This window comes from Canis lupus, chromosome 36, assembly GCF_003254725.2.
Source record: "Canis lupus dingo isolate Sandy chromosome 36, ASM325472v2, whole genome shotgun sequence".
In the NCBI taxonomy this organism is placed as follows: Eukaryota; Metazoa; Chordata; class Mammalia; order Carnivora; family Canidae; genus Canis; species Canis lupus.
In genome coordinates, this window is record NC_064278.1 from 20077077 (window position 1) to 20214890 (window position 137814).

The following is a 137814-nucleotide window of genomic DNA, read 5'->3' on the forward strand; positions in this document are numbered from 1 at the left end:
TAGTAGAATCCGACAGCTAACTTTAAACACAGTCGCGATTTACAACGCCATATGGGCTGCCCCAGATCCACTTTTCACGTTGCCAGCTTTCCCCCTCCCTCCTCAAATCGAATTATTTGTGGCAAAGTTGCCGAATTTCTAGGTCAAAGGAGAAAAAGAAGGGCCATAGCCTCCTTCCCCCACCGTCCGCTGCCCTCCCTTCTCCACCCTGCTCGGCTTTCTCCTCTCCTTCCCCTCCTCTCCCAACCCAGGCTCTTACCTGTGGCCCTGGGTACTCCCGGTGCTGAGCCTGGGCGCCGAGAGTCGCGGACCCGCCTTGCTGCTGCTTCTTGCGGCCTGAGCTTGGCGGCTGAGCCTCTTGGCGATAACTTTGATGGTCATAATGACGCCGGTGGCGACCATTTTAACGAAGATCAATCTTCACTCAAGGCCTTTGCACATCTCCTCCCGCGCTTGCGCCCCACCCTGTCCGGACCCCCAGTGCACCGTGCGGGCCCGCCAGCCAGCCGCCAGAGAGCACAGATCCGCGGCCACAGGCGGGGACAGGACGAGACGGGGACGCGACCCAGAGGTCGGCCTGCGAGCTTCCGAAGCGGCCGAGAGACCCTGGCAATCCCGGCGCCGGGCGCGGGTCCTGCATCCTCGCCTCAGCGCCAACTCGGACCCCAACCCAGCCCCCACTTCCTCCCTGCCGCCACACCCAGCACGTTGGGGTGTGTTAGGGGCAAACCCAGAATCTATTTGCCCATCTCTCCGTTGGCGCTTTCCTTTTAACCTTGAACCCGTTGGGGGCGCGTCAGGAATGTAAGGAGAGACGAGGTGTTAAGTATATTTATATACATTTATACACATAGGCGATGCCAAAAGTTTCTCTCCTGTTCCCCTCGGCGCCAACTTATTTCAACAGCGCGAGCTTTGCTTAGAAAATCAGTTCCGCCTCTGTAGGTAATAAACGGAATTCTCCCCCAAGGTGAGAAAGGCAAAGCTGGATAGGCACGCGGTGGCTGGCGAGGGGAGAGGGGGGGACGGCGGGGTGGGGGTCGGGAGCCCAGAAGAGGACTCGACTCGGGGTCCGCCTCCCACCCGGTCCCAGAGGCCCCTCGGCACCGAGCCCCAGGAGCCCTCCCCGAGCCGGCTTTCTCGCATTAAGGCGGCCCAAGATCAGCCTCGCGGGTGCCCCCACTTCTCCCCCCGGCTTATACCAGCCCCGGCAGGGTCACCCGGCAAAGCGGAGCCGCTGTCCCGGGAACCTGGGAACGGTACCCGCCCCCCTGCCCAGTCCCACTTGCTTAGGGAACTGAATGGGACACTTCGGTCCAGGTTCAAGTCCGTGGGTGGCCAAGGCCCTGGCGGGGGGTGGATCCGCCGAGGCGCGACCCAGGCGGAAGTCGCAGATGCCTTTATTGCTGTCGTTTGGCGCCCCCGTCTGTTTTATTCGCGGTTTCGGCAGCTGTGAGCCACTTTCAATCGCAGAAGCCGCCGCTGGGGGCTGGGGTGCGGACGGCAACCCCTATCTCCTCCTCCACTCCGCGCTTCCTTCCTTCCCCTGGGGCCTCGTGCCTCTGGTCCCCAAAAGCCTGCGCCAAACCGGACCTCAGTCTGTTGAAAAGGTAAAACACCGTTTCTAGGCGACCTCGTCATCCATCAATGGCTTTGAAAACTTTTGCACTTTTAAATAGCACTAATATTTCGTATTCTAGCAAGCTTGTTATAAAAGGTACACTGGAGGTCGTGTGAGGGAAACACAGTAAAGGAGTATAATTTTTCACGAAACTGCGTTTAGCCAACAATGTTTCACGGGAGACAGTGGACATTCCACTACAGTATTTAATGTCCCTTAATTTATTTAGATTCCACATCTACTAACATAGTAACATTCCAATTTCTATATGTAGCTTTTACTCTAATATTACAAGTGCTTTTTACATATATGATCTCCTCTAAAGTTCGAAGCAACTCTAGAGATGGATTCTATTATCCCTTTGTGGACCTGCTGATTTAAACTTATCTCAGAAAATAATCCAGGTTATAAGGTACTTAATAGCTTTGGGGCAGCATTTTTTTGATTGATTTTTTTTTTCATTTTGCATATCTCTTCTTTAAGTACAGGCCTACCTCAAAAACATTAAGCCCTTATAGAGGGTAGTGAGAAGATTAACAGTTCTGTTGATGTTTATGAATGAAATGCCCAAACCTTGCACCGCTCTCAGATTGTGGAGGCTGAAACCTAGAACCCCCCCTGTCAGATGCTCCCAGTTTTTAGGTGTAGCCTCTGGGCCACATCAAGACCTCCTACCCATCACCAAAGTACAGGACTCGCTCAATAAAACAAGACAAGAATCCAGCCCAGTGGTTTGGCAGGAATTCTTAAAGTGCATTGGGGGTGAGGGTGTGGGGAGAACTTTCTCCAACTGGACTGGAAAGCACTTTTTGGTGGAAAGGAGAAATTACATGAAAGAGGTCTCATTTTTTTTTGTTGTTGTTGTTATTAGGCCTCCAGACTAAGTATTTGTTTCTTGAGCAGCAGCGGGTCCTCCGAGGTGAAGTGGTAAACACTTTTGGCCTTCGACTGAATGTAATAAAAAAATGTGTCCAGGCCGCCCAAGGGGTGGGGCGCCGGAGAGGTGGGAGCTGTAACAGCCCCGCGGCCGCCCGGGCCTGGCTGCGGTCTCCCGCGCCGCAGGCTCCCGGCCAGGCGGGCCCCAAGGCCGCGGGCCCGCATCCCCGCCTCCGGATGCAAGCTCGCTCGAGGCCCGGGGCCGCCTGGGTGCAGAGGGACAAGCCGAGCCGCTGAAGCCTGGGCTTCGAGCCCCCGGTACATTTTCTTTAGGGTAAATGCAGTCCCGCACGGCTTACGGCTTGGAGGTTTCGGTTTATAAGCTTAGGAAGGAGCCGCCGGCTTGGCGACTCAGGCTGGACCCCGTCGTGGCTCCTTCTTGCGGCCATCCCCAGGGTGGCCGTCTTCGCGCCTCTCTAGTCCCTCTGGCTGCTTCCAGTTCTCCTCCTTCCCAGTGGCGCACCCGACCTGGGACGGCCCTGGGTGGGGAGGGGGGTGCTTTCTCCCTGGACTCCGGAGCTACCCGGCCCCACTGCCTGCCTGAAGCTTGTGCGCCCTCCGAGCGACAGGAAAACTTGCAGGGACATCTAGCGCCAGGCCTGGGGAACTGCGCGCTGCCCAGCCGCGAACAGCCCGACCGACCGCTCTCCTCTGCGCCGCACTCCCTTCGCGCCCCCACCCACCCGCCCCCGCCGCTCCACACACACACACACACACACACACACACACACACACACCCCGCCTACCTTCGTGGTTGGGCATTTCCCTAACCTTCACCCTTTCTCCCTGCTGGTGTCCAGGGTGGATTCCTCAAAGAGACCAAGGGCTCTGCGGAATGGAGAGAGACAGAGAGACAGAGACAGGGAGAGGGAGAGAGAGAAGGTGGGGAGAAAAAGGAACATGTATATTTTCTTTCATTTCCAAAGGCCAACAAAGTGAGCACTTACTGGACTTCAGTCAACAGTGACGTTGCTAGAGAAGTGTCTGCTTCTTCCTATACCAAGGACAGCCCTACACCTTGGGATGTGAGACAAAACAGCAGAAAATCATTTGCAGTCCCAGCTTTTGTTTTGCTGGGAGGGGGGAGCAACAAGTTACTACAGTCTTCCAGCACCCCCTTCTCTGTGAGATTAGTGCTTCTCTAAGAGGGAAGACTCCTACTGGGTTTAATTCTCACCAGGACTGGAGTTCTCTCCATCCCAAACAGGGGCCCCGGTGCCCTGCGGGAGGCAAACCTGGATTCACTAAATAGCATTTGGGGTTTAGAGAGTGTTTTGTTGTTGTCGTCGTTGCAGACAATTTACATTTAATAAAGCCCAATTGATTGTCAAATCCAAATGGATACATCTCCATTCCATCTCCAGACCTAGAAAGTGCCCAGACTGAGGATTCCAGCATCTGGCTTTTGCTAGAGACCCATTTCTTTACCGTAGGTTTGCTGCTTTTAATTTTCTTTTAGATTTCCAACCTGAAGAAAACTGGGTATTACCTACAGTGGGAAAATCAGCTTCAAAGTTGGCAGGGCACAGATTTGGTTAAGAACACTGTTGAGCCAGGTCCGCTGGATTTAAGGCTTTATTTTGGAATTAAGACTTTATTTCTACACTTAATTTTTTACTTCTTACAAGTTAATTAGGAGGGTGTCCTGCACTTCCTGGTGTGGCCATCAAGGAAAACACTTTCAAAGGAATTCCCAGCACCCCACTCTGATAGGAGTTTTTAATTGTTGTCCGGCCATAATGGCCACTGATTACGTGGTTAATTGATCTCATTGCTGTTTTGGCAAGTAGAGGAACTTAGGTTCTTCAGTAAATCTAATTCTCAGACTTCATCCACCCATTCCCCAACCCAGGACAAGGACAGGATTCAAAAGATCATTTACAAGAGGAGGACAACAGAGGATGTGACTTTCAGAACATTATTTATTCCCAAAAAGGGTGCCTATGGAGAGAGAGAGGAGAGAGGAGAGCAAGTGATGGGAAAGGAGGGTAGAGCTGGTCTCTCTCTCTCTCTCTCTCTGTCTCCCTGCCCCCTTCTTCTTCTTCTCTCTCTCTCTCTCTCTCTCTTTTCTTAAAGGTTTTATTTATTTATTCATGTGAGACAGAGAGAGAAGCAAAGACACAGGTAGAGGGAGGAGGCTCCTGCAGGGAGCCCGATGTGGGACTCGATCCTGGGACTCCAGGATCATGCCCTGAGCTGAAGGCAGGCGCTTAACTGCTGAGCCACCCAGGCATGTCCCTTCCCCCCTCTTCTCAATAAGACTTTGGGCAATGAGGGGTTTCTCACCTAAATCAGGAAATGTGACCAAACTGGTTTCACTGAATAACACATCAGTGTTTGGAAACATTTCTGTCTGGTTGCAGAAGATTTTCATTTAACCAAGATTATGCCTGTGTTGTTAAAGCTCCAACAAAATACACCCACAGGGTTCAGTCTGTGCTCCTGACCAGTTAAAGAAAATTATTCCCATTGAGTTTAAACCTAAAATCAATTCGGATGCAGGGTACACAAACTAAATGAAATGTTTCCGCAAATTCAGCCTCAAAATTCCTCCACCACCTACCACCCTTGGCTTATAAACTATGTGTCTTATTAGTTCATAAACAGAGCAGCCCTGACTTTGCCTGGTACTCAGCCACAGCCCTATGATCCAATAGCAGCGGCTGCCCTTGGGGTGCTGGGTTTAGGAGCCCTCATAGGGTCCAGTCTGAAGCTCTTTCCTAGGGGGAATTCCCTGCCCCAGGGCCAGGACCCAGAAGGCTGTACTGGAAGCAGGTTCAGCGGCAGGATAGCAAGAGGCAATGCTCTTTAGTGCTCAGAACCTCTCTCATCTCTGAACATCTGCTAGGATGGGCAGAGAAACCCCAAGTCCTGTGCGAGTCCCACAGGGCAACTGGAGACAGGGCCATCATTCAGAAGTGTCTCTCAACTAGAGCATTAATTCGAACTTTCCTCCCAGTCCTGCACAACTTAATTTTAATGCTGCAAAATTAAGCCACAATTGAAGGGCTGTCTCAAATCAGCAAAACCTGACCAATTCTTCCTAGCTTAATTTCATTTTCTTCATTTTTTGGCATATCATCAGCTATTAAAATCTATTTATCAGAGAGAAAATGGCACAGATGTCTCTGGTGGAGGGAAAGCACAGTCTTTTAGTTTTAAAAGACTGAAAGTTCATTGGTTCCAGTTACTTCTTAGAAATTATTTCAACGAATTTGCTTTTTGAGGCCACGGAAAAAAATTTTAACTATGTATTTTCCCTTTTTGCAAAAAAGCAAGGGAGAAAAAGGAAGCATAAGAGTGTTTCAGGCATTCCAAGATTGGTTTGGTACTGAAATTGTTGGGTAAAGAGGACCTAGCCAAACTCTTCCAGAAAGCCAGCAACTCTATCACCTGGCCCCCGGCTGGTGTTTTTTAAAAGCCGATTCAGCTTTCGTTACTAACTTTTGCCCCTTTCTTTCAGGTAGCCAAAATTGTTCTCACCAGCAAACTTCTATTCCTTATTATTTTTCTGCAAAGGCTCAGGCCCCTCTGACTTACATTTGATCATGAACACATCTAGGACTTCAAAAAGGTCAAATTCCCCTGCTTTTCCTTTCCAGCACCCCTCTCATAACTTTCCCCTTTATTTGAGCCTTTTATGGTTACTGGGTTTTGCGTGTCAACACTCTCAACACCAGCAGCCCACCCTGCAATGCCAGGCCAGGCCCGGGAGGGCCTCCTTGGCTTTTTTATTCACCCCATCTAGTCATGTCTTGGGTCCAGGAATGGCCGGGCTGGGTGATAAGCTGACTTCACCAATCACAGGCTCAGGGGAGCGATTTTCTTGGAGATGGGCCTGCCTGGGGAGTTGGTGCTACAGAACCGAATAGGCTCCCTCTGAGGGCTCCTGCACCCACCGCAGCACCTTCGACTGCTCAGATGGAATGCTGCTCCTAAGGGGGAGCCTTCAATTTACCGCTGGACACACACTAGCTCCCCACTGATGGCTAACACGGAGGGTGGTGGGCTGGGGCTCTGTGGCTGAGAAATGGCACGGAGGGATGAATCACGTCAGGGCTGCGATGCTTGACACCAAGAGCCCACTCTGTCCCTTGAGAGTCCAGACTCAGTTGCTCGGGGCTGCTCCTATCTGGAGCCCCAACTTGACTTGGGGGAAAAAAAACCCCATCCTCTTATAATTTGCCCCCCTCTCAGTTCTCTGCAGTTGGCAGCTTGGAAAAGAAAGCGAAACAAAGGTCCCTGGGAAAGTGAAGTTTTCAATTAATTGGTGTGAGTAATGGGCGGTGGTGGGTGGTGGCTGCAAAATGCAAGAGGCACTGGGGCTGCAGGGGAGGCGCAGAAGTTTCGCGGAGGGCAGCCGAGCGGCTTTCTCCAGGTGCCCTCCACCGGCTCCTCGGCGGGCCGGGGGAATCCGCGCCAGGGCTGGGGAGCCCAGTGGAGCCCGGTTCGGGGACGACTCCGGGTTGGCCTGGGCAGTAGGGGCGAGTAGTGCGGATCGGGCGTCAGGAGTTTTCTCGCTGGGGCAGATCGTCAGGTTGGCCGCGCCATGGCCGCGTCTTGTCTTCTGCTTGACTTGCTTGTAAGCCTCGGTCTCGGTCCCGGCCCCAAGGGCGCGTGGTGGCATTCTCCTGGCGGGGGTGTGTGTGTGCGTGTGCGCGTGAGCAGGGAGCGTGGGGCGTGGGGCGTGGGGCGTGGGGCGTGCTGCTCCAGCTGCTCCCCAGCCGGACGATCCCCTCTGACAACCTGAGTGATCCGCCCCGGCCCGTAGCTGTGCTCGCGGTGGGGGATCCGCCCCTCGGCTCGCGGTCCGGGTCGGCTCGTCCAAGGGACTGCGGGACGGCACCAGACGTCCGTGTCTTCTCAGCCCTCTGACCCTCTCCGTCCTGCGCCTTCGATTAGCTGCGCGGCTCGGGGATCCGAGCAGAGGTGGCAGAGCCAGCCGTGGCCCGAACAAGGCGCAGGCCTCGGCGCGCGTCTCGGTCGCAGACTGGGCCTCGGATGGGCGGTCGCGCAATCAGCGCGCGGGGGCCGGCTGCGGCGCCACCGCCCGGGTCCGGGGAGGGCGGGAAGGGGCGGCGGGCTGCGCCGGGGGCTGGGAAGGGGCAGGGGCCGGGTGGGTGGGTCCGGCGGGGCCCGGGCCGCGAGCCAGGCTCTCCCGCGCCCCCGCCCCCACGTGGCCCCGCGCAGCCAATGGCGCGGCCCCGAGCGGGAGCCCTCGGGGAGGGAGGAGGCCCCCCGACCGGCCCAGGCCCCCTCCCAACCTGAACTTCGTTTTTATAAACGTCCCGCGATGAGCTAACCTGTTGGAGGGCGGGCGGGCGGGCGGGCGGGAGGCGGGAGGCTCGCGGAGGGAGAGAGGGCGAGAGGAAGAGGGCGGGAGCGAGAGGACGGGAGAGAAAGGCGAGGAGGGAGGAGGCGCGCCGCGCCATGGTGTCCTGCGCGGGGCCGGGGCCGGGGCCGGGGCCGGGCCGGGCCGGGCCATGAGCCGCGCCGCGACCTGGGACATGGACGGGCTGCGGGCGGACGGTGGGGCCGCAGGGGCGGCCCCCGCCTCCTCCTCCTCCTCCTCGGCGGCGGCGGCGGCGGCGGCGGCGGCGCCGGGCCAGTGCCGCGGCTTCCTCTCGGCGCCAGTGTTCGCCGGGACCCACTCCGGGCGAGCGGCGGCCGCGGCGGCGGCGGCGGCGGCGGCGGCGGCGGCCTCGGGCTTCGCGTACCCCGGGGCCTCGGAGCGCGCGGGCTCCGCCGCGGCGGCGTCGTCCTCGGCCGTGGTGGCCGCGCGCCCCGAGGCTCCCGCGGCCAAAGAGTGCCCGGCGCCCGGCGCGGCCGCTGCAGCGCCCCCGGGCGCCCCGGCCCTGGGCTACGGCTACCACTTCGGCAACGGCTACTACAGCTGCCGCATGTCGCACGGCGTGGGCTTACAGCAGAACGCTCTCAAGTCGTCGCCGCACGCCTCGCTGGGGGGCTTCCCGGTGGAGAAGTACATGGACGTGTCGGGCCTGGCCGGCAGCAGCGTCCCGGCCAACGAGGTGCCCGCGAGAGCCAAGGAGGTGTCCTTCTACCAGGGCTACACGAGCCCCTACCAGCACGTGCCGGGCTACATCGACATGGTGTCCACCTTCGGCTCCGGGGAGCCCCGGCACGAGGCGTACATCTCCATGGAGGGCTACCAGTCCTGGACGCTGGCCAACGGCTGGAACAGCCAGGTGTACTGCGCCAAGGACCAGCCGCAGGGCTCCCACTTCTGGAAATCGTCCTTCCCAGGTAGGGGCGCTGGGGTGGGGGACGGGGAGGCCCGGAGGGAGGGAGAGGGGGGAGGGAAGAGAGACAGAGAGAGAGAGAGAGAGAGAGAGAGAGAGAGAGAGAGAGAGAAGGGAAAGAAAGCTCTAGGAGTGTAGGTCCCTACTTGGCAGCGGCGCTTGCCCTCCTCGCCCAGCCAGGCTTAACCTGATGGAACGTTCCTAGAGTTTGCCTGGAATCTGTACCGCTCTCCTTGGAGCTAAACTGCCCTCCTCACAACCCTTTTCATGTCGCGTGCAGGCACAAGCCTGTTTTTCCGCCTGCGGTTGAGGGTGTTTGCGTGCCCTTGGCTTGGGCCTTGGCCCCTCCTTCCCGAAGAGGTGTCACAGAGTTGGGTCCCACTTTTGAAGGCTATGACTGCCCCAGGGTCACTACTAAAGCTTCTGAGAGCTCACGAATTCCAAACACTGGAACACAAGAAATGGAAGCTTGAACAACAACAACAACAACAAAAAAAAACCTTGAATTTTTTTTAAAGTCTGCGTATGTTTGCATGTGAATGTGTGCAACCAGCATTTGCAGAAACTCTCCTTATAACTGTCCTCAATAAAAAAAAAAAAAAAAACTGTCCTCAATAACCATGCCATAAAAGTGAAGGCTTGTTAAGATGCTGGTTTGAGAAACCATGACGATCCATCAAATGGCCTTCACTTTGAAGTGTAAATAATCTTTCTTTAATAATGTGTAAATAATATGTCTGTGTAAATAATAATGAAATGCAAACAGCCTGGTTTTCTTTATTCCCCATACTCCTTCCAAACGTACATACACAGCCCCCAGTGGTGCTCCAGGAACCCTGGTCTAATTTTTTTCATGCTGTTTTTTATACCAGGGGATGTGGCTCTAAATCAGCCAGACATGTGTGTCTACCGTCGGGGGAGGAAGAAGAGGGTGCCCTACACCAAACTGCAGCTCAAAGAACTGGAGAACGAGTATGCCATTAACAAGTTCATTAACAAGGACAAGCGGCGGCGGATCTCGGCTGCCACGAACCTATCCGAGAGACAAGTGACCATTTGGTTTCAGAACCGAAGAGTGAAGGACAAGAAAATCGTCTCCAAGCTCAAAGACACTGTCTCTTGATGTGGACCAGATTGGCCAGAGAGAGTTTAAATGCTTTCAGTTGTCTCCAAAAGACCTTTGGAAAGACTTGAATATGTATTTAATTCCCCCCATCTCCCTGCCAATGATGGCAAATTTTGTGAATTGTCTTTCTTTCTTCCCCTTATCTGGCTCTAAAACCTTTTGCTGCCCAACCTGACTTTGTAGTTCTGTTCCTTACTTGTTTATTATTGATTTTGTTCTTGTCTAGGTTTTTTTTTAATGATGTTTTTAATGTTCTGTTTCTCCCTCCAGGCCAGTATAAAGGACTTGAAGTATTTTTTTAATAATCCTCCCCCCCACACACACACACACACAATAATTTCAGAAGTGCCATTATGATTTTAGGGGCTTATTTTCTTGAGTCACTAAATATGCCTGTTTCCAGCACTGATTATCTTCATAATCTATTAGGAAAGTACAATTTGCAGTCATTCATATCCTGTGATTGGGCAATTTAATCATTAGCTCTCAGCAGTCACCCTGAGGCAAGTGGAAACAGCTCTGGGCAGGCAGTGCTCTAGGGTCACTGGGAAAGTCTAAAAACAGGCCGCTGGAGGTACTGTGATGGCTTTAAAAGCAGCTACCTTATTAAATAGGGTTTGTATCGATATTGGAATGAAGACAATCTTTCCTACTTTGGGTCTTTCATTTGCTGTTGTAGTTATATATGTTTAGTATACCTTGTCGATTTGTGCTTTTATAATCTTTAATTTGAAAATAATGTGTCCTCATGGATGCCTTCATTTCCCCAGCTCTCGATGCAGATATTTAAATGGCTGCAATTGTGAGAGTGATCCGTGGAGGGATAAATGCACACCTTCTCCTTGACCTTGGGTCTGTGGGACTAGAATTGAGGGGATCTCCTCGGTCCCCTGAAAGAGACTGAATCAATGTGGCCATGGGTGGAAACTTTAATCCAGAACCCAATGAAGAACTTGACTGTCTGAACAAATGTATTGAGGCTTTTGTTTTAAAACAGCTAACAAATATGAAAAATGTGGAGCTCTAAAGTTCAAGATTTTAAAAAAAATGTTTCTAAAAGTGATGACAAATAACTACTTTTAAAGTGCTGCATATTTATACAACTGAGAGATTATTTTTGTAGATGCAATGTCTGTGAGCTGGGATATGTGTGCAGTGCTTCAGGCATTTAAAAATCATTTTTTTTATTCCTAGGGAGATGCAAATAAACAGAACTCTCTTGTTTCCTCTGTGTCTTTATATATTTGTTTTCTTTTTCCAAGCTTGTGTTACCTCTCGTGTTCTTATTTATTATAAAATCTTGTTGTCCTGAACATTACAATGTTCCCTATCGATGAAGGAAACCTCAACTCCAGTTCTACTCTCTGAAGCCTCCACTCCACTTCCGCCACCCGTCTCTGCCCTTTTCCCTGTGGCTTTAACATAAGTAGTGATGTCTTTAAATGAGAATATAATTTGTGGTGTCTAAAATGGTATTTTTTACCAGACAAAAAACATCTCCAATAAAATTTTACTTCTCTTTCAATATTATCACTTTATTCAAATAGCTTTATTTTTTTTTTAAATCAACATGTATGTTTGTGTCTGGGTATACGAAATTGTGCTGGCTTGAAGGTGTTCTTCCTAGAAAGACGGTTATAAATATCTGCTCTTGGAAGGTCTTGAAATTAGACATATCCATATTTGGCAGTTGAAAAAGAAACATCTCAGGCTGATCCCTTATCGCCTTCTCCGAGCAGCCTCCAAACAGCATCTGAGGACTGAAACCATAATTACACACCCTAAACCTCTAGACGCAATTTTTAGGCACCATGAACTTTCTTTTCGAGGCCTTTTGGCCACTCGGGGAAATGGCCGCTGAGGAACTGGGTGCCTCATCGTCGTAGGCGCCCAGGCCCGAATCCATTTAGGGCTTGCTAACTTTTTGGTGTGTAAGTTAAATACGCGTGTTTAAAACTTCACACAATATGTAAACTCTTCTCGCGGGAGGGCTCCCTTGTGCATCTGCCGGAGGCAGCGCAGAGACCCCAGGTCCAGAGCTACTTTCGTTTTCTCTGGCCCGGCTTGATTGCCCTCCTGTCTTGCTCCGATGCTTGGCTGTGCGCCGCCAACTTCGATTTAACTAAAAGATAGAGACAGAGACACAGAGAGACAGAGTCAGAGAGACAGAGACAGAGAAAGGGACAGAACGGGCTATGATTCAACCTGGAGAAGAAATAACCCCTGAAAATGGGGACACATCGACCCCCACCTTCCACTGTCTGGAAGCGTTTCTAACATTTTCTCTGTTTTCCTCACGGGACGGGCTTTCATGTGAAACGGGCCTGTTTTCCCTTCTTTTTCCAACGTCATTTGCCCCCCCCCCCCCCTTTTCTCCGTGAATTCCGGACTCCGGAGCCGCGCTCCATTCCCAGGTCCATTTCTAAAGGTTTCCAGGCGGACGGGGCGACGGCCTCGAGGCTTTTCCCTCCATCTGAGGCTTGCGGGTCAGTTCCCCTCCGCCTAAGAGAAATGGGAGTTTTGCTGAAGATTAAAACTGCTCCAATGCTCTCCGGTGGAATTTGAATTGATGGCTAAATCAATAACAGATGAAGACTTTGCTATTTATACGCATTCCTTTTGTATTCCGAATTGGGAGGGACTGGAGGGGCCGGTAGGTGGCCGGGGCGCGGGCGGGAGGCCCGGGGCGCCAGGGCGAGGGGGGCTCGGCAGAGCGGCCTTTCCCTCGGGTGGAAGCTGCGAGGCCGCGCGGAGGACGCCTCCGGGGCCCGGCGGGTTTCGGGCGCCGCCGCTGGGGACTCGAGGCCCGCGCGCCTCCGCGTGAGCGGAGCGAGGGAGGCTTTGCGGCCCGGACGCACCGCCAGACAAAGGGGCGGCCGCGACGCTCGCCCGGGTCTGGCAGCCTGCCGGCCGCCTCCGGCTCCGCTGTCCCGGCCAGCCTTGCTGCCACGATCTCCGGCTTCCAGGGACGCTCGGCGGGGCCTGGCAGCGGGCCGTGACCGCGCGGGCTGGCGACCCCAGGCCGGCTGTGCCGCCCTTCACTGTTGATCTTGACCGTGCGGCGGCGCGGCGCCAGGCGTGGAGCTCGCTCGCCATCTCCTGGGCGGTCGGCGGCATTGGCAGAGCTCGCGGCTCAGCTCGGCGGCCAGATCCTCTCCCGAATATTCCCCCCAGCTCTGCAGCCAAGCCTCCCGCCCCGCCCCAGCCGCCCCCGCCGCCCCCGCCGCCCCCGCCGCCCCCGCCCCCAGCTCCCAGCGCACAGCTTTGCCTGCCGGACCTCGGAAATCCTAAATCCGGGCGCTGAGGTGGGGCGCCTGGGCACCACTCTGAGCCAAGGAGAAAGGGAGGGAGTCGAGTTGGTCTCGCCTGGTTTTCACTTCGTTCCTTTACATCTTTAGTCCCCAGGGGTAAGCTGCAGCTGTGCGGCTGCCTCGGGGTCCGGAGGAGACACCCCTGCACTTGGAAGTACCGAGCATCGCGGTGTGCTGAGGCCGTGGGAGCCTGCGGGGATCCCTGGGGAGGCGGTAGCCCCTGGAAAACGGGGAGAGTTTCCCCCAATGAGAGCCTGGATCCCCTAAATCCTTAGGAACTGAGGTCGCAGCTTTTGCCTACACCCCCCAACGTCCCCCACCCGCCACCCCCAAGGACGAGGAGGGGCGTCCTGGTCTGCAGGTCTGAGCTCCCAAGGAAACCCCGACAGAACCCTGAGGAGTCCCGGACGTCCCCATCCCCACCCCCTGCCCCCGCCCTCGAGCGGGAGGACGAGACCGACGGCGTTCCCCAGAGCCGCCCAATTGGTCGCCATAACTCACACAATAAAGTCGCAGCGCGGTGGTCAGCCTTGCCCTCCGGCGGCGCCTGTGTGGTCTCCGCGCCGGAGCTGGCGGTCTAACCAATTCCAGCTTGGCTCGGGACCGGCGAGGCGGGCTGCAGGTTGGGGCGGGCGCCAGTCACGCGGTCGCTGGGGTTCTTGGGACAGAGGCGGGAGAGGAGGACCCAGAGCCCCCTTGGCCAAACTAAACCGGAGGCTGCCGCACTGCTGCCGGCGACGGAGAGCGGCCCCAGCGGCGTCCCTGTCCTAGGGAACCCCGAACCCGCCCGCGGCCTCGGCGGCGCCCAGCCCGGCCCCCCTAGCCTGCTGCCTCGGTGTGCCCCGCTCTTCCCGAATGACTCTGGCTCTTCCGTCCTTCCACACCGGGTCCCGGGAGCTCTCGTCCTGCTCTGCCCACTGCAGAGGAGTCGAACAGCTTGGAGTTCTGGTTGGCAGGACGTAGTCGCCAAGGTGACTCCTGGCGATAAAAGGAATGTAGCCTTTGGCCACGGTTGGCCAATCCAGCTGCCCCTTCCCGGGGCCAGCATTCTCCATGGACCTGGACGGCCGCAACTTTCCTGGGAGCCGAGGGCTTGGCCATGGAGAAGCACACCAGAGTTGGTGTGAAACCGCCTTCCTGGCAGCCAAGCCTGGGCAGAGTTTGTGATGCCTTCCTCCTCCATCGGCAAACTTCTTGGACCGTGCCGGGTTCAGGCAGTGTGGGGGTCTCCGCCGCTAGACCACTAGTGCAGAGTCCTCTCCAGGGTGACGGGGTGGGGAGGAATCGGCGCAGGAGTAGCATTGCTCAGGCCTAGGGGACACAGCCCGTGGCCCCACCACACGGTGGGCTCTCCGTACAAGCCTAGAGGTGCACAGTGCTGGAGAAGGCCTTAGCTGCAACTTAAAGCTGGTGGAAGCAAGCCTGGCCAGGTAGCCGGTGGAGAAAGGGAGTGCAAAGCTAACCAAGACCAAGAAGGATCCCAAGGGACACTCGGGCAAAGGCACCCAATGTCTCCAGCTCCAGAAGCTGAGCCCGGAAACTCCCAGTGGTTTCACCTTCACTCAACGCTCTTGGGTTCTGACTGGCAGCCTCGTCCTTCGCCATCGAATATTGCGGGTGTTATCATAATACCCTGAAGGGGGGGAAACGGGTCGGGGGATGTAGGCGGTGCTGAAATGACCGGCTTTGAAGAACCTGCAGGCAAAGTTTCGTCCAATCGTCTGAGCCTGTCCTCTTATTCCCGGTTGTAACTAAATACTGCTGCGAGCGCAGCCGAAGCCCTTTGTTGGAGATGTGCGAGCGCAGTCTCTACAGAGCGGGCTACGTGGGCTCGCTTCTGAATCTGCAGTCGCCTGACTCCTTCTACTTCTCCAACCTGCGGCCGAATGGCGGCCAGCTGGCCGCGCTCCCCCCCATCTCATACCCGCGAGGCGCGCTGCCCTGGGCCACCGCGCCCGCCTCCTGCGCCCCAGCGCAGCCTGCCGGGGCCACCGCCTTCGGCAGCTTCTCGCAGCCCTACCTGGCCGGTTCCGGCCCGCTTGGCCTACAGCCCCTGGGCGCCAAGGACGGACCCGAAGAGCAGGCCAAGTTCTATGCGCCCGATGTGGCTCCCGGGCCGGAGGAGCGTGGCCGGGCGCGGCCGCCCTTCGTCCCCGAATCTGGCCTGGCCCCCGCGGCCGCGGCTCTCAAGGCCGCCAAGTACGACTACGCGGGCGTGGGCCGCGCGGCGGGCGGCTCTGCGGCCCTGCTCGAGGGGACCCCCTGCGCTGCCGGCTTCAAGGACGACGCCAAGGGCCCGCTCAACTTGAACATGACAGTGCAGGCGGCGGGCGTCGCCTCCTGCCTGCGACCTTCGCTGCCCGACGGTAAACGGTGGCCACGCTCCCTGGGCCAGTTTGGGCAGGGCTGGGTGGCCAGGGGGGGTGCAGGGGACAGTGTGCAGGGGGAGGGAGCCGCTGGGGGCGGGCAGGCGACAGGGAGCGGCCAGCCGGGCTGACTCGGGTTGGGGCTGTGTTGCAGGCCTGCCGTGGGGGGCGGCCCCAGGGAGGACCCGCAAGAAGCGGAAACCCTACACCAAGCAGCAGATCGCGGAGCTGGAGAACGAATTCCTCCTCAACGAATTCATCAACCGCCAGAAGCGCAAGGAATTGTCCAACAGGCTGAACCTCAGCGACCAGCAGGTCAAAATCTGGTTCCAGAATCGGCGTATGAAAAAGAAGCGCGTGGTCCTGCGCGAGCAGGCGCTGGCGCTGTACTAACCCCGCGCGTGGCCGCGGCTGGCCAGGCCTGCCTTTTAAGGCCGGGGCCTGGCGTGAAGGAAGAGCCGGGACTGGGGGCTTTTCCGTCTGCCCCTTTTCGCTCCTCCGTCCCAAGTACCCTCCCGCTCAGTCTGCAGCCCCAGAAGCCAGCAGAGGACTTGGAGACCTGGCCAGTTGGGCCTCTGCGCTTCCCACTCTCTGGGAGGAGCCTGCAGAAGTTGCAGTATAACCTTGGCCTTGGGGCTTCCTGAGTGGGGGCCTGGGGTCACCTGTCCTAGCTCTCTTCTGGGATATTTACATGGCGGCTCACCCTAGCACCCTTGTACTTGGATTTCTGCTTCCACCTAGACTCCCTTTCCTCTTCTCCCCAGCCCTTTTTGAATTTAACAGGCACCTCTCTAGAGCTCAGAGTGGAACTGAATTTGGGAAGTCCTTCTAAGGAGTAGGAAAGGGCTGCAGGCACAGTTGGGTCTCTTTGCCGCCAAAGCCCCCTGCAGCAAAGCCAGAAACTTGGCTCTGGAGAAAGCAAAGGGCACCGCCCCCCTCCTCTCTGCCCTGGCTGATTTGGGAGGACAAAAGCCACCCTTGATATTCAGACTTTGGGAGGAGAGGGGAGAGGAGGGGCGGTGTGGCCGGACAAATTCGAAGATACCTCGGAGTTGGATCTGGGCTGGCCCTTCCAGCTGGACAGAATGGGGTGGATACTTCCTTCCCAGGGATTGGGGCAGGGAGGCGGAGGCTCCAGGACCTAGCGAACTGCCATCTCTAGATAGGACTGGTAAAATTCTCCTACTTCTCCTGTCTCCTCACACATGTCTAAGCCAGAGCCCTGCACTCTGTAATTGGACTCAGCTCTGGTGAGGACAGCTGCTAATCTGCTTTGAGGCTGGGTTGCACTAGGAGGTGGGAAAAATATCCAGGGGGAGGAGAAGGCAGTGAGCAAGGAGAGGGGTGTCCTACATTCCAGCTGTAAATATGACCTCCCTGTTGAGGTGGGTAGAGGTGTAGACATGTCTTTCTTGAATTAGGATAATGGGCCACCGTTTGGAGATGTGAAAGCTCCTCCACCAGTCAGGGGGCAAAGAAGGAGGCCCCTCAAATTCTCAGCCCCTGGTCGCTGCTCTGACCAAGTAGAGAGAAGTTCCCTTCTCTTACCCTTTTCACCACCGGACAACTCCACCAGGGGCCTTTCTGTGCCTCAGCCACTGTGCCTTTTCTGAGGCCATGGCTGGCTTCCCTCGATGGAGCTGGAGCGGTAAGGCCCTGAGCCCTTCTGGGCTTGCTTTCTGGAAGCTGGGGTTCCTGATGCCACATGGAGTTGTTTTGCATATGTTGGGTTGTCCTGGCTTACCCTCAGTGAAACTGAGGGAGGCCCCCCCAAGCTCCCTCTAACACCCCTGCCCCTTTTCCCTCTCCTTCTGAGAAGTAGCGCCCCCCAACTCCTACTGAAGTGTATGACAGCCAAAGAGTTGAAGATTCCTTCCCAAAGTCCAGTGATTTATTTTCAGTGGAGGACTAGGCCCTAAGATATGGAGTGGGCACCTCACAGAGAGCCCCAAGCCTCCACCCAAACGACCTCAGTTTATGTTGACTAATTGCAATTTCTTTGCTATCTAATAGTTGTTGTGCATGGTTTCTGTTGTTTTGATTTTGTTAAACAACAACAACAACAACCCAAGAGCTTGTATATATCAGATACATCGAAATGTTTTGAGTGGAAATAAATATCCAGGTCCCAGTCAAGGTGTCAAGGGACTGATGTCAATTTTTCAAAACGTTTCGGATTCCCTCCTAATGATTTGAGGCCACCAAATTCGTTTTTCTTTCCTGATTGTGGTTTCACTGCAGGTGTTGACTGTTCATTAAATGAGAAAATGGCTTCCAAGTCGGTCAGAAAATGGTGTATAAAAGCCTATGAACAAGATATGTATGAAACATCTGAGTGGGAGGCGCGGGGACTGTGGGCAGATTTGAGTGTGTCTCCCACAGTAAGTGAACTCTCAGCTTGTTGCTGGCCAGGGCTTCTGTATTTTGCCTAAATTCTCAAACTTTAAGGCTTGCTGTTGGGGGTGGGAGGCTGCTGTCAAGATATGAGGCTCCTCAGATTTCAATACAAAACACGTCTCCCTGGTCAGGCTTCTTTAGAACAGGCTGTGCCCGCTGGAAATCCTCCATACTGACATCTCTGCCTGGAGCCCAGTAGGCTTCCTTGGGAAATGTGCCCTCTGCACCCCACAGGCCTTAGGAGCCTCTAGCTGAGGCTGGGAAAGTTAAAACCTGCTCAGTATTCACCATCCTCTTGCAGATCTCAATTTCCAGCTAGCTTTGAAATGGGAACTAGACAATTGCTGGCTTTTAGCAAGTGGAAGAATTAGCAAAACCATTAAATCTCTAATACCAAGTATTCATGGGTTCCAACTCCCCTTTCCTGAAATACATTTTGATGTGTATTTTTTAAAATGTTTTTTAAACAGTTCTTTTAAGAAAAATATAACGGTGGGGGGCAGGGTGGGGTGGGGTGGGGTGGGGTGGGGGAAGAAGCAAGAGGCTGCAGAGGCCCTATCTTCAGAAATGTTTTCTCACCTGATGGGGCTCAGAGAGGTATTGGTACCTGGAGCTGGGTCTCTTCCCCAAAACAGCAGAACAAAGGCGGAGGCCACACGCAGACTATAGGTCCAGAGGGCTGGGTAAAGGACTAGGAAACCGGACTTAGACGCAGGCCCTGGGATAACAGAGAGAGACCGATTCTTTCCAATGTATGCCATTAAATCATCACATTTTTTCTCTTTAGCCTGGGATGTGGGGTGGGAGGAGAAATTCATGGAGACCACTCCCCAAAGAGATTGAAATTATTCTAAGTGCAAAATCTCGGTTGTCCGTTGGGGCTTCAGCAGTGTTTTTTTTCAAATTTGTCCCCTTTACTGATCTGCACAAATACAAAGGCGGTGGTGTCCTCTCTCCTTTCCTAGCCAAGGTCCTGGCAGGGATTTGGAACCACGGCGAAATTCCTAAGAAACAAACGCGGAGAGAAATGATGCTGAAATCTGAGTGCTCAACATTCCCTCGCACAAAGACAAATGCGTCCTCCGAAATGCTGCAGTCCAGGCAGGCCTCTTGACCAAGAAGAAGGGTTTTAAACGAGAAAAAATGGCTTCGGCTGGCATTCAACCAGCTGCAAGCTCAGAGGGCCGACCGGGGGACTCTTAAGGCCTGGGGGCTCTCCCCGAGGGAGGCGGGCTGGGGAGGCTTCCGGGAGGCCGGCGGGTGGAGGAGAAATCCGGAACCGTTGTAAATATTCATGTCTGCGGGAGGGGGGGGTGCCTCTTCACCCCGCCTCTCCCAGCTGCAATCACCCCCCCCTCGGGAGGAGGGGGGGGCACCGCGCCTGTCCGACCGTCCTTGGACAAAGGTGATCTCCCCACATTTTTGTTCTCCAGTCACTTGACTTAGGGAGCCCATTCCGAAGGCTCTGCAGGGAAGGGACTGGCTCTGGGTGTTTTCCCTCGCGTTTCTCCTCTTCTTTCGTTTCCTAAAAGAGCATAAATAATTAAAGTTTGGCAGGGAGGAAAAGCCTTCTTGCAGAACTGTAGTGGCAATAAATGAAATGACTCAGAATCCCTTCCCCAGTCAGCTTTTACGAGAGCTGCCAGACAGTGTCTGTTCACGTTCTCCAGATACCAGGGGCGCCCTGACAAAGTTAAGGTCAAGTTAGTGTCTTATCTTGGGTGGCTCAAAATTACCGCATCGCGTCTGGGCGCTGCGCGGAAAGCGAGCGCTCGCGGAGCAGCTGGATGTGCCAGAGGGTCGGATGCGCTCCGCACGCTTCGAGTGGGGGCCGCGCGGGCAAGGACCAGGCCACAACGCCGGAGGCTCCACGGTAGGTCCTCGCGGGGCGCGCGGGGCGGGGGGCTGCGCTTTTCCTTAGGTTTGGGGGTGACGGTCGAGGAGGGAGCTGGGGGCCGAAGGCCGAAGCCGGCTGGGCCCGGAATGAAAGCCCCAGGTGGGGCGTGGGGGCGGGCGCCCGCGCCGCGGAGCCGAGAGGGGTCGGCGGCCCCTTCCCGGGTGCACCCGCGCGCCGCTGCAGATGGCGCGCCCTCCCCCGCCAAAGCGCGGCTCCAGCCTGAGCCGCCATCGCCATGTCGTTGAACTTGAATGGTGCCGTCCTCCCCATTTCCCTCTCCAGCGGTCAGCAGGCTCCGCTTTGGGGGCAGCGGGCTGCCTGCGCCCCACCCCGTGCAGAGAGAAGGTGCGAGAATTACGCGCACTCCCAGACACGTAAAGACCCGCCTGGGGGGGGGGGGGGGCTGCCGCTGCCCTGGGTCCTGAGCTGCCGCAGGGCCAGTGTGCAGTGTCCGGGGAGCCATTTTAGGAGACAGATCCAGGGGCGTCGACCACGAGCCCGAAAGGGAGAGGCTGGGGCGGGCGATGGAGATGGGAGGCAGATAAGTGCGCGGGCGGTCTGCTCGGAGGAGAAAGGGGCGAGCGGGGATCTGGGCGAGGGTGCCAGCTGGGAGGAGGGTGCGCGAAACGATGGGCAGTTCTGGGGCGGGGGAGCCTCCTGGGCCTCCACTCGCCACGGACCTGTTTGCGCAGTGTTCCGAGCAAAGCAGAGGTGGGAGGGGGGCGGAGGAAGAGTGGGAGGGAGAACAGGAGGGAGGAGAGAAAGAGAAGGGGGGGGACAGCGGCCAGAAAATAGATATGAGCTCGGATCACCCGCCTTTTCTCTGTCTGTCGGCTCGGTGGGCAGAGCTGGCCACACGGGCACTGCGGCGGCGGGCCAGGGAGGGAACCAGCTTCACAGCCCGCACCACCTACCCTGGCCGTAGGGCTGAGGCCCAGAACCCAGTGCGGGGATTGCCTGGGCAGAGGAATCTTGGGGAGAGGGCCGACTTCCTGACCTCGGTTCTGGGATTCGGGTTTGGGGAGCTTCCTTCCGAGAGACTGATTTTACCTTTGGAAAGCGCCGGCTCTCCTGCAGGCGGGAGTCCAGGCCTCGCCTGGCCCCCAGGGCTAGGAAAGAGGGAGACGGCGGCCTTGGAGGAAAGCGAGGCCTTGGGGCACATGGATGGGGGGTTCTCAGGGCCAAGTGCTGCAGAGAGGCTCAAGCCAGGAGGAAAGAGCTGCTGAGAGCACTCCGCCCCCTCCCCAGGGCCAGCGGACCTCCCGGGGGCTCCCCTCCACCCCCGAAGTGACCATGCGGGCTCAAGGGCACCGCAGGAGCCTAGGGGAGAGCCGGCGGCGTGGATGCCTAGGCCTTGGCGGGTCTCCGACGCAGGGAAGGGGCTGGTTGTGAGGCGGGCTGGTCCCGGTCCAGGCCAAAAAGCAGAGAGGGTGAGGAGGGTGGAGGCACCCACAGTTGGTCTGGGGCTGCTGGGGAGTGGGAGGCCAGGCACCTTTAGAGTAGGAGGACTCCGGATCCTTTTGTTCACCAGACCCCCCAGCTTCTAGAAGGGCCACCGGGCGTCTCCGAGGTCTGAACTTCCTCCTTGCTTTAGCTTTGGGAGAGGAAAGGCAGAGAGGGGACAGGGGTGGTGGCACACAGCTAGGGGAGAGGAAGAGAGAGCATCAGGGGACAGATAGGCAGAGGAAAGGAAGAGGAAGGAAGAAGGCTGGAGGGAACGCGAGAAGGGAGCGGGAGAAGAGAGGACAGGCGAGAAAGAAGCGAGAAGACTGAATGGAAAGGAGGGAAGGAGAAAAAGAGACGGGAACAGAGAGAGGAGGAGAGAGGGCGAAAGGTCCGACTGGGCACCGAGGCCCTGGCCTGGGTGAGCTCCTGGCATGGTTTTGGCGTGGGGTTTTTCGAGGCTGGCACTCGCGCTCCGGGGGTCAGGAGTGGAGGGAACCAAGTTATTCTGCGCTGAAGGCGCAGGGCTAAGAAATATGTAAATCAGGGCTCCGTGCGCCCCGAGAGAGGCGCAATTACGCCCCTTGAACAAGAAGCAACAAGCTCCTGACCGGCGAGCTGCAGAGGGTGGCGGCGTCGCGGGGGAGGGAGCGGCTGCAGGAAGGGGTGTGGGGGTGGGAACCTCACAACCTCACACCTAGTCCCCTATGCCCCGGGCTGGGGCTCCCCCCTCTGCTCTCCGCTTCTTTCCCTTCCCCCTTCCTCCCCCTTCCTCCCCCTCCCTCCTCCTCCCCGCCGGCCTCGGTCCGCGTACTTAAAGCGGCGCGGGCGGGCGGGCGCGGGCGGGCGGCCCAGCCGGGCGGTGGCAGATGCACCCAGCAGTGGCGGCCGCCGGCGGCGCACAGGTGACCGGCCTGCGGCTCAGCCCGGTCAGGGGGCGCCCGGGGAGCGCCGGCTGGAGAGGGAGACCGGTCCGCCCCCAGCGCGCGCGCGTCTCGGCGCCAGGAGCCGTCCCGGGGCGTGTTGGCGAGAGCTGATATAGATATAAGGACATTTCTCTCCATGGCGTCACGTGACATAATTACCACCAGAATCAATCAAGATGAATTGCACGTCAGCGCCCGGTGGGGATTTTTGCTTAGTTGATCCTGGCCCAAGCCTCTTGTGCAATCGATGGCTCAGGTTGGCGGCGCGGGGAGCGGCCCGGGGCTCGCCGGCGCGCACGCCGCGGAGCCATGAACGACTTTGATGAGTGCGGCCCGAGCGCAGCCAGCATGTACCTGCCGGGCTGCGCCTACTATGTGGCCCCGTCGGACTTCGCCAGCAAGCCGTCGTTCCTGTCGCAGCCGTCGTCCTGCCAGATGACTTTCCCCTACTCTTCCAACCTGGCGCCGCACGTCCAGCCCGTGCGCGAAGTGGCCTTCCGCGACTACGGCCTGGAGCGCGCCAAGTGGCCGTACCGCGGCGGCGGCGGCGGCGGCGCGGGGGGCGGCGGCGGCGGGGGCGGCCCCGGCGGGGGCGGCGGCGGCGGCGCCGGGGGCTACGCTCCCTACTACGCGGCGGCCGCGGCGGCGGCGGCGGCGGCGGCGGCGGCCGAGGAGGCGGCCATGCAGCGCGAGCTGCTGCCTCCCGCGGGCCGCCGGCCGGACGTGCTCTTCAAGGCGCCCGAGCCGGTGTGCGCCGCGCCCGGGCCGCCGCACGGCCCCGCGGGCGCCGCCTCCAACTTCTACAGCGCCGTGGGCCGGAACGGCATCCTGCCGCAGGGCTTCGACCAGTTCTACGAGGCTGCTCCCGGGCCCCCGTTCGCCGGGCCGCAGCCCCCTCCGCCTCCCGCGCCGCCGCAGCCCGAGGGCGCTGCCGACAAGGGCGACCCCAAGACGGGGGCTGGCGGCGGCGGGGGAAGCCCCTGCGCCAAGGCGCCCCCCGGCTCGGAGCCCAAGGGGGCGGCAGAAGGCGGCGGCGGCGGCGGCGACGGCGAGGGGCCCCCGGGGGAGGCGGGGGCTGAGAAGAGCGGCGGCGCAGGTAGGCACCCGGCGCGGGGTGGGCGGCGGGGCCGGGGGCCGCGGGCGCGGGGGGGCGGCGGGGGCCTCCCTCTGCTTGCGCCGTTTTATGTGCTACTTTATAAGCGTTCGAAGGGGTTTATACATCCTATAAGATTTCCCGGGCCGTTGTAAAGTGTGTTTACGATAGGAAACCAATTTAGGTGGGCTTAAGGTAGACTTCGAAGGGGACGTTAATCGCCGGAGAGAGCTTTTCCCCAGTTTGGGGGGGGTGGTGGTTCTGGAGAGCTTGGAGTGCGGTGGGGGCAGATTTCAAGCCACTTTGTGAGTGTGGACACTCGAGCCTCCTGCTTTTAAGGGGGGGTGGGGTGGGGAGATCCTTGAACTGGACTTTATCCAAGCCTCTGGCTGACGCGCGCTGCTGGTTGGAGTAGAGCAGATGCCTGGGCGCGCTCGGGTTTCTCTCCCTTCGGGTTCCAACTCAGAGCCGGCCTCGCCCTCTGCTTCTCCACCTCCGTGACACGGTGTGTGTGTGTGTGTGTGTGTGTGTGTGTGTGTGTGTGTGTGTCCTGGCGTGAACACACGTCCACGCCCGCACTCTCTCCTGTGCCCGCCCATATATCATCCCCCACGACGCAGGCAGGGCCTTTCAGTGGCGGCAGGGGACGTCCCCAACGGGGCCGAGGCCTGGCCCTCGCGCGGGCCTGGGCCGGCGGGCAGGCGGCCGGGGGTGGGCAGTCAGCCGCCTCTCTCACCTCTTGGTCTCTTTGCCTTGCAGTGGCCCCCCAGCGGTCCCGGAAAAAGCGCTGTCCCTACACCAAGTACCAGATCCGCGAACTGGAACGCGAGTTTTTCTTTAACGTGTACATAAACAAAGAGAAAAGACTCCAACTCTCTCGGATGCTCAACCTCACTGACCGGCAAGTCAAAATCTGGTTCCAGAATCGTAGAATGAAAGAAAAGAAACTGAACAGAGACCGTCTGCAGTATTTCACTGGAAACCCCTTATTTTGAGAGCTCCAGGAAGCACCCCTCTCCCAGAGCCCCACTCACCCACCCACCTCCCCACCAGCCTGCCCTCGGCAGGCCCAATGTCCTTGGGTTTAATGACGCCTCTTCTCTGTGGAACTCCACGAGTCCTTCCCACGGTCAACTCGGGACCTCCCAGCGACCACTGCTGCCTGCCGACGAGGCCGGGGACTTGGCCGAATGGATCCTAATAAGGGGAAAATGGTAAATGCAAACGTCCCTTTACAATTTTACCGCCAATGTGCTGTTGTTCTCGCTCCCTCCCTCCGAGTCCCCGTGGGGACGCTGTGGGATCTGTAGAGAGTTAGGCCGCTGGGCTGGAAGGCACTTGTTTTTGTTCTGAGTTTAAGGGACCCGGCCATCCCCCTTGGTGAATGCAGATTATTTAAACTCTGGGAAATGTATCTTTGGTCTGTCGTATCAAGGCATAAGTCACTGTGTTTTGTGTGAATAAATGGTTTCTAGTAAAATGGAGGTTACAGCTTGAACACACTATATGATTTTTTTCCTCTTTAAAGAAGTTTAGTGTCTGATTAGGGTATTTTAGTGGTCAGAACCTTCTCCCATATGCAACTGAAAATCAAGTGAAATGCTCTTTAATCCTGCTGAAATGAGAGTAGCTCTCTCCCACCCTCTCTAGGCTACACTGATTTGTTAAAAATCACTTCAGGGATGAATTTCTGAACTGAGGATCTAACCCAGCCATTCTGGGGCTGCTTTCTCCGGGCAATCAGGCTGGGGCAGCAGGAACCTTAAGAAGGAAGTCTCTTCCTCCCATTCCCAGTGTAGTGAACTTGGAATTTCTGAAAAGACAAAAACCATTTTTAAAAAATTGTTAGAAAATCCAAATTTACTCCTAACAAGATGTCAAGGAGCCAGGGTCCCTTAAAAAAAAAAAAAAAAAAAAGCAACCAAAATTAGAAACCTTCATGGAAAATAATGGTTTGCTAAAAAGGAAGTTACCAGTGGGGAGAGGGATCCTTGCTAGTGTCACAGCAGGCATACGGCAGAGAAGGGAAGACCCCTCCCTGGAATAGGGCCTGAGGCTGCAGACCCACTTCTCACTGCATTTATCGCTTCAAGTTAAAGAATGTGGTGGGGGCTGAACTGCACTTTATGTTGCAGGGCCAGGCCAGGCTGTTTACAAAACCTTGAACTGTCTAGACAACACCATAAAAGCCAAAGTTCTAAACAGCTTAATTGGGTTATATTATACACCTTCTGGTGGGCCCAAAAGAGATTTCCGCAATGTGCAATAAACTGTAGGAGTGAGAAAAGCATCTCTCCCTCTGAAAAAAGTAAAGTGAATCGTGACTCTTAACCTCTTCTAAGCCCAAAGTAAAAAAAAAAATAAAAAAAAATCCATAAGATGTACAGTACTCCAAGCATCTGCAGAGGAGGTATGCATTTCCAAATGCAAAATTTTTTTAATTACCAAAGTTTAGGGGGGGGGGAGGAAAAACATAAGTGCATAAGTGTATGCCTTTGAACTTCCAAAATGTCAAGGTCATCACCTTTAACCTTTCTGAATAATTAGGCGCCTTAAGGTTCTTCTGTGATATTCAGCCGCCACCCACTCTCACACACACATGCTTACACACCTCCAGACCCCCACATACATTTATGACCACACAGCATCATATCAGGGGCTCACCATAAATCTAAGCAAATGCCTTAATTTCAGGATCAATAACCTTAATTTCCCTTCAAACATTTGTGTAATTCAATAGCACTTGACTTCTTTTTAAAATACTGGTTAGATTTAAGTGTCTACCAGCATGTTTTTTTTTTTTTTAAATACAGATGGTATATATACTGAGGTGGATTTTTTTTTTGGAGGAGGGGGTCATAGATAGCAATCCCCTTTGCTCTAATGAAAAACCATGGCTTTAAAAGCAGGCATTTGAAAGAGGAAGCTCTAGTCAGATTTACAGCTTCGCTATATTTGAAAAAAAAAATGTTACCCCGTCAGATAAATTACCGAACTTTCTTTGAATATGAAAATATTCCTTTTACAAAACTGAAAATATTTATATTGTTTTCCAAAGTGTCCCTCAACCTTTGGTGAACATGGCAAGAGAAACAAAGCCTACAATCGAATAATTTCGTTCGGAAGGGGATTCCTTTGTGTGGAATTCTGGGCGTCCGTTAAAATGTCAATGCCCTAGTAGTATGATCGTTGCAGGAGCTTAAAACTGCTTTATTTCTTTCTCTCTCCATCTATCTTTTTTTTTTTTTTTTTTTTAACTGCGTCTAAATGTAGCAAGCTTGTGTGTCCACCACCTTGGGGAAGCCGAACCAAGAGATACCATTTCCCGTTTGCATGGCCTTGGAGAGCCACACGGGGGCGTGCTCACGTTCCAGAAGCCGCGTCTGGCGCAGAGGCCGCGGTACCCTATCTTTCCAATAGTGATTCTAATAGGCAATCTCAGCCCGTTAGTTACAGGCGGCCACTAAGTATTTGTTTGCTGTTTGTTTGTTCTAAGCAACCACGAGGTGTGCGAACTTGTGTATAGACAGAGAAAAGGGAGCTACCCGGATTCCTGAAACAGACAATCACCCAATCGTTGTCCCCTCCAAGATAACGCTGTTGCAAAGAATACCTTGCCATAGCCTGGTGGTGTCAAGGAGAGATTTTTTTTAAAGACGAATAGGTACATTTCGAAATTGGTCATGCCACTGCGAGTTGATTCAATGAGGGAAATTAATGTTCTTGTTGGTTTGAGTATGGAGAACGATATGAGGGTAGGACCAGCTCCTCCCCAAAAGCAGGGTCCGCCTTGTACCGACCGACCGCCGGGGATGATTAAAAGGCTTTTGTTTAAGACAGATCGGGGCGCCGGCAACTTAGCTTGGTGTGGTCTCAGGGAAAATGAGACGCGTCGGGCCCGAGGGGGTCGTTGTGGGCCAGGGGGTGCCCCCCGCCCCGGCCATGCCTGGCACCCGGGGGTACCGGCAGCGAGAGGCGCCGGCGGAACCCTGAGCTGGGGTGTCTGGGCCCGGCTGGGCTGGCGCGGCCGCGGGAAGCCGCAGGCCGGCCCGGGAGCGTTTGGACTGCGAGGCAAAGCGGCTTAGAAAGGGGATTGCATTTGAAGCCACGGAGCTTTGCATTTGACAGGAGCCCGGCCGCTCTGCGCGGCCGCCTGCGGGACTGGAGCACAGAACGTGATTTGGGCCCCAGCTCTTGGCAGCAGCCTTCTCGCTGCACGCCCTGCGGGCCCCCCACGCCCCTTCCGCACAGCCCCGGACTTTGGGGAGGGCCCGTGTCACCATCCTCCGTCCAAAAGAGAGGCTCCAGGGGGGAGGGCTCCAGGACGCGGGCTGTTCTAAGGGAGGGTGGCCGTCCCTTCTGGCCCGAAGTTCATCGTGAAGCGCCGGCAACCCCCAGATGCTGGCCTCCTCGGCTCTGCCGCCTCTGTCGCCTTTCTCCAAACCCCGCACCAAAGGCCCTGAGCCCACCCCTGGGAGCTGGCATCGGCGTCAGTGGAGGCTGGGGCGCCATGAGCCCCCCAGTGAGGCGCCAGCCAGAGGCATAGGTGTTCCCCACAGGCCCCCGTGGCTCCCGCCTGTCTGACCGCGGGTCCTGCTTGGCTGCCGTGAAGCGACATTTCTCAGAGCCTAACCTGGGTCTCAGGCCAGGTGGGGAGAGAGCCCTCCTCCCCAGATGTCGTTGTGCTCCTCTTCGGGCGGGTCCAGCAGGGGCGGGCGCGTGTGGCCTCTGAGGGCCCCTTGGCCTTGGCTGGCAGCCTTCCTCAGACAACGGGTGCTCAGCAGTCTGCGGTTCCTCTCCTGCCAGCAGCGCCCAAGATGGGCCTGAGAAAGGACAGAGCATCGGACCAGGACTTGGGGGGCTGCAGACCCGACCCCTCCTGATTGCTCAGAGCCGGTGGGGCTCAAGGAGCGAGGCCATGTCTCTGGAGTCATCAAGGTCTCAGATCCTGAGGTGGAGGGAAAGTGCGCCAAGTAGGAGTCTTTTGTGTCTGTAACTGAAAAAGGCTCCCCAGCAGCCAGCCCTTTTGCACGGTCCCCACAGACTCTTCACTGGGTTGGTGGTGGCTTCCACAGCCTGCCCATCTGCCCCCTTGATTTCTTTTCACATTGGCTGGAAGGTGCACAGTGCAACCTGGAGGGGCTCCCTGGGGAAGCAGCCTTTAAAATTCGTCCCCATCCACTCTGCCCCCAAAGAATGGCACAGCCCTGAGACCACTAAGGGCCCAAATTCAGGGCAAACCTAGGAGTCCTCAGGTCTACTCAGGCCCAGGGTCACTGTTCCTCCTGGTGACAGAGGAGCACAGATGCAGGCCACTTCTTGATTACAAATGCTAATTTCTTACTAAGGCGACCCTATTAATTTTTTCTCGGAAAAGAGCTGTGCCAGGGAGAAGGAGGTCTTGGTACAAATATGGATATTCATCTCCTTTATAGTGCAATATTGATTTATTATTAATGGTAACTGCTCCAACTGATCTAAAGATGATCGAAAACAGCAGCTATGCAGCTACATTAAATACTCGTAAGCAAAATACAGGCTGGCCTTGGAAGGCACTGCCTTTTCATTCCATTTGCTTCATCCTAGCCTTAGAGTCTCAGCCAAACTTTCCATCCTCCCAGGTCTACATCATTCTCTTGTATTATTTCTATTTTGCTCCATTTTTATTATAAAATTTCTCTGAAATATTGGAGTCTCTGGCCTCAGGGAACTGGTCTGAAGGCAGATATTTGAGAAAGAATAAAATAGAATTTAGTGATAATAGATTCAAAATTATAGGCAATACACATATTTTCTGTGAATGAAGAAGACCCACTTCAAGCCAGATCTAATGTGGGGGTGACTGAGAGCCTGAAGCCACTGAGAGTTGAAACAGAAAGGCCCCCAAATTCGGAAGGCAGATCCTGCTTGTACTGGCTCACCGCAGACCTACCCGCTCCGCGAGGAATGGCTGGGTTTTAGCCTGAATGTTTTCTTCATGTATAAATAAAGATTATGAAAGGGCTTTTGATGGGCATAAAATTCCCGATTAGATTGAACAGTCCTGCCTCACGAGTGGGATAGGGAGAATTGGACAGCCGAGTTCCAGGCAGCTCCCCTGGCTGAGATGCAGAGGGACGACCGTCCTGGAGCGCCAGGCTGGCGTCAGGGCGCCTGCCGAGAGCGTGTGCAGCGGGCACTTTGTCCAGCCCTGGGCACGCTTAACTGGGGCCGGGATCGTGATCTCCACCTTCTGATAAAACTATTTTTGGGGTGCTGATCAGTGGCTGTTAGCTTTGAACAGGACCGTAGCAGACCAGAGGCAAAAGTTGTGTTTTTTTTTTTTTTCCTGCCTTCCTCACCCGCGCCCCACCCCCCCACCCCATCTTCAAGCTTAAAAACAGTCACCCCTACGGAAAGGTAATGTTTAAACCTCGGGCTTCGCCGGCCGGCATCCCGCAGCCGCTGCAGCTAGAGGCGCCAGGCTTTTAACCTGACAATGATGTTGTATTTGAACAGCTGCGTAAAGGTTTAAAAGGTCTGTCTCATTGCCACCGCGGAGTTTTTTAAAAGGGGTTATTGTTTGGGCGAGGGCACTTCAAGGCGACAGGCAAAGTGGTCCCAAGGCCGAAAATAATGTTCAGCGCCTGTTTCCACCAGGCCAGGGGAGAGTCCTTTTAGGGAGGGGGGACAGAGGGTTTGTTGGAAAAGGTTTTTGTGAAGGAGTGAGCAGGCTCCTGGTTCCCCCCGCAGAATGCCGAGGCGCTTTAATGAGCATCGGGCTCCAAAGAAATGTTCTGCTGAGGCGGAAACCCAATTTGCCCACAAGTTCAGTCCCTGGGCCTGAAATCCAAGGCCAGCCCATGACAGGGCGAGTGTGGGGAGAAGAGAGCCCAGACGCCTTCCCGGACAGAGAACTGGTTCACGATCAGGGTTTCTGGGGCCCCCTTCGTCTCTCGGGTGCAGGGAAGGGGATCTGGGAAGCCCGGGGATGGCTCCCGTGCCCTGGCCCGGCCCCTCAACCCGGGCAAGCCTTTGGAAATCAAGGTTAAAGCTCCCCGCTGCTGCCCCGAGGCCGGGGCTTCCGAAGGGCGGCTCACCCGCCTGCAACCAGAGAACAAGAAAGGAAGTTGTTGGAGAAGTTTCTCATAAAACTCTGAGTTTCCATGGTGGTGATGGTGGTTGTTCTTTAATGAGCTCGACCACAACCCCAGACCAAATCCTCTTTATAGAACTTTCCGTCACCAAAGGAAACAGAGGACCAAGAATCTCCCAATTCCTTTTTTTTTTTTCCTCCCTCCCCTCACCCAAGCAAACCAGTGTCAAATAATTTTAGGAATTGTCCAAAACTATAAAACTCAACTCCTGACAAAAGTATAGCTTTTACTATTTGACGATTTGTGTTAAAACAAAAATTGACCTTCTTGGTTGGTAGCGAAGGGGAAAAATCAATAGTATAATTTTCAATAATTCATAAAGCGAACGCCATTATGCTAAATCTTAACTATTAATCTTATCCTTTACAAAGTCTCGATTGATTTGTTAATAAAATATCTTCCCGTGTGTGGCAACAGCGGGTATAACTCTTTAAAAACCTTCAGAAGCAAGAAAATTACCAAGTAGCCCAAGAATGTAGATGAGAATTTTATTGATCGCCCTGATTCTTCTTAATATGTATTAATAAATTCCACAACCTTTTGTACCTTGCACTTGTCAGAAACCAATGCTTTTACAAAATCCATAAAAGGAAAACATTTTTTTTTTTTTTTTTTTGCAGAAGAACCAAATGACACCTTTGCATCTCTCTCTCTCTCTCTCTCTCCTACTCGGCCCAGTCAGTTTTCTAAAACTTCTGGAGTCCGAGGGCGAGACTTTTCCCCTCTCTTTGAAAAACAATCTTTTTTCTCTTCCTTCCTTCCTCTCTGCTCATTATTATCAGGGTGTGTAGGGAGGGAAACCTCGAGGTGGTTCTCCCGCTGTGAACCGGAGGGACGCTTTCGAGGACAGCCAGCTGCTGGCGAGGGATCGTCTCCGGGCTGAAAGCTCCCAGCGGCCCGGCCGCAGAGGTCGGGGTGTGGGTCCTCCGAGGGCCGAAGGCTCGCAGCCCCGGCGGGGCGCGGAGGGGCCGGGATCCCGCAGCCCCTCGGGCCGGGGGCGGGACCGGACAGCGCCAGGGCCGCCCGGGGCTCGGGGCCGGGGCTCGGGGCTGGCCAGCTGCCTGGCCTCCGAGCCCTCGCCGCCCTCCGCCTCCGCTCCCCGCGGGAACTTGGCCGCGTCTTGGCGGGCGGGCGCGCCCTGCAGTGTGGCCCCCGGGGGTGGGGTGCCTCGGGCCCGGGGGAGCCGACTCACCTTCCCAGGCTGCCCGGGAGAGCGTGAGCCACCGGGCCCCCCCGCCCCGCCCCGCCCGCGCCCCGGCGCTCGGGCGCGGTCCGCCCGGGTGTGCGCGGGGCAGTGCTCCTGCGCGCTGGCGCCCCGGCGCCCCGGCTTCCCTCCCGCGCGCCCCTCTGGCCGAGCCTTTCCCTCCGCCAGCGGGGCCCGGAGGCCGGGGCGGGGGGCGCGAGCGGGGCCGGCCGGCGGAGCGAGCCCCGGGGAGGCCGGCGGGCGCCGGAGAGCGCCGGGCCGGTTGTCTGCAGCGCGCACTATCGCGGGCGCGTAGTAGATGTCGCTGTTGTCCGCGCTTACGCGGCCGGCCGGCCGGGCTCCGGAGCACGTGACCTGCGAGGAGGCTGCGGCTCAAGGCCATTTTCAAATCTCATTGGCTTGGTTGTCATGTGGTCGGCAGAGGCATCCACAATTACACGGGGAATGTTTTCCTAGAGATGTCAGCCTACAAAGGACACAATCTCTCTTCTTCAAATTCCTCCCCAAAATGTCCTTTCCCAACAGCTCTCCTGCTGCTAATACTTTTTTAGTAGATTCCTTGATCAGTGCCTGCAGGAGTGACAGTTTTTATTCGAGCAGCGCCAGCATGTACATGCCACCACCTAGCGCAGACATGGGGACCTATGGAATGCAAACCTGTGGACTGCTCCCGTCTCTGGCCAAAAGAGAAGTGAACCACCAAAATATGGGTATGAATGTGCATCCTTATATACCTCAAGTAGACAGTTGGACAGACCCGAACAGATCTTGTCGAATAGAGCAACCTGTTACACAGCAAGTCCCCACTTGCTCCTTCACCACCAACATTAAGGAAGAATCCAATTGCTGCATGTATTCTGATAAGCGCAACAAACTCATTTCTGCTGAGGTCCCTTCGTACCAGAGGCTGGTCCCTGAGTCCTGTCCCGTTGAGAACCCCGAGGTTCCTGTCCCTGGATATTTTAGACTGAGTCAGACCTACGCCACCGGGAAAACCCAAGAGTACAATAACAGCCCCGAAGGCAGCTCCACAGTCATGCTCCAGCTCAACCCTCGCGGCGCGGCCAAGCCGCAGCTCTCGGCTGCCCAGCTGCAGATGGAAAAGAAGATGAACGAGCCCGTGAGCGGCCAGGAGCCCACCAAAGTCTCCCAGGTGGAGAGCCCCGAGGCCAAGGGCGGCCTTCCGGAAGAAAGGAGCTGCCTGGCTGAGGTCTCCGTGTCCAGTCCCGAAGTACAGGAGAAGGAAAGCAAAGGTCGGTATGAGCAAGTTGCCACCCCAGCGGGGCGTGCAGCCCGGGAACCGGCAGAGAGGGAGCGCCTGGGTGCCCAGCGTCGAGCCCGGGCAGCTGAGGCGGGGCCGACTGGCAGGTGCTGCTCCTCCTGGCTTTTAGAGGGGCAGTCTCAGTCTCGAGATGGTCCCCGCTTCTCCCCGGCTGCCCTGGCCCTCCTGGCTAGTCCTGGCCCCACGCTGATGGCGCCTGGGCAGAGGAAGGGCTTGCCGGGTTTATTTTTCCTGAGCTAGACCTGAAATGCAACAAAAGAGAGCAAATGAGACCTGCGGCTCGTAAACACGGCCCCAGAACCTCCTTTCTCCTGCTCAGATTTGCAGTCCCAGCTTTGCCTTTCACCCAACGATGATTTTAAGGTGGTCCAAGGCACCGTGTTCGTGTTCAAGTGTATGCACCCCGCATCCTGCGAGCTTGGGGGCGGCAATGGGAACGAAATGACTGGGCTGGTTGGCGCTTGGGCTGGGGAAGAGGGCTCCCAGCCTCTGCGGGGTTAGGTAACCTTGGCTTTGTCTGGGGAAAGTGCCGCAAGCTTTGCAGTCCATTTGCAAAAGGGGCAAAGGCTGAAGGGGGGGAAGGATGGAATCTGCAGGGCCCACCCCGGCAGGGCCAGCCTTAGGGCCGGGCTGGGGCAAAGAGCCAGGGGCTCTGGCTTTTTTTGAGAAGGAACCCTGCCCCTATGCCTCTCCCCCAGTGTCCAGAGGTGGGCCACAGTAAGGAGCCACATTTCTGGGGGGAATGCTTTTGTGTGGGGACAAGAAGGAATGAGAATGCAAGAAATTCTGGGGAGTACAATGCCCAGGCAGGTCGGAGAAGGTGTACTCGGTTCCTTGGTTATCTTTTGAAAGAGAAGGGCCACTATAAGCCTGGTTGTGGGGCTCCCCGCCTGTGCAGGAAAAGTGGGGAAGATGTGGCAGACTTGGGGATGTGAGGCAGCAGTGGGATTGGTAGTCTTGTTCAGGCTCTGGTTTGCTTTTTCCACTCCAGCCCAGTTATGAGCTGCCCACTTAGAATGCTGCTGGGGAGATCCTGAAAGTTTACTATTGTACTAATGTTCCGTGCAGGTCAGAAAGTTGAGAGAGAAAGAGACAGAAAGAGAGAGAACCCTGACCACTTAGGGCAAGAGTACCCGCCCATCGTGTCATTTTGGGCATTTAAACTAATCTGGCATCAATTACAAATCCCTTCCAGGGCCCACCTCATATGAGTAATGTTTAATACCAGCATTTCCCAAAGCGGCCTGGCTGCCAGCAGGGTCATGGCCAAGGGTACATTTGAAAAGCCTGAGAAAAAAAAATTCTTGATTTTTTTTTCTTCTTCTCCCTTTAATTTTGTTAGAGGAAATCAAGTCTGATACTCCAACCAGCAATTGGCTCACTGCAAAGAGTGGCAGAAAGAAGAGGTGCCCTTACACTAAGCACCAAACGCTGGAATTAGAAAAAGAGTTCTTGTTCAATATGTACCTCACCCGCGAGCGCCGCCTAGAGATCAGTAAGAGCGTTAACCTCACCGACAGGCAGGTCAAGATTTGGTTTCAAAACCGCCGAATGAAACTCAAGAAGATGAGCCGAGAGAACCGGATCCGAGAACTGACCGCCAACCTCACCTTCTCTTAGGTCCCAGGCCCGTCGGAGGCCAGGATCGGAGAGGGGGCACCGCGTTCCAGGGCCGAGTGCTGGAGGACTGGGAAGGCGGCAACAAAACCTTCATTGCTCTTTTGTTTTTTGTTTTGTTTTGTTTTGTTTCCTGCTAGAATGTGACTTTGGGGTCATTCTGTTCGTGCTGCAAGTGATCTGTAATCCCTATGAGTATATATATATATATATTAAAAAAACTAGCACGTGTAATTTATTATTTTTTTCATCGTAATGCAGGGTAACTATTACTGCGCATTTTCATTTGGGTCTTAACTTATTGGAACTGTACAGCATCCATCAGTTCATTCATTCCATCCAGCAATGTGACTTTTTCATGTTTTTCCTGACACAAAAGGTCTGTGTGTGTGGTTAGTCCATGATCTCATGGCGTTTTTGAATACATCCAGTACTTAAAAGTACTTAAATTACATATATATTTAAAAAAGATTAAGAAAACCCACAAGCTTTGGGGGGAGGGGGACTAAAAAAGCACATTACAATGTATCTTTTCTCAAATGAATTTAGCGATTGTCCTTGGTGAGATGGAATATTGACGACTTATGCCTTGTAGCCTTCCCTTGTGGTGCATCTGTGGTTTGGTAGAAGTACAACAACAACCTGTCCTTTCTGTGCATGTTCTGGTCGCATGTATAATGCAATAAACTCTGGAAACGAGTTCGCTCCCTCTGCTTTCTGAAATGGACAAGTGTTACGGTGGAAATGAAAGCCTTGGGTGAGATTATCTCCCTGTTAAACTCCTTGTTTGGGGCAGTTAGGGGTGGTGATGGAGATAGATAGATAGAGAAGAAAGATGGGAGAGGCTGGAGTAGGCCTAGGGTGCTAAAATTTGGCAGTGGTGGGGGGAGTGATCATCCAGCCTGGGTGTGCTGTTTTCGTAGTTGAGAAGAAGGGGAGTCTTTGCCCCTTCCCACCTTCCCAAGATGGTAACATAATTGAATCCTAGACCCGTGTGATTTCCCTCTAACCGGAGCCTGGTAAGTAAGACTGTGGCCACGCTGCTTTTTTCCTCACAGCTCCCCATTTGTGTGTTTTCCTGTCTTTGGTTTTGGTTGTGTTACTCTTTTAATACTTTCAGTGGGGTCTTGATGATTTCTGGCTGGCGTGCCATCGTCAGGGGCTAGGTTGAAACCAGTCTTGCTTGCCCACCTGGAAGCCGCCGGGCCTCCATTACAGGAACCAGGACAACCAGCAACTAGCATTGCAACGGATCCAGTTCTGCCCCCCCTTTCCCTCACCCCCACCCCTATCCCAAGCGCAAGACAAGCCAGGCCACAGCGAAGCCGAGGATGGGTGAGTCTTCCCATCCCACTTTGCCCTGGTTTCCCTGTGGAATGATTTCACGCTCGGTCATTACCTTTTAGTGGCCCACACGAAATTTTCTGAAAAGATTTTCCCCACATAACGCTCCCTCTATTTAATTATAAAATGCTGGTTGGAGCCACTGTATGTAGAAGGCAAGAAAATGTACAAAAGGTGACTGAAAGAGACTTTGCAAATGAACGTGACTTCCCATGAAGTCCAATGTTCCAGCTGCCGACACGGCTTGGAAAAGTCTAGCCAGCCTTCACCGGGAGAGTCCAGGCTTATCTAGTCCTGCGTGGGGGAAAGAAGAGGCCTTAGCGAGAGGAGCGGACAGAGAATTCGTTTCCCCAGGTTGTGCTGTGCTTTCAAAGGGTCTCCACCAGCTTCAAGTAGCTTCACAAAACACATCCTTTCCAATTTTGCTTTTTCTCCCCATAAAACTATGTATTCAGGGGCTCTAAGCTTCACAGTTCTCACCCAGGGAGTCTTTGGGAGATTCAGTATTTATTCAGAGTTTTAAATTTCGCCCTGAAAACCAAGAACCTTCCCCAGTTCCGAGACAGAACCTTGAGGGGAGCCATTTCCTAGGGGTGAGCGAGAGGGAGAGAGACAGAGAGAAGGCTCGGAATCAGGGCCAGGTTGGAAACGCCGGAGTAGATTTGCCCAGACCTCCATTGGTTGGGCAGGAGAAGGAGGGCAATTTTAACTTCTCCATTTAGTCCCTGCGATGTGGGGAGCACCATTAGTTGTTGACAGGGGGCCCTGCCTCAGAGGAAAACCCGTGCTACAGGCAAAGGCATCTCCTCTGGAACAAAATCAGAAAGCCCTTGGCAAAGGCAATCAATCAGGCCATAAGTAGCCATTTACCCCCTTCCTTTCCGGGGCTCGAGGTGGGCTGGGATCCCTCCAAGGGTGCTCTGAGCAACTTGTAGAGTGAGGAATATATCCTCAGCCGCCCGCTCTCTCTCGGGGGCTGCTTTTGTCTCGGCTCCCAGCCGGGCTTCCGAGGCTTTGTACCATGGATTTGGGAGTGACAATGGGCATTTCCCTCAGATTCAAGGCTGCCCAGCATTACTTCTGGAAGCAGGGTGGGGAGGGGGGGTGGAAAAGGGAAGAGGGGGAAGAAGAAGAAATGGGGAGACGGGGGCCCAGGAACAACCCCAGGAAGCGGCCCAGCGCGGGGAGCAGCGCTTCCCGCTGGCCTCGGGGAGGCAGGGTTGGGGCGGTGGGGTGGGCGGTGGGCGGTGGGCGGGCGCGGGCCGCGGTCGCGTTTGGGTTCTGCCCTCTGGCCTGTTCTCTTGCAGGGCCTTTCCGGCAGCCCCGGAGAAGACAAGGCGCCCCGGCCGCCGCTGCCCCCGCGGTGCCGCCCCTGCAGCCCGCCAGCACCCCAGGGCACACCGCAGCCCAGCGGAGGCCGCCGCAGCACCGGGTCGGCGGGGCCCGGCCGCCCCCGCGCACCCCTCGGCCGCGGCGTGTGTCCGCCTCCCGTCGGGGGGTGTGTGGCTGCGCGGGCGGGTGCGAGGGTGCCGGGGGGCGGAGGCCCTCCGAGCTGCTCCATCCGTCCGTTTTATTAGGGACACATTAATCTATAATCAAATACACCTCATAAAATTTTTATTGAAAGGCATAATATCATTACAGAGGTCTTCCACCTGTTTTAAACAACACGACAAGCTGTGAGCGGGCGTGTGTGGGTCTGCGTAGGGAGGGGCGGCCGCGGCCCCGGGCAGAGACTCCCCGCGGGCGCCAGGGGGCCGCCTCCGGAGGGCCGCCGCCGCCCCGCGGGCCCGGGCTGCTCGGGGCTCCGGCCCAGCGGCGCTCGCAGCGCTCGCAGCGCCCTTGGCGCCCGGGACGCGCGGCCCGCGGCTCGGGGAGTCCCGGGGCTGCGGGGGCAGCGCCCAGGTCCGACCCGCACGGCCGCGGGCGGCAAGAGGCGGCGAACAAATAGTCCCCGGCGCCGCCTCCGGCCGCGGTCGGGCGCCGCCGCTGCAGCCGCCGCCGGGCTGGCCGGGCCCCGCCGGACCGGGCTGGCCGCGCGGACCGGGCTCCTGGGCTCTAATTGCGGCGCTTGTGTTGATGATGATTTTTTTTTTTAAATCACAGCAGCCCCCAGTTTGCGGACTGATTTACTCCCGGTATTGGTAAATATGATCACGTGGGCCGCGCGACCAATGGTGGAGGCTGCAGCCTGCGAACTAGTCGGCGGCTCGGGCGCCGGCGGGGAGCGGCGCGGCGGCGGGCAGTGTAACCTTGGTGGGAGCGCGCGGCGCCTCAAAATGTCGTCCAGTGGCGCCCTCAGCAACTACTACGTGGACTCGCTCATAGGCCATGAGGGCGACGAGGTGTTCGCCGCGCGCTTCGGCCCGCCGGGGCCCGGCGCGCAGGGCAGGCCCACAGGTGTGGCCGACAGCCCGGCCGCCGCCGCCGCCGAGTTTGCCTCGTGTAGTTTTGCCCCCAAATCGGCCGTGTTCTCCGCCTCGTGGTCCGCGGTGCCCGCCCAGCCCCCGGCGGCGGCGGCGATGAGCGGCCTGTACCACCCGTACGTGCCCCCGCCGCCCCTGGCCGCCGCCGCCTCCGAGCCCGGCCGCTACATGCGCTCCTGGATGGAGCCGCTGCCCGGTTTTCCCGGCGGCGCGGGCGGCGGCGGCGGCGGCGGCGGCGGCGGGAGCGGCGGGGGCGGAGGCGGCCCGGGCCCTGGTCCCAGCCCCGGCCCCGGCCCCAGCGGCCCACCCAACGGGCGCCACTACGGGATTAAGCCTGAAACCGGAGCGGCCCCGACCCCCGCCGCCGCCGCCGCCGCCGCCGCCGCCGCCGCCACCGCCGCCACCTCCACCTCCTCCTCCACGTCCACGTCTTCCTCCTCCAAACGGACTGAGTGCTCCGCGGCCCGGGAGTCCCAGGGGAGCGGCGGCCCCGAGTTCTCCTGCAACTCGTTCCTACGGGACAAGGCGGCAGCGGCGGCTGGGGGACCCGGGCCCGGGGCAGGGATCGGGGCCGGGGCCGGGGCCGGGCCCGGGGCAGGCGGCTCGTCGGAGCCCCCGGCTTGCAGCGACCACCCGAGCCCGGGCTGCCCACTGAAGGAGGAGGAGAAGCAGCATCCGCAGCCGCCGCAGCAGCAACTTGACCCAAGTAAGTGCAAAAGAAATTGCCCCCTGATTTATTGCTGAAACCTGTAAGGCTCGAATGTGCAAAACTGATAGTTTTACTAACCTATAAAAACGTCTAGACGCCTACTCTAGCCTAGGCGAGCAACACGCATCCATAAAAAGCTTCCCATAACCACCTACCCTAGGCGCGCGGTTTGTACGGTAAACAGAGCGCGGGCATTAAGGCTTTTTATGATAATTCCCCCCAAGTTGTGAAAAGCGGCCATCCTTGGTGAAATTAATTTAACGACCTCTCTCCCCCACCCTGTCGTCTCTCCTTGCCTCCCCTCCGCCCCTCGATCCCTTTCTCCAAACCCCCCTCTTCGTAGACAACCCTGCAGCAAACTGGATCCACGCTCGCTCCACCCGGAAAAAGCGCTGTCCCTACACCAAATACCAGACGCTTGAGCTGGAGAAGGAATTCCTCTTTAACATGTACCTCACCCGGGACCGGCGCTACGAGGTGGCAAGGATTCTGAACCTCACAGAGAGACAGGTCAAAATCTGGTTCCAGAATCGTAGAATGAAAATGAAAAAGATGAGCAAGGAGAAATGCCCCAAAGGAGACTGACCCGGCGCGGCGCCGGCGGGACCACTCTGTGCTGCAAAGGCAGTGGGGTTTTTTTTGTTGTTTGTTCGTGGATGCTTGATTTCCAGAAATTCTCCAGCGATTCGGACATTTCCTCTCCCCCATCCCCGCCCTTTTTAGGTAGAAGTGACTGTGTGGTTGGTCTCTGTGAGGTATTTGGGGGACTCTGTATTTGCTCGCTTATGTGTCCGAGAAACGAAGTGGCTTTGGGGTTTTGCCTTTTCCCCGCTCCCTCCCTTGACTGAACCGTTGGTTCCGTAGGAAATGCTATATTTTGTGAGTGCACGCTGGATTGAGGGGCCCTCTCCTGTGTAAATGTTCCCTAGGTTTCTGAAAAGTGCTGTAGTTTAGCAATCCCAGCGTTGCTCAAGCAGGGGCCAAGTGCGCCCCACTTCTGAGGATGAAGGCAGAGCGACCGCAGTGGGAGGCCCACCCGGGGGCCCACTAGTTACCAGGGTCCCCTTTCCTCAGGGAGCCTGGGGGCCCTCCACTGAGACCGGGAAGGAGGCCTAGAGGGGAGCCCAGGGCCTCTGGTGGGTCGGGGTCTATTCTCAGTGCACTGGAGGAGCCACTCTCTCCTCGGAGGGCTCGGCTTGCGTGGGCGGCCGCGGGTGGAGGCCCTCCGGGTTCCTGCCTGAGAACCAGTTGTAAACGTTACCGCTTCCTACCAATAAATGCTGACCTGATCAAATGGAGCCCAGACGCTGGCCCTGAACACTGTGTGCCTGCTTTCTCCGTCTCTCTGCAAAATATCACCCTCACAGGACTCCGCTTCCATCCCTGGGAGGGAGACACTGCTGAAAATCTGGGGACCTTCCACCTGAGAAGTGGGTCTGCTGTGCCCCTGAGTCTCCCTTTGTTGGGCAGACCCAGCCAGAGCACAGCCCCGGGGTGCTCTTGGCTGCTCAGTCCTTCCCTTCTGCAGCCCGCTTCCAGCTTCTCAGCGAACTCTGTGCCCTAGGCCTGGTGTCAGCCTTGCAGCAGTGCCCAGCGGGGCCCACGGGCCCCGGAAGCCAGGCACCCTGTGGCTGGGGCGATGGCACCGTCACACCCCTTGTCTCCCTCTGCTCAGGGAGGACCAGCCATCCGCTCCCCATTCTAAACAAGGGAGAGACCAGCTCTGCACTCTGCAGCGACTCCCCCACCTCCTCAGGCTGGCTGGCTCCGGGAGGGCTGAGCCAGTTAGGCTGTGAGCTTCCGCCCTACATACAAGAGCCCCAAAGTGACCTTAGCAGATCGAAATGGTCAAGGCTCTCCCCCGCAGCTACCCCCACCCCATCTCATCGCCCTCCTCCCCGCCGCCCAAACTCAGTTCCCGAGTGTGCTTAGCTCCCAGCTCGGCCCTCAGAGGGCCGCACTTAGGGGCTAAAATGAAGGTCATTGTAAGTGAGGGTTCGGCCCAGCACAGCCTTTGCAGGCCTGAGAGTGGGTGGCGCCGGGTGTCCTGGGCTGGGGGGAAGGGGCAGGGGCGATGGCAGAGTTTGGGGGGGTCCTGATGAAAGAGGGGACTTGAAGGAAAAGAAGAGGGGGGCTGGGAGGGAAAGCCAAGGCCCAGATCCGGCCGAAGGTGCAGCGTACCCCCGCCCCTGCGGCCAACCCGATACCTAGGGCTCTTTGAAAACAGGAAGAGCCAAGGTGTCATAAAGCCATCGAGCCGGCGAGACGTCTGGAGGTAATGAGTTTACGACAGGCTCGGCGGGCGCTTCGCTTTGAAACCATCTCATTTTGATGTTGTGTTTGTGGGAGGAAGGGAAAAATGCAGACAAAACTGGGTCTTAAAATCTGGACAATAAAATATAAACAAGACTGTGTTGGACCAAGAAGGCAGGGGCTTGGGAGCCCCCAGTGAGGTGTGAGCACCTAGGAAATAAAAAAATGGGGGGGGGGTAGGAAAGAGGAGATATCATGATATATTTCTGATCTTTAAAGTGGGCCAGGTATTAGAATTAGCCTACAGTGGGTGGCTCTTTATAATATTTCACTATGGCCACGGTCTAGCTCCTTCTTTTCTTTTTCTCTCTCTCTCTCTCTCTTTTCTTTCTTTCTTTCTAATTGGCCTGTTCTTTGGGGGGGAGGAAGAGTTAGTGATCTTGAGTCATTTACTCCAGCCGAGGGTCTCCCAGCCGCATGGTTGCCGGTTGGCACACACAAAAAAGAAGTTATTTAAATGCCCTTTCATGAGGATACCTGGCTCTCCATTCCAAACTTTGCAGCAAAAGTATTGTTGTAAATTACATCCCTTTGCTAATAGAAACGTAATCGTTACAGCTGATTTGGAAGAAAACATTTTTGAAATTGAGAAAAAACATTAACCTCGAAGGAAACACCTAAGCTGATTAAAGTCTTTGCTTTAACAAAAATTCAGGTGGAATGCTTAGTCAATCCATTTCACTCTGTGACTTTTGATATAAATTTAGAAGCTCGTGTGTTGTATATAGAAATGCCAATACACGCAGACCAACAGGGCCTTTCCAGCCACGCAGAGATCCAGCAGAAAGCCTTTAGTTTGTTTTCTATTTCTGCTTTCCCCTGCCCTCAGATTGCCCAGCGAAATGGGCCTGAAGGATTAAAATCACAAAGCTAAAATAGCAAATATTCAGCGTTAAAAGAAAATATTAATAGAACGTCTATCATTTCTTCGTTTTCAAAGTGCCTGGCTCCTCCGACAAAAAAAAAAAAAAGCCTGTTGTTGATATTTAGAAAGTTGTAATTTTTGTTCAATCTAGCCTGTCCTTTAATTGTGGGCGATTCCGGAATGGGGACCTACTGTGTCTGGCAAAAGCAGCGCTGGAAGCTTTTGAGAAAGACAGTATTGGAAGCTCTCGGGAGTACAAGTATCTTTGGCGTTCAGGAGCCCCTGCTTAGTGCACTTGACTTGTTGACAATCAAAGGGATGAAGCATTATTAGTGTCAGCGATCCAAGCCCCAGTCAAAATAAAGAGCAAGATTAGAACTGGTCGAAAAAAAGGGAAGTTAAACTCGGTCGGCTGGAGGCTGCATTTTGCCACTAGAGAGCGCTGTTGCTCCACTTTGTGATCTCGTAAAGCTGGCTCTGCGGCGGCGAGGAAGGTTTTGATTTAAAATATTTACAATCTTATTTTTAATTCCAAATTAGGATAAATTTAACCAAAAAGAAGCAATGTACACTATTAAATTCTCCAGGCGTGTTTGTTAGGTATAAAATTTTGGATTAGTCAGGATTTCAGAAAATTTGGACTATGGCACAGCTGAAACTATAAAATGTTATGGTGAAGTTAATGCATTCTATCAAAACAAACGTGTAAAAGCATAGATCTTTATTTACAAAGTTAATCGCGCTCTTTCCCCATTCAGATTATAAACAGAATGCACGGGGTGGGGGCGAGGGGGGAATTAAATGTTTTGTCCCAAGAGGACATGTTGTGCTGTAATGCTTTCTTAATTAGGCCAGAATGGGTAGAAATGAATTTCGTGGTGTCTGTTTCTTTTTTTTCTTTTTCTTTTTCTTTTCTTTTTCTTTTCTTTTTTTTTTTTTTTCTGCACCTAAGAAATCACACGGTTCTGGAAGGTGCCTTGTATTACTGAGATCTGGGCTCTCTCTTTTTCCCCATTCTGTTCCAAAGGCCACTCATTGATCCAGAGTTTAAATGCGCACCATTGCACACGCCGAACACTGAAATTTTAAAAAGCCACAATTACAAAGTTGGTTCCAAGGCTTTATTGAGAATAATTCCCTTTTAGTCGGGTATTTGCAAGGTTGAAGTACAAATCGTGGACTATCAAAATCTGTTTGTTCGCCTTCCGATTCCAAGGAAGTTTTACCTGGCGATAGATATCCGGCAGAGAACAACAACAAATCCGGCCCCCTCTACCAGCCCCGGGTCTCCTCCACTCCCTAGTAATCTAAAATAAAAATAAAAATAAAAATAAAAATAAAAATAAAGCATGCCTGTATCATCTGGAGATTCATTAACAACCCGTTTACCTTGACCATTGCCAGCCAATCCCCGTAGAAACAATTGAAAAAGAATATTTAGACATTGTCTTGCTATGCCTTTCCATCTCGGTGTCATTTTCTCCTTTTGCAAAACATGATTCAGTGCACACGGACTGACCTCGGGATCGCACTCACAGACTGGACCAACCCACAAGGAGTAGGGGGTAGTTGAAATGAGCCTCCTGCTGCGCCTTGGGGTGGGGAGTGGGGGGTGGGGGGGGAGCCCGTCTCGGGTTCTTAGACCTTTGTATTGGGCGCGGGCTGCCGGCGTGGAGTGCGCTGGCGTTAGCCGCACGGTCCCAGGTCAGTCCCGAGGCTGGTGTGGGCCTGGTGCCTTCACGACAGTGGGTGATCCCTAAGGCAGAGGGGCTCGGTCCTCTAAAGATTGCACGAGGAAGGCCGAGTGGGCGAGGGAGAATGCACAGTACAGACGTCTTATTACACTTATTGGACATGAATACGCGTAGAGAAGGGGGTTAAACGTAACATGGGGGAGAGAAGACGGTGTGTGACGCTGCGCGGGTTCCTAAAAATCAGCAATATTTTGCCGATTCGCGCTCGACTTGCCCCCGCGACTCGGGACGTGTCTCTTCCTCGTGGCTCACAAGCTAGGATGAGCCTTCGCTTTCCTTCCTTTTGGGAAAAATTAGTAACTTTTTAAGCCGCGTCCGGCGCCCGCTCTGGGCACTAAGTTCCCAGGCTTGGCAGACGAACCAGAACCATCAGCAGACGCTGGGCGCCGCCTTCGGCCGCCTGGAACCGGCGCGATCCCAGCAGCGGCCCCCGGGGCCCCGGGTGGGGGCTCGCAGGCGGCGGGTCCCCCCACCCCCCGCCCCCGCGCTCCGCCCGCGGCCACCGCCCGTCCCGGGCCGCTCCAGGCCGCGGCCGAGACCCGGGGGCCGCGCGTCCCGCCCTGGCGCGGGTTCTCCTTCCCGCCTTGGAAACGGCGGTGCCCGCTTCTCTATTTAGTCCCTCGGCAATGCTAATGCGCGCCCCCCGCGCCCCCGCCGCCCCGCATTCTTGTCTCCCCCCCCCCCCCCCCCGCGCGAGCCTGGTGCTGACGTCTATCAAGGGTGAAATGATGGAAACTATATTCATGGGCATGATTTCCATTAAATATCAATTAACCTGGGAGCCTCAGCCAGGCGTGCAGTGCGTCAAGGGTAAATGTACATCTCATTTCCACCAGGCCTGCTCGCCTGGAAAAGGCGGCCTGGAAAAGCTCGCTCTGGTGATGCCAGGATTGGGGTTTGGGGGTCACCCTCGCGGCCTTCCACCAACCCCCTGCGAGGGCCCGACCCCAGCGCGCGGCGCTCCCGTGGGTCTACGCCGCCCGCCCTTGCTCCCCGGGGCTGCAGCGCCCGCGTGTCCAGAAGCGCAAAAGCCACGGCCGGCCTCCGGGGGGCTGCTCCAGGGGCCAGCGGAGGGAGTCCTGTGCTCCCGCAGCCTCCTGGGAGTGGCCTCCCTGCCTCCCCCCAAGTGTAAGGTCCTCCCGCGCCCCCGCCCCGCCAGCCCCGAGCCGCGTCCCGGGGCCCCGGGGGGCGAGGCGAGCCCTTGGCAGTGCGGCTTTATGGGCCCCCTTTAAGGCCGGCGGAGGCATCTCCCGGCCGGCGTGAGGAGTCCCGTCGGGAGCGGCGGCGGCGCCTCGGAGGATCCCTCCGCGCGGTTATCTCGCCCCCATCTTCTCCTCCGCGCAGTGGCGTGGTGCGAAAATGCCTCGCCGGGGCGCACCGGGGCGGCAGCCTCGGCGGCGGCGGCGGGAGCGCTGGGAGGGGGCCGCGGGGGGGCCGAGGTGAGAGGTGGCGGCGGGCACAGGGTGTTGGTTTTTTTTTTCCTCTCTTCCCTCCAGAGCGGGGGTTTGTAAGCCGGAGCCAAAGAGTGTCCCCGTGGGCCGGGCGCACTTTTTTTCTTGTCCCCGTGCGCTCAGGGCCGCCCGGTGCCGGAGAGGAAACAGTGGAGGCAGCGGGGCAGGTCACCCGGGGCGTCGGCGATTATATTGCGGCCGAGCCGGCGCGCGCCGGGAGAGGCCGGGCGGGCGGCGAGCGCGGGGGCTGGGCGAGGCCCCGCGACCCGCGAGGGAGGCGGCGGCGGGCGCAGGAGCCGGGCATGAGCGCCCAGTAGCCGGGTGCCCGCGGCCGCCGGGCCTCAGAGGCGACGCGCGGGCGGGCGGCGGCGGCGGCGGCGGCGGCGGCGACGTAGCCCGGCGGCCCCGGCGGCGCGAGCAGCCGCCCCAGAGGCCCCCGCGGCAGTGCGGCCGCGCCGAGGCGCGCTCCCTGCCTGCTCCGCAGCGCCCGCCCGGGGCCGCCGCCGCCGCCGCCCCGATGAGCTCGTACTTCGTGAACCCGCTGTACTCCAAGTACAAGGCGGCGGCGGCCGCGGCGGCGGCGGCGGCGGCCGCGGCGGGCGAGGCCATCAATCCCACTTACTACGACTGTCACTTCGCGCCCGAGGTCGGCAGCCGCCACGCCGCCGCCGCCGCCGCCCTGCAGCTCTATGGCAACAGCGCCGCCGGCTTCCCGCACGCGCCCCCGCAGGCGCACGCGCACCCGCACCCGCACCCGCACCCGTCGCCGCCGCCGCCGCCCGCCGGGCCGGGGTGCGGCGGCGGGGGCGGCCCGGGCCCGGGGCAGGACTACTTCCAGCCCGGCGGGGGCAGCCCGGCCGCAGCCTACCAGGCCGCCCCCCCCCCTCCTCCGCATCCTCCGCCTCCGCCGCCGCCTCCCCCCTGCGGCGGGATTGCCTGTCACGGGGAGCCCGCGAAGTTTTACGGATACGATAACTTACAGAGACAGCCGATTTTTACGACCCAGCAAGAGGCCGAGCTGGTACAATATCCTGACTGTAAATCGTCCAGTGGTAATATTGGCGAGGACCCAGACCACTTAAATCAGAGCTCGTCTCCTTCTCAAATGTTTCCCTGGATGAGACCACAAGGTTGGGATGCAATTTTTTTATTTTTTTTTTATTTTTAATGCGGGGAGAGGGGGAGAAATCTGCTTTCGTCTCACGTTCTAGCTTTAAAACTACCTTTCCCCTCTCCCTCTTCTTTTCCTTCTCGTGTAGCTACAGTGGCTCTTATTCATAAAGTAATACTTTTTTTTTCCCCCCTTAAAGTAGAGAAACCGCGTAAAGATGCGGACAGAGCAATCGGGAGGACCTTCTCTCTGTTCCTCTTGCCTGCATATTATATATATATATATATAGAAATATATATATCAGAGCGAAAGAGACTTGTGTGTATTTCATCCCTCAGCTTGTTCCAGAAAGCTCCAGCAACCTGCAGAGGCACCATGACATTTCTAAAACGCTTATTTTCCTTTTTCTTTTCTTTCTTTTTTTTTTTTTTTAATCAGCAGCTCCTGGTAGACGAAGAGGAAGACAAACCTACAGTCGTTTCCAAACCCTAGAGCTGGAAAAAGAATTCCTTTTTAACCCTTATCTGACCAGGAAGAGAAGAATCGAGGTTTCCCACGCCCTAGCCCTCACGGAGAGACAGGTAAAAATCTGGTTCCAGAACAGGAGAATGAAATGGAAAAAAGAGAACAACAAGGACAAATTCCCAGTTTCCCGACAGGAGGCGAAGGATGGAGAAACCAAGAAGGAAGCCCAAGAGCTGGAGGAAGACAGAGCTGAAGGCCTGACAAATTAACTTCTACCTTTAAAATTTTACCACAGACTATTAAAACTAATGATCAACACATGCTGTTGGACACCATCTATTTTCTTTGTTGGAAAGGACTTTACCTGTATTTCAAGCTACCTTCATGTCACTGCTCTTGAGGTTTCTGCGCTTTGAGAGGGGTTTGGGTGTTAAAAAAAAAGTTTCTAGTATCACACAGAAGCAGCCCTTGAGCTGTCCTATGTAAGGGTAATTTGATACTGACCTTGTTGCTATATTTTTATAATGGTAGTTTTTAATGTCTGAGCTGGTGATTTGCCTCAACAACGTAAACTTCCTAATGATTAGCACTAAATAATTGAATATGAAATGCTTTATTAATCAAATAAGTGCACTTGAACACTTAAAATCATTTCTTTATGGTGAGTAAATTAAAAGAGATCTATTAATTTTTTAAAAAAATATGCCTGCAGAATATTTACTTTATGTTATTTGATTAAAACATATTATTTATGTTCTGTTTTTCTGCTTTTATAATGAATGGTTCGGGTGCCTTTTGTTTACTCCTAAAAGGTTTGAGTGTTTTGTAAATGTAATATCTCGGGGAAAAGTCTGGGCCAAATATTCATAAAGCACATGTTAGCTGAAGAGTGTAATGTGTAGTCCTGCTCTGCAGCTTCCTTAAGCTTGGGGGAAAATGTTGGGCCAATGACAGAAGTTTCAGGAAAATGTCACAGTTGACATTTAATAATTTTCTGTAGTCTATACAAATTATAGCAATTTAACCATCTAAAGTGAATGAATACTTGAAAAGCCGATTATAACATTTTCACTCATTAACTTTTCACTCTGGCGAGTCGCCTTGTGAAATGCCTCTTATTTCTCAACTTGCTTTCGTTTTGAACTGCGCTTGGTATCGCCTGAAATCGCTAGGTCTCTATGCTGTGGCCGCTGCTGTGATTCCGTTTTTTGAATAGGTGCCATATTTATTTGTATTCCCTTCGCTCTGTTTGCACGCCCATTTTGAGCCAACTTGTGTGCGTCTCAGATGTCGGTTGGTACGTCCTCTGCTGTTCTCCAGGATGGCCTCACCTATTGAAACAAGCCCTGAGAGCAAATGCAGAAAAATCCGAGTGTAAACAACCGCTCCAGAATATAGCTAGCTCCTCAATAAAGAAATGAATCTTTTTCTAGAGCTAGTGTCTTTGAGCGCCGCACATAATCCTTTCCCTGAGTCAGGAACCACCATCTGGACTACTAGAAGGCAACGTTTCACCAACGCTTCTATTTGATTTAAAAAAAAAAAAAAAAGAGTGGGGGTTACAAGCACTGTGCAGTAAAAATAAATAAATAAATTCAGGGGAGGGGTCTCTTTTTTCATTCCAGAGAGAGCTGGCTGGGCTACCCTAGCTTCGTCTTGCTCTAAATAACCTTGCTAAGATACTGTGAAAGCTTTGAACTTCGCAAAGGACTCAAGTTGTGGGCCCAGCGGGGGAAGACCCAGGGTCCAGGTTACACCACAGATTATTCCACTGAGCCTGTGCTGATGCCGGGGTTTGGGATCTGTTATTAACAAGATATCCATTTTCCATTGGAGGCTGCTCCTGCAGCTGCCATTTTATGAGGAAAGAGGAGGGGGAAGAGGGGTAGTAGAGAAGAGGAGAAATTCAAGGAAACTAATATTTCTCCCCCCAAAACGGAAAGCACTTCGTCAGGTAGATATTGAAGAGCTCTTTGCTTTTTCTAGATGCGTTTGTTTTTAAAGAGGTACATTTTAATTTCCAGAGTGCTTTTTATTGCACAGGTAAGAAAATGGAATCAGTTTTAGGCCCGAACCAGCCCCTCAGGCGTTGGTGGGCTATTTGCTTACCACTTCAAGAACCTGGGGAATGTTCTGGTGGGGCCAGAAATGAAGTACCACCTAGCTTTCTATCCAGGGAGGAGGCTGTGGTTGTGGCATTCACGGACCTGAGCCAGGAAAGACAATTTTAAGTCACGGGTGGCCTGCGGCTTAAGGAACATTTGCACGAGAGGAGACAGCTGCAAATGTGCATGCTGGATTTGGAAACGTTCTGCTCCGTGTGCTGCCTGAGACTCTGCTGTTGGCAGTCTCTGCTTTGCTCTGTAGAGCAAAGATGCCAAGCGCCTGAAAGCATGGCTAGGGAGCAGCCTGTGGGGTGGTGGTGGTGGAGGTTGGTGGAGGTGGAGGTAGCGGTGGCAGTGGCGATGGTGGCTGCAGCCGCAAGCTGGTTAGAGCTGCTTGCTGGCTAAATTCCAGCTACCTTTCATTGAAGTGATTCCTCTATTAGCAAAATTTGTTGTCTCCCGCGCAAAAATGCTCCCCAAATTCCAGTTTTAGAGCCATTGATTTCGGGCAAGACTCAGGGGACCCAGTGCATGAATGGATGTGGAAATGAAGGGAAATGAAGGGATGTGGAAATGAAGGGGAGTAGCAATGTCTTTATTTCCTCTCTATTCTGTGTTGCTCTGGAAGTATATACCTTCTTGACCCATCGCCCCAAACCCATAGTAAAATTGTAAGGGGATCAGTGGCTCAGTGGTTTAGCGCCTGCCTTTGGCCCAGGGCATGATCCTGGAGTCCAGGGATCGAGTCCTCCATCGGGCTCCTTGCGTGGAGCCTGCTTCTCTCTCTGCTTCTCTCTCTCTGCGTGTTTCATAAATAAATAAAATCTTTTAAAAAACTGTAGCTCTTGTACAGAGGAAAAAAACCCAACTCTGTTGTAATAGCTGGTGCATTGCAGAGTATTTGTACACCTACAAATTTGGTTTTCTGGGTATATATTTGGTGTATTTGTACATACACATAGATTACACGTTGCAGGAAGTGTTGGTCATAAATAAATGTAGTTACATACGTTTCTTTTGGTAGCTGGGAAAAATCATGGATCTACCTTTAAATAAAGAGTTTGGGGAATTCTCCCTCTTGCTCGCGCTCTCTCTCTCGCTCTCTCTCACACACACACACACCTTTTAGTGGCCAGAAACCCCCCATTTTGGTGTTTCATGCAGACAGACTCGAGGTGTCGAGCACAGAAGATACCCCATCTAATTGGCTCAAATCTGTAAACACCCGAGGGTTGCCGTGAAGCGAGCAAACATTTTTGCTGCAGAAATTTGCATAAACCTTCAGAGAATCCTTTGAAAATCTAGGCAATGCTTTTCGGCCCTGGATTGCTTCGAGTCTGCTTAGAGAGGTCTGTAAACCGTTTAGAGAAAAATAGGACCCTCCAATGTTAACATTGAATGAAAGAACCAAGCCTTCCAAGTGATTTAGGTTCTCTGTTTGCGAGGACCAGAAACACAAAAGAGGGTGTGGGTCTCAATGGTTTCTAGAGAAAAGTCAGTTCGGGGACTGCCATTTTGTGAGGTTCCACAAAGCCCAGCACATCGCCTGGATTACCTCTGCACAGGGGAAAAAGTGCAAATATGGCTGCCTTTTCAAAAGTGCAAAGTCTTTTCCCAGCCCCCCTTCCCCAGGCTGAAAAGGAGGGTCATAAAGCTCTGCTTTTATGTGGGTAGGGGAAAATTGACAATTGAGATTATTTCTTAGAAAATTCTAGAAGTGAGCAATCTCTGTTCAGTTCCATATGTACAGATCCGTGTAAAGTGTTCTAGCTTGGAAGGGCCCCCAAATTTGCCCCACATGTTCTTACACATTTTCTTTTGTAATTAAAAACATTGTTTTATTATTCTTCAGTGCATAAGGTGTTGCTATTTCACATCCAAGCTTGTGTCCTCTGCTTCCCTGGTGTTTGATGCTTCTTCCGGCATCTGGGGGTGGACAAGGGAATAAAGAGAACATTTTAATGGACCTTGGCTACTGCTATGGTTCCCTCCAGCAAAGTTAGAGAGCACACTGTTTCTAGAAAGAATACGACTTTTGCTGACAGATGGCAACAGAATTCCTTTAATAAAAAACATCCAAGGTCATCGAAACCTTTTCAAGGGATACAAATGGCCTGCTCCAGAGGGTGCTGTGTGTTTCCTGTTTAAGTCTATGTTCACTTAGGTACTTACTGGATGTGAGGATGTTAATAACAGAAAACCTACCTGTAGACATCCAATGCAAATATTTATAGATGCATTACCAGAAGTCCAAAGACAGTGTCCTTGAAAGGATGGGGGGATGGGTTACCTCTTCCAGGCAGGTTCTGAAGCCTGGATGATCATGCCCGTGCATTAATGATGAGGAGAATGCTGGGGCCCTCAAGGACATTTACTTTCAGCTGGTGTTCTCTGGAGCAGCTCCTATCAGAAGTGCAAAAGGAATGTGACTCCTGCCTTTGAAGAAAAAGGGCTATTTTTTCCCCAAGGCTGAAACTGAGGATCCGCTCTTTCCCCCGCCCCCGAACAAATGGAGCCCCCTCCTCTTCAATAATGCATGGAGCAGGCTTTTTGCTGGACAAATACTGGGGGGGGGGGGGGCGGTAATGGAAAAGGGAGAAACTAGAACTAAATTGCATAGAAACAAGAATTGCACTTAGGGGAGACATAGCAAGGGGCTTCACAGGGGACCCAGAAAGACTGCTTCCCCTTTAACCCAGTACTGTCCAGGAGGATATTTCTGCGAAGATAAATGCCAAGTGTTGGGAATTCAAACTGTTTTGGAGAAGTTGACAAGTACTTAAAACCAATTCCAAGCTGAGAGCTGGTTGGTGACTCTCCTGCCCCAGAAACCCCAAGAAATGGGAGGGACCCCAATTTATGTCGGAGAGGCGTTAGGGGGAGGGCGGGCTCTCTTGGCCTGCAGAGCCCAGGTTTCCTGCGCAAGATCACTGGGGCTGGCTCGCCTGGAGAAGAGGGGCAAAAACCGAAAGTGCCTGCCTGCCGCTCGGGAGCGGGCCTTTCTGGGAGGGAGGGGCGGGGAGGGGAAGCCAAGTGACCCGCGCAAGGAGAGTCGGAGGCGGGGAGCCCGGCGGGATCCCCTCCCGAGCGCCTGGGCCGCGCACCGCATGCATTTCCCCTCCAACACAACTCTGCTCGATCCAGCAGAGGTTTCGAGCCAAAGCAAAAAAAAAAAAAAAAAAAAAAAGCAAAAGCAAAAGAAATGCTTCCTAGAAAAGGTGAGAGTCAGGAACCATGGAGGCGAGAGACGCAGGGAGAGCAGAGAGGGGCAGGGAGGAAGAAAGAGGAGAGGGGGAAGGAAGGAAACGGAGGAGGAAAGGAGCGAGCGAGCGAGCAGGAGATAGCGGGGAGAGAAAGAGGAAAAAACATGGCGCTTGCGAGCTGTATGTGCAAAATCCGCAAGGAATTGCAGCAAATTCCTTTTTGTTTGAAGAAAATTTACAACTTGGTAATAGACCTTTTTATGACCTATTTGCGGTCGTCATTGGCTGCGGCTGGTCATGTGCAGGCGCCGCTCGCCTTCACGGCCTTTTTCCTGATTTCCCAGGCGAATTTCCCCCCGCATTCTGCCTTCCTGGAGCCTCACCCCCTCTTTTTCTAACCTTTGTCTCTGCAGAGGTGGGATCCAGTCGCCGGCTGCGGGGCTGCGGGGTCCGCGGCGGCCTCGGCTCCCGCCCGGCGCCCCGCGGGGCCCCACCGCCGCCCGGCTCGGGCCGCGCCGCGGCCGCCTCCGGAGCCGGCGGGGAGCCCGGCGGGCGGGAGAGCCCGGAAGGAGCCCGGGGCGCCGAGGCCCCCGCCGGCGCCCACGGCTCCCGCCCTCCCGCCGCCGCGCCCGGCCTGCTCGGGCGCCTGCAGCCCGCGGTTCCGAGGCGCCTGGGTCTGCAACGCGAGCGCCTCCCTGCAGCCCCGCGCGCGGAGCCCGGCAGCGCCTAACGGACTCCAGCGGCCGCCGGGCCGCCCGCCGCCTCCTGCGCCGCAGCCTCCGGGTAAGAGCCGCCCCTCCCCGCGCCCGGCCCCGCCGCCAGGAGCCCCGGGGCCGCCCGGGGAGCTCGGCCCGACGCCCCGTGCGGCCCCGGGACCCCGGGGCGGCCGGCCGCGCCCCCTGCTTCCCCAGCGCTCCGCGTGCGAGCGGGCGTCCCCCGGGGCCCCGGGTGGGGTCCGGCGGGGCTCCGAAGCCGAAGGGAAGCCCCGTCCCCTCTCGGGACTCGGAGAGGGGGAGAACGGCAGAGGGGACCCCGCTGGGTGGGGAGCCCCCCCATCCCCACCCTGGGGCGAATCCCGAGGTGCCTCCCGGACGTCTCCGCTTTGTTGTGGGTCCCTGCAGGCCCTCGACAGCTCCCAGCAGCGTTTCGCGGCGTGTCTGTGGCCAGAGGTATCTGGGAGGCTAACAGGTGTTTTTTTGAGGGTTGAGGGTTGAGGCTTGGGGTGGGGGTGGGGTGAGTTCTGTGTTCCCAGGATGGGTTTGGTTTGTCTGTCCGGGCTTTGGCGAGTGATGCTGGCTAATTTCTAGGGTTTATGGCTTCTTGGGCCTTATGTATGAGATGGCATCTTAAATATTTTTAACCGTTTCTCTAGTTCTCAGAGAATTTTTGCAATGACTTAAGGTGCCTCCCACATCTAATAATCTATCAGGTGAATTTGGATTATGTTATGTCACAAAAATGGGTACATGTTTTGGGAGGTAATGGTATCAGAAAACCTGGTGCAGGCTTTGGGTAAAAAAACCAACAGATACTTAAGAAATTCAAAGCAGGTCTAAGTTCAAATATCGCGTGTGTTTCTTACTTGCCAGAACAGGAAAAGAGAAGGTATTTTGCTCTCTAAATGCACTGTCCTAGGGTTTTGCCCACAAATAAACGTTATATGGCAACATTTTACCCTCTTCTTCAAAATTACTGAACTGAAACATTATAGGCATCAAAAGAAAATCCTCTGCAGGAAAAAAAAAAGGGAATGCTCTTTTATCCCACCGATTTTGAACAGCACTTGAGGATGCATCTCTCGAATCCTCTTGACTATTCCCTCATGAACACCTTGTGAAATATTAAAACCTGTGGACAATCTGCCGCATTGCGCATGGGGTGGACCTGCGCAGCGCTGAATATCGTCTCCAAAGCACCCAGCGGCAAATCCTAATATTCCAAATATTCTTTGTAATCGTTTTGGCCATAAAGTATTTCTAAACAATAAATGACATCTTTGTAGAAAGGTATTTTTAGTAATTAGGGATGGAATCACGCTGGTTTCAAAATGGAGGGCCACTATTTGTGGCCAGTCTGAGGAATTGTCCTGGGTCACTATAATCTCAGGAATAAGAAACTGAGTGATAAATTTTTTTTGCTTGAAATGTCTGTATTTTGTAACTGTTTCGCCACTACAGTACAATGGCTGTTGAGATCTTTGTTTCATCATGGTATAAAAAGCATTAACCATTGAAAAACAGGCCCCTGGTAGAGGCAGGACCTAGGCCTGTCCCCTGGTAGCGCCAAAGCCTAAGGGGCCCCCTAGGCGGGCTGGGACAAGCGTGGGGGTGGGGAGGAGTTGTGGCCAAGATGGGCAAGCCCTAGTGTTCAGAGCTTCAGTGGCTTTTCCCTGGGTTGGGTGGCTGAGTGCGCCCAAGTGACTAAGGACCGAGGCGGACTGCAGGTCTTATTACGCAGGCAGCAGAGGGTGAGGTCATGGGCAGATATGGAGGACTGAAGGGTTCTTTGTAAGCCCTGTGGTAGCATTAAGAGCTTACTGGAACTTAATGGTCGATTGCATTTAAGGGAATAAATAATCTGCAAATCACATTTGAACTCAGGCCAGGAGGAGACCAGTTAACGCTTTTGCTGCTGCCGGAAATGCCTCCATTGTCCCTGTTAACGCAATTTAAAAAATTAAACCCAATTTTTAAAAATTAAATAAGAAACACTTGGACTCTCAGAGCTCACAAGCCAGGAAGTGTAAGTCCCAGCGTCCTCAGCCCGAACCTCTGTCCGTTTACAGTTCACGGGGCCACTGACATGTCCGAGCCTCGGTGTTTAGGGGTCAGGCTGCGAGCTGGGCTTACAGCTTCACGGGGACCAGGGAAAAGAGCAAAGCCCGCTAGTCTAAATGTGGCCAAGCACCAGGGCTGAGAACCAAACGTTATTTCCCTATCATACGCTCCTTCAAATAAGTATATTTCGCCAGAATTCTGTTTTCTGAGCTAGAGAAGCAAGGGAAATCGGAACAAAGACAGTATTTCACTCTGGGCAGGCAGGCAGCTGTTAGAGGTATTTACGGCCTTGCCGCAGTGCGGCCGCGGGGCAGGGCACGCGGGGGCACCGGAAGCTAGGGAGAAGCCACCAAGAACTCGGAATTCCGATTTAAGCCCAATTTAGGGCCACTTTTCCGGATTTGGTGTGAATAGATACCCTCTTTCTAGGAACGAGTCCCTTGGACTTGGTGGTTGTGCAGAATGAGGGAGAAGTTGTGCTTTCTGAACGCAGGGGGGGGGACTCCCCTTCCCCCCACCCCCCACCCCCCACCCCCCACCCCACGCCCTGATTAACGACTCGGGAGAAACTAGATGTGCAATCGCGGATCCAAATGACAACCTTGAGGGTGTTCACTGGCAACATGGCGATTTTGTGGGTTTGGCGGAACAGGGCTTGCACATCAGAGGATGGCTGAGGGTTTTCAGACAGGTTTTCCTGGAAGAAAAAAGAAAAGAAAAGAAAAGAAAGAGAGGGAGAGGGAGAGAAAGGACGTTTCCCGCCTCGCTGAGACGGGGCGTCCGAGCCCCGTGCAGGTGGGCGCGCGGGCAGCGGGCCGTGGCGGGCACCGCGGGGCGCGGCCAGGCGGCTGCACCGCTCAGCGCCCCAAGCGCCTGCCACGCACGCTCGCCTGCGCCTGGCGCATGTGCAGTGAAGTGGCCCAGCCCGGAGCCCGCCGCGCGGCACGGGCGGGGGGAGGGGGCGAGCGGACTCGGGCAGGAAGAGGGCTCCCGAGCGCTCCACGCCGCCCTCCCTCGGTGCTCGCCGCTCCTCTTGCCTTTCTTGCGGCCTCCAGTCTAAATATAGCCAAGCCTGTTGTCCTTGACGACGTTGTTTCCAGTCGGCTGGACTCCGCACCCCAGCCCCGTGTAAATCTACTTGAGACACAGGCTGCAAACGCGAGCTGGTGGCCAAAGGGACGTTCAGTCCTCTTTCCGGGAGGGGCTCAAAGAAACGCGCGCGCGCGCACACACACACTTTTAACACCTTAAGAGAAAAGGTGTGTGTGTGATCCTCGGGGGAGTGCATCGGGTTGTTTTCCAGCCTGGGGCGTCCGGGGTAGGAAGCGGCCTTTGCTTCTGGAGCGGCTCTAACCGCGCAACCTCAGGCCGGTCCCTCCTGCAGCCGTCCCGCTCGCGGCCTCCCGTTACGCCAGCGCAGGACGGTCGAGGGCTCTGCGGGGTCCCTGCGGGGTCCAGCGGCTCAGCAGAGAGCGGTCAGATAAATAAATAAATAAACGGACAAACTGGAGGGATTTTCCGCCTGGACTCGCCTAATTAATGGGGGATGCACTCTCCGGGGCCGGGAGCCCGGGGGTGGGAGGCGGTCTCGGGAGCCTGTCGACTTCTGGCCGCCCCCCGCCCCCCGCCCCCGGGGGACACAGCGACCGGCTCCCAGCCTCGGTGCCCGAAGACCTCCAGGGGCGCGAGGGAGCCTCAGCCTCGGGTTTCCAGGGCAGCCCGTGCCCCTGCTCGGCTGTCTGTCGCCTTGTCCAGGAGGAGGCGCTGTAGGACAAGCGTCTTGCCAGCTGCGGCGGCGCCGGGGATGCCCCGGGCGGGGGGGAGAGGGGGACACGTGACTGCCCTCCCTCCCTCCTGCGGCCTCCAAGTGCTTTCGGGGCTCCGTGGAGGGTCGGTGCTGGGCCCACCCCCAGACGGCTGCTTCCCGGGACGGGCGGCCTCGGCCGACCGGAGGCCGCGGAGCCCGAAGGCCGGTCCCAGGGTGGCAGGCCACCTCACTTCCTCCGCCTTCCCGGAGGTGGCGCGATTTCCGCGCGGTGGGCTCCTAAAAGCAGGGAACTAGGGGCCCGCAGGAGGAGGACACGACGAGCCTAGGCAGCCCCCTGAGGCCGGGCTGCTGCTCTGGCCACTTTCCCTCCTGCAACTCCGAGTACCCGGAATCGGCAGCCCTGCAAGGCACAGGGCTCGGCGCCTCCCCCCGCAGGGCTCGACCGGCCTCGCCCTGACCCTCTGGGGACGCCGCCTTGGTTCTGGGCTTCCCTCTGGGCTTGAGGGAATCTCATGGACTTTGCAGCGTGGGGACACTGCACATGCACATCTCAGCTCTTCCACACCGCGCACGCACACCCTTTTCACCCCTGCGCCCATTTCGGGGCTTCCGTGGGCTTCGTTTCTTGCACCGCGGTAACACCCAGCCTCAGCAGTCCGCCCCCATCCGACCCCAGGGATCCTCCATTGTCTGTGGGCAAGGCAGTCTTTTTCTTCCCTCTTCCGTACTTAAGGGCAAGGATTCTTAATATCTGCATTCACCTTTGTTTATAATTCAGGTTCCTGGGTCTCAGCCAGACTTATTAAATCAGAGTATCTGGGACCTGCATTTTGTAAACACTCTCCCAAAAGGCAACTAGGAAGCATGCTTATATTTGCAAACTACTGGTCAAGTGTCTCTCCGGCTGCTTCTATGGTTTTTTGATGTCCAGGAGCCAAGTTCCCTTTAAAACTCAGCACCCTGCTCCCCATAGTTCCTGGGGGTCCCTCCCTAACTGATTTTTTAAATGCCACTACCCCCATAGACTAATTGCTCCCATTTAGGGAAGGGGACTTTGATTTCTTGCTAACTTGGAGATTTTAAGAAGGCGAGTATGTTCTCAGTTCAGACTACCTTGGTTCAGATCTTTACCACTTACCTGCTATGTAACCTCAGGCAAGTAGGGCAAATTGCCTGGGCCTATTTCTTCATTTGAAAAGTAGGAATAAGAGTACCTTGAAGGGTTTTTATGAAGATTTTTACTTACATTGCAATATTATTTGCCATGAACTATCCTACCTACCTTACAGATATTAACTCACTGGTCAAGTACTTTACAAAGTGCTTTGGCACATGACGAGCTTTCAGTACATGTTGCTTATCTTAATTATCTTTTTTCTGATCAACATCAGGCCTGATGTTGAAAGAGGCCTGGTTCACTCAGTTCTTGAAGCCTTCAGAGAAGACAGGCCTAGGCTTGGTCACACACACAGGAAGTGGCAAGCCCAGGAGAACATAGTTCTGGGATGCTTCCTCTTGCTGTAGGGGGCCTCTTAGGCCCTGCCCCCTTGGGTCTCCAGTGCCTATGGGTAGACTTCAGAGCCACATCCAGAAGGGAAGTGCCCCTAGCTCCTCAGTGGGCAAATGTCAGACTGAAGAAGCCTCATACCCACCCAGGCATATCCATGGAAAGGCTTCAGGCCTTTCCTGAGAGAGTCTTCTCCACCACCACCCATCAGTCACAACCAGCAAAGCAAGTATCCCCTTTTTAGTCTCTTGAAATCTGGAGCAGGGTAGAAAAGCACAAGGCCAGTGGGCAACAGCAGAGGATGCCAGAAGTGTCCCACTCCCTCCTAATCTGCTTGTATTCTGAGCTCGGGGCTCCAGGGCCCAGGCTGAGCCATAGCTCCCAACATGGGCCACAGTAATGTCAATGTGTATCTTGGAGAGGACTTATCCCCCCAAATCTCCATCAGCCTTACCATTTTTTTTTGAGATTTTGTCTTTTTAAAAGCTGTGTAAATGCCATTTCATGCTATAACCCACATATGTGCACAGACCCCTTTGCAACCAGGTTCCAACCTCTAGTCCTGGCTTTCATGACTTGTGCTTATAGACTTCTACTAACGAGGACTCTGCAGCCCTTCACCAAGCTACTTCTCTTGGTTTAACCAGGAGTTCACCTGGGTCAGATTTTCTCTCAAAACACAAATAGTCTCTTTAGCTACCAACCATATTGGATGAAGTTTGGCCTATGGCATTGGGCAGTGCTGTAGTCTCCAGTCATCCCCAACTCCTGTGCCATCTATCCTCCACTCTTGCTTCTTAGAGTACTAAGTTGACCATCCCAGACCCTACTCTTTTTATGACCACTGGAGTCTTTTTCTAGCCCCTGGCTCCATCATCAAAGGTCCTGTCTCAAGCCCCATTCATTTGGATCCTATCTCCCCAATTGGGGTTTTCTCCTGGGGTCACCTTTTCTTTCCAGAGGACACCAAACCAGAACTCCAGTGAGTAGACTCCAGTGTAGGAGGTAGGGTTGAGGATAATAGGAGAAATGTTCCTTTTTCAGTGATAGAATATGGTGCCAGGAATATGGGATCATATTTCTCTCCTGCTTACGACTCCCTGCCCAGCCCCCCTCTGGCTCAACCCTCATCCTGTGTTCCCAAGTGCCAGGCCTACATAGTCTTCTTCCATCTGCCCCCCACCTAGGGAGTTCATTCAGAGTCTTAATCCCTATCTATCCTGGTTATGCAGACACTTGGTTTAAGAGGAGAGCTCAACACTACCTCTGGGCAAGAGACCTCTTAAAAGTCAATGTCAGAATATTCTTCCCTGAGGCCACATAGCAAGGGCCCTTAGGGTGGACAGAGGGCAGACCTCATTACATTTGGAGTGTAGGTGATACCTGCTGGTGCCACTTCACTTTCTCCTTCCTGGGAGCTGCTCTGGCTTCAAGGTTGGTGGAACCCTACACGGGCCCCTACCTCATAGGAGCTCTCTGGGCAGGAATTCCCAGGACTGGCCCTTTCCAGCCAAATGGAGAAGGATAGTGCCCAGAGTCTGATTTTTCCCCAAAACTAATTCACTACAGGCTTTAAAGAAGGCTTCAACCTCTCCTTCCACACCTCTTCTTCCATTTCTACCACCACCACTATTGAAACTCCTTGAGAAATCTCCAGCAAATCGGCCAAGTTAGTATGCTGTTCCCCTGAGGCTCAGCCTTTTTATTAGACCAAGTTTGTTCTTTCCCATCCCCACTCTCTCATTCATCCTGGGGGCTCGGGGGCAAGGGAAGATTGTAGGAAGGTAGACACTCTCTCTTTAATCATGTGGCTTGGCTGCCCTCAGATTAGAAAGTAATTGAAGATACCTGCCTCACTGCCTGTCTTCCTTTCCTCCTTTTTCCTCTGCATAGCTAGTTACTTTCCTGTTATTATCTAAATATACAGAGTAGGCTGTGTCATTGTATTCATCTTCTTGTGTGAGCCACAGTGAAGACTGCAAGCAAGCCCAGTCACCGTCCTTCCTCACCACTCATTTTAAAAAATATCTAGTGAGCCCAGATTTAGGCACCCCGCATTGTTTCAAACAACCACCTCCTCAGCCTGGTCTCCTTCTTATACCCCACTCTCCCTGAAAAGCTCACACAATTGCCTAGAAAGTCACACATCCTTTTATTAATTCTGTTTTATTAACTTAAGGAAAAATAAAGCTTTTCCCAACCTCTGGAATTCTAAGTTTTGGTGTTTTTGTTTTGTTTTGTTTTGTTTTACCGTGGATTAACTGGGACTAATTTTGAAGCTGCTCACCCAGTCCTTCCAGAATCAGAAATCATTTTTTGAAGAGTTGATCTTTACTCATATTTACAACGGATGTTACCAACTGTAAAAGAAAAAGAGCCTCCTAAGTAGCTAATGGGGGAGGGGGGAAGAAATAAATGCCTTACGGTCTGAGCTAACAGCTCCCCACTTTCTAGCTAATGAAAGTCAAATCAGGGAATGGATTTAGAAATACACAGAGAATGGGCGGAAATTAGAATGCAAAGAGATCTTTGTGGAGAAGGGTCATCTCTTTCTTGGGCTAGGTAGGACTTGCTGATGAGAACTTTTGCAACTGAATTTGATTTAGAAATTGTGTATGTGTGTATGTGTGCGTGTGCTCTACAAACCTACACTAACACCCATTCTTTTCATCAGAAATGTCGAAATCACAGGTTTTCACACTGATTGGTGGAAACTCTGGTGGGCTATGGAAGGGTGCTGGGGGTCAAGTCTCTTTTTATTTACCCGCCTTGGTGGGAGCTGGGGGCATCTCTCCCACCCCAACCTGGCCCAGCATAAAATATCACATTCTCCCTGAGAGCTGCGTGCTCGGGCCCTAGCTCCTTTTTTTTGGCTTTCTCAGCAGGAGCGCGCTCTCCCTCCTTCTCTCTTAGACTCACCCTCTAGTGGGAGTGGCAGTGTGGGGGTGTAGCATTTCACTCAGGTTTGGGCACAGGGACCAAGAGCCCCGAGCCCTGTGGGAGTAGGGACATCTGACTTCCTGGGCTTGGGTTCCTTGAGAACCTCATTTGCTTCCTCACACCCTGTCCCCTTCACACCAGGGCTGTTTTATTGTTTTATAACCTTCTTTAGAGCTTCAGTTGCCAAAGATCCCGATGGGGCTATTCTCCAGTTTCTCACTTTACCAAACCCCAAGTCTTGCTGTTTTAAGCAGTTTGGTCACTTGCAAAGGCTCCCCTTTCAGAGCTAAGCAAATTATAGAAACCCCTAGGCATGTGACTACCTTCACCTTTCTCACTGAGCCCATCCACAACAACACAGAGCCAAGTGTTAACTCCAACTGCCACCCCCATCCCAAGCCCACCCAGCCTCTCCCTAACCACCCTTCTTCTCTTGAAGTTTGAACAAAATCTCAACTAACTCCTGGAATAAGCAAGTAAGAAGTAGCCTTTGACTTTCCTCTTTATTTACCACATCTAGAGCTAGAAAATGATTGAAATAAAGGAGCTGATGGTACTCACAGTGAATGCAGCCAAAGACTCATAAGACATGCCCACCAACCAGTCTTTTCGAAATAGCACTATCTCCCCCACTTAAACAGACTTCTCTGAAAAGATGCTGTTTGAAAAGCCCAGGGTATTGATATGAATATGACCCTCCTTGCATCCTGAATATTTGGAACTATTTAAATGTGAGAGAACAGTTGTAGTGAACCTTTATTTGGTGAATAAAAGTTTAAAGCCGAAGGTTATTTATGGTTGTGCAGAGATGGGACCTGAGTGGCTATTTACGAGCACGTGATTCCAATAAACTTTGTTTTATGGCTTGAGAGTTGACAAGCCAAAATATAATTCCCACCATAAATTAGGTTAAGAGCATACAAGTGCAGATGCTTGGTTCTTGGAGCAGCGATAGGGAAGTGAGAGGCTCCAGCTAGCACCAGGCTCAGAAGGAGACAGTTCTGCTCCCAGTTCCCTTGCCCACTAGGAGAGAAAACCAGTAAGTCACTTATTACTTTTTCCAGGACAACTCCAGGGGTGGGTGATCTCTCTGCCTTCCTGCCTGGGGTGAGCAGAAGTCCCAGCGAAGTTAATTTTCATTTTAGCCTAAACCTGAATTAACAAATAGAATGGGAATCCCGGTTTCCTCCCCTCCCTTCTGGACATAGAAAGTTGGGAACTGAGGGCTCCTATCTCACAAAAGGGACTTACTGTCTGTCTCCTCCTCATAATGGAGCATCTGGCTCAGACGGGAATTAAACAGTGGTAGTCTAGGTGGAGAGAGTGGGAGAGCGGAGGGGAGAGGGGGAGGGAGAGAAAGGATGAGGATGGAGATGGCTTTGCCTCTGAGATTTCCCAGGGAAGACTGCCATCCCAGAATAGATGAAAACTTAAACCTGGACACCAGCCCCAGTGAGGATCACCGCTTTGTGAGATTGCTTTGTGGGCTCTCCGGAAGCAATGCTCACAAAATGCTGTCACATCCAGAGAGCCGCATAACAATCTAAAGCATTGCCATTTACCTTCAAACCCATCGATTTTTTTTCCTCCTCCTTGGTTATCATTTGGGTCCTCATTTCCCTTGGAAATCGCCCTTTGTTTTGAATTGGAGCAGAAGTGGGACAGCAAGTCCCAGTCATGCCTGGTCCTTCTTTGGAAGGGAGAAGACAGGTTTTGGGGGCGCTGGTTGGGGCTGGGGAACTGGAAACCAATCTGAAACTGGAAGGGGGGGTGAGTGGCTCCCAGCGCGAGGCAGACGGGGAGCTGGGGCAGGGGACAGATGCAGCGGCTGCCCCAGCCCAGGGGACTTGCGCCCACCCGGCCGCTGGTGCAGAAGGAAACACACAAAGGCCCATTTTCTCCCCGCTTCCCGTTTTCCCACTGGGGAAACCCTGTTCCAGGCAGCCTGAGTCGGGCCAAGCAACCAGTGAGGTTTTGCCCAAGGGTGCAGGGAGTGGGGGAGGTGCCGGGCCAGGCTCTCCGGCTGCCCCGGGCTGCCCTTGAGGACTGCGGGCTCGGGCTCCGCGGAGAACTTGGCGCAGTTCCTGGGGGCGGCACCCGAAGCGGGGAGGTCTGGGTATTGGTGGGGTGTCCGGGCCTTGTCATTTTTCTGTGTATCCTCTATCTCTGCTTTATCATCCTGTGGAATTTGAGTGACACCCCCCCCCCCCCCCCGTTTTCCTTGCAACAGGTTCGGGACCAGGAGACTGCGGCCCGTGAGTACCTTCCCGTTTCTTCGCAAGGCGGAGGCCGGTGGGGATAGCGGGGAGGTGCCGGCGGGAGGGCGGCCGCGGCTGCCCGGGCCTGGCGGGCGAGGGAAGCTCCCTGGGAGAGGAGGCGCCAAGTTGGGCTCCTGGATGGATGGTTCGGGGCCTAGTTCACAGTCACGCACCCAAGAGAACAGCCGCAGGCGCCCGCCCTCGTCCCCCGGGGCCTCTCCGGGCCTCTCCAGGCCTCCCCAGCTCGCACAGGTGCAGCTCCGCGGCGGCGACGCTTCTGCTAAGAGCTTGCAGCTAATTAGCAGCCCGCCCTATTAACAAGTTTCGGCGAGCATCGCTTTCCGCTCGAACCAACCTGCTAGACGCCAGAGCAACGCGACTCCCCTCCGCAGCCCAGCCTAGCTTACCCCGGGCCAGCCTGGCCCAACCTTCTCTCCTCTCGTCTCGTTTTGTTTTTAATAAAAAGAAGAAAGAAAGAAAGGAAAAACGTTAACCCCCCGCGGCTGCGGGTGTGTGGAGTTGGTCCGCTTCCGGGGAGGGCTGCGAATTCTGAGCTTTGCGTGGAAATCCCTCCTCTCCCCTCCCCCGGCCCCAGCCCCAGAGGTTTGGGCTCTGGGCTGGGGACACGGGCTGAGCAAGGAGGGAGGGATGCGACCCTTCTGGTCACCTCTGCTTCTCTGGAACTGCAGTTGGAGAATTTTCGCACCAGGGCCGTTAGTGTTGCAGGCAAACGTGGTGGTGGTGGTGGTGGTGGTGGTGGTGGTGGTGGTGGTGGTGGTGGCAGAGATTCTTGGGGTTCTGGGCTCAGAAGTTTGGATCTTTCTGAGTTGCACGAGCAGCGGAAGACAGGTACATTTCTGAGGAGGCCTGTGAAATCGCCAGGAGGACTATCTCATTAAGGTGAAGGTGGTGGCAGGAGAATTAAGGAAGACACCGTGACCCCTCCCTCGTTGCAAAATGGAGATTTTTTTTCTTTCAATGGGAGGAGGAATGTAGGAGGGCGATAGGAACCAGGCACCCTTACTCCAGAGTGGAAGAAGCTAGGGCTTGGCTCTGGGCCAGGTTTCTTTGCCCTCCAGGGTGGGCAGCCTAGTTGACTTCCTGGGGGCTGTGTTCACCCCCAGAAGTAGAGATTCCACCCAGTTCATAGTTCCCCTCTATTAATAAGTCTGGCTCAGATGAAACCGGTTCTGGGCTCCAGGCTGGAAAATCTGGTGTTCCCAGGACACCCTGGTTTTGCCCCCTTCCTGCCGCTGCCCCGGCTCTGGGTGCTTGTCTCTGCCAGTGCTCCTCACTTGCAAACCCACATTCGGCACCCTGTAGCTGAACACAGCACAAAAAGCCCCAGAGATCAAAAGCATTTGTATGGGCAGTTGAGCGGGAGGTGAATATTTAACGCTTTTGTTCATCAATAACTCGTTGGCTTTGACCTGTCTGAACAAGTGGAGCAATAAGGTGAAATGCAGGTCACAGCGTCTAACAAATATGAAAATGTGTACCCTCACCCGGGTCCCCACCCAGCCCAGTAGGCTCTCCCAATTTGTCTGGATAAAGCCTAGGCCCAGTGTCCCCAGGCAGGTGGGTGTGTGGGAACGCTTGGCATTAGGGGAAGTTGCAGGGTGGGGAACCCCCCCACCTTGAACAAGGGAATTTGGTGTGGAGGCAGCCTCGGACTGTCGTTAGAATTGGCACCCAGGAAATCCCTACAAACTAGCCAAAGCACTGGAACCAAAAGATGGGGGTGGGGTGGGGAGTGTCCAAAGTACAGAGTAGAAACTGGGAGCCAATTTTGCCAGGCTGGGGGGCAGAGGGGAGTTTCCCCGTTCTACCCCCGCCAGATCCAGTATAAGGCTGAAACTAATTTTTGGATCATAAGGGAGAAAATCAAAACAATCCAAAAAAAATTTTGTAACATCTCTCTGGCCTACGGTGGAAGATCCCAAAGCCCCTCTTGAGCCCCGGCATCCTTCCTTCCGCCCCTGAAATCCATCCGGACTCTTGAGTGTGTCTGTATCCTTGGTGCCCCAAGCCGAGGGGTGAGCCCTAGACGGCGCTGAGGCGCTGGGGCGGGTGCAATTCATGAACTTTTGTACTCTTGTGTGCTGCTGTCTGCAAAGCAAAAATAATGAAACTTTGTGATATGTTTGTAAATGATTTCAAATGACCCCTCGCCCTGCCCTTCACCATTAGCACGCCGACCCTAGCCCGGGGCAGCTCGGAGCCTGCAAGCAGTGCCTGCCGCAGGGTCTGCAGCAGCAGGACGCAGAGGCCAGCCCCGCACAGGGCCCAGGAAGGTAAATGTGAGACTTCTTGGAACACTAGCTTTGCCAACCAACCTGGCTTGCCCCGCGCTGGGGAAAAGAATGGGCGGAGGATATTCTCTTCTCCCTCTTGCATCTTTTCTTCTGCCACTGGGGGGGTATTTTCTCCTTTCAGGAAAATACCACTCGACAAGGGGGTGGGTTATTTGGATCTAGAGGGGGTGGTAATAAAGCCGCCATTTCTGGGATGGAAGATTTTTTTTCTTCTTTGCTTTTCTTTCTTTCCTTCTTAAGAAGACTGTCCTGCCTCCTTGGCTGCTCGGTCACTCCAGCCCTGGTACAAGGATGGGGAACTCGTTGCTGCAAATTTCCACCAAGCTCTTCAAGCTACCTGAACCCTCCCTGAAAGTGCGAGTGGCTGCGTCGGGCGGTGGTGGCTCCGAGGAAGAGGCCGGTCGGTGCTGGCTGCGGTCTGGGTACCCACTCTGGGTGGAACCCGGAGGTAGTAACGTTGTCTATATATACCCTGTAGAACCGAATTTGTGTGGTATCCACATAGTCACAGATTCGATTCTAGGGGAATATATGGTCGATGCAAAAACTTCATGTTTCTCCGAAATAGCCATAGTCGGAAGCAGAGGCCAGAGGCAGCCGGCCGCGGGTCAGTTTCCTTTCTGTTTTATTACCTTAGACTCCAGGAGGATGGACTGAGCCTGGTGACATAGTGGAGCCTCTGCCTGGAGAAGCCCCTCACCTTGAAACAGAGGCTCCTGTGTAAATCCTTAATTGGTTGCATGAATGCAGGGCCAAAGGGCTAGGTCTTGGGGGGCTGGGGAGCCAGGTGGAAGGCCGGGTAGACCCAGCCCCATGCCCTAAAGGAATATAAGGTGAGGTCAAAGGGTACCCAGTGAGGGTGCTCGCTGGTCCTTGACTGCCGAGTGGAAAGAAGGCTAGCTGGGAAGAAGGAGTGCAGGGTCCTTTGGAGCCCATCTGGGTGAGGTGGGGGTGCCATCACCACCTTCCAGGCCCACCCGTCAGCTGCATAAGCTGGGGGGGGGGGAGCTGGTGGCAGTCTTGGCCATACCTGCAAGACTGGCTTTGGCTAAAATCACTGCAGCCTGGGCACTCACAGACAGCTTGGCAGTTACTCATTGCCTGATTTGATTCAGGCCAGTCAGATTGCTGTAACTTTTGGGTGACCCTGGCGAAGACAAAGCCAGGACTCGGCCTTTGTACGACAGAGTCCCCTTCCCGCTGGCTGGCGGGAGCCCTGCCTGCCTGGGGTTCTCTGCCTAACTCAGAGGCTCCCTCACCCACCTGCCTTTGGGTATTCTGCGGCCTGACGGACTTGGAGTTTCATCCCCCCCCCTTGAACTGTGCCCATTTTGGGGGGCTGTTTGCAGGCAGGGGGCGAGTGGAGAGGGCACTGGAGGTTAACAAAGTCAGTGGCAGACAAAAGCTGGGATGCCCTGCCAGGAGCGAGGGTGCTGGGGATTAGAGAACTATATTAACATCTGGTGGGGGCCCTCAAATGTGCCATGGCGAGTCACTTGATTACACGTATGTTATTTAGTTAAATTTGTGAAAATTATGAGATGCTCACCAACCCGGTGATAAACTCGCTCCCTCGCTATTGGCTGGCCTGGTCACATGGCCGCCAACTTTATTCAGTTGACAGCAAGTAGGAGGGCCCTATGGAAGGAGAAAAAAAGACAACACGAGAAAAATTAGTATTTTCTACCTTCTGAAATTAATGGCCATGAGTTCGTATATGGTGAACTCCAAGTATGTGGACCCCAAGTTCCCTCCGTGCGAGGAGTATTTGCAGGGCGGCTACCTAGGCGAGCAGGGCGCCGACTACTACGGCGGTGGCGTGCAGGGTGCAGACTTCCAGCCCCCGGGGCTCTACCCGCGGCCCGACTTCGGTGAGCAGACCTTCGGAGGCGGCGGCCCCGGGCCGGGCTCCGCGCTGCCCTCGCGGGGTCACGGGCAAGAAGCCAGTGGCCCCGGCGGCCACTACGGAGCCCCAGGAGAGCCGTGCCCCGCGCCCCCCGCGCCCCTGCCCGGCGCCCGGGCCTGCAGCCAGCCGGGCGGCCCCAAGCAGCCGCCCCCCGGGACGGCCCTCAAGCAGCCGGCCGTGGTCTACCCGTGGATGAAGAAGGTGCACGTGAATTCGGGTAAGGCGTCCCCACCCCAGCCTGGAGGCCTGGGCCCCTGGGGGGGCGGGGGGGACGGGGGGGGCTTCCATGGGCGCCGCAATTACTCTGTCCATAAATTTTTATAGCTGAGGGAGCAGGCCGGGACCATGTGGCTGGCTGCCTGGCTGTGGGCGAAAAAGGGGGTGGAGATGGGGGTGGGGTGGGGGAGGACTCCATTTTCAGAGCGGAGGGAACCCGGTGGAGGAGGGGGGGGTTTCCAAAGGCTGGGGAATTGTGGGGCTCGCGGCGGGGCCGGGGAGCCGGGAGCACGTTGGGGGATCCCCGCCCGGGGCCTGGGGGAGCGGGTGGGAGCGGGAGCGGCGCGTGTGCGCGGGGGCGGGGAGCCCCGGGAGCGGCGAGGCCGCGGCGGCAGGCAGGGGCGCGTGCGGGGAGCCGGGCCTGCCGGCCGGGCGCTGGCCTCACCGCGCTGTCTGTTTTGTCTCGCAGTGAACCCCAACTACACCGGCGGGGAGCCCAAGCGGTCCCGGACGGCCTACACCCGGCAGCAAGTCCTAGAACTGGAAAAGGAATTTCATTTTAACAGGTATCTGACGCGGCGCCGTCGGATTGAAATTGCGCACACCCTGTGTCTGTCCGAGCGCCAGATCAAGATCTGGTTCCAGAACCGGAGGATGAAGTGGAAAAAAGACCACAAGCTGCCCAACACCAAAGGCAGGTCCTCGTCCTCGTCCTCCTCCTCTTCCTCCTCCTGCTCTTCCTCAGCTGCTCCCGGCCAGCACTTGCCTCCGCTGGCCAAGGACCACCACACGGACCTGACGGCCTTATAGAAGTGGGGACCCTGGGCCCATTCCTCCCTGCGCTCCCGGCTGAGCCGAAGCTGCGGGGGCAGGCCGGGCTTGCTGTCACCTCCCTGGGCTCTAAGGTACTGTGGGGTGGACCTGGGACACGCAGGCCGCCCTCGGACTAGGTTAGCATCCTGCCCGAGGGCAGCCCCCTCCCTGGAGCGGGGTGGGGGTGGGAGGGGGGCGGGATTCTCTCTCTAAGTACATGATCCTATGGCAGGAGCTACTGAGAACCTAAACCTTGGCGAGTTATTAAACTTATGAAAATCTCTGCTGTTGGATTTTGAATTTGCAAATGAAGGTTGGATACTTTATCCCAGCGTGAATTGGAACATCCTCCCCCACCCCACCCCTCCAGGGAGCTTTGTGGTTTAATAATGTGGGGGAGTTGAGGCAGAAGGCTGGCCACCCCTGTGCTAGGTGCTTTCAGTGGAGACAGGAGAGCTGGGCCAGGATTTGTGAACTTTCTGGGTTGTCTTTATAATTTCCAGTGTGGAAAAAAAAGAATATTTTGCTCCTAGTGGCCCCATGCCCAAAGAAATGAGTCTAAGAAGGAAATGGAAACGGGTTATTTTATGTTTAGATTATATTTGCTTAAATATTTATTTGTGGGGGATGGGATACAGAAATCACTGACATCTTAATGCCAAAAATCGTGAGATGGTGAAAGGGGCTGAGTTTCAGGGAGAAGAATCTGAGATGTGTGGACTAACTTCTGGCTCTAACCGGCATTTTGAACTCCACCCCCTCCCCACTCCCCGGAAATGTGTGTAGGGGGCCCTTAACCCTTTTAGAGGGAAGCAAAGGGTCCACTCAAAGTTGAGTTCTTGAAAATATATTTCCACATGTGCTTTTTTCAGCACTGTGCTTACAACTAGTTCTGGGTGATTAAAGAAAAGGGAAAAGAAAGAAACAAATGGTCCAACATTTTCCTTCTGGGGAAAGAAAACAAAACCTCTATGTTCTGGGTCATTAGGTAATGACTGAATTTTCTGTTCCAACTGGATTCCAAATGCTGGATTCCAAGTAACCCATATAGCAGTATTTTATAGGAATTGGTGTAGGGCCTATATGGGAGAGAGGGGGTGTATGGTGGGGAGAAAGTGGGAAAGTGGGGAAATTTTAGCTTTAAAAAAGAGAGAGAAAACTATTTGAATCTAGAAGTCCACAAAACTTGGTCTTAGGGGTTCCCCCCCCCGAACTTTTTATGTTTTAAACAAACGTAAGGAAGTTTTTCTCAACATTAATTAGAAGCAGAAATCGTAGAAGTATAAAAGTTTCAGGCCCTCTTCCTTGCCTTAAGAATAGTGGTTTAAAAACAATCAGTCTCAAACAACAGGAGTGATGTTCTTTAGTCATTTTTCTTATGCCTTGCCTGAGAAGGGTTCAAAGCTCATTTTTCTAAAATGCTGACCCTTAAGGATAAGGGGGAAAGAGTCAAAGGTAATGGCCAGAGTTCATATACTGAAATGAAACAAGACTTTGGAAGTTTAAACCCCAAAGCCTCGGGCTCCAAAGAGAAGCCTCTGGCTGTAGCTCCCAAAAAGTGACAAAAGGGGGTGGGGGGGGGAAGGGATGAGCATGAAAGAGAGATTCAGAACTGGAGGTTTTTTGTTTTTTTTTTTTTTTAATTTTAACCAGTGCTTCAAAACACTTTAGAAGGTTCAGAGAGAATTTTTTAAAAAATATATTTAAATGGAGGGAGAAAAAAGACTTTTTCTGCACGCATGTTCTTTGGTGTCTCCTGAGAGCTAAGAGCAGGTATTCACTGGAGTCCCTAGGCTGAAATTCCACTTCTCTAAAGTATCTTCCAAGCCTTGGTCTTTTGTATTAGACCCTGGGGACAGCTCTTTGTTCCTCCTTGGGGTGAGCCTGGCTCTCAGACTTGCACATGGCAATACTTGAATATCGCCACGTCGGGATATTAAAGATGGATATTCCTGCATTATTCGCATCATTGTTTCTATGACAAAAAGCAAAGAGTTCATACATAGTCAAGACGTCTTTTTTCTGACGCCCTCACGTTGAGAAGCTGAAAAGGTATTTTACTGAAGTTCGGCTAAATTACAGAATCAGGTTCATCCAGAGGACAAATTTTCTATTCGATTAGCTGTATTTCAGCCGGGAGGACTGACCTCTAAACCCTTAACCTTTTGGACTCTAACTACCCTTCTCTTCTTTTTTTTCCCCTCTAACATGGAGAGCAGTCTTTGGATGTAGCATTTGAAAAGAGCCGCTATCGTTAGGCAAGTTGGAAAGTTGCTAAGATTCTTTCCTCAAGCCCAAACCTGTGAATATATTGAACCTTCTCCTTGGGAGAGGGGGCGGGGAAAGTATATATTTTCACAACACCCAACTACATGTATATTATAAAGATTATTATATAGATTTCCCCCTTCCCAGAAGTTCAGGTTATTCACCCCAGCTTCAGACCAAATGCCAAAACTATGTAGCAGCCTTCACCCATGCCCCCAGAGGAAAGCCAAGAGGCATGTTTTGATGAAGAAAACCCAAGCTCCTTCTCAAACATAGCTCCACTACTTTGAAAAGTAACTAAATCAGAGAAACAACTTCTTTGTTTATAAGTCTCAGTTCTCCTCAGTTTCCAGGGATTGTCTTTTGAAATGTTAATGGAGCCTGGATGGCCCAGGGGGCAGCCTTCAACCCTGTGGTCCCAATCGGACCCTGGTGTCCATTTGGGCCCACAGGAGTGGGGCAGGGAAGAAGTAGTGCCTCCCACCCCCCACCCCCCCACCCCACCAACCACCACCACCTAGGGCAGGGAAGGAAATGAGTTTCCATCTGGGAACGTACTCTGCAGAAACCTAGATGTGGAAAGGCACAGTGCCCATTTGCTTTTATTTGTTTCCAGTTTGTTCCCCCAAATATGAGCCAGAAGTGTTTGTTTTGGTGGTTTGTGTTTTTTTTTTTTTTTCCTTAAAGCTGTGTTGGGGTCGTGACTGGGGAGGAGTGAAGTGTTTGCTGAGGACATGGCTCCTCAGACTCCCATCTCACTTTGTCCATTGCAGCCTTTTGTTGGGAGATGACATTGTCAGTCAGCCCCATGGTGTCTGTTCACACAAGATGCTTTTTTAATAGAATTGACCAATGTTCTGCTGCCACTGATTAAAGTATTATTTATACTAATTGTTGCCTGTAGTTTTGATGTAATTCATTGATCTATATTTGAAATAATAAAAGGTGTAGCGAAACTTCCATCCTGTTTGGTGCCTCCACAGAAGCATTCTTCATTAAGTCTTCTAAAAGCCTTAACATTCGATATAAACAGTTTATTTTACGAATTTCTGCATCATGCCTGACATGTGAAGGTCAAACCGTGGAAGGGTTAGCAAATCTGTCATTAACCTGTCCCCCACACATGCACACTCCCAATTTGGCCACCGTATTCCGTGAGCATTGGGAAGCCTATGCTGGGATTCAGGCTGCAGGGCATTATTTTTTGAAAGGAAAATAAGTAACTTCCTAGGCTAACAGGAGGCTCCAGGTTGGCTCTCTGTGTGGCCCAGTGTAGCGCCCCCCCCCCCCCAGACCCCCTGAGTCTCTCTTTGCTTTGTGGTGGGTGAGAGACTTCCCTGCCCACCCGCCACCCCCCACCCCAACTCTGGAAGAGTCCTGGGTTCTGGGCCACGTGGGACTGGCCTGTGGCTGCTCCCACCAGACCCCTCTGGCCTCCAATCTTGGACTCCTACTTTTCCTGTGCCCTTCAGCCCCACTGGGGCCTCCAGCACCTGCCCCTCCTCCCCCTAGAGCCCCCTCTGCCCTCCAGACGACAATAAACACTCCCCACTATAAAAAGTGGCGTGCACTATTTTTTTTTTTTCTGTCTCTCTAGTCTTGGCCTCGCCTTGCACAGTGGGCCAAGACAGGAGTCCCAGAATAGCTGGGGGCGGGGAGGGGGAGCTGGCTCGCGACAGGAAATGAGCAGAATGCATAAAATCAGACATGTGTCCCTAATATATGGAAGGGCTGGCCTCCGACGCGTGGACATGTGTATTTATAAGTGTGCAGACAGAAGTTTAAATATTCAGGCCCATTTTATGATTGTCCTCTGCCCGTCTTCTGGCTAATGGCTCCTCCTGTGCCCACCAATACATCAATACCGCTGTGTGGACTGAATCGCGGGCAGGGCCGAGGAGGAGGAAGCGAGTCCCTAGCCGAGCCCGCTCGAGTGCAGTACAGTAAATCGGGGCCCTCGGCAGACGGCGCTTCCCGCCATGCTGGGGAGCCCTCCCTGCCCCCCGCGCCGGGCTGGGCGGCCGGGGCTCGCCGGCAGCCGGGGGAGGGCCTCCCATAACCCGGAGAATTTTCAAAGTGCGAGGAAGATGATAAGAATAGATTTCTACAAGTCCCGACCACGTGATTGGCGAAATAATTAATTCAGCACGTCCCTTAAGAAACACGGAGTCGTCATTAATCTGCCACGCAAAGGGCTCTCTCCGACTTGGAAAGTGCAGGGATCCCAAGAATATCACCCGCCGAGGGGGGCCGCGCGGCGCCCCCAGCCCCCTGCACCCCCGGCCCCCGCGGCGGGCGCGCGAGCGCGGCCAGCAGGTAAATATTTTGGCGACTTTTATTTCTCGAGATTTAAATCCTTAATGAACTTAGCTGTCAGGGCCGCTGACAAATCGTTCCCTTTGCTTCCTGATTTGGAACCGCGCGCCGGCGAGAAGTTGTTAGTGGCTCGGATGGTGACCTTTGGTTCAGCAGAGCTTTGCACTCATGAAAAATCGCTGCGAGCGGCCGAGTGTGTGTCTGGAAGCGCGCGGGGGTGCGTGTGAGCATGTGGGGGGGCGGGGGGCGAGGGGCGAGGGCGAGGGTGCGCGCGGCCGGCCCCGAAACAACAGGAGTTGTAAAAAAAAAAAAAAAAAAAAAAAAAAAAAAACACCCGCCCGGCTGGGGGACGCGCCTGGCGCACGCGGGGCCGAGGTTGCCCGGTCGCCTGTGTCTACCGGGAACAATGGTCGCTGTCACGGCATCTGCTGCCTATTCTTAAACCGGTGAGAAAAGGCCCCGGCCCTCTTTTCAGGCGAGGGTCGTAAATTTTTCCTTGCGTCATAATAGAGGGCTATAAAATCCAGTTGAAATTTTACCCCAGGCAGGGTTTTAACCAACAGATCATGATTTCCGAGTTGCTTCTCCCACTCCCCTCCTTTCCTACTGCTGCTTCTGTCACCACCCCTCCCCCCAAGGAGTTTCTCCTTCTAACCCCTTTATTTTTGCGTTTTTAATTTGGGCGAGGGTCTAAAATTAAAGGCCCGGGTTCGAGGTCCGCGCGCGGCGGCGGGAGCGGGAGACCCTGGGGCGAAAGGAGCCCCGGGGCAGGGGTGCGCGGGGGAGAGGCCGGGGCGCGCTGCGGAGGCTGGCGGCCGTCGCCTCCCGTTCAAGCCTCTTTTCTCCCACTCTCCGAGGGGATTTGAGGTCCCACTAGCCGCTCCGCTCGCACCTCACCCCCCCCTGCCTGCCGGGGGGCTCTGAGCCGGGCCGCAGCGGGCGTTCGCCCCCTCCTCCAGCTCCCAGCTCAGGGCCCGGCCGGAGGAGAGCCTCTTTATGCGCCTCCTTCCCTCCCGTTGGCTTTGAGGATGATTTCCGCTAGCTGGAGCTGGCTGTTTGGTAGTTGTTTGGGGATTGTGTGTATGTTTTGATTTCTTTTTTTGGTGTGTGTATATTTCCCCCCGTCAGGACAGAGACAAAGTTTCCTCTGCTATGAATTATACATTCAAACAATAATACATTAATTCAATTATTCAAAGATGACAAATGTTTATGTGCTTTGCAAGTGACTCCGGCACAGATTCCGGGCGCTTTCTCTGAGCTGCTTGCGTTTTTCTCAATGAGAATTGGCTCCCCTCCCACCTCAACCCCACCCACCCCAACTCACCTCAACATCCCCCCATAGGCCCAGAGAGGAACCCACAAAAGCCTCCCCAGCCCCGCTGGCAGCCCGGCAGCCAACAGCCTCCCAAGTCCTGGGCTTGGCGGGCACCGGCCCGGGCTATTTTATCAGTGTGACAATTGCCCGGGTTGATGTGATAAATCATCGTAAGTAATTCCTGAAAGGGTGCGAGGCTGTTGGGGGCCGGGCGAGGACTGTAAATCTTTCCGGTTTATTGCTCTATGAACATATGCTCCGATTGAAGAAGGCTTAGATCCTTTCCTGGAGACAAATTCCCGCAAAGCGGCCCCCCTCTTTGGCAGGAGATTAACACTTGCTGCGGGCTGGCCGCTGGGCCCCCGGCGGGCAGCTAGGGGGCGGGATCGTCCGGGTGGGGGTGAACTGGGGGCACCCACGGTCCGGTTTCAAGAGGCGACCCGAGTGGGCCTCCTCTAGCCAGGCCCGGCCAGGTGAACAAAAGGAGGAGCTCCCCGACAGGTCTGGGGGCTGGAGCCTGTGACCTGTCCTCCGGGACTTCCTGTGCCTCCGAAGTGAGGATGAGGAGGACTTTACCCCCTTCTCCCCGGCTCTTCTGGGGCTGCGGAGCACAGTCACATTTGCCATCGCCTGTCGGAGACCTTGCAAGCTGTGACAGGGCATCTGCTCTGAGCCGGATGCCGTTGAGAAGCAGAACTGGCTGTGAAAACAAGACTTGGGGGGTGGGGGGGATAGGCTGGAGACCCCAGCGTGGGGCGGGATTCTGCAGGGCGGGTGGGTCTGGGAGAGGGCCGTGGGGCTCTCCGCAGGCAGGCCAGGCCCGGGAGGAGGCTGCTGGCTCCCCAGGCCCAGGGCCGAACCACTGTCCAGCACGCAGACCTGTTAGGGTAAATTCCGCGGGCCCCTCGGAGAGAGCTTGGAGCGGGTCCTGCTGTGCCATTTCTAGACATCAGCTTCCGCTACTCTGGCTAAGCCGGGCTAGGACTGATTTCGCAGCCTCCTCGCCTTCTCCGAGGAGCCGCGGGAAGCGGGGAGCCGCGGCCCGGCAGCGGCGGGGCCTGCGGGGTCGGTGGGCCCGGCCCGGTTCCCAGACGCGCAGGTCTCGGCGATCGGTGGCCCAGGCCAGCTCCCTGCAGAGGGGAGAGCGCTCCCGGCCCGGCCTGCTGCTCAGGCGCCTTTCCTGGCTCCTCTGCTGCGTGTGCCCAAGCAGCCGGGGCCTCAACCGTGGGGTGCGGCTGGGGTTCCCCGGGGCGAGCGGCCCGGTCTGGGAGCCGCAGTCGCCCCCCTTAGGGCCGGAGCCTGCGCTGTCCACGGCTGAGCGCCTGGTCCGGGGAGGGGAGGGCAGCGCGGCCGCCTCGGCCGAGCCGTGCCCAGGTGCATGCGGGTGCGAGGCTCGGCCCGGGGAGCCTGATGCTCCACCGCCGCGTCCGGAGCCGCCCCCGACAGGCAGCCTCCAGAATTGCCCATCCGTGGGCCAGTCGGGTGCAAGGCTGGGCCAGGGTCAGAGGTCGTGGGGGGAGAGCCCCAGCGCCCCCACCCCCCGCCGGCGGCCGGGCTGGGGCTGCGGCGAGATGGGGGCTTTCCTTGGGCTCCGCGCCCACCCGTGTCTGCTCCGGGGAGTGGGCCCGGGTCCACGCTCGCTGCCCCTCCTCCTAGCCCCCAGGCCTGGCTGCGCTCCGGGGCTGGATGGCGTGAAAGTTTCAGCCTCAATCAGTACAATCTTCCCTCGGGGTCACGTGAACAAATATGCTCGCATTTGAAGGCAGCGTCTGTATTTCCCGACTACGAGGGGGTTTCCGGGGCTCTCTCCAAATCCAGAAAGGGCCACATTCCGCAAGCAAAACAAGCCCCGAGCTCTGGGGGGTCTGGGAGGGCTGGGCAGGAACCCAGGAGTGGGTGGGGGCGCGGGTGGCCGCGCTCGGGGCCTGGGAGCGGACGGGCGGGCGGGCGGGCGGGCGGACCGACGGGCGCGCAGCGCGGGCGAAGCCAGCTCGGGACGACGGACTCGTTCCTCCTGCGTTTATTGGTAGTTGAACCTCAGCCTGGTTCCGTTCTACCGGGAATTCCGTGTGCTCGGGTATATGGCCGCGTCTGCGAGCGCGCAAGACCAGGGTTGGGACAGTGTTGTCTGCAGACAAAGGGGGAAGGCTAGCTCTGCCCCCCACTGGCGCCCACTCTGAGGCCGAGGACACCAGGTTTATGATAAATTGGGATCCAGGTAAGCAATTGCATGACAAAATGGAAATCTTTGGGCACCGGGCTGCTTGCTGCCCTGAATGGGATACTAAATATGATTTATTTTGTGTAATCTGTGATCTTGATTATTGCCAATTGGTGAGGCAGTCCGCGTAGACCTAGATACACTTCTACATATACATCGGGGACGGTGATTAATCGTAAGGAGGTTCGCTTTGTGGGGATGCTCCCCGCCTACCCAAAGGTTAGGAGGACACACTACCTTGCCAGGCTGGGGGGGGGGGGTGGCTGATGGCATGGTTGGAGGGAGGAGGTGGCAGTTTCAGGAGAGGGTCGGTGAGGGGGTCGGGGGCTGGAGGAAGTATTTTGGGGGTAAATGTGCAGTTATGAGAATGGGCTGGAAAATGAAATGAATAAAAAGAAACTTTTTTTTACACTGTCACTGCCAAAGTAAGATGGAGCGTCATATTAATTCCGTGTCTTGGGCTGCCTGGCTGGGCACAGGCAGGTTGATTTATATGTATTTAAAATAAACTCTGTGACCAGCCAGCTCCCTGCATTGTTCTGGGAGCTAGCTCCACATATGCACGCCTTTATCTCTTGCTGCTGGCTTAATATTATTTTTCCTTTAGAGGTTAAAGTGCTACTCAGGCTTTCCCCCCCAAATTCAAGAGAACCCCCAAACTACTCAGAAGAGTTTGAGAGGCTCCTCCACATGCCCCCTCACTAATCTGGGTTTTGAGTTCCATAATGTCAGGGAAAAGATTTAGGGCTCCTGGGTCCTTCTCCCCAAAGAACCCAGGATGAAAGCTAAATCATATTTTGGCTTGTGCATCCCTTGCATCCTTTTGTTTACTGGATCCTGTGGCTCCTGGCTGGAGGAGGACAGGTCCATTCATCCTGGGTTTTTCCGGGGCCAAAGCCCAAGCAAGCAGCTCCATGAGTCCAAGTGAGCAGCTCCAGGCTCGTGGGAATGCCACACGGCTGGGCCAGACTGGGCCTCTGTGGGGAAGGGTCCCAGAAAGCAAGGAGCAGTCCCTTAGCCTAGGTTGGGACAGGCCCCAGCTACAGAGGGACCGACTTCCAAGGGCATCGCCATCAAAGCAGAGCAGTAAAGTTGTTTTGTCAATCCGCTGCTCTTGGCTCCATCAGAACTTAAAGTCGCTGGACATTTTTCTTCGCCTGCTGCCTTGGAGCAGCGCGCCTGCCAACTTAGTCAGCTGAATCCAATTACTGCGAGCAGCATTTCATTTGGCCCCATGGAGCACTCACTTATAACTTCCCCGAAAATTTCAATAATCCGCACCAAGGCTCCCTATCCTAAAGACTTTTCCTGGGGATGCTGGTGGGGGTTGGGGTCTAGGGCCGGGTCTGCCTCAAACCAGCTCTTCCTTGACAGCTCACAGATGGGGCTCCCTCCTGCTCCCCCAGTTTCTGGCTGTGGAAAGGGTACTTGAGCCGGTTGCCCAGAGCCAGCCGGGTTAAGCCTACGATTCTGGGCAAGCAGGAGGCTGATGTTGGGCCTGTGCTGGATTTTGGGTGGGCTGAGCATTCGGGAAAGCAGGAGAAGGCAGTGGGGACTCTGGGTGGCCCAACTTTGTCCCCCTTGGGGTCCTCTTTCTTTTTCCCTTGCCAAGCCTCCTGCACCAGAGAGCAGGGTGCACAGGGCATCGCAGAGCGCCCAGGAGCACACTTACCCTGTTCCTCCACGGCTAGGAAAACAAAATCTAGGTACAGGCAGCGCGGGGTCGGCCCTGGTGGCCTCTCAATTTAGCTGTCTTCTAAGGGGAAGATCCTACTTTTCAAGAATCCTCTTTAAAAAAAAAATAATAAAAGACTCAAGCAGTGAAAGTTGATGTCCGCTCACGTGAATGTATCATATAAAGTAGCTTCAGGGGCTCACCAGTCAGGTCTGAGGACCTGGATACATGGCGCCCCCACTGCGCAGCCCTGGGGCGGCCCCAGCAGCCTGGGCCCCCTGGGTCCGAGGCCGGCTGGGAAGCTGAAGCCCGGGCACGATATTAGGAGCCCTACCGGGCCGGGATCTCTCCGAGGCGCTTCCGTTGGGTGTTCATTAAGGGGTGAGTTATTGCTGTGTGAGCCAAAGGTCACTTCAAAGGCTTATGGCTGCGTGCTCTGGTCTTTAGAAGGGACTGGAACGCTTTGTGTGGGGCTTTCTCCTGCGCGGTTTAGTGTTTGCAAACTACTGAGTCGACAAATTGCACAGGGCAGATGCAAGAGGGGGGATTGTGTCTCTCCTTTCACCTGACCTGCATGGGCACCCGTTAAGCACCCACAGTCGTGGTAGACAGCTCGGTCTCTTTCTGGGTGAGGGTAGGAGGGATGTTTGTTTCTTAGATGCCTTGTAGCCTGATCCCCACCCAGGGGTGGTTGGGCAGCCCAGGCCAGGAGTGTGGTGGGTACCCACTGGAATAAAATAAATTCAGGGCAACCGGTCAAGATACAACGTACAAGCCAGAAAAGAGTGCCCAGCTCCCTTCCCACTGGGGCTGAGCAGGACAGCCATTGACTAGGACCTCCCCAGGCCCATCTGCGCCCTAGTCCTCTTTTTCTGGTGCTCTGTGCTGTAGCCTTCCTCCCATCCCCAATTCTGCAAGGTCCTCTTTTGCTCCTAGGACGGTGGGCTCGGCCTGGGGGATTAAGTCACCTGGAGCACTTACAGCTTGGTAGAAGCAGGAGAGAACTACTTGCCGTGGTGCCTTGACCCACTTGGCTCACCCTTTGCCCGAGGGTCTAGCGTTTTCCTCAGGTCGCACTCTTCCTTACCCCATCCGGCCAAAGATTTTGTGTTAAAGTCCACTGACTCCCTAGAAGCCGACCACGTCTTTTTTTTAATGCCGGGACACCCGGAGTGACTGCGGCCAACATATACAATAGTCACATTGATTATGACACCCTTAAAAGGGGTAGAGCCTCTCAACATGTGTGCGTAAGAAAGAACCGGCTGCCACTGAGGGTTTTCCATCTTGTTCCAGATCTGCCTCGACAATATCAAAAGGAACCCGAAGAACCTAAAAAGAGTTACAGCCAAAATTTGAGAACACACACACACACACATACACAATTGTGGTGAGTAGTGTGATTTAAAAAAATATATATAATTTCTACTACATTTCCATCTGTCCTGCAACTCAAGGTAGCCATCTCAGGATTCATACATCAAGACATAAAACAAAGGGCGGCTTTGAAGTGGATCACCTCAGTGTGAACTGCTGCCCGTTACATGATAACCCATCATCGGCCTTCAAATTTATGGCGCTTTAATGGGGTGAGCCCGGTGCCTTAAATGCAGGGTGTATTACGTATTGAGTTATCTGGGCTAACTAAGAATGATTTAGAAGGCGCGTCCGGGTTTCCCATAGGGCAGAAGAGGCTCAGGCTGCAGCGAGATGGAGAGAACCGGGGCAGGAAGCTCTCCCGGCGCCGCGGCACCTCCATCCCCACGGAGCGAACCCAAGGAGCGGTTCGGGAATCCCGAAGCGGCAAAGCCAACGGGGAGCAAGAATCGTTGCTGTGTTCCAGCGAATTAACGGGGATGCCCAGCAAGTCTTGTCCGCCAAAAAGAGATTTGTGGGCTTCCGAGGCCCTGGTTTAGGGAAAAAAAAAAAAAAAAACAAACAAACAACCAGGGAGAGGAGCCAAGGCCAACTGGAACCTTCGAAAAATGTGAGAGCAACAGAAACACCCGGCAGACCATCGCCTCCCCCTTCCTTCCAACTTGCCCGGACTCTGCGGGTCCATAAGTGACTGGGTTGCGGAGCGAGTCCCGGCCGGGCCTCCGCGCAGCCAGCGAGCCTCGGCGGCGGCGGCCCCGGACCGCGGGCGGCGGGCGGCGGGCGGCGGGCGGCGGGCGGCGGCGGGTCTTCGGCCCCCGCGAGGCCGCGCGTCCGCTCCCGCGTCCCGCCGCCCAGCAGAGCGGCTCCGAGCGGCCGCCTTATATACGCCCGGGGCGCGCGGGCCGCGGGTCGGCCGAGGTGCCGAGCGGGGGATCCTTTTGCTGCTCTTCCTCCCACGCGGAGCCTGTTTTCCACTTCTGAAAAGTGCCGGGCCTTGGGAAGTGTTTTTCTTTTCATTCCTTGCTGAAGCGTTTACTGCCGCCGCGCTTGCAGTCATAAATTTTGTTGCAAACCACAATGACAGGTGCATTGATATGCACCGTGAGAGCTCCAGCTGCTTAATAACCCCGTCCCCTGGCCGCTGTGAGCGCCTTTTATTTATTCGGTATCATATTAGGTATTGATCCCGGGCAGAATTAAGTGCAGTGAGCAAGTATCAGGGTTCGGCTGCTTCGGAGGCGCGGCGGGTGCGGCGGCCGCTCCGAGGGCCGCCTGCCTTCTGGCCGGGGACCCTTCGGCCCTGCGCTCCCAGCCTGCGGTTGGGCCTCCGAGCCCCGCTGGGCAACTTCCCCGGACCGCGGGAAAGGTCGAGCCAGACCCCCTTTAGTGCCCCTACCCGAGAAGGGGCCGGGGATCGTGCCCCGGCGGGGTTCTGGGGAGGCTGCCCCGGCCCGTGCCCCGGAGGCCGAGAGGAGCAGGAATGAGAGAAACGGGCAGCTGAGGACTTGGAAGACCGCCCCTCCCCCTGCTCGGGCTGATCTTCACCCCAAGGCGTTTGGGTCCCCGAGCAAAAATGAGCAGAGGTACCAAAGGGCGGAAAAAAAGAAAGCCTTTAAAAAAAAGGGGGGGGGTGATCGAAAAGATGAGCCACTGAACAGTTGACCATTGTCCAAGTGATTTATGACCCATTCCTGCTTTTTAGGTTCAAGCAGAGTTCACAAGGAGTAGGGATTTCTGGAAAGAAATAAGCTTTTTTTTTTTTTTTTTAAAAAAAAAAACAGTTTTGTCGTAATATTCTGGGGTTCTGTTTTAGTAGAGTTCGCTTCTTTGGGGCATTATAAAGTGGAGGTGGCGGGAGGCTGCAAAGCCCTTTCTGGTGAGGAGAGGCCTCCTGCCCTGGCTTCTGGGGCAATAGACATTGGGGTGGTGGCTCCTCATTGAGTGGGCCTTCAAATTCCTTAAGACAATGAAAACAGAGGCAGGAGAACAGACGCTGTGGTTATTCATGAAGCTGCCAAGTATTTACACTTTGGAGGCCCAGGACTCGGAGCTTCTTCCAGGAATATGCCATAGGAACAAATATATATGTAAAGCCATCTGTTTCGAAGACCTGGTCAGTTCCTAAAGAGGCTATTTTAACGTGATTTGTCCACCTATCAAGATAAACTTGGTCAACCTGGGAGGCAAGACGGGGGAGGGGGGTGTATTTTGCTTTCACAGTTGTAAACAAAATGACAGAAGCAGCAGTGAGTTCTGGTGGTCTGAGTGTCACATGTGACCATTTTGACATCCAGAGGGCCCACAGATTAAGACCGGAACCAGGATCCCCAGAAAAGCCCAGAAACAACTAAACCCAGAGTACCCAGTCCTTTGGCTTGGAGGCAAACACATAAATATTAGTCACAGGATGAGGGTGTAACTTTCCATTTGATATTCAGTAACATTAGTGGTCAGAGAACGATATAGAAAATGAGTGAAAGAAAGATTAAGACCAGCTTTGCTAGGTAGGTATCTTAACCATGTGCATTTAAGAACAATAATAGAAACAATTTCTAAAACGCTTTCTAGCATTCTGTTATCCCATTGAAAAGGGCTTGTGTCTTATCAAGATAAATGTCAAATTCACTTGTATTTTGAAACAGAATGGGCAACAATACTATCAGACAAAGGCTAATATGAGGAATTTTAAATATTGGGCTCTTTGGTGAAAGTGGAGGAGAAATGAGGGAATGGAGGAGTGAGCTGGGTCCTAGTGGCCAAATCTATTAGGCCACATAACTTGTCTAGACAATGTGGTCCATCATGATGACCATGATGGAAGCCCAGGGAGTTTTGAGGAAGGAAAGGTGCCTGAAAGAGGAGATCAAGAATTAAGACCAGGGAGCTGACCTATGAGTTTTCTTTATCAAGCAGACAAAAGTGGTTGAATGGTACCAGTTATACTTTAACTCCTTAGGAGCCTTTCAGGAGAAGGGGGTGGAGTGAGTGAGAAGGGAAACCTCCATCAAGAATCAGAGGACACAAAAGGGACAGAATTTTTCTTAGTTGTTTTTTTTCCCCCCTTTTTCTAATTCTCAGTCCATTCATCATGCCATGAGAGGTTCTCTCATTGGTTGTGCAGCGGGTGGAGGTGGGGTGCAGCAGATGATCCAGAGCAGAGGTCAATAATAATATATATTTATGTAATGGGTGCAGCATAAACATGATACAATTATAATATAAAGTATTTTACATTCACCCATGTTCCATACATTTCAAATTCTAAATCTCTTCACCCATCTCTAGTGGTATCCATTTAGAAGTAGTGGAGGACAAAGTAAAGACTCCAGAAAATTGTAGATGAAAGAGAAGAAACACTTTTTAGCCTCAAAATAAGTTTGGGAGTCTAAGTGTTCTTGGTTTTTATCTTCTAGTACATTTCACATTGACCCGCAGAGTTAACTGGGCGGATTCTCACCCTGTCCCCAGAAAGTTGACTATCCGGTCTCCATGAAAGATGCTGTGATTTTGAAACCAGGTGGGGGAGATACCTTTTTTTTTTTTTTTTTTGAGAGTTCTGGCTGTTCTGAGTGGGTTATAGAGTTTTATTTTTTCATCAACATCCTGGGGCGACCCAGTGATTGACTGGTTGGTCCCTCCATTCACTCATGCAACAGGCATTTATTGCTCTTACTACAGGAAGGGCATTGGACTGGGTGTTAGGAATATGTAGATGAATAAGACACAGTCCTTGCCTGCAGGGAGCTCAAAGTCCAGTGGGAGGATCAGCCATTAAAACGTTTGAGGCCATAAGTGCTTTTCTATGCCATTTCGAAAGCTAAATGGACAATCTTGAAGAAAGAAAATAGTGTCTGCGTGGGGAGGGAGCCCCTTCTCTTGGATGGAGTTGAGCTCAAGAGAAGGAAAGGTCTTTTCTTATGTTTATGGAAATGCCTTCTGACTTTTCCAAAGGTTCAAATAAGTTGAACTTCATAAAGTCTCAGATCCTCCCACTATGAAGGCAGCAGAGAGCAGGGCGAGCTAGTCCTTCTACACTGGTTGTCTTGTCAGTTACAGTCCCTCTGGGGCCTTTCACTTTTCTCCTCCACAGGTCACCTGGAGCCTGGGGCTACCCCGGCCCCCTCAGGATTCGGCAGACATCGGAGGAGGTGGTGAAGGAGACAGTGGTGGTCAATGTTATTTGAGCAGGGTCAACAGGCCCTGGAGCTTCCTGAGTGCACCATGCAGAAGGCTGCTTACTATGAAAACCCGGGACTCTTCGGAGGCTACGGCTACAGCAAAGCCACCGACGCTTACTACGGCACCCCCCATCAGCCTTACCCACCCCCTGCGGCCGCCAGCTCCCTGGACACCGATTATCCCGGATCCGCCTGTTCCATCCAGACTTCCGCACCTCTGAGAGCCCCGGCCCACAAAGGAACAGAACTGAATGGCAGCTGTATGCGGCCTGGCACTGGGAACAGCCAGGGTGGGGGGGGTGGCAGCCAGCCTCCTGGCCTGAACTCAGAGCAGCAGCCACCACAACCCCCTCCTCCACCGCCACCTCTGCCCCCATCCTCACCCACCAATCCTGGAGGTGGAGTGCCTGCCAAGAAGGCCAAGGGTGGGCCCAATGCTTCGGGCTCCTCAGCCACCATCAGCAAGCAGATCTTCCCCTGGATGAAAGAGTCCCGACAGAACTCCAAGCAAAAGAACAGCTGTGCCACTGCAGGTAGCTCTCTGAGGGCGCTCTCCCTGGGCTAAGTCCCCCAGACTGACCCCAAGAAGTTAGCTCACCTGGGAAGCAAGAGGCTCAGGGCTGGAAGTCCAGCTTTGGAGGCCATAGGTCTGCACTCCTATTCATGCAGAAATATCCTTTCTTTTTAGTGTCCCTGATTTGGAGCCACACCTGTACAGGGGCAGGATGCTCCATTCCAGGTTGCTGGTGCCATTGCTGGACAAGTCCTAAAGTTATTAGTAGATAGCTTTTTCTTATATCGACCTAATATCTGTTGTCCTAGGCTGCTGGTCCTAACTTAGCTCCTTCCATCCAACAGCTCTTCAAAACCTGAAGACAGGTATTATGACTCTCCAAGCCTGTTTTTTTTTTTTAAGATTTTATTTATTTATTCATAAGTGACACACAGAGAGAGAGGCAGAGACACAGGTAGGGGGAGAAGCACACTCCCTGCGGGGATCCTGATGCGGGACTCGATCCCAGGACCCTGGGATCACTACCTGAGCCAAAGGCAGATGCTCAACCACTGAGCCACCCAGGTGCCTGAGTTTTTACATAGTCTACATCACACCAACCTTACTCCCTTAAATTAGTAAGAACTAAAGTCTGTGGAGTGCTAACATGGATCCATGTTAACAACCTTGCTAAATGCCTTACAAGCATTATCTAATTTAATTTTCTGAAGAACCCTTTGAGGTAGGTATATAATAACGTCCCCATTTTACAGATAAGGAGACTGTTAGAGTTGCCCAAGATGACAAAACCACAGAATGGTGCGCTTGAATCCAACCAGAGCCTGCAAGACCTAGCCATGGACTCTGCTTGGTGTACCCCAGCCCAGATCTCCCCATCCCAGCAAATCCATAATGTGGAGGGTCATATCCTAGAGGAAGAGGATGTGCTCTGAAACAGGAGCAGCCTTGGGTTTCTCTTCCTGAAAAAGCTGATCCTAGAGTTGAGATCTTCTGTGGGTCCATTCACGGTGTGTAGAAGAAGACGGGCAGGGCCGGGAGCCCTAAGGCCTGCTGCCATTCTCCTCAGCCTGCTTGGTTCCTAAAATTTTCTGGCCTTGTGTCCTTTGATGCCATTTATTTTTAGGTAGATGAATTGGCTTCCAGGTCCAGAGCTAGTTTGAGTCCTCGGATGTAACTAAGCTTGTTATCAAGTCTCTGGTTTGCCTGCAATTCTCTGGGGCTGCTGCTCCTACGGGGAAAGTGCCTTCCAGCCTGTAAGCATCTTCTGCTCCTCCTTCCCAGCTGCAAGCCCAGGCCCCTCCCTCCCAGGAGAAATCCATTTGTACAAGCAGGGAGGGAGTGGACAAGCTGCTGAGAGGTGGCAGGGGTAGTGGAAACCAGGGTTGAGGTTGAGACTGCTGCTCCCAGCACTGAATTACTCAAAATGCACCCAGGCTGGCCTTGGAGCTCCTGAAACTCTGGGGCAGTATTTTTATGGTTTCTTACTTCCCTGAGTTTGGGTGCAGAGCCCTTGGGTGCAGCTGAGCTGGAGTGAGGTGCCCAGGTCTCCACCCTCATTCTGTGCTTCTTGGGGTGCTTTGCTCAGTAGCCAGCCCCGAAGCAAGCTTGAGGGGGGGAGAGAGGGAGCTGCCTTTCTCCTCCATCCCCCAGCAGAGTCTGGGAAGAGTGTTCAAAGAAGTCTGGCCCTTCTTTAATGGGGGCTGGGAGGGGGGTGGTGGCTAGGCCTTAGCAGCTGCTACTAGTCTCTCATTAAACTCCTCCACAGCCTTAGCCTTAGGGACAGGATGATGGACTGGGCTGGAAGGGAGGGGGCGGCAGAGTGAATAGGACCTCAGAAGGCAGATTGGGGGGGGGGGTTCAGGTGCAACTCCTAGGTAGGACTGGGGCCTGCGAGGTCCCGCTCCGAATCTCACCTCTCAGCCGCCCCTCCCCCACTGCCAAGGTGGGGGGAGGGATAGAGGAGCCAGGGAAGCACCCCGCTGCAGCCCTGGGTGCCCCCTCCTCGCCCGCTCAGCATCCCCTCTACCTCCCTTCCTGCCCAGGAGAGAGCTGCGAGGATAAGAGCCCGCCGGGCCCAGCGTCCAAGCGGGTGCGCACGGCGTACACGAGTGCACAGCTGGTGGAGTTGGAGAAGGAATTCCACTTCAACCGCTACTTGTGCCGGCCACGCCGCGTGGAGATGGCCAACCTGCTGAACCTCACCGAGCGCCAGATCAAGATCTGGTTCCAGAACCGGCGCATGAAGTACAAGAAGGACCAGAAGGCCAAGGGCATCCTGCACTCGCCGGCCGGGCAGTCCCCAGAGCGCAGCCCGCCGCTGGGCAGCGCCGCGGGCCACGTGGCCTACTCGGGCCAGCTGCCGCCCGTGCCCGGCCTGGCCTACGACGCGCCCTCGCCGCCCGCCTTCGCCAAATCTCAGCCCAACATGTACGGCCTGGCCGCCTACACGGCGCCGCTCAGCAGCTGCCTGCCGCAGCAGAAGCGCTACGCGGCGCCCGAGTTCGAGCCCCACCCCATGGCGAGCAACGGCGGCGGCTTCGCCAGCGCCAACCTGCAGGGCAGCCCGGTGTACGTGGGTGGCAACTTCGTCGACTCCATGGCGCCGGCGTCCGGGCCCGTCTTCAACCTGGGCCACCTCTCGCACCCGTCTTCGGCCAGCGTGGACTACAGCTGCGCCGCGCAGATCCCGGGCAACCACCACCACGGACCGTGCGACCCTCATCCCACCTACACAGATCTGTCGGCGCACCACTCGTCTCAGGGACGCCTGCCCGAGGCCCCCAAACTGACGCATCTGTAGCGGCCGCCACCGGCCGGGACTCGCGGCGCAATTACCTCTTTTGCTTTGGTGGCGGGGGTGGCGGGCGGGGCCCGCGGGGCAGCTCGGGGACCCCCTCCCTCGCTCCGGCCCGGTCGCCGCCTCCTGGTCTCGGGCCCGCGGCGGCCGAGACGCGGGCGACTGGGCCTCCCCTCCAGGCGCGCCCTCCTTGGGGTGACTGGCCATAAATCAGCCGCAAGGATTCTCCTCTGTAACCCCGACAGTGCCATATACTGCGGACCGAGGGACTCTAATCGGGTAGTGGTGTCCCGAAGGTAAGTCCGAGACCCACCGGCGGCGCGCTCTGCGGAGGGACCAGCGCCCGGACAGCCCGGGCCTGGCCCGCGTCTAGCTTAGTGACGGAGACCTTAATTTATATGCTCCTTCCCGTCCCGTAAGGATTGCATCGGACTCAACGATCTGTATTTATTATTTGAAGCGAGTCATTTCGTTTCCCTGATTATTTATCCTCGTCTTAATGTATTTATGTGTATATTTGTAGAATTCTCCAGCCAAGCTTAGGAACGCGCTCCCAGGCCGCGGGGGCCACGTTTCACCTCTTTAGTCCCCTTGGTCTGAACTAGTTGAGAGAGTAGTTTTGAACAGTTGTAACCGTGGCTGGTGTTTGTAGTTGATGTAAAGGATTAAGACCGCAAATTGTCCTTCATGGGTAGAGTCAGGCGGCCCCGTGGCGTGGCACGACACCCGTTACTCATTTCTCAACAGCCGCAGCCCTCACCACTCGACACAGTTTATGGATTTCAAATTGTCTGGTACTATTTGAACAAATATTTAGAATAAAAAAAATTTCTCAGTCGGAAGTGTATCTGTGTTAATCACGCACACTTGGAAGTAGATCGCTCTGCCTTTTATCTTTCGCACAATCCCAATAGAAGGCCCCCCAAGTAGGCTGACTCTTGGATGTATACATTAAAAAAAATGTATTTGGAATCTGGCACACGAATTGGTTCTGGGGATACTTGATTACATTGCAGCTATTGACATCAGGGGAGAAAATCTGAGGATGCAAGCCTAGAAATGGCCTGGGCGGGATAATTTGGGTAGGGCTTTGTGCTGTGCCTGCTTATGCTGTTTCCACCACCCTCTTTTTTAGAACACAAATCGACTTTTTAAAGATTGCATTTACACTGGGGAGGCCAGCACTCACTTTTCTGCGCTAATAAAAAATAAACTTTAAGAGAAAACTGACAATCAAAGAAAAGACACACGTGAAGCTGTAAGAACTGAGCTATGAAAAAGCTGAGGTGCACAAAAAGAAACGATCATTTGGAAACACGCACCTAAGCTTTTTCTCTAGGAAATGCTGTCAGGACTTTTTCCTTTATAACGGTTGGTGGTTCATTTCTAAAGTAAACAGACGTCCCCCGCGATGTAAAGTAATAAAAGTTTCATTAATGGAACATAACAAGTACAAACACCTTGTTTATTCCTGTTTCTTTGTACAAAACGGGCAAAAAATGTCTTCAAGGGTTAATATCCATTTTGTAAATATTAGTGTGGCTTTAGCTAGGGGCGGACAACGTCCACCCGCTCCTCTATCAGGAGACACTTGGAAAGCGCCTTCAGATAAGGTTCAATTCTTTTGTATTTCAGCAAAGTCTGCCCACGCATCTCTCTTTGGTCTGACAAATAATGCAACTCCTACTACATCCCCGGTGACACGAGGTGAAATTCCCATTGTGTGGAAATAATTTAACTTCTAATCTTCTGGTGGAACAACAATCGTTTCTATTTGGATGTTTGTGTTTCGCTAAATAATGATGGCTCCAATAATATCTAGTTTCCTTGTTCCTTTGTGCTGTTTTTAAAATGGCATGTTAGGTTGGGGGTGGGAGGGGATTATCCTTTTGCTAAAATTTCACTTTATCTGAGCAGGTTTAGAGTATACATGTTGTAGAAGTGTATCAACAGAATAAATGACTTCAACTGAAGGGATATTTTACCCACTTTCAAGGCTTAAAATTGTTTTCTATGAAATTTGCATCGATAGGCAGAATTTCTAATTGTCTTGTAAGAAATTATTTTTTAAGCTATTAGGGAAGTCAGAGAAGAGCTTGCTGCCTTGCAGGGATTACAACAACCTTTCTTAACTGGCTAAATATTAAATAGATGAATTATCAGGCTGTTTAGATTCAGCCCGGTTTTCCCTCATCTCCTCTTCCTACCATAAATAATAATAAAAATACATAATGCATTATGGCTCCAGGCGTTTTCCAGCGCGGTGTGTTACCGCAGGAGTATCTGCTGAGTCTGCGGGTGTCTGCAAAGGCCCCAAGTGTCATCTGCGGCTTAGGGTTTCATGGATTAGACAGTAAACGGTGTCTAGGCCGGCTGCCACCAGCCTCCTCCCACACTGAGGCTCCAAACAAGTGCGGGGTTGGGGGCTCCCTCTCGGGGCGGTGGCCCAGAGGCACCCCTCTCTGATGAGGTGGTGGTGGGGGGGTCGCTTGGGACAAATCGGCTTTCTCTCACCTTTGGGGAAAGGTTTCCCGAGGCTTCTGAGAATAGCTCGGATTCTTTGCTGCCATTGGCGTGAGTGTCATGTGATGGGCACACTCGGCGGCTCCCGGCGCGGGGAGGGGGGCGCGGTGGTGAGTCTGGGTCGGCGCTTCCCGCGCGGCCCCGGGCCGGGGCGAGAGGGGGGCCCGCGGCTCAGCCATTTAAAACTTCATAAATTATAAACAAGCCGCCTTGGCCTTCGCCATAAATTCTGCTCCTTTTGAGCCTGCAATTAGCGTTAGGAAGCACCGGAGTCTAAACACAACCGAACGCCCTCTGAAGCGCCCAACTGCCCAAGGTTGCAAACCTTTATTTATTTGCCGCCCCCCGCCCCGCACCCCGAGGTCTGCACGCACAGCCGCCCCTCCCCCGCCGGCCGCGCGCTCGCTCGCGCTGGGTTCCCGCGCGGCGGCGGCGGAAGGTCACAATAGCTGCTGCAGCGCCGGCGGCTCCCGCCTCCCCCTCGCGGCCCTCGAGCGGCGGGGAGAGCGCGTGGGGGAGGGGAGGGGAGCGCGGCCCGGGGGGGGGGGCGCCTCGCGGCGCGAAGGGGCAGGTTGGCGGCGGAGGGGCGCCTCCACCCCAGCCCGGGGCTTCCGCCCGAGGCGGGCTCACGGCGGGGAGGGGGCGACGGGGGCGCCCCGAGGCCTCGAGGCTGCGGGTGCAGGGCGCTCGGGGCAGAGCCGCAGCCCGGCCCTCCAGCAGCGGCGGCGCCTTTGTGCGCGCAGCTTCCCGGGGGCTGCGCGCCGCGGGGCCTAGGCCGGGAGGGGAGCACGGGCTGGGCCTCCTCTCGGGCATCGGCCTCCGGGAGGCTGACCTCGTCCGCCGCTCCGAGGGAGGAAGCGGCGCTCTGGCTCAGGCCTTGCTCAGCTCTTTTTCTCCTATGGAGACCGCTGATGGGTAGAGTGGGGGAGGGGAGGGGCCACGGAGGTTTGGGGGGAGCCTCCTGAGGCTTGGAGTCTGAAGCCCAGGCCCGTGCAAGGTGGTGGCAGCCTTTTGGGAGCCCCTGGTTGTTCTAACGGCCCGGCAGTTGAATTAAAGCAGGGTGGAGAGGAGGCTGCACGGATGGCCCACTGCAGAATGGGAGGTGGGGGCGGGGAAAGACAGGCTGAGGGCGAGCTTGCCCTGGCCACCGGGAGAAACTCAGGATCCAGCCCGAGGGGGTAGAGGGACCCAACTGAGCTGGCCGGGAGTATGGGGAAGTCGCAGAGGAACGATCTGCAGAGTAGTCCGGCCCCCCTCCCCCCAAAGGCAGTAAGAAAGGGCGCTAAGTAAATGTTCTGCCTCCTGGCTTTCAGGCCTCAGCCTCGTCCAGGGACCTGACAGAGAAAAATCCGCCTCTGATGAATCATTAAGTTAACCATCCATTTGTACCATTTCTTTGTACAGGCTTTCAAATGAGAGAGAGAGAGAGAGAATATGGAGTGAGTCCTTTCCCCCTGGTGCCGCCCCAAGCCTAGTCCCTATTAGAGACACATCAGCCAAATTGGCTTCCGAGGCCTCACAGGCTGCTAACCTTGCTGAACAGGATTTTTCGAATTTCTATCTGTAAGGAGTATTAAAAGATAGTGATTACCTATACCAGCTACTCATTTCTTCTCCCTCCCCCATTCTGTACCAGCCAACCCACACTGAAGGAAGTGCATCTCCTCAGCCATAAGTCTGGGGAGCCTAGGCTCTCCATCTGTTGAGGTTTTTCATTAGCCAGGGTGAAGAGGATATGTGTGGGTGTATGTTTGAATAACAAAGAAGAAACCCAACATTCTAATGAAAAGTGTTTCTCTGCTCGACCTGGGGAAGCCAGAAGCTTGTTTACACTGTCAGTACTCAAGGGACTGTCAGGCCTGTTTGGCTTTATCCTCAGAATTAGTGGAAACTTTCTCTTGAAGTACAAAATTGATTAAATAATCCCAGTTACAGATCCAGGAAGGTCCTCTTCATTTGGGGGTTCTTGGCATTACTTTGGTCCTTCTTTCAGGAACTGTAAGAAAAAAAAAAAAAAAAACAGGATGAACAAAAGTATGTGAGTATTAAATAAAAATACAAAGAGGGCCAGAAGACCCCAGTCCCCACAGGCCTACAGCCTCGTCACTTTGGGGCACTGCAACTGGGTGAGCAGACTTATCCTTAGACACTTTGGACACAGAGAGCTGAGACTGAGTCACCAGCCATACTCTCACCACCTCTTAGGACTAGCTCACTTAGATCTCTCTTGCAGAGGGCCTGGATGGAGAGGAAGAAGAAGAAAAAAAAAAAAAAAAAGGACAGTAGGTGAATCCTCTGTACTTACTGCATTGGTGGTGCTGGTGGTGGAGAAGATCATCACAGAGGATGAAATCTTAGTTTTCATCGTAGCTTGTCTTCTGGTCCAGCTACAGATGCTGTTATCTTTGGGGCCCACCGTTGGTACCATATGGATTACATATATACTTGGCCTAACGCCCATGCTTGAATACGGCCCTCAGGTCTCAAAACCACCTTGGCAAGTTGGAATAGTACAAAGGTAATTCAAGGACCCACTTTCAGGCCAGGTCCAGCCTGGAGCACAGTAAACAAAAGGTTTCCCCACATGATGGAAGAGGAAATGCAAATGGATGTCCAATCATTTGCAGCAGAAGGCGGCGAAAGGTCCCTAGGAGATCTGCAAGGTGGGTGATAGGAGGTAAATCCTTATGTCCTAGATCCTGTGGCAAAATCTCTTGACTGGCTCCTGGAGCTAGTCTGGATCATATGTACGGGAGAACAATATCTGGAAAATAATGAAAATAGGATTTTAACATTAGTAGGAGCCCCGGGAGGAGACTTGAATTTACATCAGGATTCCCGGAGAACCCTGGCGGTACTGATGAAGGGTTTCCACTGGGGAGGCAGGCCGAGCAGCAGGCCAAGGGGACCTGTTGGGCCTGGGCCTTTCCGACCGAGGGGGGAGAGCGTCGCCGACTCCCGCGGAGACGCGGAGAGGGCCCTTTGATGGCTCTATTGTTCCAAGCGCTGCCCTACCCACACCACGTCCCTCCGCCTCCTCCGCGAGCGCGGCGCGGGGACGCGGTCGGCGGCGCTGGGCTCCAGGCCGTGGCGGAGCCGCCACCAGCCTCCCTCGGCCGCGGCCCCCGGGCGGCAGCGACGCGCCCTTCCCGTCGCGGGCGCAGCGCACACAAAGGAAGCCCCCGCCCGTCCCGGGCCGCGGGGACCCGCCGGGGAGCCGCAGCGCCCCCTCCCCCGCGGGGAACAATAGCCGCCGCCTCCCCCGGGCGCCCCGGCGGCCGCGCCGCACAAAGGCTCGAGAGGCGCGCGCCCGCTCCGCGCCCCCCGGGCCTGCGGCCCCGAGCTCCCGGGGGCGGGGGGGGGGGGGGTGTGAGTTACCCGGCCCGCGGGGCGGGGGCCCGTGCGCGTGCGCGGCGGCGGCGGCGGCGGCAGAGGTTGGTCCCGTTAAGGGTTCATCAATCACCCGGGGTGCACTTCCCGCTCGACAGCCGTTCCTCCCACTTCGGAGCGAGTCGGGGCCAGCTGCGAGCCGACCAGAAGCCGCAAGCAGGGGAGACGCGGGCACGCGGGGAGCCGCGGAGGGCGCGACACGCCGGCCCCGCCCCCGGACCGCGGGGGACCTGCCGGGCCCGCCCCACCTGCTCCCTCCCAGCCCGCCGCCCCCTAACGCTCCCCACGCCCAGAAAGGGCCGCTCACCTCGCCCTAGCCAGAAGCAGCCGAGTCCCGCTGGGCGGGAGGCCTTCGCAGACACTGTGTGGGGATTTTTAAAAAGATTCCCGGGAGACTAGGCTTCGGGGAACGGGGCGGAGCTAGTTGGCTCGTCTCCTTCACCTGCAGAAGTAATTCGTGTGGGAGGAGGCAGGGTAACACTTGGACGGTTGAACTTGGAACTCAACTTGAATGCCATATAAAAAGGACAATAAAAAATACACTTAAAATACCAACCACAATGATACGCCTCTCCTCTGTTCTGCTGTGACAGAAGGACTGGAGTATTTTTATTTCAGCTCTTTTGGGGTTCATTTTAGAAATAGCATCAAAGGATGGACTGAAAACGGCGCGCAGCGGCCTGGGGAGGCGGGGCGGGGAGGGTCATTAGCATTAGAGCCTCTAGCGCAGGAGGGCTTGGGGAAGTGGGAAGTGGGTGGTGCAGCATTCATACACCCTCTCTTGAGTGGTACTTGTAGTCCTCTTGGTAAATTCTAAGAAAGTTCCAGGCTACCCCCCTTTTTACTCTTTTTCTGAGTGACATCAGCTGAGAAGTTTCTGGAGTTAGTGAAGTGTTGCCTCAGCCTATAGGAAAGAACCCTTGAAAGACAGAAACTTCCAGCTCCCCCCTTCCCTCTTCTCTTTCAGCATCCATTGGGTGGAAATTAGCTGGCTTTGGAGAGATGTTCTATTATCATTTTGCTTTACATAGATAATAAGCTGAAGCATTAAGCCTCGCAAAGTGTTCTGAACTCATTAAGCGATTAAAATACTGGTCCTGTTGTCCTTGGCTTGGAGCCTGTCCCTCTCTCCCTTGCCTTTCAGCAGCACCTACTGAACAGCTCCTGCGTGCGCGGTGCTGGGCTCTGAGCTATAAAAATGAGTCACTAACAGTGTGTGCCCTTTGATCTACTGGGGGGAGAAAAAGAATCCTAAAACAGCATGACAGATGCTGTAACACAAGTGTGGTCAAAATGTTCCTGGAATAAAAAGAAAGCCACTATCACCACTGCACTGTCAAAAAAAAAAAAAAAAAAAACTTCTCAGGGGAGGTGAATTTGGGTTCCTGAAGTATGAGGTTTTTTAGGAAGGAAGGAGGGATGTACCAGGCACAGAGAGCAGCACATGCAAAGCAAGGAGGGAAGAAAGAGCAAGGTCTGGACCCGGAACAAGAAGAATCATTTGGGGGATCCCTGGGTGGCGCAGCGGTTTAGCGCCTGCCTTTGGCCCAGGGCGCGATCCTGGAGACCCAGGATCAAATCCCACGTCAGGCTCCTGGTGCATGGGGCCTGCTTCTCCCTCTGCATATGTCTCTGCCTCTCTCTCTCTCTCTCTCTGTGTGTGTGTGTGTGACTATCATAAATAAATAAATTAAATAAATCTTAAAAAAAAAAAAGAAGAATCATTTGGAGTAGAGCATCTGGCTGGAAAGAAAAGTTGCATGGGGTCCATGGAAAGGAGACTGGACCTAATCTGTAGACAGTAGGTAGCCACTGAAAGTTTTAAGCTGGGTTGTGAGGTTATCTATTTAGGAAGCTTGCTCTTTGGGATACTGTGTGTCACTGGAGAAAGCAGAAATAGGAGGGAAGGAAAAAAGTTCCTCTCTCTGCTGCAGTAATCTAGCAGAGAAAGGAACTAAGGTAATGAGGATAAAGAGGAAAAACATTCAGGAGGACAAATTCACAGGACTTAGTGATAACTGGATGAGTGAAAGGAGTTATGAATGCTAATCCCTAGGTTTCTATTTAGAGAGCCTGAGCCAGGTACTCTGGTCATTCACCAAAATGAATGCAGGCTGGGGAAGAGAAGACTTTGCAGGGGATACTGAGGAATTCAGTGGTAGGTCTACATTGTGTTTTCTGCTTTGCTAACCGATACACTGTATGACCCTAAACAATTCACTTCATTTTTCTGGCCTTCAGTTTCATCACCAGTGAAACAGATGTCTACTTCGATGTCTACCTCAGGAGTTTACCATTTGTGTGTGTGAGTGTGTGTGTGTGTGTGTGCACACACACGCCTGCATTAGGTATTACCCTCACCAGGTCCAAGTGAGTGTCCTATGCAAAGTTAAAACCTAGGGAAAACATCCTCTCGCTCACACCATGCTGATCAATATTTAGATCCTGGGTGGCCAGTGAGAAATAGGTCTCAGGAAAATTAAAAACAACACCCTACTGCTTCCCAGATATTGAATCCAAGCTAATGCTTAGGACTAGGTCAGATCATATTGCTAATTAGAGCTCCTCCGCTTCCGGAGGGTCCTCTCCAGGGACACGTGCAGAAATGTGGTCCTGGTATCAAACCACTAAAGAGGAGGCCTCTTAGCAGATGTCAGAAAGCTTTTTTTATATCCTGTGTCTTTCAGGGAATGCTTGAAGCCACCCACTCTCTTTGAACCTCCTTAGGCTTCCTTGTGACACAGTGCAGTGTAGAGGAAAGAGTGTTGGACATCTGACCTTGGCTATTTACATTGGGCATGATGACAACAAGTAGTTTATCTTTTCTGTGTCATATTACATTTGTAAAATAGAATTATGAAAGGATCAAACAAGATGAAGAATGGCATTTTTGGAGGTGCTCTAAGGGTAAGTAAGAGGTATTATTATTATTATGAAGATTTTATTTATTTATTCATGAAAGACACAGAGCATGAGAGAGAGAGGGAGAGACACAGGCAGAGGGAGGAGCAGGCTCCATGCAGGGAGCCAGACGTGGGACTCGATCCCGGGTCCCCAGGATCACAACCCAGGCCGAAGGCGGCGCTAAACCGCTGAGCCACCTGGGCTGCCCAGTAAGAGGTATTATTTTCTACTTATTGGATTGGCAAAAATAAAAAATTTTACTACCCCACTGAGATGGCAAGGGTATGAGGTAAAAGGAATTCTCCTATGTTGCCAGTAGAAGTATAAATTGATGCACTTCTAAGGAGAGCCATATGGCAATTTGTATCAAAATTGCCAGTGCACATCCTTTAGACTCAGTTATTCCATGTCTGGGAATTTTTCTATAGGTCAAAAACTTGAACATGTGTTTGTAATAGCAGAAGACTGAAAATACGCTAAATACCTATTGAAGAGGATTAGTTAAATAAATTGTGGTACATGGGTACAGGACAGCATGAAGTTGTAAAAATAAACCAGGAAGTTCTGTAGGCACTTCTATGAAATGATCTTCAAGGTACGATAGGAGGGAAACCATGGGGCAAAAGAGTCTACCTAATATGCTATCATTTATGTAAAAATTGTGGGGGAATTTATAGATAGATGGAGACGTATGAAGTATCTCCGGCAAGATATACAAGAAACTAATAACTAGTGAAGGGGAACTAGGTGGCTGAGGACAGGGATGGGAGAAAGGTTTTCACTGCATACCATCGTGGTACACCACTGCATAGCATCGTGGTACACCATTGCATACCTTTGAATTTTGCACCACATAAATTTAAATATGTTACCTGTTTAAAAAGATAAAGGTGCAAAAGAGAGAGAAAGAGAGAGAGAGATTAGTACAAATGTAACTGGCCTGGGTGTACCTGTGTGTGTTCACACTTGTGCTAACTTTGTACTATCCAGTTACATTACTCTAGGGACACTTCTGGTTTTGATCCCCCAGGGATCAAGCTCAGCGGGAGATGAAGGGATCCTCTACTCTTGCTTGCTGGAGGAGGTGAGGACCCAGATCCATCTCTGCCTTCTCTTTCAGGAGTGGCTCAAGGTGGGCCCTCAGAAGTTTGGAGCACAATTTTAGCAAACAAACTGCAAAGAGAGGGCAGCAGGCTTCCCAGTCAGCCACACCAGCTGTATGGTCTCCCAGAAAAAGGGTGTCTCCTTGAACACTGCTCTGTTGGCTGTGATGGAGGACACCACAGTGTGGAGGAGGGGCTGCTTTACTCTTCCCTCTTTGTAGGCTGTGGACAGGCAGCCGACTGCAGACAGTCAGGAGACCCTCATTTTTTGCAGGATGGTTTTGTCTTTTAACCTTTGAGTAAAGTGACTTCCTCTCTAAAATGAGTGGTTCAGTGTCACTTACCTCTAAGGGGCCTTCTTGCACTGACGTTTTATGATATGATAGGCCCATCTTTAACCAAAGAAAGAGTTACAGCTTAGGCAAGGGACATTTCATCCCTTCTGGGTCCCTGGAGCTCAAATACTCATTCCAGATAATTTGGGAGAGGTGGAAGGAAAGAAGAGTTGGCTCCTCCCTCTTGAGACCCTCCCCACCCCCCATTCCTACCTCTTCCTTCTTTCCATTACCTCAAAACCACTCTGAATTTTCTCTGGGGAGACTGGGATAGACAAAACCCTTTCATTTATTATCTCACCGGCATCCTCAAAGCCGAGTTAGGAAAGCGGAAAGGAGCAGAAGCCAGGTCTCTGCAAAGCACTATTTTGTCAGCAAAACTGGGGAAACTCCTACTGACTACTACTTAAGGATATTTTATGAAACTTCACCTCGACTAGACTTAGGTTTGGCCGTGACATTCTCGGCCCCTACCACCCAACAGGCTTCTCAACCTTGTTCAGACTCATGTTCCAGCTAGCCAGGAGCTCTCACAGTGCTGGTCAAGGCCCTTCCCACAGAACCACCCCTCTCTCCACACATTGCCCACCCCACTCTGAAGCAGAAATTCTCAAAGTATGGTTCCAAAGAACCTTGCTTTAGAATCACCCATGAGGCTTACTGAAACGCCTACTGGAGACAGATACACTGGGTGAAAATCTCTTGCGTGGGCTCAGGCCCCTGCACATTTAAAGAAGCTTCTATTATGATTCCTACCCTCATGAAGTGGTTTTGGGAGCCAGTAATCTAAGGATATCCTTTAGCCAATATTAGTCATGGTAAGAACACACCATTCTGTCCATCAAACATTTCTTGTCTGTTTACTGTGTCCCAAGCAAGGGGAGCCTTGCTTTCACAAAACTCTCGGGGAAAGGCACAGCACTCTAAACCGTTTTCCTCAGGGAGGCTCATGTTAGTCCTTGGGATCCCTTTCACCCCCACTTCCATTATGGGAAAATTGAAGACTGCTGCAGAGAACTACAAATCTTACTTAAGAGAAAAGCCCACCGCCCCGCCTGCTTTTCACCTCAACAAGCAAGAGCCTTTCTATCCTTGGGGGCTGTGGGGCCAAGAGTATGCATGTGCTCAAAACATCTCCAAGGGGGTGACATGATGAGGCTTGTATAGAAGGGTTGCACGAGACTTCTTAGGAAAAACTGTAAACACACAGAAGACCAGAGTGCCATCCTTCCATCACTTCTGCCTTCTGTCTGCAAGAAAAAAAGCTTGTTGTTGGAATGAGAGACAAAGGTTGTTATGGGGCAGGGGTGGGGGTGGCTGCCTTGGTTAGCAGTATGGGAGAGATTTCAAAGCATTCCTACATCAAACACAACCTGGCAATCAGGCCCCTCTGCTGTCACCTCCTGCTGAGAACTCACAGCACCAGGACCTAGCAGGCCAAGTGACCCTTGGGAATTCACGACTTGAACAAGCAATAAAATTAGTAAGACATTTCTCTTATACCCTGAGACAAACATTAAAGGTATTCAAGGTATCCTATGTTTACATCCTTCTCCATACATTTCCTCCAATAATATCTTCCAATCTCTCCTTAGAAAATTATAGATTCAGATTCTTCTGGAGTAGATTTATAATATAGCTGTGACCTGTGCCAGTAATGAATCCCTAGTGTGTGTGTGTGTGTGTGTGTGTGTGTGTATATATATATATATATATATATATATATATATATATTCATTTATTTTTGTAGCCTAGACCTCCCCTAATAAAATGTTCTTACACAGTAGGTCTTTGGCAAATGTTGAATCTCAGTGTGAGGTAACAAGAGTCTTGACTCTAATCTGAGCAAGTCAAGAACCAGCCCAGGAGTGGAGATAGCAGCTCTGGGCCCCAAGATATAGGATATGATATAGGATATGAGCCTGAGAGATTAAAGGGAGTAAAGAGAATGAACAGAATGTAGCGATCATCAGAGACCTGCAACTAGGTCTGAAAAAATACTGAACAACCCACCCACCCACCCACTCTCACCCATAGTTTTGAAAACAAAACAACACAATTCAAAAAAAAATCTTTCTCCCTTTTAAGACATTTTCTTCCACCAGCAGAAGTTCAATCTCCAAAATTTTGCTTCAGGGAAATAGTGTGGACAGCTTATGGGTACATCAAAGTCAATGCTTAATTGTGACAGCAAGAACCCAACCTTTGCCCTAAACGCTTAGCAGGAAAACCCCAGTCCCTTTCGCAATGAAGTTTGCCAAGCTGCGAAGGCTGCCTGTTTCTTCTGAAACCTTAGAGCAAAACCCTTGATAGGTTTTGGTCAGACTTGCCAATCAGGCTGGATTTTCTGCCCTACATCCTGAGTTGCAGCCAGGTGATGTCTTCTCCAGAGAGGTTTACAAGGCTATCCCCCTTCCTGACCTGCTGGGGACTCTAGGCCTAGGAGCTGTGATTAAATGGGCACCTTTTGAGAGAAGACCTATGATTTTGAGATAGGAGTGTGCTCACTGGGCCATTATGCTGGTAAAAATTGGCTACTAAAGTCTAGTCAGGGGTGAGTGAGGTGTTATGTGAACTCAGCAGCATCTGAGTTGCTGATATTTTTGTATTAAGAGCCCAGAATGGGAAACGGCAAAGAAATGCTTCTACATATGAAGGCTGAGCTAGCTCTCCCATTTCCTGATCAGGAAGCTAAAAAAGAGCCTCTATTTTTTTCCTTTTAAAAAAACTACTTAGGAGCTTTGTCATCTGATTGGCCATAGGAGCAAACTGAAAGTAGCAACATCAAGTGTGAAGCGCTGATTTTCAGCATAGGATTCTGTTTCCCAATCAAATCCAAGAAATCCAGAAGTGTAGGAACCCCGGACCTGTTAGCTTTGTGCTCATCCCTAGGTGTGTCCTCTCTACCTACCCCTTCCTCACCTTGGCTCAACTTCAGCTTCACCCGCAACACTTTTGGTGTGACTTTGTTTATTCACAAGTTCACATCCCAGTAAGGAACTGGCTCCCCCGACTGTGATGGCTCCGACTTTCCAGGCTTCCTGGAAGTGGAATTTTAGGGAAAGCCTCAATCGCTCTTTCATGACAAGTGGATCAGTAAAACAATAATAAAACCTCTGTCACCATAACTAAGAGGCTCTAACAGATCAAATTCTCAAGGGCACTTGAATAAGCCAAGAGTAGACCCTATTCACACAGTTTTAGGAAACCACTCTTTCATGACTGCTGTGTGTAAATACCGTTTATTTATTTAATTTGTTATTTTCCTACGGCCCCAAAGAGGAAAGCATTACAAGAAATGTTGGAGGAAGTTGGGAAGTTTGTCAACGCAAAGCTTGTCTTCGTAACCCTTCTACTCTTCATTTCCTGCGCCAGTTGCACTTTTATTTCCCGTCTCTCTACGCTCAGTAAAACAAAACCATATTATCAAGGGAAAGACGTGAGCCCATTAACATTGTGAGCCCTCACATTTCACTCGCAAGAGACGACGCAGCACTTATCTGATGGAACAGAAGCTTTAATTGCCTCGAGGTACAAGCCCGTCCAAACCTCTGAGATCTGACCGGTCCCTGGGAAGCCTTGGCGCGCTGGAGCCAAGCGCCCGGAGCGAAGTGCGCAGCCTTGGGGCGGGTGCCAGCGTCCCCCCCACCCCCGCGGGCACATTCCTTACTCCGGCAGCCTAGGCAGAGGGGGGCATCTGGTGCAGCCCCCCCCAAGGCGGAACCCCCATCTCTTGCCCAAACCCGAACCTGGCGCCCCGACACGCACCAGTCACGCCGCCACACATGGAAGGGACGCGAACTGAAGGCAACGCTGCGAAGTAACGTGCAAATCTAGTCCAAACGCGGGGATTTTGTGCCGCCCCAGGTACGCGGCCCCCAGGGCGTACAACTTCGTCCCCCGAATCGGAAGGAGGGACAGAACGAGGGACAGTCAAGCCTGTGCTCCCGGTTTAGGAGAGGGAGAACTCGAGCGCCAGGAAAACCCGCAAGCGCAGGGGACTGGGGGGGGGGGAGGGGGGACAAAGGCTACGGGCGGTCCCCACGGGGGCCCCAGTCCCCAGCTTAGTGCCCAGGTCCGCAGCCCAAGGGTGAGGCCCCCCCCCCCCCCCCCCCATCCAGAAGAACAGGCTTCTCCCGCTCTAAGCTCTGGTCCTCACCCAGCGGCCAGCCCCGCCGCTCTCCCGCCGCTCCGTCGGTGCCGGTCCCGGAGCCGGCGTCCCGCGCTCGCGCCCCGCCCGCCCCGGGGCCGCTGGGCCGCCGCCGCCCGCAGGTCGGGCGAAGTTGGCTGCGGGGCAGGCGCGTGCAGCCGGGACCCCGGCCGTGCGGGGCGGGCGCCCATTGGCGGGCCGGCGCCACGTGGCCACCCCCGCCGCTATATTAGGCCACTATTTCCCTCTGGCTCGCTCGCCATGGCTCGGCGAAGGCAGCTGGGCTAGGAGGGCGGGCGGAGCGGCGCAGCCCGCGGCGGCCCGGCCCCGCGCTCCGCACCCTGCGCTCTGCACCCCGCGCTCCCCACCCCGCACCCTGCGCTCTGCACCCCGCGCTCCGCACCCCGCGCCCCGCACCCCGCGCCCCGCACCCCGCGCCCCGCACGCTCCGGCCCCGCGCTCCGCACTCCGCGCCCCGGCCCGCGCGCGCCGTTGGAGGCGCCGCAGCCATGAGCTCCTACCTGGAGTACGTGTCGTGCGGCGGCGGCGGCGGCGACGTGCTCAGCTTCGCGCCCAAGTTCTGCCGCGCCGACGCCCGGCCCGCGGCCCTGCAGCCCGCCTTCCCCTTGGGCGGCGGCGACGGCGCCTTCGTGGGCTGCCTGCCCCTGGCCGCCGCCCGGCCCGCGCCTCTGGCCGCGCCGCCCCCTGCCGCGCCCGCCTTCGCGCCCTGCAGCCTGGAGGGCGCCTACGAGGCGGGCGGCGCACCTGCGGCGGCCGGCGGGGCGGACCTGGGCTGCCCGGGGCCCGGCGCGGCCTACGACCTCCCGTGCGCGCTGGGGCGGCCGGCGGGCGACGGCGGGGCGCGCGTCCACTACGCCACCTCGGCGGTCTTCTCGGGCGGCGGCGCCCTCCTGCTCAGCGGCCAGGTGGACTACGCGGCCTTCGGCGAGCCCGGGCCGCCCGCCAGGCTCAGGGAGCCGGCCGCCTTGCAGCCCGCGGCCCCGGGCCCCGGGGCCTACCCCACGTCGGCCTCGCCCGCCTCCGGCCTCCCCGCCGCCTTGAGCACCTTCGAGTGGATGAAAGTGAGGAGGAGCGCCCCTCGGAAAAGTAAGTGCGGGCCGCGGGCGGGGCGCGGGGCGCGGGCCTACGGAGCAGGGGCGCTCGCGGGGCGCTGCTGGCCCAGGCGCCTGCCCTCGAGCGAGCCCCCAGTCGACGTCGGAGCGTGTGCCCGGCTGCTCCGGGAGGCGCGCGGGCCCTTGAGCCCGGGTCCCCTAGAGCCGGGGCCCCGCGCCCCCCGCTGACGCCCTGTCTGTACCTGCAGGCCGACCCGCCGAGTTCGGAGCCGCCAGCCCCTCCAGCGCCATCCGCACGAATTTCAGCACCAAGCAACTGACAGAACTGGAGAAAGAGTTTCATTTCAACAAGTACCTGACTCGAGCCCGACGCATCGAGATCGCCAACTCCTTGCAGCTCAATGATACCCAAGTAAAAATCTGGTTCCAGAATCGCAGGATGAAACAGAAGAAAAGAGAGCGAGAAGGGCTCCTGCCCTCCCACAGCCCCGTGGCTTCCCTCCAGCCCCCCCACTCAGGAGCCAGTACCACCAAGTCTGGAAAGAACCCGGGGAGCCCTTCTCAGGCCCAGGAGCCCTCATGAGGTTCAGCCCTGAGGCTGAGAAAGCTTGGCCTGCAGAAGTCATAGGCCCCCTGACGCCCGCCCGGACTTCCTGAGCTCAGCTTGGGACGGAAGTGGGCATGGGCAGAAATTAATAGAGGTTTCACTTGGGAAACAAGTTTCTTAGGGGGCCTCTGGGTTCCAGATATCAATTTGAGGTCTCTGTAGCCGCTTGTTTGTGTATTATTTGTGTTTTATCAGGGAAAAGGTGCCCAACTGCCAGCCCAGCCCTGCTGCTGTGTCGCCTAACTTAGTCATATGCAATTCTTTGGTGCAGAGGGGCAGAGCCAATAGTTGCTGATCTCTGCCAAACCCCGATGTGCTGAGAAGAACGTCTACCCAAGGTTTTTCGGATTTTAATTTAAAGGACAGACTACATGTATTCAGCTTGAGATAACCAAAGCTAGCTAGTTAGGGCCTTCTTGATGTAGCCGAGCTGCTTCAATGATGATCTTCACATTTGCACTCCACTTTTTTTTTTTCTTTTAAAAGCAGTTTCTACCTCTTCGTGTGCCTGAGTGAAGATACAATCGCTGTCTAGTTAGTAGCTAAACAAATCCACAGGGTGGGTGAACACTAGAACCTGAACTACACCTTGACACCAGTTACTCAGACTGGAATGTAAATATATACAGTATGTATATTTTTAAGGAGGTGTGCTTGCAATGAACTTCTACATGACATTTGATGTCATAGCATGTAAAGAGTGAACTTTTTTTTGTAATAAAAATTACAGGATCTGCTACTCTCTGTTTTTCCTTGCACAACTTTCATTTGCATGATCTTCCTTAAAAGCTAATTTGGTTTCTTCTATTTGGAATTTCTTGATTCTGCTCTGGGAGTTGGTTTAGATTGGTGACTTGAAAAAAAAATAACACTTTTTGCAGGTTGTGTACACAAACCACAAGTAACGGACAACTATCTGAGCAGTTTTAAGGGAGAAGAAAAACTGCTCTGCCAGAGAGTCAGGTAACTTAGGCAGTCTTGTACCTGAAGTGCCTGAGTTTTATGGTGAAGGTGTAGACTGCACATTAACTCAAAGGCGAGGTGTCCACTGTGGGGATGTTGTAAAGCCAAGAAGACACTGCAGAGAGATCTTCTTATTCTTTTGTCTCTTGCTCTCACAACAGGAAAAGACAACCTGAAGATTTTGTTACTTGGCTAGTGTTCTCTGAGAAAGGCAGCTGCACATCAAAAAGTTCTCAATGGCTGACTTCCCATTTCCAAAGTCAAGAATTACAAGGGAGGCTGGCAGAGGCCAGGAGTCAGAGCTTTCCACTTCCTGTAACCCAGACTGACATCCGGCCTAATAAGAGAGCATAGAGGTACCTCTCTGTTTTTAAAAATGAAATACTTCCAAGTGAATTCTTTGAAAGAAGTTTCAAAGCACAGCATTTGACAGTTGGCAAGAGGGTATGTGGTAAAAAAAACCTCTAAGCTTGTTTCCACCTAGCCCCTGCACCCCGCCCCCAGCTCCTAACCCCGAAAGCACACACGGTTGAACAGGCTTCTATGCAACCTTACAATTATATTATGTGGAAAAATGCGACGTTAATACACAAAGCCAAGTGGATACTTGGGACGATTGTCAGGGCAGGACGTGTCCCTCACTTATAAATAGCTATAGCTGTATTTTAAAAAAATCTCCCTATAGCTCAACTGAAAGGCTTCAAGCCCCAAACAATCCAAATAAGAACCTCAGGTCTTCCTTTGGCTAGATTTCTAGATTCTACATTCTTTAAATCCAATTATTCAGAAGTCTGGATACAGTTGTGGAGGATTACGATACCCGATGTGATTGTCTTAGAAGATTGAAATTACACTTAAATTCCTGTCCTCTGCACCCACACTTCAATGGAGTTGAAGAAATAAAATTATAAGCGCTAATAAACTCAGCCAATTAGGGGCAAAAGATATTACTTAAAAAGCAGGTCTGTCAATATTAATCTTTTATTGTTTTTCACAGGTTCACTCTCTTTTTTTTCTTAAAGGTTTTTATTTAGATTCCAGTTCGTTAACATACAGTGTAATAGTAGTTTCAAGTTGTCAATATTGTTCTTATGTTTCACCATCTGCCCCTCATTGACTTGATGCTAATCAGATCTTGTTTGACACAACAGCACCCCCCACCCCCACCCCCACCCCCAGCTTTGTAGCTATTGGAAAGGACTTGTTACAGGACTTGTCATGTGCTTACTTGCAGCCACCTCGTGGCTTCCCCTGCAGTGGTCTTTGACAAGACAATGTTTCCTTTTTGATAAGCATTAAGTGTACACCTAAACAAACAAACAAACATACAAAATGCCAACACGCTGGGTCATTTCCTTAATCTACCACCCTTTTCACTGAGAAAATAAAGCTTTTCCTTTTGAAGCTACTGCTAGCACTTAACCCTGATGGATGTCTTCCTTGATGAAGGTGGCTATTTTGACATACGTATAATGTTCTATGAATCAGGCCAATATTAGCTATTTTTTGACCAACCCCAGGGATCTTTAAAAGCTTTCTTAATGCAGATCACTATACAGCTATATTCAGTATTAGGGAGAGTCCTGGCTGGGGATGGGGATGAACTAGGTGACCTCTGGAGGTCCCTTTCAGCAATGAAAATGCTATAGAAACAATTCAATGACTTCTGCATATTTTATTTTAGGCCTATGGATGGGGAAAAAAAAAAAAGAGTTCAGCCCCAAGAAAATAAATACAGTCCATAGGATTACGGTGACACTGTGTTTGTACAGGAAAAGTGGATTTTAGACTTCATTAAATACCTCTTGTCGGTAGAGGTACCTAATCCATTTGGATTGTTTATAGAACATTCCCCTTCCCCTTATTCACAGCTTTGTGTTATTTTGAGTGAGATCATCCATGAAGTATGATGGTTACTATGCAAACCGTGAGACTACTAAAACAATCACATTTCTATTTTATAAGAATTTAAACTAAATATGCTAATTTACCCTCCAGCGGCCCGTTACAAGAATGAATACACAGTGGACAGTTCTGGCTGTTGTATAATTTACTGTTCAATGTTCCTTTGTTTTCACAGAATGACCATGTGTCTATTTTTCTGGATTCAGGATAGTTGGGGGTGAGGAGAAGAAATAAAGCATTTAATAATATTTGAATTTCCATCACTTGAGTGCTAGCAAACAAAGGACTTGCTAATGTAAAAACCTAAAATAATGTCACCTAATTCCTCAAAAGATATTTCTGCCCCAGCCTTGGATATGGTCGGGCCTGAGACCAGAGAGGTTATGTCCAATTATCAGGTCATCAGAAAAGAGGGGCAGACCCCGGCGAGTTGCGTTAGTTCTGGAGTTCTTAATTATTTCTTATGGCCAAACAATGTTCTATATTTGCCTAATATTGAATTTCAAAACCTCAGGACCTAATCGGCTTCAGAGAAATGTTTAGTTTGACCACAGCCCTCTCGACAAGAAAAATGCCGATTGTTAAAACTTTATTTGTGGTTTTAAAGTGAAACCATACTGGACGTATCTCACAAATTATGATAAATCTCCATCTAAATAGAATCAAGATTTTCATGGTTTTGACCTCTAAAGCATATTTCCAGAGCATGAACATGCAATGAACATACAAAATAGCTCTAGTTAACATCTCACTTACAACTGCTTCTGAAGTTATAATTGTTATGCACAAATATAAATTCAATAGAAATGGTTTAAATTTAATAGTGAAATAGAAGGAAAGAATTCCTAAATACTGACATGAAAAGAAAGTCTATTTCTTAGATTGTAAATACTTTTTTTTTAAAATATTTTATTTATTTATACATGAGAAACACAGAGAGATAGAGAGGCAGAGGGAGAGGGAGGAGCAGGCTCCTCACAGAGAGCCCGACGCGGGACTCGATCCTGGGATTGGGATCATGCCTTCAGCTGAAGGCAGACGCTGAACCGCTGAGCCACCCAGGCATCCCATGATTGTAAAAACTTAAACATGATCTCTTCTACTAGTCTTATTGATATAATTTAATAAATACAAAGGATGGCCAAAGATTGGTCATTTGGACTTGTAAATAGTTAATAGAGCAGGTCACTGACACTTCTGAGGCATTTCTAGAAGGCTCTAGACTATTTAGCACATTCCATTCTTCGGGGTTTTGTTGAGCCTAAACTATACTTTGAGGGATGTCTTTAAGAAAAAATCATGAATACAAAATTGCTAGGGTATCTTTCAGATCCTGGAAGTGAATAAGTGAATTTTAAGTTAGTTTCTTTCTTTCTTTCTTTCTTTCTTTCTTTCTTTCTTTCTTTCTTTCTTTCTTTCTTTCTTTCTTCCTTCTTTCCTTCCTTCCTTTCCTTCTTCTTTCTTCTTTTCTTTCTTTCTTTCTTTCTTTCTTTCTTTCTTTCTTTCTTTCTTTCTTTCTTCTTTCTTTCTCTTCTTTCTTCCTTTCCTTTCCTTTCCTTTCCTTTCCTTTCCTTTCCTTTCCTTTCCTTTCCTTTCCTTTCCTTTCCTTTCCTTTCCTTCCTTTCCTTTCCTTCCTTTTTAAAAATTTTACTTTTAATGGGACGCCAGGGTTGCTCAGCAGTTGAGCATCTACGCCTTTGGCCCAGGGTGTGATCCCGTGGTCCTGGGATCGAATCCCACATTGGGCTCCCCACATGGGGGCCTGCTTCTCCCTCTGCCTGTGTCTCTCCCTCTCTCTCTGTGTCTCTCATGAATAAATAAATAAAATCTTCAAAAAAAAACCACCAGATTTTATTTTTAAGTAATCTCTACAGCCAATATGGGGCTGGAACTCACAACCCTGAGATCAAGAGTTGCATACTCTACTGACTGAGTGAGCCACGTGCCCCAAGTTTCTTTGAGTTCATGATAGATGCTTATCTGCCCCTTCCTGAAATCCTTGCTCCATTCCCAATACATAGCCATTATTTGTAAGATGATAGCAGTGACTGTTTTTCTCCAACATCTTGGAACCAGAATGACCATTTGCTCTTCTTAAAGTGTATCAAATACTAGATAATGTGGACAAGCGCAGGTTGGGGCTCTGTTCTACAGTCTGATCATCTCAGTCCCACTCTGCTCTTTCTTGGCTACTGGCTGGCTGAACTATTGCTCCATCTTGTAGCAGGAGCTCTATTTCATCCCAGTGGTTTTTTCCTGTTGTGTTTCCTTCTCAATGATTTAAACAGAAGAGAAATCTAGAACTGGAGATGATACAGCTACACTGCTGGCTTCTAAGCATTTCCCAGGAGGATGGAATCACTGAGGCTGAGGAAAGGGCTATGGAAAAAAAAAGAACATTATTCTTAAGGAGGGAGATGTGGATGTTAGCACTGATTGTGATTTTCAGTGAAAAGGAAACAGAACTCCCCTGTTCTCGGTTTCTTCTATAAAACAGAGGGGTTTGGTCTGGATGATCATTAAGTTTCCTTATCACCATATATTCTCGCAATCCCTTACTTTTCGACTTATTACTGAAAAGTTTATTTAACAATGATGTAGCTGTGTAAGTTTGGCATCAACAAGAGACCTTTACATTTTAAATTATCCATCTTCAGAATGTGTGTGGGTAGGGGCCCCTGGGTGACTCAGCGTCTGCCTTGGACTCAGGTCTGATCCTGGAAGTCAGGCTCCCTGCTCAGTGGGGAGTCTACTTTTCCAGAGTCTCCGTCTGCTCCTTCCCCTGCTCGCACTCTCTCTCTCTCTCTTAAATAAATAACTAAAATCTTAAAAAAAAAAAAAGAACATTGTGTATATATGTGAACTAGGTGATGTTTCTCATTGGTCTTGACTCAAACAAAAGAGCTAACAATGCTGATAGCCTCCCCACAGTTACCACTTCCCTCTGAAGAGATGGGAAACTTTTCAAATGGCTGTTAGAGCTTCAAGTTCAGATTCTCAATCTTCTTGTTCTTAATAACTTAAAGTCCACAGCTTTCGGAATAGAGAAATAATTTTGAATTTCTCATCTTTTAAAATATGTGGGATTTCAAAGTAAATACTCTGTTCTGTTGCAGAGAGAGATACAAATACCCAACTCGCTCCTGCTTTCCATTAGTTACTGAGCCCTACTTATTTTTCCTTCAGAATGTCTCAGGCCTTTTTTCCTTCTCCATTGGATCAGGCTTTATCATCTCTCATTCAGCTATACCATGGATGCCCTGCTGATCTTGCCTTCAGGCTCCTTCCCTGTCAATCCATTTTAAAGCCCTGTCTTCATCATGTTGTTCCATTTTAAATTCTCAGTAGCTCCTGGTTGCCAGTGGGAGAAGCTCAAATGTTTTAGCCTGAGATTCAAGTCTCCCAGCATCCATGTTGAGCTCATGCCATGGCCTGACATAGCGACGTCACCCTTGCGAGTGTGATCTGTTCATTCTTTTCCCCAAGGAAATTTATGCTTTTCTGCCTCTGAACCTTTTCTCACGCTATCCCTCTCTCTTAGAATTATCTTCCACCTTCTCTCTGCCTATCCAAAGTCATCCTTTATGGCACAGCTTGAATTTCATCACTGTGAAGTCTTTTTGCACATCCAGACTTAAAGTGAGCTCCTCTGAGCTTCTGTAGTATTTGTATTACTCATTCAGCATTTCCAGTCTTCTGCTATGAGATCACTTTCTTTCTCCCTCCCTGCCACTGTCTCCCTCTTATTTGTTCTCCATTCATTTTCTCACCATTGCTATATATTTTCTCTCTCATTGAGTACCTTATACATAATAGCGATTCTATACTAGTTGCTGAATGTTGAATGGTTTTATTAGATTATTACATCAGGGCTACTCATCAAGCATCTCTTGTGCCAGGTGAAGGACATTAAAATAATTTATTTGCTAATTTTTTTTTTCCAAGTAATCTCTATGCCCAGTGCGGGGCTCGAACTCACAATCTCCAGTTCAAGAGTCACATGCTCTACCCACTGAGCCAGCAAGGCTCCCCATGCTAAGTATTCTTTATATTTCATTATTTATAGAAGAACATGAGCTATTCTTGACCACACTATAAAATACTAATAGGAGGGTAGGAGGTAAAGGAGGAACCATAGACTCCCTTTCTTGTGCTTCAAAGCACATTCTTTTGATTGACTACATTGAAAACGAATGGAGAGTGTGAATGTTATCTGAACTGGTCCCTTTTATCCTTATAGAATATAATGTATAATGCACTTTGGTTGTTTGGGGCTTTGTAATATATGGTATTGCATTTATTACTTACTATAATCACTTGAATACCTTATGGGAACTTGAGTACCTTATGGGAACAGAACAGAACCACTGGAAGAGGGTTTTTGAAATCAAACAAGGTCTTTTGTGGAGTTTCTCAAGAGCGATCTGGAGACAATAAATGTAGTGGTTACAAGAGTGCATCTTGGAGGCAGACAGGATTGGGAGCAAATCCTGAGATGGATAATGCAATGTCACTTAAAAATGGGAATTATGACATCCTTATTTCATTGACTTGTGAAGATGAACAGAGGATGAACAGACACATGCAGATTGCCTAGCACAATACCTGATGCTTAATAAACATTCACAAATTATTAATACAGGGTAGACTGAGAGTTATAACAGGTAACTAGGATGGAAAGACAAAGTCTGAGGGAGAGAAATATTCATATTTTATATATATTATATATATATAAAACACAAATATTTATCAAACTATTATTAAACTATTAGGCACCAGGCACAGACTATTAACCACTAGAATTGAAGAGACTGAGAAGGGAACAGGAATTATAGGGAATCAGGTTGGAGAGAATAATTAAAGGTCTAGGATTATTGATATAATTGGCACAATTTAGGTAGTATATGATAACAGACTAAATTAAAATGGTACTTAATAAATACTTGATGAGAGCAATGGTTAATCACTCACTGAATTAAGAGCCCAAGACCGTAGAAGACCCTAGCCTGGGAGAAAGAAAGAATGAGAGGGGTATTAGACCACTGACCATTGCTTCCAATTTATTGTATCAGTCCAGGCAATGCAGAAAACTTAAATCCACTACACATCTGCTAAAATTTTCCCCATCTGAAAGGACATATGAATTCACATGCATGGTATTTTGAGGGTCAGGTGTCATAAATTAGGTTACAGTGATGATTTACATGAGTTTCCTACACTGTGGCACTTCCCCAGGGTTGAATTTATCATCCTTAAAAATAGAGATTCTGGGATCCCTGGGTGGCGCAGCGGTTTGGCGCCTGCCTTTAGCCCAGGGCACGATCCTGGAGACGCGGGATCGAATCCCACGTCGGGCTCCCGGTGCATGGAACCTGCTTCTCCCTCTGCCTGTGTCTCTGCCTCTCTCTCTCTGTGTATGACTATCATAAATAAATAAAAATTAAAAAAAATAGAGATTCTGTTTGCTGTGCTCTGTTGACATCAAAGTTAAAAATAGGATCAACCACATTCTTGACTCTGTTACTGCAGAAAGAAGAAATTCCTCCCTCTACCTACTCTGGCAATGGGGAATCATGAATTTTCTTAACTGTGCATAAACCTGTAACTATTTCCATTGTGGGTTTATGAATGCCTGCCCTTAAGCTGGAAAAAAAAAAAAAAGACTTGCTGCAGAGGGATATTTTGAGGTCTAATTAATGTCAAGATAGTCCTATGTAAATAGAAACTATTTTATTTTTCCTAAATGCTTATGACCTAATTGTCAAAATAGTGTTAGTATCCAATTACTTGTATGAATAATTACTCTATCATATATAAATGTTTATATCTCCACTTACATTTGAAACCTGAGCTACATTTCAAATTTGTGAAGTCTTTTGGTTTTACTACAGGGGCCAAGAAAAGAAATTACTACCGTATAAAAGAATTGTAGAAAGATAGGTTCACAGTAAATATAACTACTGCAAAGGACAAGTTAAAAATATAATATTTCTTATTCGACAAGGTTAGTATACTATTTGTCCCTAAAAATCTTTAACCTTTTTTTTTTTTTTTTTTTTTTTTTAATCTTTAACCTTCTTTAAAAACAATTTAAGCTCCCTTGGGGTGGAGTGTCTGGTGGCTCAGTTGGTGAAGCCTCTGACTCTTGGTTTCAACTCAGGTCATGATCTCAGAGTCATAACCTCAGGGTCATGAGATTGAACCCAATGTCAAGCCCTGTGCCTGGCTCTGGGCTCAGTGAGGAGTCTGCTTGATATTCTCTCTCCCTCTGCTCTTCCCCTCACTTGTATTCTTTCTGCTCTCTTCATGTCTCTCACATAAATAAATAAACAAAGAAATAAATAAAATCTTACAAAATTTTCCTTGGGTTAGTCTGTCAAGAAGCCAGATTTATTCTGTTTGCACATAAAAGCCCACATGCAACCAGAATAATCTGTTTTTCTAGCAGCATATGGTTACTTTGCAAACTTCAGAAACAGCTGTGTTTGTGTCTCTGAAGAAGCTTTGGAATTTGTTATGTGGTGATGCTATCCAAGAACCGTCCAAGTTTACTTTTATTGTAAGTTTGTGATTTTTGGTAGTCCTGAATTTTGAAAAGTATATAGTTTATAAGAAAATGTTAGTGATCTCTTAACTGGTCTCACAAAAACAATCATGTTACATATTTTTTTTATACAAATGGACTGAATGAACTTGAGTCTGAATGATCAAAGATGAATAAAGGTATTGCTTTATCCCTGTCCCTAACTTCATAAGCATCATAAAACAAAGCAAGCTAGCCCCAGATTATTTGTAAATAGAAGTTTCAGATTTTCCAATTCTGTTCCCTCCCAATTTTAGTTGTAAAATATAATTATCATTTTGAACTCAGGACAAATAGAGTTAGCTTAAAGCTTTCTCAATTAAGATTATGTAATATCAGGGATATTCTAGTCTTTTTTTTTTTAAGTTTTATGTATTTAAATAATTTCTACACCTGGTGTATGGCTTCATCTTACAACCCTGGGATCAAGAGTCGCATCTGCCCCCAACACAGTCAGCCAGGTGCCCCAAGGACACTTCAATCAAATTGAAAAACATATTTGGGTTGCTTAAATATCCAAACTTTTAAATATCCCCCCTCGCTTATTGTCAGAAGCTCTTCCAGAGACTACTCTCCTAGTGAAGAAGGAATAATTATCTGTTAGTTTCATCTGTTTCTCTTGTTTGTTAAATTTATTTTTACTTGAAAAATACTGTGCAAAGTATGTACCCAGTTTTATACAAGTATTTCTGTGTACCAAACTATCTCTCCATGTATTCATTTATCATTCCTTCTATCTGTGGGTCTACATAGAGAGAGATGTCAAAAAAGGATGTTCACCTAATGTTAATGATGATTATTTCTACATGGTAGGCTTTTGCTGATTTTTTTCTTTGTAGTACTTTTCTACATTGCTTAAAATTTTAAAACAATGAGTCATTAAATGTAGACATAATAAAGTCATTACTTTAAAATACATGAAAAAGAGAAAATTGCATTTGATAGTCACAGTCTTTGCATTTATTTTTGCCAGTGGAAGATCCCAGAGGAATTAGATAATGCATCTCATGTGCCAATTCCTGAATAATTAAATAAAAATGTCTGTAATATACATGGGTGTACATGTGAGTCGAATAAATGATAGATAAGGTCTATCATTCATTTCTTCAATAGGGAATTCAGCACTTGGGTGTCACATATGTTCAATTTTCTTCCTACCAGTTGGAAACAAGCTCTGAATTGTGCTGATAAAAGCAGAATTCATGAATAGCGGAAGAATAAGAAAAGAATATCTTACGCTTAAGTAAAATAGCGAATCCAGAAGTATGGAAAACGATACTATATTTTATGGAATTATTTTTTTAATTGAAGTATGGTTGACTCACAATGTTACCTTAGTTTCAGGTGTACAACACAGTAACTGGACAAGTTTATACATTATGCTGTGCTCTCCATGAGTGTAGCTGCCATCTGTCACCCCAGGACACTATACAATACAATACTATTGACTATATTCCCTATGTTATACCTTTTATTCCCATGACTTATGCATCCTACAACTGGAAGCTTGTATCTCCCAGTCACTTTCTCCCATTTTGCCTGTTCCCACCCCTCTAAAACTATACTTATTATCACTTTCCATATATACAAAGCAAAACTAAAGAAATCCTGCTTTTTTAAATAAAGATTTTATTTATTTATCCATGAGAGACACAGAAAGGCAGAGACATAGGCAGAGGGAAAAGCAGGCTTACTGCAGGGAGCCTGATGCAGGACTTGATCCCAGGACCCCAGGATCAAGACCTGAACCAAAGGCAGACGCTCAACCACTGAGCCACGCAGGTGCCCCAGATTTATTTATGTTAGAGAGAGAGAGACAGCGCCAGTGTGAGTGAGGGGAGGGGCAGAGGGAGAGAGAGAGAGAATCTCAAGCAGCCTGCCTGCTGAGTACAGAGCCCGACTCTAGGCTCCATCCCAGGATCCTGAGATCAAGACCTGAGCCAAAATCAAGAGTTGGCCAGTTAACCCACTGTGCCACTCAAGTGCCCCAAGAATGAGTGTTCTTAATATACTTTGCATTTTTTTCTGGAGAGCAACACCAAAATATTCTTTGATATCTATCTTTCATTTATGTTGTAGAAAGGCTTAGGAAATTTCATGGTGGTCTATGAGAGAAACACACCAAAAACCCAGGGCTAGTTAAGCCTCCAGGAGGCTAGTGAAAGGTTAGGTAACTATCAAGAGAAAATGCTAGTTCTTTCGTCGGCTTCATTTCAAAGGTGACTTATTTTATTGGCAGCTTGATATCTCTAAGTATGTGTGAGAAATTTTTTTAAATTTTTATTTATTTATGATAGTCACAGAGAGAGAGAGAGGCAGAGACACAGGCAGAGGGAGAAGCAGGCTCCATGCACTGGGAGCCCGACGTGGGATTCGATCCCGGGTCTCCAGGATCGCGCCCTGGGCCAAAGGCAGGCGCCAAACCGCTGCGCCACCCAGGGATCCCTGTGTGAGAAAATTTAAAATAGGTATGCATTTTTTCTGTTACTGGGTATCATCATTTGGCTAAGATCGTCACAATTCTGTGGGGCATCTACCTGGCGGCTGCCATTGGTTGGGTTGGTTGCATTGGCCTAGTAACTGCTCCTTCGTCCTCTAGCAGCTTCCCACTTTTTCTGGGGGTAAAGGAGTAGCTGATGCTTCTGCCCCTGGCAGCGATGCCAGCTCTGGGCCCCTTGCTAGTTTACACCGAGGGAGGTGCTCCTGGCTGGCCACAGAGCCTCCTCTGCGTGTAGTTGGGTGACCCTCCCGGAGTAACTAAAATCCAATCATTTCCCCACCCTGTTTCAACTGGCTTGAGTGGGTCCCATGTTGCCTCTCAGAACCCTGTCGGATGCACTGCCCTCAAGGAACTTAAAAACTCAGTAGTAAGGAAGATCAGACAAGTCCAAAAATAACTTTAAGTGCTTTATGGGAGCTTCACATGCTTCGGACTGTGTCTACACAGCACAAAATGAAGTGGCAGTCTGGTGCTCATCCAGCTGCTTTAACAAATTTGGCAGCCCCCTGGATACCTAAGACTTCCAAGTCTATCATAAGAGCTCTGGAGAAGGGATTCCACAATTTGCACTAGAAACTCGCTGTGAGTTGCTTCGTAGACTGGTACTGGAGAAATGGAATAGGGTTTTTTTTTTTTTTCTTTCCTTCCATCTCTTTTGGTTTACAGGAACTTAGCTCATAGTGGGAATTTGGAACTAAATGATGACAAAGTCCCACTACCGATTGCTCCTTGCTTTGTGTCATGGTTTGATTAATTTTAATTCTTTCCATTTCGAAACCCTCTGCACTCCACCTTGCATTCTGTACCCATGTCTGTCATGGACAATGGCTGTCTGTTGCCATGGTGATCTGCACCCATGTATCTCCTCCAGGAAAGGAGAGAGATATTCATCTTCCTAACTCTGGACTCCCCACCCAACCTATATTGGCTTTGTATACCATAATTATTGAAATTTTTAAAAGGAATTATCTGTGTGCCCTGCGCTGGTCCTGCTACAAGGTGCTGCCCCTCATACTTGGATTAAGATGATAAGTAAGGGAAATTTGTCTCTATATCTTCTTTTTGAGGCACTTTCTGCTACCCCTCCGTCTATGCATACAGTCCAGCCAGTTAGCTCTAAGCACCAACTGCCATGTTCTCAACCTGGTTACATGAGTGGTTGAAACTGGTCACAGAAGTTTTTTTTTTTTTTTTTTTGATTTTTTTTTTAAATTTTTATTTATTTATGATAGTCACACACAGAGAGAGAGAGAGAGAGAGGCAGAGACACAGGCAGAGGGAGAAGCAGGCTCCATGCACCGGGAGCCCGACGTGGGATTCGATCCCAGGTCTCCAGGATCGTGCCCTGGGCCAAAGGCAGGCGCCAAATCGCTGCGCCACCCAGGGATCCCTGGTCACAGAAGTTTAATGTACCTTTCGGCCTGCGTGCTGTATTTCATGATCAAAATAAGTGAGGGGTGCCTGACTGGCTCAGTCAGAGAGAATGCATCTATTTTTTTTTTAAGATATTACTTATTTATTTGAGAGAGAGAGAGAGAGAGAGAGAGGTATCGAGAGAGAGCACAAGCAGCGGGGAGAGGGAGAAGCAGATTCCCACCGAGCAGGGACCCGATGCAGGGCTCTATCCCAGAACCCTGGGATCATGACCTGAGCTGAAGGCAGATGCTTAACGAACTGAGCCACCCAGGTGTCCTGAGCATGTACCTGTTAATCTCAGGGTGGTGAGTTCAAGCCTCAGGTGTGGCGTAGAGTTTACTTAAAATAAAATTTAAAAAAATTAGCGAAGTAATGCTCTTTCAAAACAGGTGTCCAGCCTGGGTTTCCCACTGAATGAGAGAGAAAACTGTTTTAATATGTATTAAGCTTTATTCTAAAGGCAAGAGTAAGGCATTAAGAGAGTTAAGCTGTGAGACAGATTGGATGGAAAGAGAATCAGTGAGGCCACTTAAGGGTTCATTTCCATAGCCTTCATGAGAGATGATGAAGTTTGAGGCCAGGAAGAAGATGGAAAAACATAAGACAGACACTTTGGAGGAAAAAATAGGAAGGAGTTGGTGAGACCAGATATAGACCTTGGAGCTCTAACAATAGAAATGATTGGGGAAATTTTTTTTTATTATGGTAAAATACACATAAATCAAAATTTATCATTTTACCCACTTTTAAATGTACAATTCAGTGGCGTGAAGGGCATTCACATTGTTGTGCAACCATCACTATTATCCATCACCAGAACTTTTTCATTTCCCCAAACTGAAACTCGTACTCACTAAACACTAACTTTCCATTCCCTCCTCTCCCCAGCCCCTGGTAACCACCATTCTCATTTCCATCTCTGTGAATTTGCCTATTCCTCATACCTTACATAAGTGGAATCATATAACATTTGTCCTTTTGTGTCTGGCTTATCTAAATTACCATAATGTTTTCAAAACAGAAATGATTTTGCTGTGCCTCACCTCCATTACAAGTCATTTGAGATAAAATTGTGGTTTTCAACATGACACTAAATTAAACATATGCTTAAATTTAAGAAAGCATATCTCTGGGTTTTCTTTTCTTTGCTTTTTTTTTTTAAAGATTTTATTTATTTATTCATGAGAGACACACAGAGAGAGGCAGAGACACAGGCGGAGGGAGAAGCAAGCTCTCTGTGAGGAGCCCGACGTGAGACTTGATCCCAGGACCCAGGATCACGCTCTGAGCTGAAGGCAGATGCTCAACCACTGAGCTACTCAGGCGTCCCATCTCTGGGTTTTCTGACTGCAAATTTTGGATAATTAAACTTTTCTCCCTTTTCTGCGTCTGGGGTGTGAGTGGGATGTATGTAGAGTAGGAGCTACTCTCATTTTACCTACTGGGTATTCAACTGCTCAGAGGCCTTCCAACACTTGGAAATGCTGCATTTTCAGATTTTCCTCAAATTCTCCCTAAACTCAAATATAGCTGTCAGGTCTCCTATTTCCTTTGGGTTCTGTTCTCTGCTAATAGGTTGAGGATGCTGACAACAGGCTGGCCTACATTTCTCAGGTAACATATTTAAATTTTGATCAGGAATATCTATATCTATATCTATATCTATATCTATATCTATATCTAATCTATCTATCTATTTATCTAACTATCTATCTATCTATCTATCTTTTTTTTTTTTTTTTTACGAGACCCTAATGAGTCCTAGAGACATTGTAGAAATGGAAACTTTGAGAGGATGTGAGACTTTGGTCAAAGCAGGCTTGGGACTCTCCCAAATCTCTCATGCAGATGAACACCTAGGATAGCTGTTTGGCTCCAGCAAAGGCCACTAAAGGTGGATGGTGCTTCAGGTGGCACAAAGCAAGGAGTAGAGAAGGAACTTTTCACAGCATAGAATCCTCTCTGTTTGGGCTGGAAAGAGCCTTAGTGGTTTTCCACTCCAGTCCCAAAACATGGGCTTGGAAATCAGAAAACCTGTGTTCAAATTTAGACTCTACTCTTGACTATTTGACCTTGGGCAAGCCACTTGACCTCTTCTGCACTTCACTTTCCTTATGGGGAAATGAACAAAATGGTATCTACCTCATAAGATCATGGTAAGGATTAAATAAAACAATATCTAAAAAGTATTTCTACATTTATAAACTTAGTAGCTTAGAGCAACAGTAATCATCCATAATCTCACAGTTTCTGTGGGTTAGGAATTCTGGAGTGGTTTGGCTGGGTTGTTCTGGCTCAGGATTTCTCACAAGGTTACAGTCAGATGTCAGCAGTCTGATGGCTTGGTGGGGCCTGAGGGATTCATGCCCAACATGGCTCCCTCACACGGCTGGCAGGTCAGTACTCTCCATGTGGGCCCCTCTGTGGGCTGCTTGTGTGTCTTCGTGACATGGTTACTGGCTCCTTTCAAAACAAGTACATCAGGAAACCAAGATAAAAGCTCTAATACCCGAACTCATCTGAAATGACGCATTATACTTTGGAATGTTCTACTAGTCTCACAGGCCCATCTCTGTTCCAGTGTGGGAGTGGGCTGCACAACGATGTGAAGAGCAGGAAGTGAGGTCCTTGGAGGCTGGCTACTACTTCCATCTTTGGCTCCAATTCTAGCTATGAATTACCCCAGGAAGAGGAGAAACATGGCGGTGGGGTGAGATCTGGAGGGAGGCCAGAAATTGGACCTGATGGGACAGGCAGGAAGACACAGAAACTAACTTCATCCACCTTTCCCTGCCCCAACAGAGGGTCTGAAAGGACAATACTAATCCATTGGTGGTTGTTTTGAAAAGCAGTTTACCATCAAAAATATGAGGTATGTAAATAAATAAAATCTTTAAAAAAAAAAAAAAAAAAGGGATCCCTGGGTGGCGCAGCGGTTTGGCGCCTGCCTTTGGCCCGGGGCGCGATCCTGGAGACCCGGGATCGAATCCCACGTCGGGCTCCCGGTGCTTGGAGCCTGCTTCTCCCTCTGCCTGTGTCTCTGCCTCTCTCTCTCTCTCTGTGACTATCATGAATAAATAAATAAAATCTTTAAAAAAAAAAAATATGAGGTATGTTTATTTTCATGTTTTTATTTTGCTTTAAAATATTCATTAGTTTGCTTAAAAGATAGTATAAAGATCCTCATAGATGCATCAATCAACACATTTACTTGCTCATTTTTCTTCTAATTTTAGTTTTCAAAAATACCCAAAGGCTACCTCCATTACAGGGTAATGGACTGCAAAATCTTATTTAATTACAATGAACATATTTAGTGGAGTTACAAAAAAGAAAAAAATATGTAATTCTGTGTCTGTCAGTTTAAAAGAATCAAAGTCTGTTATTTTAAAAGAATCAAAACCTTTATTCTCATTCTCCTCTACCACCCTCTTCCATCCTCATTCACTCTGACTTCACAGACCTTGAGAAAGCAGGTGTTCCTGGATGTCTACACTCAGGCGGCCTTGGAGACCCATGGATCAGGACTCTAGGCAGATGGATGAATCTAACACATTCCAGGTTTGATTCTGATATAGGGCTTTATGTGGCTCGCCACCACCAATTTCCAGAGCCTTCTTCCTCTGCAGACTGAGAATGCTCAGCAGACAGATTACATTGGGGGACCTTGGGACACAAGCATTCCCACTGTCTATGAGCTCTTCTGGTGCATTCTCTACTTACCTTGAAGACAACACAAGCATTTTTTGAGGTGATAAACTATGACCTTATGACAACAGTCTTATTTATGATTCTTGAATTATAAAATATTTTAATGGGAGAATTTCCCCAGAAATTTAAGAGTGATAATTAAAAATAGATAAAACACACAAGTTCAGGAAAACTTAGTACACTCAAATTCTTCCAGCAGATCCTGGTACCATTATATACACGATTATATTTAATTCAATCTAAGATGATTACTTCAAACTGGATTCTCCTGCTCTCTATTTCTGGTTCCTCAGGGATCCTATGAAAAATCTGAGGAAATTTCTTGCTGATTGGGGAGATATTAAACTGCAACATATGGCCCACACATGTGATTAGTATTCCTCTAAGGAAAAATGCAAAGGATTATATTTAGAATACAGGGTATGTGCTCAGTGGTTCTGGATGACCCAGGGGATTATTAGGTTCTTCTTGTGGAATTTTCTATAGTTGAAAGATGAATCCGGAATTCTGAATGTTTGGTGTGGACATTGGAGCTCATCTGTAAGATTTTGCAGGTGTGAGGCCTGCCAAATTTTCAATATCATGTAGTTTCTTGAAAGGTATTCATACTGTTCCTCAGAGATTTTCTGATTTTCAGGGTCTCTACTACATATTTTAGAGGAGTCTTTTCACACAAGTATCTTCTGAAGTAAAAAATTAATAATTCATGAATAATATGTTATTGGCCCCCAAATAAAATGAGTTGAGCCTATAATAGCATTGCCAGTTTTGTGCTACAGTACTTCAAATGAAATTATTCTAAATTTCTTTCCTTTTCACTACAAATGTGTTTTACCACATATTTGATGACGGAACTAGAGAATGGGACATGGTTTCTTTTTTAAAGATTTTATTTATTCGAGACATAGTGTGTACAAGTGGGGGCTGGGCAGAGGGAAAGGGAGGAGCAGACTCCCCACTAAGCCCGTAATGGGGCTCCATCCCAGGACTTCACGATCATGACCTGAACTGAAGGCAGATGCACAACCAACTGAGCCACTCAGGTGTCCTGGGACATGGTTTCTGATGAAACTCTGACACTCATATTATGGTCTTGGGAGGCCACTGGCAGATATCAGGAGGACCTGCTGCATTGGTCCAAGGCCATGGCTAATCTGACCATCTCAGAAGCTCCTAAATACCTTTTCGATCTTCAGGTAAAATGTCCTCTACTGCAATATGAACTCCTTGTTTTGTAAGTATCCAACCTCAACCACTGAAGTCCTAAAGAATGTCAGGGCTTCCAACTGCCTATATGTGGCCTTTCCATTTGAATATCCTACTGGCAGCTCAAAATCAGTATCCCCTGCCCAATCTACTCCTCCAGCAAACTGCTTCTCCTTCTTGGTTACCTGACTGCTATCAGCTTAGTGACACCAACTTCTCATTTCCAGTCACTCAGGTGAGAATTTTGGGGGGAGTACAATTTTATTCGTTCTCTTACACTAACCTCTTTTGAAGTCCCTTGATTCCTTTTTCAAGCATTTGGATTCACTTTCCACATTTTTCTCCTTTGACATCATGTGGGAGGCTTTGATTATGGCTGTTTCCCACTACTCCAGTGCCTTCTCGTCCGGTTCAGCCTCAGTTCTGCCCAGTGATTCTTCATGAACCATCTCCCTTTCACGTGTGTTACTGTCCTGGGCTCTAGGCATTGATCACAAGCTTAAACTATTTTATCTCACTCTCAAGGACCTCCTCTAATAAGAACCTACTCATCTGGCTTCCCATTACTGCCAAAAACACTCCCCCCTCTACTTCAATCAGATTAATTTCCTTCTGTCTTTTTTCCTTTATTATCATATTAAACTCTTACTTGTTTCTGTTTCATTTTTTTTTCTTCCTAAAATATTCCTTTTCCACCTTTCAAATCTCTATATTTGGACCTCTGATAATCCCACCTCACAGTAGCTTCTTCTTTCCCTGCACCTAAAAGCACATCAAAACCATAAAAATGTGTTCCTACTCTTCAATCCAGTAATACCATTTCCAGAACTGTATCCTAAATCATTAACATTAATGATTAATTAATTAACAAATTAGAGAAAGCTCTTGTGCACAAAGTTTCCCCTCCCCTCTGACACTATTGATAATATTACTGAGGAATGGCAAACAAACTATATGTCCAGAGATAGAAATTATTGTACATCACTCTATAAGATGCACAAAATGAATATTATGAAGACTATGTAATTACATAAAATTTGTAAAAAATATAAAGCTAACTGGACAGTAGCAACAGAATATAATATTGCATGTATATAAACACTTTAAATCAGCCTTTAATATGCAAAACATTTTAAATCAACCCTTAATATGCAACTATAAACACTTTCAGCCCTTAATATCCCAAATTTTAAACAAGCTTGATTATGAAACGGTAAAGAGATAATGTAAACCTAAAGACATTGCTGACACAAAAAAACACTTTCATTTACAAGTTTCTATGTAAATAAATTTGGATTTTTGTGAAAAAGAATGTAACATCTTTTATGTGCCTATGACATTCTAGTTATTTTATATCTCATTTAATCCTTACAATATACCCAGAGAGGGAGATATTATTAGCTACATTTTATAGATGGATAAAATAGACTGGGCAAGGTTAAATAATTTTCCTAGGATCACAGAGTAGGAAGTGGAAGGTTCAGGATTTCCGCCTGATTTTGCTGTATGGTAATCTGAAACAAAATTAAACACTTCTTTATTCTTAATAAACAAATTTAAACAATTCTTTATGCCTTTTAAAAAAATTTTTATTTATTCACGAGAAACACAGAGAGAGGCAGAGACATAGGCAGAGGGAGAAGCAGGCTCCCTCGTGGAGAGCCTAATGTGAGACTCAATCCCAGGACCCGGGATCACGACCTGAGCCAAAGGCGACGCTCAACCACTGAGCCACCCAGGTGCCACAACAATTTTTTATTCTTAACAGAATTTCTATTATTGAGGACCTGAGTATTAAATAATGTGCCTATTGCAAACTTTAAAAAGTTGGGGACAAGAGTAAGACAGAGAAGGGGAGGTTGGGAATTAGTTACATGGACTTCTGAAGAAGTAATCAGAAACAATACAGAAGTTAATGTCCATTCTGGTGGACAGAGGGCCTTGTGGGAGCTCTGGTTCACCATTTTCAGCTTAACATTTATGATTCAGAGGTGACAATGATAAAACCGTGCAAGCACTTGAATGATTTGATTAGGATGCAACCCACCCTCAAAATCAGAAAAACGGATGCTACCACCTTTCTGTAAACCCGCAGTTCAGTTGGTACTTCATGACACTGGTTTTGAGTAATCTTTCAGCTTTCCAAAGATAGTTGGCTCTCCAGACTCCAATTTGTTTCTGTGGCAGAGGATTCTGTAGTCATGTCCCATATATGGATAATAAGAAGCTTTGAAATTTTGGCAATCTTTGACTGCAAGGAATATGTCTGTCTGCAGAAGATCTTGTAAAAATAATGTTGGCAAAAACCTAATTTTACTAAATTCATGGAACTGGTAGCTAACTGGGAAAGGTATTAACTCGGAGATCCATACGTTGTTCCCCTGGGACTTGAAAATGTGGATTTCCTATTGAATAGGACAGGTGAGATGTTTCTAGCTTCTTCCATGGTCTTCAAGCTACATGGGGATTGCCTAGGCACTGTGGATGAAGTGCTAGTGAGAAATTGAATCTTACAGTGATTTGGTTATCAGGTTAGTTTTTGGAAGTATATTGTACTTTTCAGAGCCTACTAATAGATAATGCCATTAGTTTAAAAGATGAGGCTCTTCATGCCTAAAAGAACTCAAAATTTGTTTTCCATTGGTGTGCCAATTTATTTACTCACAAGCATCAGCAGATAATTTTCAGACAGTCTATGGGGGTAGCATGAATTGGAGTACTATTGCCTGGAAAAGCACTTTGTTGCTAGAGTGAACAAGATAGGCAAGGAAGGAGTATACCTCTGTTGTGTGGGAGAGTGTTCAGGTAAGACGTCTGAAGCCTAAAAAGGTTAAAGGGCAATGATACTGCCCTCTCCCTTCCTGTACATGCAACTTATGCCTTATGTTATGTTGTTTTGACTTCTTTTTGCTTTCAAGTTTTCCCATACTATACATTTTAACTTGAACCCACTGTGCAAAAATTCTGGGGTGGGGAGGTAGTGGGGGAAATTTTAACCTCCTGTGATATGGTCCTAAGTTTTGTATCTCTCTTGGGGTAGCACTACATTGGTTAAAATTTGTAGTTTTGTGAAACCTTTTCCTTGGTAAAGAGTGAGAAGTCCAAGGTTTGGGAGGACCCCATGTCCACCAGTCATCTTAGCATTGTTACCAATAGTTCATGAAATGATTAAGTTGTGTGGTATTGAAATCTCGAACAGTTTTAAAAATTGAAGTTCTTTACGTGATCAGTTTTAGGAGACAGGAAATGCTGAAATTAGCAAATGTGCATGGAATGACTCAGAATATCCACTGACCCTACTATCTGATGACCTTAACCGCATGGGAGAGAAGAGAGGCCCATTGGAACTTCTTGTCTCTTTTTATTTTTTATTTTTTTTTCTTGTCTCTTTTTAAAAATACTTTTACGTCTACCTAAAGTCTCTTTTTATTATGAAAAGTTAGAAACAATTTGGCTTTTAAATCTAAGAATAAAATAAAATAAAATAAAATAAAATAAAATGGAATTAGCGAGGGAGATAAAACATAAGAGACTCCTAACTTTAGGAAACAAACAAGACCGGTAGAGGGGCGGTAGGTGGGGGCATAGGGTAGCTGGGTGATGGGCATTAAGGACAGCACTTGATGTAATGGGCACTGGGTGTTACTTGCAACTGATGAATCACTAAATTCTACCTCTGAAACTAAGAATATACTGTATGTTAATTAATTGAATTTAAATAAAAATGTCAGTAAACAAAACAAAACAAAACAAAACCAGAATTCTATTCAGTTGAATGATTTTCAAGCTAGATGACTAGTGATTCAACTTGATATTTTCTTAGCTTCTATTTTCTCAAAAAGAGTTGAATGTTTTTACTTTTGGTATGCATCCGATAAGCAGAGTATAGGTTACATGCCTAAGTATACTGTCCAAGGATTCTATTATGGAGAAATTTTAGAGTTTATCCTGTCATATTGGTTGTTACATCAATGGTAGTGTTTTTAATAAAAGCATGACTTTTGGCCATCATTTTATTTCCCCTTCACTGGGATATAATCAGCATCAGACTTTCTTCAGATTGTGAGGAAAAAAAAACCCCTATTATTCTATCAGTGACCTTTGGCAAGCGGCTGCTCTCTTGAACTGTTCATGTCTCTGGAGTGTTTGACTAAGGTTTCTTCTGGTCAAGTCATTGACAATTCAAATGTCAAACAACAATGTGGCCATTTTTCATCTTGAGATAACTGTTTCTCTAATAAGATGATCAATTAGTCTTATTCACATTACAACATACCTTCTCATGTATTTTTATGCCATCCAGAGATCTCTATAGTCCTATTACCTTCTTATTAAAAACCCTCTTCATTTAGATTTCAGGCTATTAGAATATATAATCAATCCAAACACACCTCATGTATGACCTACGTGTATTGACATTTATACCAATGCATCCTCCAAAGGTGGTATTATGGAAAAAAAAATCTATTCTCAAGGATCTGAATTAAAGTCTTCCATAGAAAATGTCCCACTTTTGGTAAACTAACATTTTAGAAGTGGGCTTTTCACTGAAGCAAAACTTACATTTAATTACAATTCCTTGGGATTTTTTTCAGTTGGAAACCAGGCATTTCATGGAATGCCTTACAAGAAAAATTATAATACTTGTTTGCTTTTTGCAAGAAAACACTTAAGATGTCATACTTGCTTTTAAAGAAAAGTGTAATGCGGGAAACATTAGGTGTACATTTTGTGAAGAATTCTCAGCCCATCATTATATATACTTTGGAAAGTTTTCACTGTTGTCTGGGATTGTGTACATGCAGCTGCTTCAAAGGTAACCAGGTTTAATTAATTAATTATTTTTTTGGTGCAAAAAGGTGGTTTTATTAAAAGTACGGGCACAGGACCCCTGGGTAAAAAGAGATGCATGGAGTCATGAGGTGTGGCCTATTGTATACTTTCAAGTTGGGAGTGGGTGAAGGAGAGGATAAGGCTCCCAGGTATTTTGGAAACAAGGTTTCCAGGCCCCTGATGGGGCTAGCTATTGTTTGAAAAGTCATTCTTACTGTTTGGTAAAAACTCAGTCATGAGGCTCTTCAGATGTACATTAGTGGGTCATATGCCACCAGATTTTATTTTATTTTATTTTTTTTCCAATTTTTATTTATTTATGATAGTCACAGAGAGAGAGAGAGAGAGGCAGAGACACAGGCCGAGGGAGAAGCAGGCTCCATGCACCGGGAGCCCGATGTGGGATTCGATCCCGGGTCTCCAGGATCGCGCCCTGGGCCAAAGGCAGGCGCCAAACCGCTGTGCCACCCAGGGATCCCTGCCACCAGATTTTAAATAGGAACTACTGCTTTTTCTTAGTTCCTTGTTAATGATAATATCCTCTGCATCTACCCACATTTTCAAAAGTGCTTTACATTACAGTTGGACAATTTATAAATCCTTCCCAAGAGATACCTACAGTTTAGAGAGATCTATGAATGCTCTCATTTTTAGAGATCTTATTTTTAATTAATGAAACTTAAAAAGGCCCTTTCTGAGAATGGTACTTGGAGCTCAGAGTGCTTATACCTCTGAATAGAAACTGTTTTAAATCATTTTGGGGGGCATAATAAAAATATAGTACTGTGGGTATATGTGTATGTGTGTCTGTGTGTAGCGAGGGAGAAAAAAAATGCCATGTCCGGAATTAGTCTTTAGTAACACATTTCAGAGATTTGGAATATTTAACATATTCAAAACAGCTAGCTTAAAATAATAGCAAAATACTTTCCTACATTTGAAAGTGAGACAGCCGTTCCAATAAGCATTATAAATAGAATAATCGTCACTGGTTCATTAATTCTTTCTCTTTTTCCTATGACAAGCTGGTGACAAGCACCTAATCTGGGCCAGGTAAGTACAGAGCGCTGGCAATACAAAGATAAATGACAATCTGTGCCCTCCTGGAGATATTTTTCCTCCTGGAGTTTTAAAGTTTAATTTCACTTGTGCTTTTATTAGGAAGGAAAGGGAGAAGAGGAGGGAAATGATGGTCTAAAAAAGGGATGGGTCAGAAAAGTTATTATTCAGCTTTTCTTGGGTGATTTTTTAAGAGATTTTATTTATTTATTCATGAGAGAGACACAGAGAGAAGCAGAGACACAGGCAGAGGGAGAAGCAGGCTCTCTGTGGGGAGCCTGATGTGGGACTCGATCCCAGGACCCCGGGATCACACCCTGGGCTGAAAGCAGGTGCTCAACCGCTGAGCCACCCAGGTGCCCCTCTTGGGCAATTCTGAACCTAGTCCATTATTATAAAGTTCTCAATTATTTCTCCATCTGAAATGAAACATACACCCCTTTTCTCTTGCACAAAGAATGAATAATAACACGATGAGAGCGTGGGATCTGGAGTCAGGTAGGTATGGGCTGGAATACTAATCCTGCCACCAATTTGATTGTACCTTTCCGTGATTTACTTAATTAGCCTCTCTGTGGATTGGTTTTCTCATCACACAATGGGAGTAAAAAATGCCAGGTCCTGGCTAAAGGCTGTTTCTTTTCCCTTCTAGGCTCTTCTTTTCCTTTCATGCACTGAATATTATTGATCTGAAAATGAGGCACCACACCAAAAATTTAAAATAATTTGAAACTTGGGAATTGTATCTTTCAAATGATGTAGCATAATTGCTAACCTTGATGTTTTATAAGGCACTGGAGTAAAAATGATGTCAGGGCTCCCTAATCCCTTGGTCTGGCTATACATGTTTGGCACAGATCCCAGACTAAATATAGCAAGTCTTGCTTCTTGGGTCAATATAATTTCTAATCCCTAGGTTGAATGAGCAAATCTTCCCAGACAAGATTTAATTCACAAATGCATTTAGGTAGACACTGGATATATCTAACTGTACATCATCAAGTGAAAACAGGTCATCAGCATTAGCTTGGCTAACTGAAAAGAAACTTGCATTAGGAAACCAGCAATCTCACCAACAAATCCTGCTGGGGATGGACTAAACATAATTGTTCATTGAAAAAAAATTAAAAATAGAATATTAGGGATATATTCTCCCATTGATAGTTGCACATAATTCCCTGAAGTGTTAATGGAAGCTCAGCAAGTGCATCATCAGGAAAATCTGCCTCTTAACATCCACATTCATCTGTCAGTCTCTTTCCACAGACTCTTGAAGTGGGGTGGAAAGGGGAAAAAAAATCCCATAGAATTTCCAAGTAAGAGAAGTCCATCACTTTGCACTTACCAGTTCACCACACTATCTCGCCTTCACTTTAGAATAGCTACACTATTGGGAATCATGTGTTCCCATCCCTGGAGGATGGACTTTGCTGTCTTTATCTTTCTGGACTAGATAGATTAATGGGATTCCATGTAACTTAACCCATGAAGGGCAAGTTTTAAGCCAGGTCCTTCTTACTTACACGGACTTTAAAGACATTCCCTTCCTGCCTTTGCCAAAATGTCTCTGAGTTCTTGGACTTAGAGCTGGGAGCAGGCTTTGTACTCCTGGAATCTCAGAAGACGTGAAAGGTCTCTATTTTTCCATTCATTTCTATTGAAACAAACAAGCCTATATTTTCCAATTTCTTCCCTAACTAAAATCAATTTCTGTGGTGGATGAAAGTTACTATCACGACTCAGTGTGAAAAGTCAATGAGAAATTGAAGACTGCTGTTCCTGCGACTACTTCCAATGATTGCAGTAGCAGGCTTAAACTGCCTTCACGGGAGTCCTGTAAGCCAGGCCCCAAAGAATTCTTATATTTCTGTGTAACCCCTTCCAGTAAAACAGCATTCAATCTAACTGAGACTGAGTCAGCTACACTTCTGCGATTTGTTTGGCTTGTGGCTTCTATTGGTTTTCTATTACTGCCTTAGCAAATTATCACAAACTCAGTGGTTTAAAAACAACCCAAATTTATCATCTGGCAGTTCTTGAAGGCAGAAGTCTGATGCAGGTCTCGCTGGCCTAAAACTAAGGTGTTGGCAGGGGTACGTTCCTTTCTAGGGGCCTGAGGGGAGAACAAGTTTGCTGGTATTTCCAGTTTCTAGAGGTATCTGTGCTAGAAGAAGTTGCTGAATCCTCTTCCCAAAAATACTGGGTCTGGGGTGGGATGATAAAAAGAAAAGAAGAGCTCTGTTTTGTGAGTCTTTTGTATTAATGGCCGCTATGGTAGGCAGCCTTTAAGGTGACCCCAATGATTCCAGTTCCCTGAGTGTGAGCTGGGCCTAGTGACTTGCTTTCGACCAACAGACTATGGCAAAGATGATGAGAATTTGGTTCTGAGGATAGGCCGCAGGGAGACTCTGGCTTCCCTCACGCTGGCGCCCATGTGTTTGCTCTGATGAGAATCAGCTGCCATGTTTCGAGGATGGCGTGAGAGAGAGGCGCCATGGCAAGGGTCTGAGGTAGGCTCCGGGGACAGAGGCAAACCCCGGCTAGTGGAAGGGGAGGCGGGCGGGATGGGGTACTGAGTGACGGGCACTGGGGAGGGCACTTGAGGGACGAGCACTGGGTGTTATACTATATGTTGGCAAATGGAACTTCAATTAAAGAAAAAAAAGAAAAGAAAAGAAAAGAAAAGAACCCAGGCCCTTGGGATGCCTGGGTGGCTCAGTGGTTGGGCATCTGCCTTCGGCCCAGGTCATGATCCTAGAGTCCCTGGATCAAGTCCCACGTCGGGCTCCCGTGGGGGGCTTGCTTCTCCCTCTGTCTCTGCCTCTCTCTGTGTGTCTCTTATGAATAAATAAATAAAATCTTAAAAAAAAAGAAAGAAAGAAACTCAGGCCCTCAATGCAGAGGATCCGAATCCTGTCAACAAGCGCTTGAATGCACTTGGAAGTGGGTCTTTCCTTGCCCAGGCCTTGGGGCAGCTGCCATCCTTGAGGCTGAGGCATCCCGCAAGGTGGAGCCTGGATTTCTGATTCACAAAAACTTTGGGAAAACAAACACTTGTTGTCTTCAGCCTCTAAATTTGGGGATAATTTGTGTCCTAACAATAGATAACGAATACAACAATGGAACGGCATTTTGGCAAGTTTGGAAAATAGAGGGGGAGAAAAATGATCCAAAATTCTACTACTCAGTCACAACTATGGCTTTATTTTTGTGTGTTTTGCTCCAATTGGCATATGTACATACACATACATTTCTACTGCTGATATGCATAATGTGAATAAAATTTCACATCCTATTTTTTCATTTAACACTATGCCATAAGTATTTCCATGTTTCTTTAAGAATTTTTGTACTTATGGGGCATCTGGTTGGCTCAGAAGAGCATGGGACTCTTGATATTGGTGTGAATTCGAGCTCCAAGTTGAGTGTAGAGAATACTTAAAGTAATAAATTTTTTAAAAAAGAATTTTGTACTTTATTTTTAAAGGCACGACAATCTCTGAAGAGGAAATGCCACAATTCAGCTGATTTCCTCATTCTCTTTGGGCATCTTCATTACTTCCTATTTAATTTGCAATTAAAAATAATGTGGGAACCATCAGCTTTGTGGATGTGGTTTTTTTTTTTCTCTTCCCACTTTAATTTTTCTCATATCTTTATCTTTCTTGGTACATTTCTCAATTTGCTATAGTAACTCCTCCGATAATCCTCAGTGGTTGGTGGATGGCAAAATTTCCGAGTCACTTCATGCTAAAGCTGTCTTTGTTTTTCTTTTCATTAAATATTAATCTAGATGGCTATTGATTTTTGGTTGAAAATTGCGATGCCCAAATATATGGCAATATCAAACCTAAGAAAAATTCTACCTCTCCAATAAGAATATAGTTTCAAAGTTTTTAGCCAGTTTGAGTAGACAATTTTATACATGGAAACAATATAGGTAATGTATATATATTTATAACTAATGTCACACAAGCATTTAAATGGCCAGATTACAAAAACCACTTTTTAAAATTTTGAAATACTGCCTTCTTTTTATTTCTTGTTGAATTCTTAAATATTTTTTATTGTGGTACAATACATGTAATATAAAATTTGGCATTTTGGGGACCCCTGGGTGGCTCAGTGGTTGAGCATCTGCCTTTGGCTCAGGGTGTGATCCTGGAGACCCAGGATCGAGTCCCACATCGGGCTCCCTGCATGGAGTCTGCTTCTCCTCCCTCTGCCTATGTCTCCGCCTCTCTCTCATTGTGTCTCTTGTGAATAAATAAATAAAATATTTTTTTTAAATTGGCATTTTGATAATTTTTAAAAAGATTTTTACTTATTTATTTGAGAGAGAGAGAGCACAGGCAGTGGGGAGGGGCACAGGAAGAGGGAGAAGCAGACTCCCCACTGAGCAGGGAGCCTAAGATGGGGGCTCAATCCCAGGACCCCAAGATCATGACCTGAGCTGAAGGCAGACACTTAACCAACTGAACCATCCAGGTGCCCCACCATTTCGATAATTTTTATGTGTACAATTTAGTAGCATTAAGTACATTGATGTTGTTGTGCAACTCTCACCACTATCCATTTCCAGAATGGTATTGCCTTTCTTTTGGAGTAGGAAAAATTCTTGTAAGTGGGATTACTGGGTCAGAGAGTTTGAATTATGTACCCTTTTTGAAATTCAATTATATTGTAGTGTCTAAGCACGTGGGCTATAGAGTTAGACCAAACTGGATTTGAATCCTGAAACTGAGTAATACTTGACCACCTTTGGGAAGTAATCTAATTTTTGTAAGTCTCGTGTTCCTCTTCTACAAAGTGCCTTCTAATGCAGGCACCCCAAAATACCTAATAATAATTGGTATGAAATTATATAGTCTAAAATACTTAGGATTGTGCCTGGCACATAATGCCCATTATTTCTTTTGTAATGTGCAAAGATGTAAATGTGAACTCCTATTATTTATCATCATTATCATCATCATGCTCAGGATCTTATAGAATCAGTTGTTCTCTTAATAATGTGGCTTTTGGCATTTTACTGCTTCTGTAAGGAGATTTTCAACAATATCTGTGAACAGTATTTGTGTTTTGAACAAGTTATGATACTGTCAGGATTGTAAAAGATGCTATTGGTGTGGTTCAGTGTAAACTTGAGGGATGAGCTTTTTATAGAGCTTAGCAACAGATGCAACAAACATGGAATTAAACCACAACAGTATTCATAGTACATCACCCCAGAACAGGTTTCAATATCAGATGAAATACAGGGTGAAGGAATATGAAACAATAATGGGAAGGGTGGGGGTGGAGAGAGATACTGGGATTTTGAAGAAATGAGTAGAAAGAAAGGCAAGTTCCTGGTTATCGAGCTCTTAAGGAAGTCTGTGTGGTCAACATACAGTCAATGAGCTGCAAACACCCTTGCAATACTCCTGTGAGATAGTGAGAAGCAGACAAGGAAGCCTAAATACAGAAAACTTACTTTCTGGGCATCACACAGCCAGTTATTGGCAGAAGTGGGATTGAAATTTAGGCTTCCGATTCCATGATGCTATTTGTTTGTGGCTCTCTATATTAGTCTGATGAAGGATGAATTCTAGAAGGAGGTTTTTTTTCTGTTTGAAATGAATGAGTCTTTACCCAGGCACAGACTCACACAGAATGAATAAGCACAGCTGTGCTAGAGAGCTTCAGTTTGCCCCCAGAGATCCATGCCTATCCTTCTCCATCTTGCTGTCTACATCAGAATTGACCTGTAGAGATTGCATCAAAGGGCTCCCTTGCCCTCAGCTTCCTGTTGGTATTGGTAAAGGAGATTAGAGGGAAGAGTGTATTTATGGTTTCCTCCCTGAGGGGTTTCATTAGGCTGGCTGTGTCCTGGCTCCTGTCTGGCATCCCTCTGTGCACAATCTTCAGGTTCCAGTAACTTCTCTATACCCTCGTTTTTGCAGGGTGGTAACAGTCCCTGGGGCACTATAGTGCTATGCCTTGTTGATTCCCTATATCTTGCTCACATCTTTATAAATAGTCCCTTTACCAAACTCTCCTCAAATTATCCCATTTTGGAAATACCATCTGTTTTCTAATGGGCCTCTGACTGACCCACAAGCCTTATTGCCATTAACCAGAACGTTTGGGGAAGAAAGAGGAGGTGACTTGTTCAGAGAAGGATCTGACTTCTCACCACTCCAGACTGGGTTTGGCCTAGAATGATGGCAAAGGAAGGTATGAGTAGAGTTATTTCACTATCTATGAATCCTCAAGAAAACTGGATCTTTCCTCTTCCAGTTGAAGGTGAGAAGACTTTTCTATCAATGGGGACTCACCAGATCCAGAAGAGAGGCCTGGACTGAGTAGTGTCCTGTTGCCTTGGGCCATCCTGGAGAGATGACCATTAGGTTCCACTCTGGGTGTGGCCTGGCCTTTTGTCAGGAGTGGTCAGGCAGTTCAGGGCAGAGTTGCCCAGCCATCTATTTGCTAATTCTTAAAAGTCATAGAGCTAAAAGCAACCAAATCCTCACATTTCAGAACTATCATCGGCATCTAAATTATGGTATTATATTTAAGCTTTATATCCAAGACTTGCAGGCTTTGGGTACCTTAAGGAAAAGTCTAGTGACCAAAGAAAGTCTCACGACTGAATGTCATTTGTTTGAAGGTCTCTGGACTCCAGAGAAGAGATTGTTCTGGGAACCTGTACCAAGATACCACCATTGTCCCATATGAGATAGACAGCTTTGACATTGAAGTTGGGGTATTTTCTGTTTCATGTCTTCCTTTGAGAAGGCTTTATACCTTGGGTAGGACACAGAGCCCCAAAGCTGCCAGGCTCTAGCCAGCTGGGAGAGCTTCTTTTATCCCGCACACAGTGATAACATCCAAACCCACTGACTGTTAACTTAGCTATCTTCTCTTTTCTAACTGATTTTAGCTTGATTTCTCATGTAGCCCACACTTTGGTACATGGTTATGTAGAGGCTGCTTTTTGTGGTTACTTCAGTAGTGTATAGTCCTTCATTTATTCAAGTATTTATCGGGGTGGGGCAGGGACTGGGCAATAATGGGCAGCTGAGAATATGATGAATAGAGTTAGTCCCTATGGCCATGGAACTTAATGTCTAGTGGAGATACAGATACACAAAAAATAATTACCCATGGTTCCTTGTTTCATCAACTTTACTGTAACTAGAAGTCAGAATTCATCTCCACTGTTTTGATTTTTTTTATTGGAGTTCCATTTGCCAACATATAGAATAACACCCAGTGCTCATCCCGCCAAGTGCCCCCCTCAGTGCCCATCACCCAGTCACCCCAACCCTTTCCACTACCCCTTGTTCGTTTCCCAGAGTTAGGGGTCTCTCATGTCCTGTCACCCTCAATGATATTTTCACTCATTTTCTCTCCTTTCCCCTTTATTCCCTTTCACTAATTTTTATATTCCCCAAATGAATGAGACCATATAACGTTTGTCCTTTTCTGATTGACTTACTTCACTCAGCATAATACCCTCCAGTTCTATCCACATAGAAGCAAATGGTGGGTATTTGTCGTTTCTAATAGCTGAGGAATACCCCATTGTATACATAGACCACAGCTTCTTTATCCTAGGTCATAGGGCAGATCTATTTTTAACTCTTTGAGGAAACTCCACACAGTTTTCCAGAGTGGCTGCACCAGTTCACATTCCCACCAACAGTGCAGAGGCTTCCCCTTTCTCCGCATCCTCGCCAACATTTTGTTGTTTCCTGCCTTTTTAATTTCCCCCATTCTCACTGGTGTGAGGTGGTATCTCATTGTGGTTTTGATTTGTATTTCCCTGATGGCAAGTGATGCGGAGCATTTTCTCATGTGAGTGTTGGCCATGTCTATGTCTTCCTCTGTGAGATTTCTGTCCATGTCTCTTGCCCATTTCATGATTAGATTGTTTATTTCTTTGCTGTTGAGTTTCATAAGTTCTTTATAGATCTTGGAAACTAGCCCTTTATCTGATACGTCATTTGCAAATCTCTTCTCCCATTCTGTAGGTTGTCTTTTAGTTTTGTTGACTGTTTCTTTTGCTGTGCAGAAGTTTTGATCTTGATTAAGTCCTAATAATTAATTTTTGCTTTTGTTTCTCTTGTCTTCATGGATGTATCTTGCAGGAAGTTGCTGTGGCCAAGTTCAAAAAGGGTGTTGCCTGTGTTCTCCTCTAATATTTTGATGGAAGCATGTCTCACATTTAGATCTTTTATCCATTTTGAGTTTATCTTTCATCTCCACTGTTTTGTATCCATTGAGTATCCAAGCACATCGGTGACATTCAATAGGTACTTTGTTTTATACATTTTCTGCTGATAGTTCAGAGCTTCTTATTCTGCCTGCCTTGGTGTCAAAGGCATCAGATCTGGCCTTGAGGCAAAGAAGAAAATCAGATTGGAAACTGATGCCTGTTTTGCTCTTTCTATACATTCTGGGACAACTGTCATAGCAGACTAGATAGCTCCAGATGTACACCAGATTGGGCTAGTTCCCCCATCCTAGTCCTTCTTCTGGGAGGCACACCTGTGCCCCTCATTGATGAGCTTCTCTGGCCCACTGCTAGGAATCATTTTCCAGTAAAGAAAAAAATAAAGAGGAAAGAACAGCAAGCTCTGTGACTAAACCAGCTTCAGCTCTCAGGGGTACGAAATCCTTCTCCAAATCACCTCATTAAAGGGAACGGGAAAGGAAAGACTCTCTCTGAGGATCACTGGAGTGTAGTCACCATCTATTCCTTTCATTTTCTTGCTAAATTCTGGACATTTGTGGCCACTGGCTGATATATTTTACTTTGGCTTTTTTTTTAGGGACTAAAGTGCCCAGTGATTCAAGCCAGTATATTCTGAGCTTGTTTGGGAATGGTTTGTTTCAATTATTAATTTAATTTCCAACATTCTTGGTGTTTTTTTTCACTTTCAGTTAAAATAAATTTCATTTGTTGAATGTATCAGGATTTGCATGACCTTTGAAATGATTCTTTGTAAGGAAACTGAGTAGCTTAAAATGGATAATAGCCCTTATGTTGGTAATTATCATTTGGTATTAATAGCACCTCTTCCATCTAGCCCCTTCAAAATTCAAATTAAAGAGTTAAGTCAATTATGGAATCACAATTACAGCCATAAATTTCTTCAAATTTTTAATTTTTATGCAGTTATCTGTTTATGTACCTTAATTTTATTTTCTTTCTTTTTAAGATCTTATTTATGTATTCATGAGAAACACACACAGAGAGGCAGAGACACACCAGAGGGAAAAGCAGTCTCCCTCAGAACATAAAGATTCCTAACTCTGGGAAACGAACTAGGGGTGGTGGAAGGGGAGGAGGGCGGGGGGTGGGGGGGGTGGGGGCACTTGACGGGATGAGCACTGGGTGTTATTCTGTATGTTGGTAAATTGAACACCAATAAAAAATAAATTTATTATATATATAAAAAAGCAGTTTCCTTGAAGGGAGCCCGATGCAGGACTAGACTCCAGGACCCCGAGATCATGACCTGAGCCAAAGGCAGATGCTCAATCACTGAGCCACCCAGGCATCCCTATGTACCTTAATTTTCATTCATGTTAACCACAGTTACAACTTTTCCCTAAGATTGTCACCTTAACCTGCCATGTCCAGCTCATATTTGTAGTAGCTTCCTTATGATTTTAGGCTCTATTTTTAATTTTAAGGCCACTGGAACTTCTCTCACCTGTGTCTGCAGGGAACTAGGCAAAGAGATCCCCTGTTGCTTACTCTGCCTCAGGACTAAATCTTGAACTGCTCTTTCAGACCCAATGGGGTACTTCCCCATCCCATTGAGACCTTCTCCACTAGTGACTCTATAATGCATTTATCCAACTGCTTTGTTATCCATCAAGTTCTCACCTTGTCTTTTGGAGTGGAAGCATTCCACTTGTCTCCTGGCTCACAACTTTGGCATCATTGACTCCCCCATTCCAGCAACAGCGTCAGTGGCTGCCACAGGAAACGCTCATCCAACCTCCACTTCAGAAGGGAAGTGATGCTTCTA

The 137814-nt window shown here is 50.8% G+C and overlaps 9 protein-coding genes and 3 long non-coding RNA genes across 18 annotated transcripts; 10 read left to right on the plus strand and 2 right to left on the minus strand.

The window, feature by feature from the left end:
- Nucleotides 1-8040: 8040 nt before the first annotated feature.
- HOXD13 (homeobox D13) lies at nt 8041-11473 on the plus strand. The gene is made up of 2 exons (XM_025460473.2): nt 8041-8821; nt 9690-11473. Exons 1-2 carry the CDS (start codon nt 8041-8043, stop codon nt 9938-9940), a joined length of 1032 nt encoding a protein of 343 aa, XP_025316258.1. The 3' UTR covers nt 9941-11473.
- A 9-nt stretch (nt 11474-11482) lies between these two features.
- Nucleotides 11483-14414, minus strand: LOC112668144 (uncharacterized). Its single transcript, XR_003141509.3, has 3 exons — nt 13756-14414; nt 13221-13474; nt 11483-12065 (listed from the first exon to the last, which is right to left on the minus strand). It is a non-coding gene; the product is annotated as an uncharacterized LOC112668144 (long non-coding RNA).
- HOXD12 (homeobox D12) lies at nt 14152-17814 on the plus strand. The gene is made up of 2 exons (XM_025460279.3): nt 14152-15620; nt 15775-17814. Exons 1-2 carry the CDS (start codon nt 15047-15049, stop codon nt 16011-16013), a joined length of 813 nt encoding a protein of 270 aa, XP_025316064.1. The 5' UTR covers nt 14152-15046; the 3' UTR covers nt 16014-17814.
- Nucleotides 17815-22218: 4404 nt separating this feature from the next.
- On the plus strand, nt 22219-34477 carry HOXD11 (homeobox D11). Of its 2 annotated transcripts, XR_007408511.1 has the most exons (3): nt 22219-23379; nt 24136-24590; nt 34341-34477. XR_007408511.1 is itself a non-coding variant. In XM_025460282.3 (2 exons), exons 1-2 carry the CDS (start codon nt 22593-22595, stop codon nt 24369-24371), a joined length of 1023 nt encoding a protein of 340 aa, XP_025316067.1. In that variant the 5' UTR covers nt 22219-22592; the 3' UTR covers nt 24372-31128. The 2 variants fall into 2 exon arrangements, 1 of the variants encoding a protein (XP_025316067.1); XM_025460282.3 differs by lacking the exon at nt 34341-34477 and having other exon boundaries at nt 24136-31128.
- HOXD10 (homeobox D10) lies at nt 31970-35314 on the plus strand. The gene is made up of 2 exons (XM_025460280.3): nt 31970-32969; nt 34341-35314. The coding sequence occupies exons 1-2, from the start codon at nt 32015-32017 to the stop codon at nt 34616-34618; spliced, it is 1233 nt and encodes a 410-aa protein (XP_025316065.1). The 5' UTR covers nt 31970-32014; the 3' UTR covers nt 34619-35314.
- A 2658-nt stretch (nt 35315-37972) lies between these two features.
- Nucleotides 37973-40399, plus strand: HOXD9 (homeobox D9). Its single transcript, XM_025460281.3, has 2 exons — nt 37973-39091; nt 39438-40399. Exons 1-2 carry the CDS (start codon nt 38110-38112, stop codon nt 39677-39679), a joined length of 1224 nt encoding a protein of 407 aa, XP_025316066.1. The 5' UTR covers nt 37973-38109; the 3' UTR covers nt 39680-40399.
- Nucleotides 40400-45979: 5580 nt separating this feature from the next.
- Nucleotides 45980-48485, plus strand: HOXD8 (homeobox D8). Of its 2 annotated transcripts, none has more exons than XM_025460284.3 (2): nt 45980-46607; nt 47027-48485. In XM_025460284.3, the coding sequence occupies exons 1-2, from the start codon at nt 45995-45997 to the stop codon at nt 47320-47322; spliced, it is 909 nt and encodes a 302-aa protein (XP_025316069.3). In that variant the 5' UTR covers nt 45980-45994; the 3' UTR covers nt 47323-48485. The 2 variants fall into 2 exon arrangements, with proteins under 2 accessions (XP_025316069.3, XP_025316070.3); XM_025460285.3 differs by having other exon boundaries at nt 47030-48485.
- Nucleotides 48486-53073: 4588 nt separating this feature from the next.
- HOXD4 (homeobox D4) lies at nt 53074-72089 on the plus strand. The gene is made up of 5 exons (XM_025460286.3): nt 53074-53144; nt 63584-63608; nt 65802-65905; nt 66167-68049; nt 68518-72089. Exons 4-5 carry the CDS (start codon nt 67626-67628, stop codon nt 68856-68858), a joined length of 765 nt encoding a protein of 254 aa, XP_025316071.3. The 5' UTR covers nt 53074-53144; nt 63584-63608; nt 65802-65905; nt 66167-67625; the 3' UTR covers nt 68859-72089.
- An 11360-nt stretch (nt 72090-83449) lies between these two features.
- On the plus strand, nt 83450-88367 carry HOXD3 (homeobox D3). Its single transcript, XM_035697609.2, has 3 exons — nt 83450-83553; nt 84127-84747; nt 86771-88367. Exons 2-3 carry the CDS (start codon nt 84210-84212, stop codon nt 87526-87528), a joined length of 1296 nt encoding a protein of 431 aa, XP_035553502.1. The 5' UTR covers nt 83450-83553; nt 84127-84209; the 3' UTR covers nt 87529-88367.
- Nucleotides 88368-91409: 3042 nt separating this feature from the next.
- On the minus strand, nt 91410-102032 carry LOC112668153 (uncharacterized). 5 transcript variants are annotated; one of them, XR_003141513.3, is made up of 3 exons: nt 101940-102032; nt 92354-92812; nt 91410-92044 (listed from the first exon to the last, which is right to left on the minus strand). It is a non-coding gene; the product is annotated as an uncharacterized LOC112668153 (long non-coding RNA). The 5 variants fall into 5 exon arrangements; XR_003141511.3 differs by lacking the exon at nt 101940-102032 and adding an exon at nt 93746-93902; XR_003141514.3 differs by lacking the exon at nt 101940-102032 and adding an exon at nt 93512-93655.
- Nucleotides 102033-102439: 407 nt separating this feature from the next.
- Nucleotides 102440-104349, plus strand: HOXD1 (homeobox D1). The gene is made up of 2 exons (XM_025460287.3): nt 102440-103037; nt 103252-104349. The coding sequence occupies exons 1-2, from the start codon at nt 102440-102442 to the stop codon at nt 103584-103586; spliced, it is 933 nt and encodes a 310-aa protein (XP_025316072.1). The 3' UTR covers nt 103587-104349.
- Nucleotides 104350-121727: 17378 nt separating this feature from the next.
- Nucleotides 121728-131385, plus strand: LOC112668291 (uncharacterized). Its single transcript, XR_003141626.2, has 3 exons — nt 121728-122129; nt 127753-127780; nt 131274-131385. It is a non-coding gene; the product is annotated as an uncharacterized LOC112668291 (long non-coding RNA).
- Nucleotides 131386-137814: the final 6429 nt, after the last annotated feature.

Coding starts and splice junctions, on each gene's coding strand:
- HOXD13 (XM_025460473.2), top strand. CDS start 8,041: ATGAGCCGCGCCGCGACCTGGGACATGGACGGGCTGCGGGCGGACGGT. Junction 8,822..9,689: donor CTGGAAATCGTCCTTCCCAG/GTAGGGGCGCTG, acceptor TTTTTATACCAG/GGGATGTGGCTCTAAATCAG.
- HOXD12 (XM_025460279.3), top strand. CDS start 15,047: ATGTGCGAGCGCAGTCTCTACAGAGCGGGCTACGTGGGCTCGCTTCTG. Junction 15,621..15,774: donor GCGACCTTCGCTGCCCGACG/GTAAACGGTGGC, acceptor GCTGTGTTGCAG/GCCTGCCGTGGGGGGCGGCC.
- HOXD11 (XM_025460282.3), top strand. CDS start 22,593: ATGAACGACTTTGATGAGTGCGGCCCGAGCGCAGCCAGCATGTACCTG. Junction 23,380..24,135: donor TGAGAAGAGCGGCGGCGCAG/GTAGGCACCCGG, acceptor TTTGCCTTGCAG/TGGCCCCCCAGCGGTCCCGG.
- HOXD10 (XM_025460280.3), top strand. CDS start 32,015: ATGTCGCTGTTGTCCGCGCTTACGCGGCCGGCCGGCCGGGCTCCGGAG. Junction 32,970..34,340: donor ACAGGAGAAGGAAAGCAAAG/GTCGGTATGAGC, acceptor TAATTTTGTTAG/AGGAAATCAAGTCTGATACT.
- HOXD9 (XM_025460281.3), top strand. CDS start 38,110: ATGATCACGTGGGCCGCGCGACCAATGGTGGAGGCTGCAGCCTGCGAA. Junction 39,092..39,437: donor GCAGCAGCAACTTGACCCAA/GTAAGTGCAAAA, acceptor CCCTCTTCGTAG/ACAACCCTGCAGCAAACTGG.
- HOXD8 (XM_025460284.3), top strand. CDS start 45,995: ATGAGCTCGTACTTCGTGAACCCGCTGTACTCCAAGTACAAGGCGGCG. Junction 46,608..47,026: donor TCCCTGGATGAGACCACAAG/GTTGGGATGCAA, acceptor TTTTTTAATCAG/CAGCTCCTGGTAGACGAAGA.
- HOXD4 (XM_025460286.3), top strand. CDS start 67,626: ATGGCCATGAGTTCGTATATGGTGAACTCCAAGTATGTGGACCCCAAG. Junction 68,050..68,517: donor GAAGGTGCACGTGAATTCGG/GTAAGGCGTCCC, acceptor TTTGTCTCGCAG/TGAACCCCAACTACACCGGC.
- HOXD3 (XM_035697609.2), top strand. CDS start 84,210: ATGTTATTTGAGCAGGGTCAACAGGCCCTGGAGCTTCCTGAGTGCACC. Junction 84,748..86,770: donor GAACAGCTGTGCCACTGCAG/GTAGCTCTCTGA, acceptor CTTCCTGCCCAG/GAGAGAGCTGCGAGGATAAG.
- HOXD1 (XM_025460287.3), top strand. CDS start 102,440: ATGAGCTCCTACCTGGAGTACGTGTCGTGCGGCGGCGGCGGCGGCGAC. Junction 103,038..103,251: donor GAGGAGCGCCCCTCGGAAAA/GTAAGTGCGGGC, acceptor CTGTACCTGCAG/GCCGACCCGCCGAGTTCGGA.